This window comes from Denticeps clupeoides, chromosome 2 (genome assembly GCF_900700375.1).
Source record: "Denticeps clupeoides chromosome 2, fDenClu1.1, whole genome shotgun sequence".
Lineage (NCBI taxonomy): Eukaryota > Metazoa > Chordata > Actinopteri > Clupeiformes > Denticipitidae > Denticeps > Denticeps clupeoides.
In genome coordinates, this window is record NC_041708.1 from 36497514 (window position 1) to 36641106 (window position 143593).

At 43.5% G+C, this 143593-nt stretch overlaps 7 protein-coding genes and 1 long non-coding RNA gene across 19 annotated transcripts; 6 read left to right on the forward strand and 2 right to left on the reverse strand.

The window, feature by feature from the left end:
• Positions 1 to 780: 780 nt before the first annotated feature.
• On the reverse strand, positions 781 to 42906 carry LOC114766850 (DNA polymerase alpha catalytic subunit-like). 3 transcript variants are annotated; one of them, XM_028958140.1, is made up of 37 exons: positions 42763 to 42906; positions 42287 to 42411; positions 42080 to 42176; positions 41879 to 41959; positions 41491 to 41603; positions 41317 to 41379; positions 41128 to 41229; positions 40897 to 41035; positions 40642 to 40798; positions 40195 to 40370; positions 39862 to 39974; positions 39665 to 39778; positions 39504 to 39578; positions 39284 to 39422; positions 38955 to 39109; positions 38770 to 38854; positions 38621 to 38682; positions 38456 to 38545; positions 38246 to 38362; positions 37981 to 38156; positions 37541 to 37670; positions 37215 to 37334; positions 37033 to 37132; positions 36613 to 36737; positions 36171 to 36320; positions 35327 to 35449; positions 26118 to 26150; positions 25920 to 26012; positions 24989 to 25194; positions 24320 to 24452; positions 24091 to 24222; positions 23397 to 23571; positions 22578 to 22759; positions 16506 to 16637; positions 11110 to 11226; positions 6263 to 6359; positions 781 to 1475 (listed from the first exon to the last, which is right to left on the reverse strand). In XM_028958140.1, the coding sequence occupies exons 1-37, from the start codon at positions 42809 to 42811 to the stop codon at positions 1336 to 1338; spliced, it is 4416 nt and encodes a 1471-aa protein (XP_028813973.1). In that variant the 5' UTR covers positions 42812 to 42906; the 3' UTR covers positions 781 to 1335. The 3 variants fall into 3 exon arrangements, with proteins under 3 accessions (XP_028813973.1, XP_028813965.1, XP_028813956.1); XM_028958132.1 differs by having other exon boundaries at positions 41491 to 41606; XM_028958123.1 differs by having other exon boundaries at positions 41491 to 41621.
• A 1352-nt stretch (positions 42907 to 44258) lies between these two features.
• Positions 44259 to 50701, forward strand: LOC114766905 (choline-phosphate cytidylyltransferase B). 3 transcript variants are annotated; one of them, XM_028958285.1, is made up of 8 exons: positions 44259 to 44540; positions 46249 to 46348; positions 46526 to 46642; positions 46854 to 47005; positions 47088 to 47166; positions 48116 to 48258; positions 48646 to 48784; positions 49784 to 50701. In XM_028958285.1, the coding sequence occupies exons 1-8, from the start codon at positions 44502 to 44504 to the stop codon at positions 49981 to 49983; spliced, it is 969 nt and encodes a 322-aa protein (XP_028814118.1). In that variant the 5' UTR covers positions 44259 to 44501; the 3' UTR covers positions 49984 to 50701. The 3 variants fall into 3 exon arrangements, with proteins under 3 accessions (XP_028814118.1, XP_028814108.1, XP_028814099.1); XM_028958275.1 differs by having other exon boundaries at positions 44261 to 44540; positions 47088 to 47130; positions 48646 to 48834; XM_028958266.1 differs by having other exon boundaries at positions 44262 to 44540; positions 48646 to 48834.
• Positions 50702 to 52439: 1738 nt separating this feature from the next.
• On the reverse strand, positions 52440 to 59498 carry LOC114766897 (pyruvate dehydrogenase (acetyl-transferring) kinase isozyme 3, mitochondrial). The gene is made up of 11 exons (XM_028958254.1): positions 59183 to 59498; positions 57315 to 57456; positions 57173 to 57244; positions 56126 to 56310; positions 55945 to 56034; positions 55787 to 55864; positions 55505 to 55581; positions 55261 to 55362; positions 54750 to 54860; positions 54524 to 54637; positions 52440 to 53481 (listed from the first exon to the last, which is right to left on the reverse strand). The coding sequence occupies exons 1-11, from the start codon at positions 59283 to 59285 to the stop codon at positions 53338 to 53340; spliced, it is 1218 nt and encodes a 405-aa protein (XP_028814087.1). The 5' UTR covers positions 59286 to 59498; the 3' UTR covers positions 52440 to 53337.
• Positions 59499 to 66490: 6992 nt separating this feature from the next.
• LOC114774594 (zona pellucida sperm-binding protein 3-like) lies at positions 66491 to 67969 on the forward strand (the record flags this gene model as incomplete). The annotated part of the gene is made up of 7 exons (XM_028966392.1): positions 66491 to 66871; positions 66951 to 67075; positions 67158 to 67261; positions 67328 to 67505; positions 67580 to 67697; positions 67782 to 67867; positions 67942 to 67969. Coding segments are annotated over exons 1-7 (1020 nt in total), but the record flags the coding sequence as incomplete, so codon positions are not given.
• A 2478-nt stretch (positions 67970 to 70447) lies between these two features.
• LOC114774601 (ribonuclease inhibitor-like) lies at positions 70448 to 73048 on the forward strand (the record flags this gene model as incomplete). The annotated part of the gene is made up of 5 exons (XM_028966404.1): positions 70448 to 70577; positions 71347 to 71467; positions 71692 to 71865; positions 72464 to 72637; positions 72997 to 73048. Coding segments are annotated over exons 1-5 (651 nt in total), but the record flags the coding sequence as incomplete, so codon positions are not given.
• A 7706-nt stretch (positions 73049 to 80754) lies between these two features.
• Positions 80755 to 98773, forward strand: LOC114766862 (NACHT, LRR and PYD domains-containing protein 12-like). Of its 6 annotated transcripts, XM_028958165.1 has the most exons (14): positions 80760 to 80781; positions 80886 to 81014; positions 82416 to 82593; positions 87256 to 87335; positions 87684 to 89511; positions 89698 to 89871; positions 90481 to 90654; positions 91119 to 91292; positions 92883 to 93056; positions 93407 to 93580; positions 94724 to 94897; positions 95445 to 95618; positions 95954 to 96127; positions 97723 to 98773. In XM_028958165.1, the coding sequence occupies exons 2-14, from the start codon at positions 80990 to 80992 to the stop codon at positions 97757 to 97759; spliced, it is 3540 nt and encodes a 1179-aa protein (XP_028813998.1). In that variant the 5' UTR covers positions 80760 to 80781; positions 80886 to 80989; the 3' UTR covers positions 97760 to 98773. The 6 variants fall into 6 exon arrangements, 5 of the variants coding, with proteins under 5 accessions (XP_028813989.1, XP_028814012.1, XP_028814031.1 ...); XR_003742868.1 differs by having other exon boundaries at positions 80755 to 81014; positions 95954 to 97021; XM_028958156.1 differs by having other exon boundaries at positions 80755 to 81014.
• A 14141-nt stretch (positions 98774 to 112914) lies between these two features.
• On the forward strand, positions 112915 to 115029 carry LOC114774619 (zona pellucida sperm-binding protein 3-like). The gene is made up of 9 exons (XM_028966414.1): positions 112915 to 112977; positions 113302 to 113733; positions 113813 to 113937; positions 114020 to 114123; positions 114190 to 114367; positions 114444 to 114561; positions 114646 to 114731; positions 114806 to 114897; positions 114977 to 115029. The coding sequence occupies exons 1-9, from the start codon at positions 112915 to 112917 to the stop codon at positions 115027 to 115029; spliced, it is 1251 nt and encodes a 416-aa protein (XP_028822247.1).
• A 10527-nt stretch (positions 115030 to 125556) lies between these two features.
• On the forward strand, positions 125557 to 129029 carry LOC114766937 (uncharacterized). Of its 3 annotated transcripts, XR_003742875.1 has the most exons (6): positions 125612 to 125627; positions 125755 to 125880; positions 126048 to 126136; positions 127182 to 127240; positions 127888 to 127948; positions 128988 to 129029. It is a non-coding gene; the product is annotated as an uncharacterized LOC114766937 (long non-coding RNA). The 3 variants fall into 3 exon arrangements; XR_003742873.1 differs by lacking the exon at positions 125755 to 125880 and having other exon boundaries at positions 125557 to 125627; XR_003742874.1 differs by having other exon boundaries at positions 125600 to 125880.
• Positions 129030 to 143593: the final 14564 nt, after the last annotated feature.

Genomic DNA, 143593 nt, shown 5'->3' on the forward strand with positions numbered 1-143593 from the left:
AAAGGCGGCCAATAAAGCTTAGCATCACAAAACCGAGCCGCTCTTATTAGCTCGGCGCTAAGCGAATGCAAAGCCGCGCCGCCTTTGAGTGGCGCGGCGAGGGAACCGCTTCGGCCGGGCCGGGCCCGTGGAATGTTCCACGGTGGAAAGGCCCACGCCACGCAGACCTGTACATACACATCGAACACTATCGCTACGTCGTGATGTAAATGTATGTGTGGTTTTTTTTTTTTTTTAAGGGTCAAAAGGTCAGCGCCATTACTGAAGCTTATAGGGGCAGTTGAGATTATGGCGATGCAATTATGCAAAGATCTCGTTTTTTCTCATTAGTCATATAATAGCGGACAATCGAATTATACTCATATTTCAACGAATAATGAAACCAAAAAGGGAGAACAGGGAATTGACTTTATTTAAATCAGTAAGAAACAATCATTTTCATAATAAAATATTGCTTAAAGTTCCTACAAACGTATAAAAATTCAGCATACAACACGAAAAAAAAAACCAACCAACCAACCAAAAAAAAAAAAAGATTCAATCAACGGGAATAAAAACGGTTGTTCGTTGCAGAGCACTCAAATGCAGCGGCCTCGGTCCCCTCTGATGGCACTCAGCCTTACATCTTCCATTTAACAATCCTCCGACACCAGCAGGAACTGGGGGAACTGGAACAAGTGGAGTCACAATAGCCCGAAAATGCCAAAATCAGAAGCCCGGTTCTGTTTCACTGGCTAATTGCCGTGCAGCAAGAAGGTGGGGGCAGTAATAAAGAGAGAAGTCGTTTAGGAGCCGAGATCCCATCAAGCCGCCGCTGCCCCTTCCCGCCAATTTGACTGCTATTTAGCCCTGATTGTTACCCCTCAGATTCTTGCGGGGTGGGTTAAAGTGTGCACGTCTGAGGGGTGGCCAGCTGAGAGAGTCTTTAGCCCGTCATTATGGCCATTTCACCATGGAATCACAAATGATTAAAGAGACGGATGAGTGTACATGGATGTTCTAAGGAGAACGCGGCTCGGCCTGACTGACCTCAAATGCTGTCCATGCCATCGCGAGGCAGACTGGTGATTCACAGAATAGCCAAACGCTTAATTCACAAAGCCGTGTGTGAACATCACAGGACGCCATGGCTGATATGACAAGCCATGGTTATTTTCCAAAGGTCTGGCAAAAATTCCACACACACACATAAATGAAAAGACATTAATTGAACGTGACATGGGCAACATCAGGTAGAGGATTAGATGATGATGATGGAGTAAAGGGCACCAAACATGACACTTGGAAAATAAAATGGTAATTTCCACCGCGGTAAATAACACCTTAACCAGGGGTTCACTTAAGTGCTGCAAAAGCCTGGAAGAGTTTGGCGAGGTTGACCTCGGAGTAGCCGCTGGAGGACAAGGTGGAGTCCACCACCTCCTTCAGCTTCTTGTAGACCTGCTGCTCCGCATTCCAGCATCTTTTAACCTTGCCTGTGGACAGAAGAGAGGATTGGAGTAAAACAGTGTCACTGCTGTGCCCAAATTTGATTGTCCCCCGTATGAAAATAAACTCGTCGTGACACCAAGTCCTAACATCTGAGGCAGAATCTGCGAGAGCTGCAGGATGGCGGACAATAGAGCTGGGCGCGCAATACCGGGGCATGTCGAAATTGGCCTTTAGAGGCCATCACGAATCGAACTGGAGTGGAAAACTACACGAATCAATAGCGAAGCAGTGATCCTGTGAGCATGAAGACCATGGGACAGGACGGGGGTGGCGGCGGAGGCTGGGGGCAGGATGAGCCTCATCGTCGGGTGGCCACTGGGCCGGGCAATTGGGTCGATATCCTGGTCACTTATCTCCTCGGGTGGGCCTTCAATAGCAATGTGAGGCTGATGGAGGCGCCATCGGTGGGCTAACGGGAATCAGACATAAAATCTCCTTTTAACTCGAGGGTCGCCTGTACCCGGAGAGGAACTCTCTGAAAGTGAATCTCCCGCCAGAACGTGACCGGGGTCTTCATGCGAAAGGCGCCGAATTCGGCAAGTTCTACACGCTTCACTTTAATCCTTCAATATGAACAACGTCCCGACTTGTCCGGCCAAGAACCGGACCCGGCGGCCGCCGCTGAGTTCCGGAACGGCGCACGGGGGAAAGATATGAGGCCGGCAGCGCCGACCGCTACCCAACACGGGAGCGGCAGCCATTATCCTCGCACGCTTTACATCAGCGAGGAGCTGGAAAACGAGCGGAAAAACACAGAACACTGCCACACGAAATCGAGACAGAGAGAGAGAGAGAGAGAGAAAGGGGGGGAGCAGACTATTTACCTGAGGAACGAAAGAAGAGGGAGAAGAAAGAAGATGATGCATGATCAAGCGAAAGCAATCATGTCATCATTTTTGAAAGGTGGGAGAAAATAATCTTTTTTTTTTTTTTTTTTCTTTCCTCCCCTCTCCCGTTCTCTCTCTCTCTCCTCCTCCTCCTCCTCTTCTCCCCCCGTTCCTCAATCACTGTGTAGGGAATGGATAAAAGAGCAACTTAAAAGCCACGGAGGTTGTCAGAGACCTCGCTTTCCTTTTCGGCCCGGCAGGGGTCGTATTTAAAATAAATAGCATTCCTTAAAGGGAGAGAGTAGTGAGAGGAAAGAGACTTGAATAAGAGGAAGAAAGAGAGAGACAAAGCAATAGAAAGGTATGGGGAAAAAAAAAAAAAAAAAAAAAGAGAGAAAGAGAAAGAAATTGAGGTAAGAGAGAGGACAGGAGACGGCGGACGGGCTTAGCAAGTCTGAGGAGAGAGTGTATCAGCTTCCATGCGCTCTAACTAGGTGTAAATACAATAACAAGCATGTAATTAAGTGAGCATGATGAAGTTAATGGAGATCATACATTCCATTTGGGCGGCTTATGAATATTCCATTAGCCGTTATCAGGCAGCTGGAATAGCTGTTAATTTAATCATCACTCCGAGCAGAGAAAAGTTCTTTGTGCGAGTGTAATTGCACAGAATGAATAATTGATTTGACAATCGTACCCGCGGATTTTCACCAGCTCTAGGCTGGCGGGGCGCGGGCGGGGGGGAGCGGGGAGGGGGGGGTCGAGCGTATTCTGCCCTGAAGAGGTGGCAGAGGAGATAGCCCGCAAATTGAGCATTATCAGAAGACGGATAAAGGACCATTTTTATTTTATCAATGCGGCAAAATTATATTACGGCGTGAGCGTAATCACACTGCCCACACTTAAAGAGACAGGGAGCGAGTGCGGCACACGGAGGGGGGAGTGAGTGGAAGACTGAGGTGGATGACTTATTTAAAAAAATAAAAAATAAAAAAAAGGAAAGAAAAGAATGAATTGCTCTTCATGAAAGAACGAAATCAGAGTTCAACATTATTTGGAAGTAATTGATATGGGATATCTAATTTTTCAAAAGGGAGAGAAAATGTTTTATTATGGAAAGACTCCTGCCGGGTGTGAAATTGCCTCCACATTTAACTCAGTAGCTGCAATCAGGCAGAGGACTGTGGTCTACATGTAGATCAGATCCCACAGCCTGCATCTAATCTCACTTTACACACACACACACACACACACAAAGTGTGTTTCCCTCAGTCCAACATGGTCACATAAAAATAAATAAATCTGTTGCAGAGCCCACTGAGACAGATAAAGGTTATGAAGATGTATCAATAACAGCAATGGCCTCTATGCAGGGAGCCGTTGAAATGACTAGCAGGAGTGGGGACCAATGACAGCTCCATCTTTCCAGTGGCTTGTCAGAGTCACAAGTGGAGGTTTTGAGAATCAAATGTAACATAATGACCGGAACGGACCCCGAGAAGGTTCCAGTGTCTCGGCTCGTGGAAGGGGGGGGGGGGGTTCTTACCCGGTTCTTTCACCGAGGAGGGGACGGGAGGCGAGTTTGTACATTTTTCCACGAGCTTTTTGCTCTCGGATCAAATCGAGAGAGGAAAACACTACAAATGCACAAAAACGTTGGGAAGCAATTTCACCGCTCGTCTGAAAACGCAGAAGCAATTGCAGCGCCCCCATTCGGCAGAGCTGCAAGGAACTCGGAGCAGCAGCCCATTTGACCTTAAGCCCGCCGGTGGTCAAGCTGAGTAATTTTAAACGCCCGTCTGGCCTTAACTCCGGAGACTGACCACAAACGGTCATTGTGCGTTCGGAGCCCCCACCCCCCCCCACATCGACCCGGCCCGGCCGCGCCCCACCAAACAACACAGGTGCCGGAGGATCTCCCCCCTCACCTCTGGACCCCGCGTCCAGCTGCCCACTCTCGCTCCATCTCCCAGCCGCCGCGCGGCCGCAGTTCGTTATCTAAAGCGCCACAATAACAGCGGCGCTGGCAGAATAGGAGGAGAAGATTGGTTTTTCTATTGTGCCGCCGGCCTGGCATAATGCCCACTTTAAAGCAATTCCTCGCTCCTCAGAGGCAGACGGAAAATCTGCCAGATACGACACTAAACGTCCCACGCGGTGGGGAGGGGGGAGGCGAAATTTGGTGGAATTATTTGGATATATGTGTGTGTGTGTTTTTTTGTTTTTTTTTGCATGGGCCTGTTGTGTAAGTCTGACCGTACGGTCATTCGCTCCACAACGTATCCTCCTCTCTTCTGTGTCGTCCAACTTCTTCAAGACGGGCGGTGTCTCGCACGGGCGCGGCGAGGCTGGAGAGCGAATGCGGGCTCACGACAAAAGTGCCAGGATGTAGCTGCGGAGGGCATCGAATGAAAGGGCAGCCGCCAGAGTTGGGGCAGAAGCTCCCGGTGTATAAATGCTATAAAATAAACACCAAAGCCTCGGCGAAGACCAGGTAAGGACCGTCTAGGACATCTGGCCCCTGCAATTTCCCACCTGAACAGCCCAGAGTCCCGTGGTCTGTAATACACTAATGTGTGGTATTACGGCGATGACGCAAGGAGGGGGGGGGGGAAGACAATCTAAAGCCTATACTTTACAGCTCTGTTTACGACGCCTGTTGGGGGGGGAAGATGTCCGCTAATCCCCAATAACGCGCAACAGTTATCCCGGGCTGAGAGCAGGCGGGCTGCGTTTTATCTGCCTGCCACAATGGACGATGGCGCTTCCCAATCATGCGACGACCTCGGCCTTTCTGCGGCGAGGCCTTGCGGATGAAAAGGAGCGTGAAAGGTAAGATTGCTCTTGGACTACACACACCTAAACACAGACGAAATGCTGCAAACTTAAACAAGGTGTCATGGCCATCATTTTTATATAAATATATATCAAAAAGTAATTTACTTTTAAAAAAAGAAAGTGAGAGGGAGAAAAATGAAAAAATAAAAAAAAAATAAGAGACTCAAAATAGTCAGAAACGGCACACAAGATTGGCAGCAATTACGAGCAGAATCAACAAAAGAAAAAGTGAAGAAATAAAAAAAAATAAAATAAAATGCCAAAGTGAAGCCAAGTCTATAATCATGTTAGCCCCCAGTCCTCATTCACCCCCCCACCCTCAGCTTCCCCCATACCCTGAGTGGTCATCTATTGATTACACATTATATTTATCTACGCCTTTCACGCCGGCTCCTGCCCCTCATTGGTCCAGGCAGAAAACACAAATAAATATATAAGTCCGTTCTCCAAGAGGTCCTTTTTAATCAAGTGACATCAATCAAAGGGAACTGTGGATAAGACGCTTGCTGACTCCGCCGGCACTGAGCGTGCTCAGACTGGATCCCCTCTGCCGGGCCGGGGAAATATATGCTCCATGTCCCATTATTTATGAAGGGCTATCCTTTTGCCTTCTCGCCAATTACTCGCCCTATCATTTTGCAAAATCTAAAAACTGTTTTCAATCAACACAGCGAACGCTATTACTGAGTGCCTGCCGGCCACGAGGAGCCTCTTTCTCACTCCCGCTCTCTACCTCAAACTGATTGGTGCCGCTTTGCATTCTGCACCAGTCAGTGATTGAATCCGCCGCCTGAATAGGGTTGTCGACCTCGAGGAGCTGAACATCTTAACCCAACCTTCCCCCCCCCCCACACACACACGCACACCACACACACCGCACCACACACACACACACACAGAGGGTTGTGAAAGTGAATGCAGGCATTTGTTTTGTGTACAAGTATCTGAGCACACATGTTGGTTTTTACTTTTGTTGATGGGTATTCTGCAGGGGTGAACGCTGATGTCACAGTGGTCCGTATAAGTCTCCGTGTGTGTATGTGTGTGGGTATACACTCTTGTGTAGGCCTTGTCGAGAAAAAGAGACTAGCCAGTAGCCTTACCCTTCTCATCATGCTGCAGGACCTTGTTGACAGCATAGTCCCAGTCAAAGATGAATCTGTAGAAGCTCAGTTGGTTATAAAGCGCCTTTTCTGAATACTGTAGAGGGGAAAAGAAAGAGGGAAAAAAAGCTGATTACAATAATCACTGTACCACATTAAACCCAACAACAGGAACCCCCCCACACAACGAGGCACGTAGGACCGCAATCAATGCAACTCCTGTTTAGTCATGTTTAGCAATTGTGAAAGCCGGACATTTGGTATTGAACCAAGACGCAATGGTGGCCACCAAATAATATGGCTGGTTGGCCAAGAACTCAAGAATTTGGCCAATATTGACTTACTCCATTACAGTAATTATCCTCATTTTTCTGGCAGTTAAGCTTGAATGGGAGCTGCTATGGAAGGTTGTTTGATTCAAGCCTCCGGGGAACATTCATAATACAAAAGCATTAACATGACAATCACATTTAGTCATTCAGCACCCAGAGAGCCTCTAGCAAGGAGTATCTGTAATTACACGGACTATTTTCACGATTTTAACTTATTCATCAGGTTCTAGAAATTGAGTGTTTCTAAGTAGATCCTGGTTTGAAGAAAAAAAAAGTGAGGGGAAAAAAGGAGGTCATAATGATGCACTGTTTTCTGGCAAGTTCATCTCACCATTCATGCCAAAGTTCTGAGTATGTTTCTAAACAAACATCTTAACATTACATTAAAATCTCAGATTTAGACAATGAAGCAAACAGAGTTGCACAACAAATCTTGAAAGTGAAAGTGATTGTCATTGTGAACCATAACCCTGAGTGAGCAGTGACAGGCGCCCGGGGAGCAGTGTGTGGGGACGGTACCTTGGTCATTCTTTCGAATACCGATCCGCTTGCTTACCCTCTCTAGGCCACCACCAATTGAATTGATCCTGCACACCCCAAATCTGACACTACAATTTTTGTGCCAAAAGGCCTGGCGGCCCATACCCATTCCCTCACTCAGACGAGCGGAAGAAAAAAGGAATAATTAGCCACAGCCATGCCGCTGTTTATCTTGCGTGTTAGTCTTTTCACTCAGGAGAATGAGGGCCCGGAAAGTAATGAGATTGCCGGCGATTCAATCAAGAAAAGCTGGAGAATCACCTGCGTTAATTACAGACGTGGAGACGGGTAGCGTTTGTCGCACGTTCGACTCCATTGCCGGCTGAGCCAAAACACCGGCGGCGCCGGCAGACCGAAGTTTGCCGTCATGTGACCTGCAAAATCGACTCGTTGGCGGAGAGCAGCCCCTCTGGGTCCACCTCCCTCCCCACCCCAGCACGGCTAGAGCAGGAAACAATTTGTTTGGTTTGTAAAATTTTCTTGCTGTAATTACTGCTAGCCATGTGCCACCACCGCCGCCTGCCAGAGGAGCTCAGGTCGAGCGAGCGAGCGAGAGAGAGAGAGAGTGGGGGGGATCAGCGCTGAAATTACCTCCTTCATAATAGTTTGTTTTGATAAGGCATTGTGTGTGGAGCTGATGAACAACAGTCGCTGTCAATTTGATTAGCTATTATACTTTTATGTTAATTGCCGTTATTGGGTCGCAGTCTCCCTGTGTCACCATAGAAGCCAGGCAATGCTGGCGCTGAAAGGGGGAGGGAGGGAGCATTTAGGGAGGGGTCTCTTGTGCAGACAGGCTTTTAATTGCCCTACACAGCTTCCGATGAGCCAGGCAGCTGTTGACCCATAATGCACTAGCTGGTCAACAACCGTGCCTGTCGATTCAGCAATGCGCCCATAATGGAGTCGCAGTAACCATTGCCAACGCAAGGCCGAACTGGCATGCTGTGCGCGCACATAGATACAGAGACACACACATGCTAAACAAAATGGTGCAATCGTAAAACAGTACAATGAATTTGTGTATCTATATGCACGTGATGCATTGAAATAACAATAATTTACGTTGAGACAGATTTTGTTATTGTGAAAGTAATATGGTTATAGATAATTTTTTGGAGCTGTGACAGACCAGCTATCAGCCAGAACATTAAAACTACTGTGCATCCCCCCCAAAAAAACAGAGAAACCAGAAAACACCACGTACTGCAACAACTCGTAGGGTAAAAGTAAGCTGCAAGTAAACAGCGCAGATACACCTGGTCCTCCATATCTAACGGAAAACTGGATCCATCAGACCTCCCCATGGCCCAGCTCTGAGGCTCACGTTGGGGCTTTCGGCCAAGGAAAAGTCGCTTGGTGTCGTTATAAACGAATATTGCGTGCATATAGGCTTCAAGAAAGAACAGCGTCCGCGCAGAGGCGTTTTAGCCTAAATTCAGGTGACCGATAACTAGAGATGTCAACAGTGCGGGGCCTGCACCTACGCTGCGGCTTACACTGACAAGTGTCAAATGGGTGGGACCAAAACATCGGCAGGCGTTATTCAATTTAGGCTCGTCGCCCTTCTCCCCATTTAGCATTCTGCCCCCTCCCCTTCACTCGGCTCAGCGCTTTTGTTCCTGCACTGACACCATTTCAATTTTCACCACAAATCTGCAGCATTTTCGGCTTGAGTGACTAAGGAGCAAACCAGCTGTGAAATTGCCTCTCTCCCGAGAGCAGCCCCCCCGCCACCTCCACCCAAACCAGACCCCCACCCCGCCAAGTCACACCTCCCTACGATAAAAGCAGCCAGGGAGCAAACCTGTGGAACCTAAATTCAGGGAGTGGGAGACGGGAAGGAATGGCTGGGGGGGGGACAGACAGACAGAAACGATGGACACGCCGATAACCCACAATACACAAGCGTAACGCGGGTTCATATTCAACAAATCTCAGTCCATTAAGACGGCTGCGGGTGGATGAGAAACAAAAGTGAGAACTGAATAAAAGCGAAAGAATGGACTCGGTTCCCCGTGCAAGCACGGCTGAGCTTTTTAAGAACTTGTAGGAGTATTTTCCTTCGCCACCGTGGCACATTTTCCTCGCTCCATTCAAAGTGATCTCTGCAGCTGCAGCATAAAAAAAAAAAAAAAAAGAAACCAAAACAGTTTTGATGAGGCTTAACACAAAACGCTCCAATTTGAGTTAATTTTAATGGGCTGAGCTGAAAAAGGAAGGCGATCGGCATCACAAGGTTTCATAATGAGTCAATATATGTAAATCTTTACAAGGCAAACACAGTGGGAAACAAAGACATTTAACTGAAGCGCCCATGGATGTCTCCACTTTTTTGTGCGCATAATTTCTCCCCATTGAAAGGTATAATTGCCTGCTATTTGAAGATATTCATGCTCAATTTTTGAAATTAATTTCAATTGGGGGGAAATGTAGAAATGTCAGCTCCCGTGAAAGGGATTTGATTTCAATTATCCTTGCTCAAAGGACTGTGATTTCCAAATACACTTAAGCAAAATTATGACAAGAATTTTTGTTCCCAGAAATTCAGTGTTTAAAGAGCGATTAGGCGATAAATGGACTGGCTTTGAATTGGAGTGAATGCGCCGGTCTCCATCTGAAAGGCACTCAATTATCCCTGATTGCTCCCGTTATAATGTATCAAATAGAGATACCTGCTATTGCTGTAATTTGTGTGAAAATTAACATGCTGCAATTTCCACTAGAGGGAAAAAAGGAAGCCCTAATGGGCGCCTGAATGTACATCAATAAAACGGAGAGAGAGAGAGAGAGAGGAGAGAGAGAGAGAGAGAGGGTGGGGGGGGTGTGCGGGCGAAAAGGGAGAGCGAGCGAGCAGTGGAGAGAAAGGGAGGGAGGGGGGACACAGCGGTAGAAAAAGGAAGGAGGGAGTGAGCGAGAGAGAGAGCGGAGAGAAAAAAGCGAGAGAGTGTGGAAAAAAAAAAAAAAATTTAATTTACTGAAAATATTACAAATTGCACCTGTATATAACTCCTCCAAATTACTGGCCAATCAGTCTAGGGTGCCCATTATGCTTCCATTTAATCTGGATACAATGGTGGTCGATGTCTCTGTGTCCGTGGAGACGAGGAGCGAGTCTCATCGCTGTCAGCGCAGCGCTAAAGCCCGGAGCGACAGAGGGAAGGGGAGAGGGGTGAGGAAGTTAATGTTTTATTCAGCCGGCAGTTTAAACTGCCATCTCAACAGGCAGAGAGGGGGACGCCTAAGTGGCTATGGTGACAAGAGAAATTGTCCTTTTGGGTTTCAACCTGTCGCCACAGAGCCATACGCCGAAATAAGCAGCCACGTGTGTGTGTCTCTCTCTCTCTCTCTATATATATATATATATATATATATACGCACACGTGTGTGGGGGTGAAAAAACTGGACATTGACAACAACGTGGAGGACGGAGGAAAAACAAGAAGGGTTGAAGTTTTTTCTGTGGTCAACCACTGCATGCATACCAGGTTACTTATGTGGTGGGCATGTGCATGGGACTGGGCTACGGGCGGGAACGCCACGTCCCTGAATCCGGCGAAGCCTCCGCCACTCCCCCGGGCCAGAGAGCCGATCATCCCCTGCCTCGGTGCCAAGGCCATGCCCGCGTCGGAGCCCAGTGCTGACAGCAGATTAATCACAGCGCTCATTACTGCGCCGTTACAGCGGGAACATGGGCCGAGGCACACGGGCCAGGGCGCCTCGTACACTGACAACAACCAAGTCTGCTGAAACCGAGAAAGATGAGGGGAGGGAAGGATGAGGGCTGAGCTGCTGGAGAGGAAAGGGGCTTTAGGCCTTTGTCTGGCTCCACAGCGCCATCACCTGGACAAATGTGTCAGAACAGGCAGGAAGCAGAAGGAAGTTTCACTGCAGTTTCTTCTCAGTAAATATGCATTTAGTTTGAGCTACACAAGCTCAGACACACACACACACACACACACACACAGACTGTACCTCAGCCCTCAGTGTTGATTTGGAGCAGGCAGGGCAAATAGGGCCAGTTCTCGAGAACAGGATGGGCAGGCGACGGGTCCGATTCCCACAGGCCCGGTCCTCACAGAGCAACCAACCCTGAATGAAGAGGAAACGAGAGACAGAGGAAATGCATTTGTGATTATAAATGCAATTTTGCTTTAAATTAATTTAATTTGAGGGGGTGTCTATGCGTGTGTGTATTGGGTGGGGGCAATGGACCGGCACAGGTGCAACGCTACCCCCTCCGCCACAGCCTCCGTCATTAGAGACAGGCAACAGGCTCAGTGTGTAATACTCCGCTAATGACAGGGGTCTCCCCCAGCCCGCAGCCCCACATTAACCTCCACACCCACAGCACCTGCCCTGAAGCAGCCTCACCGCACACTGCACACCCCGAGCTAATCCGGCGACCGACAGCTTTAAACTAATCCAGCCCGACACAAAAGGGCAAGCGAGAGGAGGAACCGCACCGGACGCAGACCGCACCGGACATCAGCAGAGAGGGCGAGACCCCAGACTGACATGCAGTCCATTAAAACCAAAATCTGATCTGATGCCATCTGATGTATTAGCCTAGTGTGACTATAAAATATATTTTGTATGAGCATTGATAACAGAAAAAAAGGACAACATATTATAATTATGGCATTGTGACGATAATAAATCACTGTATATCATCACGGTGAAAGTCAGAAAAATATTAGACACACAGAAGGAAAAAAATGGAGATAAATACAAAGTGGAAAACGTCCCTTGGCAGCGCGGACGCTTTAATTTGTGCTCATTTCCTCTGCTCTGATTAACTGTAGTGGGGCCCTTTTGACACCTATCTGTGCTGTGTTCTGTTCATGTTAAGGCCGGGGCCGAACCCTTATCTACCTGTCGCCGCAGACAAACACGCGACGCGTCAACGCCATTGTTCAGATGCGGCGCTTTATCAAGATCAACAGCTAGTTTTAATTTCCCAATTAATTCCACCTCGTGGTTAGTGGCGCGTGTCTATGCGTGCGAATGCGGGTAGGGGTAAGGGGCGGGGTGATCTGTATTTGGGGAATTAGCAGCGAGTCCCAGGGCTGAGGGTGTGTGTGTGAGGGTGAGTGTGTGTGAGGGTGAGTAATTGAATCCTGACATATGTACCCTGTTTGATTTTCATTTCGTGTGTTATCACCGCGGCATGTTTGCCCCCCCCCCCCGGGTCCCTTTGTTGCAGTGTGAGACCCAAGACTAAACCAACAGCACCGTTCCCATGGGCCAGGAGAGGGGGGGAGAAACAAAACAAAAAAAAAAAAAAAAAAAAAAAAGAAGACCGTGGTTCTGTAGCACAACCAAACTTACATTAAAGTAAGAAAAGAAAAAAAAAAACGTCACCCACAAGACCCCTTCTGCGCCAATTCTGATGCCCAATGACCCACGGCATTGCACCCTCATAACAAGAGACACACATACACACACCTTACACTACACACCCCTCCTCACTACACATCAACGGGGACACGTCCTCCACCACAACAAGATACCAACACACACACACACACACACACACACACACACACACACAGAAAAAAAAAAAAAAAAAAAAAGAGCTGATTTAAGAGGGGGAGCCCTCCAGTGCCGACTGTGTTATTGAGGAGGAATAGAAAAAAGGGAGGCATATAGTGAAAGAGTATGGAGGGAGGGGAGAAAAAGGGGGGAAAAAAAAGAACATCTAATTGAAAGACTAAAAGCGCGCTTTGGGAGAGAGGGAGAGAGAGGCAGGATAAAGGCTCATAATTGCATAATTATACCAGTCGATACCTGACACAGGGAATACAGCCACTTCTGGAGACGTCAAATGAATTCCACATAATTTAACCAAACACTGGGCCATGACTGGGCCCGCGGTTCAGCACAAACCGGCGGAAAAAACAGCCCTCTACCCTCCTCTCTCAGTCTTATCAACCGTTGTCCTCCTCTCGCATCCTTCCTTCACCCCCCCCCCTTTCCCGTCACCACTCCCTTGTTTATTGCTCTATCATCAGCTAATCCTCGCTCTGTCATCCTTCCTCACCAAAAACCCGAGCCCAGGGAGCGGGCGGGTGTCAGCGGAGTCGGTAATAAGAAGCATCATTAACCTCGGGGGTAAACGTGGGATGTTGCGTTTTTGTTTTGGGTTCCCCCCCCAATTTATTGCCTGAACTGTCACAACGCAGGAACGCGGCAGACTACAATCCTCCCTCGAAACGCACATACACGCAACAGAATCTAACCGAACTGCCGTGCCGGTGCCCCCAATCCGGCGGCCTCTCAGGCGCCTCCAGAGGGTGCGGCAGCACCGATTACGGGCAGACCGGTGGAGAAAAAGCCCCCCCAGACAACAGCTTTTCACCAGCTTTGTACTTCAGTAATCAACAGATGTACTTACAGGCCCGAGCCCCGGCGCCAGGGAGCGGCTGAATGGGCAGAAATGCGTCCACTTTGTACATCTTCGGCTTAATCAAGCCTTTTCTATTCAGCAATTTGACCTTTTGTTCAAAACAGGATTATCCACCCCCCCCCCCCTTATTTATTTATTTCCAATCCCCCCCCCCAGCACACAGCCCCAGCCAGTTACCAAGGGCGACCCGCGAAACAAACATAATTGCAATAATTTGTTAAACGCCATGGCAACCCACATTAGAATGGTGTATATACGAGGGGGGGGGGGTTCCACTCCACGTTCTCATCTCGCTGGAAGACACCGGGAGTCGGCAACGGATGACAGGCCGGAGGAGAGGCAAGGGGAAAGCGAGCTATTTGCTTTTGTCTCAAAACAACTGTTTTATTGATAACAGCGGGGTGGGGGGGTGTCAGTGGTGTAAAACACGGACGTGGTCGTAACTCCCGTGATTAACGCCACTGTGCCGCTCGACGGGGAGAGAGAAAAGGAGAAAAAAAAAAAAACCTCGACAAACACGGCGAACTTCCAATCTGTAACCATGCACGCCTCTCCCTCATCACAAGCGCCCAACAAACGGCACTATTTGAGCTCCCCCTCAGCTGAAAGGAATCCTTAATTACACAATATTACCCCTCTTCATTGCTCCCAGAGTGGGAGGGGGCTGTGTCCACTGCCGCTCATTCTTAGCAGAATTTGCGTGGGGTGGGGTGTGTGTGATTGTGTGTGTGTGTGTGTGTGTGTGTGTGTGTGTGTGATTGTGTGTTAGCCTTCACAGCCAGCAGCTGTTTCACACATTGTGACAAAGGGGCCGAGGGGCGCAGGACCAGTGAAGGAGGTGGCTACATTCAGAGGGCTAATTGATTTCTGCACAGCACTGTGGGAGAGTTACCCACCTAACAGCCCCCCCCCCCCCCTCCACAGTCAAAACTGTCACTAAATAAATTACTTAGTCGCTTGTCAACGCATACCAGACCACTAGCAGGACCACTGGTGTTCTAAAACCGGGTTCTGTAATCTGTGTTCTCTCCTACCCTGACCATGCTGCTAAAAACACTCATGTTGGCTATACAAAAACATAAGAATATCTGCAGTAACCCCCCCCCCCAAAAAAACTGAATATGACAGTTATAATAAAACATAAGCATTTATGAGCTTAGCGAATCGAATTAATTATTTAAAAATAAATGGTATTGAAGCCCCCTGCATTCACCCAGGCCTGTCAACTTGCCAGAGCCCATATTACTGTGACATTAATGGTGACTGAAGGCAGGGGGGGGAATTAAAGTCATTTGTGGCACAGTTGGGGGGCAGTTCTTTAGCGGAATACTTAAGCAAAAGGGCAGCATTTGAAATTCAATAAAAAGGCACAATAAACAAACAAAATTGTAGGCAAGGACGAAAGGAAAATCCTCACACACTAAAATCCCGGCGCACACGCGGCACGGGCGACTTTCACTTTTCTCCTCCCTGTGCTCTGAAAGACGAGCACCTGAGAGGTTTTAATGTGATAAGCCAGTAAGTGTTAAGTTAAGCCACAGTGCGGATGACCAAATTAAAATCCCATAGCTAAATCATTCGCTGGGCAGCGTCCCACCTGCTGCTGCTATTTAAGTGTGCGGCAAGCCTTCCGGCAACAGCGTTCAAAAGATTCAGTAGACGACCAAAAGGGACGATGGCCTGAATTTCAGGTTCTCTACCTCTTGGGGCTGACCGATCCAAACATGGATTATTTGACAGATACTGCAAATGCGATTAAAGTTGCAATTGTTTGCAAAGTCTCTTCAGAATTCACTATATATATATATATATATATATATATATATATATATATATATATATATATATGTGTGTGTGTGTGTGTGTGTGTGTGTGTGTGTGTGTGTGTGTGTGTGTGTATTTAAAACTGTAGCATAACTGTACATGAACTGTGCTATACTGCGCTCCAAGTTGCACACCACAAGTTGGTAGCAAGTGTCCTTCATCGTGTTTAAGTTGCCATGGCTTTAACTTGGGACACATGTGATTGGTGAGCGTGATTGTCTATCACACAGGAACATCTCCCCTCACCCGCAGGTGGGGCACATGTGCGCCTGCAGCCCAATGGGCAGAGCGTGGCTGCATGTACGCGCCGTTTGGTGCTATTGCAAACATGACAAACCGCGCCCTCACAGCACCGCCGCTGCGGCTGCTTCTCTTCTGCCTTCACCCCCAACGCCCCAGGTGGGGGTCACTAACACTCCGGCCTCTCTCTCACTGACCGTCTCCAGCCAACTCAGCATGTCTGCGCAGGAGTCTTGCCGCAGCAAGCCTGACTTTAACCAATGAAGAAGAGTCCGGGGTCACATTGTGTTTAAATACAATAAGTTGCTAGACCATCTCCACATCAGCTTAAGATCACTAGCAGGAGGTTCAACAAACACCTCAACTGGAACACAAAAAAACTGTCTGAAAGTTGAGTCATGGCAACTGGACTTTCAAACTTTCAGAGGTTCTACCTTAAAGACAGAAAGTCCAGTTGCCTTGACTCAACTTTCAGACAAATTCACCTGGATGGCTGAGAATCTTGACAGAAATACATACAACATAGCTAGGATTTGGTAATCTTAAAAAAAATCTGATGATATAATAGTCAATCAATATATATCACAATATAAAGTCAATCACTGTTTCACTTTTACTGATGATGTGTTATGGCTAATTTTGGTTAAAATTATTATTGATCTGTGTCACTTTTATTTTGTGACAAAGCATGACAAATCTATAATTTAGGCAATATGAAAAATATGAGAAAATAAAAACTGTGCCATTCTGCAGCCACAAAAGACATGCAAAGACATGCAAAGACTCTCTCTTTCATATATGTGTGTGTGTGTGTGTGTGTGTGTGTGTGTGAGAACACAGAAAAGTGGCAATATGGGGCAAGATGCCAGGACTGACAGTGCGTGGAAGGGGTACTTACGCTGTAATATCTCCTGATGTGCCGCCGAATGTCCAGCCGAAGCTTGTTGCTAATCTGAATGGCGTGGTCGACAGGGCGCCCCTTGCAGGGGACATGACAGCATTGCATCAGACTCGGCTCCACCTTCGCACCCTGCCGCACACGAAAAAAAGCAAAGTTACAACACTCACCGACACAAAAGGAACAAAATTAATGCATTTATCATACTGAACACGGAGGACAAGTCAGGCTTTTAAGGGCTGTTAGAACCAACCTATTAGACCAAATAACACATGAACACTTTTTTTTGTACTTTTTGTGCTGGTTTTGTTGAACAAACTACATTGTAATGGTGCCCCCTGTAGCAGTCTCTTCTGGAACCCTCCAACCTTGCCAGTTTCCTGGTGTAAGAGCCCAAAGGGTGCCACTCCATTAACCTTTCAGACACGTCCGTAGGTGACAGGAGAAGAAAACCTTCCATGCTGGCTGGCTGATTTGCAGGTTTTTGGCCGTACACGCTGTGGGTGAAAAGCCTTAGGCAGCCTCTCTGAGAGCGAGGGGGCACCAGCGGTTGCAGAACAGTACAACAAAGTGGCCGATACCCCTGCACTCCTGGCACCATGTGAAAAATGTCCTGGAGCTGCCAAAACGCAGCCATTATGTTCAAATAAGACAAACTAGAGAGGGGAAAGGGTGTTAATGAACTGACATACCCAGTCGTGTGAACGCCTGGCAGAATTGTATCTGGAGTAAATGCCAGGCCCAATAAGGAAAATATTGGTTAGACTCTTTAACGCCTTGTATTAAAACATACTTATAATTATAACTAGTGCAAAGCAGCGTTAACACATTCAGTTAAGTGGCATGCACTCAAGTCACACTTGGACTAAAGGCGACATGGCGCTTCAAGACTGTTCATAGTAATGTCTTAATAGGCACTGCACAAAAATTGCCGATAAGCTGAATTGCTATAAACATTTATACTTTTTTGTGCAAAAACTCCAGCCACTCAGAGATTGTTGGTCACATGTAGTGAAATAGAGGGGGGAGGGTCCTCTACTCCTACTTTTTAGATTAACCAGAGTGTTTGCATTCCTGTTGTCCTCCCTTTGATAAGGAGTTTCTCTCCAACGCTGGACTGAGCACGTTCAAGGTTTCGCTTTAGGTCCTTAACATTTACCCACAAATGCGTATCTTCACTGAGAAACATGCTTATCGCCACACAAAGTAATCTATGTGCCTTCAAAGTCGGTGCGTTCTAATTAGTGAAATAAAAGGCAACAAACACAAATGCATGCAGGCGGCACTTCATTCTGTCAGAGAGGACTGTGAAAGGGAAGCTCTTTTGAAGTCTGAGAGGCTGTGACGACTCCAAATCTAAAGGAGGACAGGCCTTAGGGTAACCCAGTCATCTGGGTGGGGGAATGCATGTCAGGTTTTTATGAGTTCCTCCGAGACAAGAGAAAGCTGCACATGGAGCTCTTAATTAGAGAGTGATAATTTCTCTCCACCTCCTCTCGCCATCTCTCCAGGCTGACCTCGGCCTGCCGTGGGACTGATGTGCCGGGGGTGGGTGGGTGGGTATGTGGGTTGGAGATACAGGAATAAACGATATAATGGCATGCCAACCCAAACCAACTCCCTCTGTCTGCCCTCCTCACAGGTCTAAAAATAAAGAGGCTGAAGCCACGTCGTCACAATCAAGGCTGCCGACGCCAGGAACCACAACGTTGACGCTTGCACTACGGGAGTCATCTCTTTGGTCTGCATGTTTAGGCTATACTTTTTCTAATTTCTTTTAGTCTAACATCATAGAGTACTTTTGTACAGTTATTTTGTAATGTTCCGGCAAACTACACTTTTTTTTTTTTATAATGAAGAGTACGCAATATAAAAGACACTTGCCCTACCCCTATAGGTTTGAATCAAGCACTCACACGACAGAATGACAGAGAGCGTGCATTTGTGTGGATCACTTCATGTGTTTCCGATTCCACAGACAAATGGCATTCTGATTGGTTTGCTTCACAAAATAAGCCAATCAGATTTAAGTGTGGGAGGGCATTTATTTAACTCAAGGAGGTTATGATTACCTCAAAAACCGCTAAGTGTTATCAGTGGAGCATCATGAGCCTGAGAATTCATTTAACAATTTGAATTTGAGCAAGCTGAATAAAATTATTTCATTTTGTTGGTTATTGGCATTGTAAATTATATGCTAAAACTATATAGAGTAAAATTGTAGAAGCAAAATATTCAGAAACATTTTTTGTGTTTTTGTGTTCCAGTGTTTGGAATTCAAAGGCTGATTAAATTTCGTAATCTGATTGAAATTGGATACAGTTGGATGCTGATGATAAAGTTGGATTAATCAGTAATACTGGAATTGTTTATTTGTTTTCTTTTTACTATATTGTACCTTTGTAATTGTGATAGAGCAAGTGGAACACCACTTTTTTATTAAAGCAAAACAGGGTAACCTATGTTTGTGAAGTTGTACTTCATAGCACATTTTTTATTCATATTATGTTCATCATAAATGTTCAGAAAGGTTGATTAAAATCACAGAAAGGTTGATTAAATTGGCTTAGTTCTGGAGCCAATAAGCCACTTGGTTAAGCTTTGATCTAATGAAAAGTTTGAATAAAACCATTTTTGGTGAGGAATAACAGCAAATTGCTCATTTTTAAGAGGCCTTTCATATTGCATAACATACTATTGATGTAGTTGTTTTAAAACAGTATGATCTATCAAAGTAACAGAGTACTCGAATACAAAAATACTCGATAGTTGCAGCCCTACATCAATGTAGATGTAAATGAAGACCCAAAAAAAAAAAAAAAAAAAAAAAAAAAAAAAACTTACTGCTGGATCTGATAGATGTTTTGTTGTCTCTCTGTTTTGTATAGGGATACATAGCTGCAGACTGGCCTGTTTAACCACCAACAGCTCTAAAATGGATATGTAGAGCACATTGAAGGAGCAGTGGTTTGCCTAGCGGTTAAGGAAGCAGACCCGTAATCAGATGGTTGGCCGGTTCAAATCCCGATCCGCAAAGGTGCCACTGATGTGCCACTGAGCAAAGTACAGTCCCCACACACTGCTCCCCAGGTGCCTGTCACGGTTGCCCACTGCTCACCAAGGTGATTGGATAAAAGCAGAGGACACATTTCATTGTGTGCACAGTATGCTGTGCTGCAGGGTAACACAATGACAACCTCTTAACTTTCACTTGCATGTGAGCATTAGAAATGAACCCCTGGAAGGTGGCATTTTGGTCTGGTCGCTCATATTTTACATAATGTAAACCCGTACGGGAGCTTGTCCAGGATTTCTAGTCTTGTCTTGGATCCATGTGCGATTCTTTTCCATTTTTGAGAATGTTGCAAAGCCTTTTTGTGGGTAAGGCCCAAGAACCATTTGTGGCGTTTCCAGGCTCTGCGAGGAAAAGTTATAACTGCATACAGGAAGCTGTTTTGAAGAGTTATGAAGTTGTTCCTGAAGCGTAGAGATAATGGGTTAAGTCACTGGAAGAAGAGACAAGCAAACATATACTGAGGTATAAGTTTACACATATAATTGTTTTGGACAATTCAAAAACACTCCCAGAATGAATCGGTGTTTATTATAATGAGAATAGAGTATAAAACAGCAGCAGAGGCCACCATCATGGCTGATGAATTTGTGCAAGTGCATCGAAGTCAGGCTCAAGAACCACGTAGTGGGAGTTGTACGGGGACTTCTGGGGTTTCGCATTCAAACCCTCCCCCAAACCGGGATCGGGTGCGCAGGGGTAGGGGGTGTGTGAATGTTTGCCATTATTGTTTAGACCCGAGATGCTGGAAAAATAGTGTCCAGTCTTAAAAGCAAAGAGCAGTCATAGTTAACCTGGTTCTATTGCGTTAGTTATGCAAATGAGCAAACACCAAAGAAGGGAATATGTCTGATCCTTTGGGTGCTGGGTCTAAGTTGGATCTTTTGCAACCTCCAGAGAATTAATTGCCTTTTATTATTGACTGGTTTGTGTCTCTTGTAGGGAGGCAATGAGAATTTGCCTGTTAAGGTCCTCAGGGACACGGGTGCGTCTGAATCCTTTGTCTTGAAGTCTGATTCTTACTGTTCCTCTGCACCTGATGGTGTTGCAGTCTGACCTACTCCAAGGCGAGGCCTGATGCCAACATATCCGATGTGTATACTGCATGTGCCGTAAATGTGCAGGCGTGGTGGGGGACAGTACTCATGCCTTTAAACCTGTCAGTTTACCTTCTTTGCCTGTTTCTCTTTGTTTGGATGAAGTGATTGCAGCTCAAAAGGAGGATGATGGTTTAAAGAAGATGTTTGTTGGTGTTTTGTCCATGGGGGAAATGCATAGTGCGACCAGGGGGTATTTCATTCATGAGGGACTTTTCGACTGCAAATGGGTGTCACAGGACCATGGGGTCCTATTTACCAAATTGTAGTGCCAAAGAGATTTAGAGATGTGGTACTCAAAACGACAAATGGGGAGTTGGCAGGGCATTTAGGGGTTACGAAAAGATATACCAGGCTTTTGAAGTAATTCTACTGGCCTTGCATGAAGAAGGATGTGGGGTACTTCATAAAGACCTGTCAGACATGCCAACTTGCTGGTAAGCCTAAACAGGCCATCAAGCCTGCACCTCTAACCAAATATTATTATTAGGCCCCCTTTACACAGATTTCATAACTTCCACTGGACTGTATTCTTCTGGGCTTCAAATTGCCCAAGCCATATTTCAGCTCTTAATAAAGCACATTTTTTGTATCTCTCTTAGTAGCCTAGTGGGTAACACACTCGACTATGAAACAGAAGACCCGGGTTCGAATCCCGCTTACTACCATTGTCCCTGAGCAAGACACTTAACCCTAAATTGCTCAAGGGAGACTGTCCCTGTAACTACTGATTGTAAGTCGCTCTGGATAAGGGCGTCTGATAAATGCTGTAAATGTAAGATTGTTTTTACCTATTGGAAATAGGAAAATGGAAATAGCCATAAAAACAAAATACATATATAAAACACACACACACACACACACACACACACACACACACACACACAGAGAGAGAGAGTACAGTCATGGCCAAATATTTTGAGAATGTTTACTACTTCAGTGTTTTTAGATCTTTGTGTGAGTTGTTTGTGGTGTATTGAAGCATAGGATTAAAGTTCTCTATTGGATTAAGGTCCAGGGAGTTTCCTGGCCATGAACAAGAAATTTTAATGTTTTTTTTCCCCATTGTTCTTCACCAAACTGTTCTTGGATGGTTGGGAGAAGTTGCGGTTGGAGGATGTTTTGGTATCATTCTTTAGGCTGTGTTCTTAGGGAAAATTGGGAGTAAGTGCTTCTCATCCACTCCCTTGGATGAGAAGCAGCCCCACACATGAATGGTATGAGGATGCTTTACTGTTGGCACAAGACAGGACTGATGGTGGCACTCACCTTTTCTTCTCCGAACAATCATTTTACCAGATGCCCCAAACAATCGGAAAGGGGCTTCATCAGAGAAAATTTTTCCAAATATCAGAATGTTCTTGAAGTGGTTAGAAAATGGTCCTGGCGCTTGCTAGACTTTCTTGGGCACCCTGAAGCCTTCTTCACAACACTTGAAACAAGTTTTTTGTGCAATCTTAGTAGCAGCAATATCCTTGCCTGTGAAGCCCTTTTTATGCAACGCAGCAATGACTGCTCGTGTTTCCTTGCAGGTAACCATGGTTAACAGAGGAAGACCAAAGATTTCAAGCATCACCCTCCTTTTAAAGCATCCAGTCTGCTATTCTAACTCAATCAGCACAACAGAATGAAACAGGCTTGTGCTTGTCAACAGTCTCATTTGTGTTAACAAGGGTCCTTTTGTGACAGAGATGAAATGTAGTGGAAATGTTTTTTGGGGGATTAAGTTAATTTTCATAAAAGAGGGATTTTGCAATTAATCTGATCACTCTTCATAACATTCTGGAGTATATGCAAATTGCCATAATAAAAACAGAAGCAGCAAACATTGTCACTCTCAAAACGAAACACTCTTAAAACCATGGCCGTACATAGAACCATCCATGTTAATGTGATACTCACTGCTCCTTCAAAAACATTATCGTATATGTTGTCAGTGCTGCAGTCTGGGCAGGTGAAGGTGAACCTCTCGCAGTCACGGTAGCGTTCCTCATCTGTGAGCTGTGCTGGTGCCCCCAATAGGCCATCCCCTTCCTCCTCCCGGTGCTGCTGCTGCTGGGCCCGGAAATGACTGGGGTCCAGTCCTAAAACAGGCCAAGCAAAATAATCTACACACAAAATCTCAGGACAGAAGACTGGGTCACAGTGACTCAACATGGCTTACAGTCATTTGATTGGAGTTGTTAAGTCACAGTGAGCAGAACCGCACAAGACAAGACACACAGGTAATGTGCATGGTTCAACAAGACAGTTCCTCGGATATGATAGATATGTCTAAAAAGACACTTTGAAAGGATAGTAGTGATGACAAGTGAAAAAATTATTGTAAAAAGAAACAAATAAAACCACTATCATATTTTACCAGGCAGCTGAGATCATCAAATCATTAAGCAGCAGCAGCTGAATAAGCACTTAATCTTCCCAGGTGATAGCGAATACTATTAGAGCTCAGAAAACCCCCGACATCGCCCTGAGTAATTTGGCTAAGTGAATAAGTGAGTAAATAAAAGTGTTGACTGCAAGGCTACAGGGATTAACCACAGATTAATACACCCAACCGCTGCTGCCACCTACAGACATATATGTGCTATTTCTGCTTCCTGAGTCATGCAATTTTGCATTGCTGCACTCTATCTGGACCAGTCATTTCTTTTTAAAAAATCTAATAAATAAATTAATTTAATATAGAAATGGTCACATTGTTTAAATGTAGACACTCACCAAGCCAGGAAGCAATGAGTACGCCATCAATGCCATCAATTGGGTCACAGATCCTGGCCACCACAGGGTGCACCTGTTGGGAGAGGTAGTACTGCGTGTCCAAGCTGAGGCCCTCCTGCTTCTGCAGTTGCTCCATAGCGTAGGCCCGCTGACTCGCAGCCAGAGTAGAGCCATCCTGAGGAGAACAAGGGCAGGAAGAGGTAAAGTGAAGTGATTGTCATTGTGATACACTGCCACAAAAGGTGCCCGGGGAGCAGTGTCTGGGGATAGTAATTTGCACCACCACTGCCTACACAAATATTAGACATGGAGACTTTGAATAAGGTTATTACAACCTATCACATGGGAAAAATAACATCTGACCATAACATCCAATTATGAGACAATCAGCGAATCCCAAACCGCCAAGGTTCTACTGAGCAATATAGTGTCCCCGCAAACTGCTCCCCAGTGCCTTTTGTGGCTGCCCACATTACACTACGGTGATGGGTTAAATGCAGAGGACACATTTTGTTGTGTGCACCATGTGCTGTGCACCATAATGACAATCGCTTCACTTTTACATTCAAGATCTTCAAAAGACAACGGGTTTATTGTCTTAGAAGCCTACCTATTCACCTAGAAGCTTACATTCATTAACCTTAAACTAGCAGACCCTGAAACAATATCAGTATGGTCACTTTGAGAAATGCACCTGACAGATGACATAGGACACCGTGTCCCCAGCTTTGACTTTCTTCCCTCCCTGGGTGTTGATCCACAGTGCCACGTGGACATGAGGAAGACTCTTTTTATCAGGATAGTCCTGTGGGTCCTTGGTCAAAGACTGCAAATCACAAATATACACAAAAATAAATGAGACTCACAAATTAAACTGAACACACGTGCGTACCAACTTGTATGACACTGTAACCTGGCTTCACCTTGTGAATCTCAAACATGTTGAGTGGCACTGCGCCACTGGCCACTTTTTCGCCCACCTCAATCAGGTGCCTCTGGATATTCTCCACTATGGTGTCACGATTCTGGTCCGATAGAATCTGACCAATCACATAACTGTGAAAAAAATGATAATTATATGACTCAATCCTAAAGTCAAGTGGAAGGTCAAGTTAACGTTTATATATATTTATATGTTAACATATAAACAAATATAATATAAAAAAATAGCCTGGGAGCTAAACACATACATACACTTAAAATCAGCAGAAACAATATACTACTGTGTTGCAATTATTAAGAGCAATTACACTGTAGATATTGCATAACCCAGCACTTAAACCTGTCCCCAAGAACTTCAAACCCTGTGCAGATTTTCAAATTGACAAAATAATCCCTGGATTAGTGCATAAGTGATGGCAACAATCATTATATAAATATTCATATCATTAAACTTTATTATTTGATTTCCATAAGGTCTACTATTTGTCAAGTTAAATAACCAAATGTCCAGAATATTGTGATTTTCAAGTGATTTCCCGCACTGGTGGGAGTACTATTCAATGAAACCATTCCATGATAAAATTCCATGTTGATTATGAATGATACTGAACTGTCCTGAACCCCTTATGAGAATTAATCAGTCTACTGACTTGCCGCACTCCTTGGCGAGGTCACACCAGTCCCTGCGGACAATGTCCAGACCTTTGAGCTCCTGTTTGGTGGAGTAGCGGCCATCCCCTTGAGGTTCAACCATCAGAGCTGCATACTTCTTTTTTTTCAACAGTAGCAGAGACTTGAAGACCCCGTCAATGTCAATTTCCAGCAGTTTATACAGCTTATTCACCTCACTCTTAACCTAGACAGACAAGGCATATGTAGTCCTTTACGGTACAGATAGATGCAAGGACTGCAGGGTTATTTTGAAATAGTTCATGATGCTGGAAAATGAAAGCAACGGACACAGTACCACGTGACATGTTTAATAAACTGTTTAATATCTCTGGTATCTTCGGTATCAGCCTGGCATAATAATAAATATCAATCTAATTGTTTTTTTGCCACATCACCCAGTCCTACCAGTGATATTGCGCAAAATAAAAAAAATAAAAAAAAGAAAATGAAACGGACCAGAGCCTGATGTGTAAATTGCCATATATCCTAAGATTTGCCATTTGGACTCAGGTTGACCTGTTAGTTATATGACACATCCAACAAATGAGACTGATGTTGAGGAACCTAGTACAGGCCCAACTGAAGTGCCCAACAATACATGTGTGGCTAGTTGTACTGTGTGGAATATATGTGGGGTAGCCAGTAGTACGCGGCCTTCTGACAATGCTTCATTGCCACAGTGTAACAAATAATAACACTGAACATTACATTCACAGGACAAAAGGTGCAAACAGGTAGCACAGTAAGTGCAGTGCAGAGTGACATGCGGTGTCAACAGATAACTAGAGAATAAAAGTCAGACTGAATGGTATTGTGGTCTGAATGTAAGCATGCGACAGACGACAACCCAATTCAAACTGTAAAAAAATATATATATATTTTTTCTCTTGGTGCAATTATAAAAATGACCTTGTTTCCCAATTTGAAGACCTCATCCAGATTGGTGCTGTTGGTGTTGATCATGATCGAGTCTGTGTCGCCATAAATGACATCAAGGTTCATCTAGGACATCAGACCAGGAAGGAGTTCAGAGTTCAGTACACAAAAACAAAATGTATTAAAAAATTCCACACAACCTCTGGTCAAATGTAAGATGCAGTGACTCACTCTCTGCACCATGTCTTTTGTATGCATCAGGATCTAAAAGTAGGAGAGGAGAAAGAGAGAGAGAGAAACAAAAAACACTTTATATTTGGCGAAAAAACAGCAACAGCTTGTGTACAGTCTCAAAACACACGCAATTTCAAAAGCATTGTGCAAATCTCTGTAGGTACACACCTGCCAACCAGCAGAGGCAGCAGCAGCATATTCACACACACACACACACACACACACACACACACACACACACACACACACACACACACAGCTAAAAACATACAGACATGCTCACTTGCACGCAAGTACACATACACACACAAAGAATTTAATTAGCAAATCTATTCAGTAATTCAACACTTAGCAATGGGGGAATGAAAAAGCCTCAGTGATTTGCTTTTAAATGGAGGATAATTGGCTAAGAGGGCTATTAACTGCACTGAAATGGGGCTCCAAACCCACACACCAGCCGAGCCATAATAATGCCTAATGGCCTTAATCACGAGTGGCCTGGGTGATGGCCGAACGCAGCAGTGAGAAAAGGAGGGTGAGTGGGGGGAGAGAGAGAGAGAGAGAGAGAAACAGAGGGCTGTCCAGCTGCAGAGAGGAACCCACGTCAGCCACAGCTGCCAGATCGAGTCGGAGCGAGCGAGGGAGGGAGGGAGGGAGGAAGAGGGCGACGGGAAGCGTGTGAAGACAGATGGCGGTGGTTTCAGAGCAGTTTGAGGGGGTAAATGTTGACTCAGGGCGGTTACTGTTCTGCGAGTGCCAGGCCCGGCCCAGTGGGGGTGACCTCTGTGGCAGAGGGATCCGGACAGGTGTGGGAGGGAGGGGAGGGATAAGGACTCTAATCTGAGGCCTGGAAGAGACGTGGCCACGGTGGAGCCTGTCAACAGCAATAGAGCAAGACTGCGGGCAAACACACACACACAGGCCGGACCCCTGCACCCCTCAGGACAAGGACACAGCTATTTCCGAGACTGGGGGCTACACTCCTTGAAACTGGAGCAGGACTTAAGCATGCTTTATGAGGTGGCAAATTCCGGCGAGGGGGGAAACGCAGAGCCATGTTTGAGTAATTACAGAACAGCCCTTTGCATTAGTGAATACAGCCAAGGTCACCCAAAACACACAGAGCACACATCAGCACTGACAGATCTAATTACAGTAGAGCAGGCACAAGCTTAGTCAGTAGGTCTGGCCTCCGTACTTACATCAAAGCGTAACCAATATGCTACATAAAACTCTGACTGTAGTGATCCTTAAAGGCCATCTGACCAAAGGTGGAAGTGGAAAAATCCCCCCACTGTATCGACTGGGTCCTGTGCAACTGCTGCTGAGGTGCAGTTGTGTTGTATCGTGGAGTCGAAGCCATGCACCACATTGCATATGAAAGAGGACCAATTGTCAGACATTGTAAGGTTGCACGATGATACATATAAATAGTGAGCAAGCTTATAGAAGTGACAGTGGTGGCCTAGAGGTTAAGGAAGTGGCCCCGCAATCAGAAGGTCGCCGGTTCGAATCCCGAGCCGCCAAGGTGCCACTGAGGTTCCACCGAGCAAAGCACCGTCCCCACACACACCTGTCATGGCTGCCCACTGCACACTAAGGGTGATGGTTAAAAGCAGAGGACAGATTTCGTTGTGTCACCATGTGCTGTGCTGCAGTGTTTCACAATGACAATCACTTCACTTTAAATTGTGTAATTGTAATAGTTTTACAGAATGATGCACAAATAGGCAATCTGCTGTAAGTACAATGAGTTGACAAGTTGAATTGAAACTAGGGCTGGACGATAGTACCATCCAGATAATGATCACAAAATAGCTTTACATTGATTAAAAAAAATAGATATCGTCAATAGCACTCATTCTATCCACCTCTGATCACACAAGAAGCCAATAATCATGAAAACCAATCCAATCACTTATTTGGAAAAGTTACTGCTCACGTCACTTACGTTGACTGACAGAGCAATCTTCCTCAATTCAATTTACACAAATACAAAAAGCCATGTGCTAGCCAGTGGGAAAGAATGTGATTTTTCCTTTGCTTTGTATTTTTTATTAAAGAAAACATCTATGACATAATTAAAAAAAAAACAAAAAAAAAAACAATTGTGCCTTCTTGGCCAATAGATCTCATGGTTGTTCAAAAGTTGTATCCAAATTATACAATCCTCTCTTGACTAACAAGGCAGAGTCTTATATTATAAACTGTGGGAATCAACTCTTTCTAATGTCTGGAGTTTTGTTGGAAAATTGAATTTTTTTTTTCTTTTTAAAACACCATTGCCAGAGGCAAATTTTCATAGGATGTCGGAGGAATTGAAGTGAATGTGAACCATTACTGTTTATTGGTGCTCTTGATCCCAGTCTCGATGTCCTATACTTGGGGAATTTACCCAATGATGTAATTACTGTGCAGGACATGTTTAAAATAATTTAGACTGCAAGTAAAAAATGCTATAACTAGAAAGTGTCTCCGGCCCAGCCTCACAAGACTGTTCGAGTACCATTTATGAAATCTTCGTAATTGAGTGAATGAAATTACGTTTAAGATGGCAGAAAGCAAGCTTTTGTAAATTCTGGGAAAGGAGGATTATTTTTGACCCCAATTTATTTTAGACAGTGACACGTAATACGAATCGGAAATGTTTACACTTGATTAAGAACTATCTCCCTTAATTTTTGGTTATAAAAATATGAAATAGATTGTGATTGACGGTAAGACTTATAACAAGTGATGAATTATATGTTTTGCCTATTTGCGTAAAAGTGAATTTAGAAAAAAAAAAGAAAAGAAAAGAAAGAAGCGGCGGATGAATAGAAAAATTGCAGGGAAAGCCATCGGGTAGAGCCATTGGAGTTGCCGTGGCGATGGTAAGGAGAGTCGTCGCCGGCAGGGGAGTAAATTAGCGGGGCGACGCTTACACAAAGTCTGTCACGTTAGCGCTCGACCTTGAGCAGGTGCAAGCTCATTACCCAGACAGCCATAAAGTCGAGTCACTTAGCACCGCCACTGAACGGCAAATTAGGCAGATCACTTTGCCCCGGCGTTAACACGGCAAACAGCTCTGAGCCTCCAGAGAGGGAACGCGCCACCGGGGGTGGGAGGGACAGTCGGCGGGAAAGACCAGCGCCATGGTGACGAGTTCACTCGTGTGTGTATGGCTTTCTGCCGCTTGTGAGAGACGGGGCGAGGCCCGGTGGAGGACAAGTCGATCGAACCGGAGCTCAGGAATGCAGGAACTCGTCTTTAAAACGCATACCAAGCACACATATCGCGGTCTGTATAAACATCGAGCTACAGGGGGCTCTCGCACCCCTCACCAGCTGCACCGACCAGACAAAAACCCAATCACTTCTCCAGGCCGGCGTCCAATAACCCAACTGCCCATGCACCATGCTCACAACCACCTAAAATGGAGATGCGTCATACAAGACCTGTTCGACGAAAAGCCACGTACTGGCAAGTGAGAGGAAAAAGTGTCGAGTAATCGACTAATTTCCAAGACGCTGTGAACAGTGCCCAGCGCTGAACATTTCAAGACATGCTTCTAAATCTAATATAGGTAGGACATTTGGCAATGTCACCAATGTCACCAACTAAACTAAAAATAAACCAAAAAAATTTTTTTACATTGAATCATAATTCTGGGTCTACAAAACAGGAACATTCAAACATGGAGTCAGTAGATGGATTAGGGGCAACTTGATGTGTTTTATCATAAGCCATCTGTGTCCAAAAGCATTTGGAAATAAATGGATAAATACCCTCATTATAATCATCTTAAAATGTGCAATAGAGGCCGATGTCTCTGGAATCTAGCGTGTGTGTGTGTGTGTGTGTGCGACTGAGAGAGCACCCATATCCCACGTTAGGGAACAGTTTAGCTGACAGACGAAGTGTGTAATTAATAAGGCCAGTGAATTAGAGGCTGTGTAGAGCAAATCAGACTGGCGGGGTCAGGGAGGAACACTACTGCGCCACCCTACCCCACCCTCCCCACACAGGGACGGGGGCGCCAGCGCACAGCCCGAAATGACAGGGGTCAGGGGGAGCCTCGCATGGACCCTGCTATCAGAAGCGAAACAGGCGAGAAACACACACAGCCACCGCCAGGACACTCAGTGCACTAGACCGAATTTGTGAAGGGTGACTGCATCGTCCCACCATTAGCTACTGAGTGTGGGAGGCTTTCAGCGTGCACACACACACACACACACACACACACACACACACACACTCTCTTAAGACGAAGGAAGGATGAACCATTAGGCCCGGAGAATTGGCTCTGTCGGCCTCAACACCTCACCGAGTGAAGCTTTTTTATAAGGGGACGCATTAAATAAAAGCGGCAATAAACATCAGGACTTCGTGTGCCGCTCGGGACTTGCGTCACTCCCCAGCAACTGCTGCAGATATGCGCATGTGTAAACAGTAAGCAGATTGCTTTTATAGACATTATAGCTCCTCTTTAACCATAAGGAACTTAGATGCTGCAGCCTCATTCACTCATAATAACTGTCACAAGGGCCTTTATTAGAAATACCCTTTTCGTAATGCATTACGGGAGCATTTATAAGCCCAATACGTGACATAGCCACCCATAAACACGCAAACCACACACTCAAATGCCATCATTTCAAATGGACATGCTGGCCTGCATGCACTTATTTCCACATCCCATTTAAAAAGCACAGGGGGCTCTTGCTGGTCAAAGCACCACTTGTAGATGGGCGTCAGCTGCCCCCCCCCCCCCACCCTAAATATTGCCACGTCTTCAGCCCCCTCCCCCCCACCAAACCATGTGCTCCCACTGAGGGCATTCGAACGGTGCCCTCTAGTCCCCCCCCCCCAAGTCGCCGAGATCAGAGCAGGCATTTTAAGCCAGCAGCGGCACAGAAACCTTGTAAAAGAACGTATCTGGTGACAATTGTTTTGAAAAGCATCCTGCTGAAAGGCATTTTGTGGATGACAGTCCATGGCCTGAAATAACCAGAACTGCACAGCCTGTCAAGCGTGATCTATGGCCGATGCCAGCTCGTGTTCACTAACGCTCTGTATTCAACAACAGATTTGGACCCGCAGTGCAGAAAGTGTTATTTATTTCCCGTCGTGCGGATCTGAGCTGCCGGAGTCATCAGATGTTTTATTTTCACTCATTCCAGGCACTGGCTAGGGTGTATGACTAATAGAATATGAACATTATTTATCCCATCTTTAACTGCACCACACAAGCTACAACCTAAAAACACACACACGGTAAAAGCAGTACAGATTATGGGTGTTTTTCTGGGCATCGTTTGAAATCCTGGTATCTCAGAATTACTTCTTGATCGTCCAGACTGACTTGATGTGCCGGTAGCTCGCTATTGCCTCTGGAGGTATGCCGCATTGCTACAGCACGGATTAGGTACAAACCCCCCTGCTAGCTCTTTAGCATGCAAACTTGAGAAGATACTTGAAGTTTTAAAAACTCATAACCTGTCGGAAACCTTTTGATGTGACGACAGTATATAGAAAAAGGTAAATTATAATGGCGACATCACAAGGAAAGGGTGTTTCAGCGTTGGTCCACTACAGCCAGGCTGTGCCCATGCAGCAGATTCCTCAGTGGTGGGCTCATGGAGGCCTGAGCTCTTGAGGATCAAATATCCCCACAAATCCCACTCTGATTTAACACAACCGCCCAAAATCACTTGAGTGTCCACGCCGGCATCCAAAGCATGACACCAAATGAGACTCACTCTGCCGCCTCTGTATAAATACTCATCAAAAATAAACTGGGAGCATTGTTCTCCGTAAGCCCCCTGCTGATCTGTGTAAATATATTAGTTACATCCCATCAATGGCCTGGCATGCATGCATGCATGTATGTATACATACATGCAGCTTGCATCTCCAGTGAGTGTGTGTGTGTGTGTGCACGTGTGTGCAACATGAGCACCACATTGACAATATCGTACTAAAATAATCCGACCAGCAATAAACCTTAGCCAGTAAAGATTAAATTAGTGCTTTTCTCAAATATTGGGGGGCGCTGCCCAGGAGCAATGCCAGGGAGCGTGTGTAGCTCCTCCGAACAAGAGCATTCGTGTTATATGAAGTGCGGTGAATAAGCAGAGTTGGAGACGACTAACACAAGGACATCTGAGACCTGCGGAAAGCCATCCGTAGACAACATCTGCCAAGACATTCTCCTCTACAAAGAATATCCTGTCCGACGGATTCCCAACTGAGCAAATGTTATGAAGCACTCAAAACTATATGAGGAGAGATTTAAAAATGTACATTTAAGTGTCCGGCTAGGACCAGGAACGTCGAGAAGCAATGATGAAGGGTAATTGAGAAACTTCTGCCACTCCAGCAGGGCTAACACAAACACAAATCCAAAAATATTCCTCAGTCCCTGTGACTATTTGTTAAGTCCAGCAATATCAGGAGTAAATCCTGGAACCAAAGGCAGGTGGGCTGGGCGGCGGGTTACGACAGGCCTGATGAACTACCCCTCGGAAAGTAGGGGGCTGTCTTACATCTTATTCCAGGAAGGTTAAAAATGACCCCTGTGATTCCGACAACTGTGTACAATTTGAGCGCACTATGGATACACACCAATGCTTTACCAACATTACTATGATTGTCATGGAGGGAGATACTGCGTGATTTTTATATTTTGCCTTCCTAAACAAGGACCTTACTGATAATGGGTTTTGAATTAGCTCACCTTTAACACCAATAAAAAGGAGAAAAGGAGGAGTCAAAAGCTGGCGGCAGGGCAAGGTCAAAGGTCAGTCTCACTAGCGTTCCATGGCCATCAGCGGTACTGGCCAACAGAAGTCATAAACATGACTAGATTAACCCCCTCTCCACTAAGGGTGAGCTCTTCATACTGGCCTGCACACAAAAGGGCCCAAAAATAAAACGAGGGGACATCAATCAAGCCTGAACCCTCAGTATGTAATCCTAAACCCCTATTCCACTTAATACTTCACATGCCAGGCTAGCTAAGGGTTCGCACCAGAACAAATGTTTCATCGGAAAGGTCAAAGAGCAGCGGGTGGCTGTTTGCCTAGGCTAGTTAAAGGGCTAAAGCCAAGGGGCCGCGGTCGGCAGCCTTTGCTGTGGTGAGGGGGGGGGCTTCCCCTGGCTCCCTCAAAAGAAACAAACCAATAAACTCCAGATGGCAAAAAGCAGGAGCGCCAACCCCTGCAATCAGATACCGCCGAATACTTAATTCTATATTAAATATGCCCTACAGAAGCAGACCACGTAATTAAGTCTAAATTTGCTGAAGGGATTCTACGAGGATGTGGGGTCACATCACAAGTAGAGAGGTACACTTTGCTGAAGTGCCTGTTAACATTCAAGTATAAAAAAGTAGAATAAATAAAAAAAAAACTTTATTTAAATTTAAGTACATGGACGTTTTCACATAGCATTGATCTCTGATAGTTATAGTAATTTCTCAACAAAAAATGGTTCAGCTTGCTAAGATGAAAGAATGAAATAAAAGCTTAAGACTTGTTACCCTGATGAAATACTAGGGCAAAAGTATTAGAATGATTATTAAAATCCCACTGCTTTTATTAAAGCGTAATGTGTAGAAGGTCAATATTTCTTTTAACACTTCTGCCAAGAGTCTGGGGTTCTCTGCCTCTAAACCATGTTTAATGTGTGTACAGGTCTACAGGTGCGTAAAAAAAAATCTATATTGTACAACCATTTTCGTAAGTTCCTGTTACCGTCCCTCCCACTGAATTTACATCCTGGTGGCAGGTTAGCATTAAGATAACGCTGCTTCTCAGAAAGTGTTACATGGCTCTGCTAATAAAGCTGACCTGCTAAGCGCTCCCTGCTGACATGCCCAACCAGAAACAATGTGGGGACTAGCGGCCGGCCATCAATCATGGCCCTGCACCACCTGACGGAGGGTTACAGGGCAATAAAACCCGAGTGACACACTAACGGCGCCCACAATTGTCACTCTACCTGTCTGGCTTAAAGAATGCATGGACCAAGAAGAGAATGGCATTCTCGGTCAACCCTAAATCTAGCCCCTGAAACCTTGATGGCTTAAGTGTTGGCACAAGAAATGCCCCAGTCGTAGTCATGGCAGCCTCAGAATCAATGGAGATGCCAGGAAAGATCAGCTTTCCAGAAGCAATTAGGCTGCGCAATGGACAAGGGTGAATGAAACCTGAAGATCGGAGCAGCAAAAAAATTCAAATGAGGCTTCATCATCACCCTAGCAAACACGATATCCGCAAATGCAATCGACCTGTGGTATACACATAGCTGCCACTTATAAATAAAGACTAAATCAAAACAAACGGCAACGTTATACGTGATTAAAATTACGAAAGCGGCGCGGGCGAATACAGGCCAGTGAGGGCAGCGATTCATGCACACTGCCTGCCATCGCTGCAAGTCATGCACTTAGGCATGTTCGGTTCTTACATGCGCACATATAAACAAGAGTGGGAATAAGCGGAAATAAAGCTTAGCGTTCTTTGTGCATGATGTTGTGAGATGTGCCAGCAACACAAGCAAGACCCCAGGGACAAAGTCTTGCTCAAGCCCCTGCAGCAAGCAGCAAACTCAAATTCACATTCATTTCAACGCAAGGGTGTATCAGGGCTTTGATTGCCCACGTACGAGACTCATGCGGTAGAAATCGCTCTCACAGACACACACACACAGGGGAACTGTGACCTGCAGAAGGCGCACCGGGGAAATGTAAAGGGAGCGTAATTAATGGCTGCCTCCCAGCTGAATAATGCCATGCTCCACTGTGCTGTATTGTTGGAGTAGAAGAGAGGGTGATTAAATGAACACGAACGTGCGTCGGTTTATGTTACAGCAACCCCACCGACACTCAAAGCCTGGCCCCCGTTTAAGGCAAGAGCAGCAAGCCGGCAATCAAGTCAATGAGACATCATTTTGCAGAATAAAAGAACAAATGAACAGGTGAGCACAGAGCTGTTGGTTAACAATTGCCACACAAAAGGAGGGGAAAAATATCCCTATTCACTAAATGAAAAACGGCAGACTTTTAAGAGAGTTGCACCGGTCTTAGGGTGCCCTCTTCTGGCTAATAAGAAGGTTGTGGAAGTTGTGCAGGTGACATTTTCACGCAAGAACAGCCTCACTGTTGTTCTCCCACTGACAAGAGTGAGAAAGAAAGAAAGAAAAAAAAGTGTGTCACATACCTCCCGGCCTTGGTGGGTAACAAGGGCTGCCAGCGGCTTGGCATAGAATCGGCTGTAGGAAAAACCCAAGCATCCATACATGCTGTTAGCCGTGAGCTTCAGAGCCTTCTGTCTGATGTCATACTGCAGGAAAGACCAAATGAACAATAATAAGAGCATGCAAAAGGTAGATGCTGCAGCACTAACCATATACAATGTTATTATTATTGAAATAGGTTTACAAATGAAACCGATAAGGATCATCAGTCCAGCATATAATGCATCCGGAAAGCATTCACAGTGCACCACTTTTTCTGTGTGAAAAAGGGTTTGGCAAATTTTTTAAATAAAAACACTGACAAACGACAAATATTCACAGCCTTTCTCATGAAGCTCAAAATTGAGCCCAAGTGCACCCTGTTTACCCTGATCATCCTTGAGATGTTTCTGCAGCTTGATTGGACAAAACTACTAGGACTCTTCCTAGAGCTGGCCAGCCACCAAACAGGGGAGAAGGGCCTTAGGTCAGGAAGGCAACTAAGTACCCCATGGTCACTCTGTAAGAGCTTCAGAGGTCCTCTGTGGACAGAAGAGAACTTTCTAGAAGGAAAACCATCTCTGCATCAATTCATCAGGCCTGTATGGTAGACTGGCCCAGTGGAAGCCACTCCTTAGTAAAAAGCACATGGCTGGAGTTTGCCTGAAGGACTCTCTGTTCCAGGAACTGGGAGACTAGTCAGGATAAAGGAAAAGATGACTGCCGCAATGAACAGAGACATCCTGGATGAAAACCTGCTCCAGAGCACTCTTGAACTCAGACTGTGGTGACGGTTCATCTTTGAGCAAAGGTAGGACTTGCACTGACCTGGAGTAGCAAGTCGGGGTTGAGATCTGGCTGTTTCATCAGTTGCTTGACCTGACGTCGGCGTTCAACCAACTTTCGGATCTCTTTGGGCAGAACTCCCATGTCCAAGTCTGGATCTGGGAGCTGAGGAATCTCATCTGGACCATCGTCCTGGAATTAGAGTAACAATTAAAGCAAGCTTCATTCATAAAGTAAGTTTATTAACAGTATGGACACACACACACACACACACACACACATATATAAATCATACAATGTGATTTCCTAGATTTTTTTTTACATTCTGTGTCTGACTGTTCAAGTGTACCTATGATGAAAATTACAGACCTCATCTTTTGAAGTGGGACAACTTGCAACAACAAACACTGTGTTTTATTTAATCGAGCTGACTCAATCATCCTGTAGTCAGCTCAAATATATACATTTGCTCTGAAATCCACACCTCAGCTTTTTTGTGTGTGCCAGGGGACTCTCTCTGAACTGTGGTGAAGCAAATGTTGAACTCTTGAATGATGGATGGGTACAGGCTGTTGAAGTCCAGGAGCAGAATAAACTTATCATAGAAACCTGACGGTAAACAACACAAAACACAAGATAGTTAGAACAAACAATACACATACAGTAGAACATAGACTAAAACATGTACAAAAGAGCACAATGCACATACTTGTACATGCACGAAAAAACTAATTTCAATACTGACTTCTGTGTAAAATTCAGCTATAATTTATTTCAGTTTTATTGATTCTTAAGGCCACTTCCTCAATAATTCAATTTTATTATATAAAGAGCTTTATTATTTTATTTACTCACATTGCAGACACTGCAATGCGCGGATGTGGACTTGAGGAACGTCACTTACCCACTTTTGGATCCAACACCAGTCCTCCAGCATATGCAGCCTTTTTCCTCACCTTCTTAGACTTCCCTTTACCCATGTCTAAATCTTCATCGTCCTCAGCCTGCCATTACAGAAACAAACACAGAATCTGAATTAAAATATAAAACAAAAGGGGAAATCTCTGTCAGTAATCTTGACCATACCAAGTCCTGCTGAGTTTTCTTAAAAAACTTCTTGTCAGGAACAATGTAGTTCTTTTCATGGAAGGCATGGAGGAGAAGGTATTCGTTCCTCTCAGCACGCCCACCCATCAGAGTTCGAGACTGTTGGCAGAGCAAGAACGTGGAGCAATAACATTTAAGGCACACGTGTAAGATGGATAAAAAGTGTTACCATGGTAAAGATGTATGATAAAGCATATATGCGAACAAATAAAATCCCATTAAATTCCCTCTATATGAGATAGGCCTCATATAGAGGTTGTCAGCCAAACAATAATACTACCTAACAGAAGCATCTCTTTGCTCACCATGACATTGCCAGCAATGTTAGTGATCTGCAAGGCCAGGGGCAGAACGTTCAGCTCACACATGAGCTGCAGGATCAATCTTGCATCTGTCCATGTGAACTCCAGTAGGTAGAGCAGGTGAGGGGAGTCACTGAAACGAGAAGCATAACATAATTAGCCATTAACCAAGGGGGTAAATGGCAGAAGAAGCAGGGAAAGCCTGATGACACTAATCAGAGTGCAATCTGTAAGGGGCGGGCAATTTAATTTGCATGCAATATGACTATTTTCCCCGAAAAAGAGATCAGCTAGTGCAGATATACCATTTCATGGTCAAAACTATTTTTATACTGAAATGTTAATGTGGTTCTGAGGGGCTCTTAAATCCATTTCTTTTCTGTGTTTTGCCCAGCCCTAGTTTCAAAGCCTTTGAGGCTTAATGATATATTTTCCAGACTAACCAATACAAGTTCCTGATGTTCTCCTGAGGGATCACAGCACGCTCAGTCTTCAGAACCTGGGCCACCAGCTCAGAAAGATGGTAACTTTTACAGCGAATCAATTCTTTTGCTGAGATTTCCACATCACACACCAGCCGCCCACAGGTGGCGCTTTTTTCTGCAAAGCCACTGCGACCCTACAAGCATATACAAGGAAACATATGCAAACCAAGTCACAAGGTAAAACAAAGGCAGAATTCTATGTATTACAAAGACTTGGACTCACCCCCAATTTGGGCATGTTGGAACGCCGTAACCTTCCAATCTTGGACCAGTGAGGCACCTTACATACACTGATCCTCTGAAGCAGCACTTCCAAGTCAAATCCAAATATGTCATGGCCCTCAAAGACAGAAAAACAAGATACTGTTAATCAGGAAGATTAACTTGTCGTTTACAGCAATTTAGAGCACTAGAGTTTAATAACCATACTCACAACTAAAACATCAGGGTCAATTTTATGCATCTTGGCCAAGAAGAAGCCCAGCAAAGTCCGTTCTGTGGCTGCAACCTCCACCTTTACATTCTAAAACCAAAAGGAACTATGAGCAAGAAAACATTAATTGGGAGGTCACAACGTATCATTAGTTTTTTAACGTACCTTTTTCTTGAGGGCTTCTTGGAAGTCATATGGAAAGATGCAGTCATTGGGTTTGCTCACAACTGGGGAAAGAATATTATAACTTAATATGCAGTAAAATAAATAGCAGTCTCTTAGTGCAAATGACAATCAGGAAAAAAATCACTCACCACAGAAGTGGTTCTGGAATGGGGGTCGGGGTGGGGCCTTATCCAATGGAAATTTGTGATGAATGAGAGCAGCCAAGGACACAACCTAGGAGGGGTATGGTTAAGGAGATATTCCTATAACTACCATAATAACTATGTTAAGATATAATTTTTGGGGTTAGGGTTAGGTAAAGTGTTACAGTCACCTCATTGTGGTGTGTCTTTGGGTTCTGCACAGTCTTTAGACTAACTGACATGACCACCAGTGGGGGTGTGGGCAGGTCTTTGACCACAGTGATCAGGTCACTCTTCAGCACAGATGCCTCCACCTTACACCAACTTATGGGTTGACTGCTCAACTCTGCAAAAAATTTAGAAATGGGAGAATGTAGTGAAATTTAAAATGTTTTGAAATGAGAGCTTTGAAAAAAGATTTTGCACAAGGAACTCTCTGCACTTTTAAACAATAAAGCTAAACAATCTAAAGCTAAAATATAATTTAACTGTCATAGTATGTAAGTGTGTAAAGCCATACGTGGAGTCTTAATGTCAAGCCAACAGGGTCCACGGATCTTCCTGCTGAGGAGAAAGAGCTCAAGGCTGGACGTGTTTGTGCCAAAGACATGAGAAAATGTAGACCCTTTTAGGTCTGAGGGCAGCTGGGGCATCTCAGCCTGGGTGAAGTTGTTTTAATAAAATTTTAGTATGCAGTGCACAATGTATGAAACTACAGTATAAAAGTGCATCATACTTACAGAATACCGCACTTCAAGATACTCGCTCTGTGTGGGCACATCTGGAATCTCAAAGGCATAGTTCTTCTCTACTTTCTGACATAAGAATGGTCAGATTATAGTGCCATAAGAATAATTACTTTAAGATAAAGAGGTACATTGTTACAAAAACAAATCCAAACCTTGGATTTGAACTTCATAATCTTGAATTTCTCTGACAGGCTATTGAACTCCTCATAAACATCCATCATGCTTACAGGGGAGTCAGTCTGCTGGCCACTTGGCATGTTCATTTTCTATCGAAGAAAGAATTCTGTGTTGAGGTCTTCATTTGCTCAAATATGAATGAGCCATTACTGAAATTGGTCACACCACTCACATGCTCACGTGGAAGGATATATATTGTCCTTTCAATGTTCTTTACAGCCACACAGCAGCTGACGTGGGCTTTAGCCAACTCAATCCAGACCTTACCAAACAGGAACACCACACCTGCAGCAGATACAAAAGGCCACAGTACTATGGATCCTACTGGAACTATAGAGTGAGATATTTTAAGCATCGTATTGTACACCAGAGTGTTAGACAGAACAGAACATTTAATAAACATTAATATTACAAAATATTCAGACTTCATTTGTGGGTTATTTGCTCAATGATGTTTAATAAAGCAGATGTTCACTTTTCCAATGAGCAGAAGATGATGACTGACCTGGCTGACTGAACTGGTCCTCAAAAGCATCAAGCCAGTAGAAGCGGAACACCATTTCTCCATCAGGACCCTCCACCATGGGGAGACGACTGGAGTCCACCTGTACATCCACTGGAGCCTCATTCACCACATCTTCCTCCACACTCTGCCAGCAGGAACCTCCCATCAAACCAGATCTTAAAAATAAGTAGCCCACTCGTTTTAATGCAAAGTAACGGTCTCCTGCAAGGACCAGAGTAAGTCCAGTAATCTGAAGGCTGATCTATCTAAACGGTAATACAGCATCCTTAGAAAATTAACTGTAATCAAAATAGCAGGTCGGACCTTGAAATAAAGGCAAAGAACATAAAACCACGTAAAACCAAGAACAGAAGTCTATATGATAAAGAAGCCTAATCTGTCTTTTATTCTATAAACTTTCACAGCATTTCTCACTGAAAGACTCACATTAATGCTGCATCATGTTCAGGCTTAGGCTCCTCTTTGACTGTTGGTGTGGTCTCTGGGTCAGGCTCTACTTTAACAGCCACTTCCTCATTCTGCTCATCACCCACATCCATAGGCTCGTCAAAGTCCACCTCATCCAAGTGGAGCGTCTCTTCCTCTGAAAAACGGTTCCATTAACACACAGATGTATTTCTCAAAGGACAAGTTATGCAGGACTTACACAACCATTTCGCTAAGGTGTCCCGAGATCCATACCTTCCTCAGGTTCCTCCACTTTCACTTTCTTGACTGCAGGGATTGGTTTTGAGGACAAGGGTCGAGAAACAGCTCTAGCTGGAGGTTCTGCTGGTGATGGCCGGACAATAGCCTTTGACCCCAGAGCTGGAGAAGCATCCTACAGAACAAATTAGCATCCAGTCAATTAACATGAGGCGGTAACAGTCCCATGAGGCACACTGAACAACAGAGCTGAAACAGGGCAGAAACCTTTTGAGTTTGTGGTTTGACAGAAAATGGGTTCATCGTGGATCCCACAGATCTCTTCTTCTTCAATGTAACGATGGGTGGAGGTGTGAAAATAACAGGTTTCTGGAAGATTTAAGGGATGCATTTAAAGACTGTAGGACCACATTAATCTATATTACTGTAGAGCTGTGTTTTGTACCAAAAGCCTACCTCAGAGTGCAGATCTTGCAGAATGTCACCAAGCAGATCATCTTTAGAAAGATCTACATCTTTCTAAAATTCCAACAGGCAGAAATATAACATATTAAATGATTAATGTAAGCTTGTTTGATTCATGTAATGCTTTGAATTTTTATTTAAATAAAGGTCTTGTTTATAATTTACCTCTGCAGGTTTCTTCACATTACTGTTCATGAACAGACTCTTGATGCTATTGGGTTTGGACACAACCACTTTCTTAACATTCTTCTTGTCCTTGCCATCACCTCGTTTTCCACCTGCTTTCCACGCAGACACTATGTAAAAACTGCACTTTAAAGGATATTTTACATCTATGTAAACATCTACAGAAACTATGCGCAAACTCATTGTGCCACATAACAATGGAATGACAATGTTTATGATGCCAAGATGGTGCAGAACAAAAGCATTGTCTGTGGGTATTCCCACTAGTTATACAGTACTGTCACACTTACTTTAATTTATGCTATGAACCTATTATTGTGTTAGCCCTAACCTACCCACCTACCATGTTTTCCTATTAACTATTTACCTTTTGGACCTTTATCTGAAACGTCTTCTTCCAGATCTTCATCAAAGATCTCCCTCCCATCCTCCACGTAGCCTGTTCCATCTGGGCGGACAATAAAGGAAGTCAGGAATATTAAGTTAAATAAAGAATTAGCAGAAAGGTGAGAGCCCTGTACACGACAAGTAAGAATTATTAACAATTTAATGCTCTGTCTTTTTTTACCATCATCAATGATCCAGTCATCTTCCTGCCGGTCACGGACCATTTTAGAGTACTGCTCTTCATCCACCTCTTCATACACACTGGAAAATTCTTCCACCTGTCAACATGCAAACTTAGGATGCCACTTTGTCCACAAAGACGCAGAAAAATAAAACAGCAGGGATGTTTAAGATGAATACATGTGCAACAGCCCATGTAATCACTCGCCTCATATTTGAGTTTCTCGCCCTTTTTGGCTCTTTTAAGCTGCTCCAAAGCAGACTTGCGTCCAACCTTCTCCTTCTTCTCTCTTCTGGAGCGGGTGGCAGCAAGACCACAGGCATCCCCAACATCTGCATGAAGGCACGTGTGTTTACTTTCTTGACAGCTGAATGGCACATTTTGCTCAAACTGAAACGTCACGGACAAGGTGCTTCTACGGATGCAAGCATTACATTTACATTAAGTATTATATATGAATGCCTAATTCAAACGACTCACTGTGTTCTCACAGTATTATGATTAAGTGAAAACTATTGTATCGTTGAGATGTAGATTTCATTCACAAAACCATCCAGAAATCTCTATAAGCGGCTCTACAACTTTTTTTTGGATATTTTTGGTCCGGCGTTAGCACAGGAGGCTAACATCTCGACCCGAACCGGGCGACGCGCACCACGCACCGCGCTGGAACGGACACTCACCGCCGTCCGCGTTGTTCGCGTCCTTGTCGGAGTTAGACACCGGGGCCATCGCGTGTTCTGCAGCTAAAAACTATTTCACCACGTCCGGCTCAGTGCGGCTCGGGGGAAAACAACAGATTCCGCGCCAAAGCGCTTTCCCGGGGAAACTCATACGCCGGAAGTGACGCGTCGAAATGGCAACCAATCGAATCCGATATTTCAATGTACAGTCAGGTGGCGATGCAGCTCCTGGTAGCGGACACGGGTATGTACCGCTGACGCGGAGCCAATAGTGGCAAATGTACCTTTTTACGCAGTGAACTGTCCAAATAACATTGCAGAAAATAAAAGCAAGACAAAAACAGGGGAAACCACAACACGAATGTCCTGACAGGGCTCAAACTGAACTAAAAACCAAAGTAGAAACAAGTGTTTTTCAGATGACATTTACAAAACTGTTGAAATATCTGTGAGAATTTACCCTCTCCTTATGAAGGATTTGGCTATTTTCACGCTTTAAAACATTATTTCTGGGGTCCTTAAAGCAACTCATACATAACTTGATGTAATTAACCAAATTGAATAAAAAAATCAAATACACTAAGTAAAAAGATCAAGATGGACGGTTTTCTCTAAAATTCGAATCATGATGAACGTGGTTATTGCTACGTTGTTTGATATTACTACAACTTTTGTATGCCATGAACAAGTGTCCGTTTTGTGTAGAGTCTTTGTTCAGAAACAGATGGTGCCCTATTTACCATATCATAAGCATACTGTCTTTGCGAATCCTTGGATTCAGAACAATAGCCTGTCTACTTGGAGCGGGACCCAGTGGGACAGTCTGTACGGCACACACTCCCATCACACACTACACTCCCGTCAGCCGTGGCCAGCAGCTCACAGTAATCTGCCTCAGTAGATTTCAAAACAGGATAAAAAAGAAAAACTAATTGCTGGGTCACCTATGAGGGCGACGGACAAAATAAGAAGACCACATACGGTACATTTGTCATTTGATATGTTGTGATGTAGGTCTGATATGTGTGGTCCGTTGCTGCCTTTGACCAGATTTGAAGGGAAATGTGGCCTATTGGCTATTGTGTTAAGTTGCTTGTTGTAATGTTTGCCTGTGCTGCTGGGTAGAAATGTTTGGCAGAGTAATGCATTCTAATTACAATATACTGTACATATTAAATTCTTGTCCAACCGAATGCAAACTTTGTGCACGGAAACACAGCCGCGTATTTAAAAAATATTTAAGCGGATATTTAAATTATATTTAAGCGGATATCCCACAGAATTATCTCTTAACTTTGTGGGATATCAGGCCATAACGAAGATGTGCTAAGATGCTCAGGGATGTTTTCACCTCGGTGGCGCTACAGAGGGAGCAGCCAATCACCTCTTTGCATGTAAAGTAGATAGGCGGGCTCAAGGAGCTGATTGGCTCCCCGCTGGCCAACCACAGCCCGCGCCAGCGCTGTCGTCAGCATGGCGAACGGAGGGTGCGCGCAGTCCGCTCGGCTGCCGTCTCTCCGCAGACAGGACGGGGAGTATGGGCGCCGGGGAGGGGCGAGAAGGGGCGGCGGCGACGAGGACGTGAGGAGGACTGTGGGCGGGGGCACGGGCCGGGCTCAGCGGAGTGCGGGAGTTGACGGCCGCTCCTCAAAGCAGCCGGTGGGAGACGCGCCACCGCTACTGATGCTGAGTCACAGACAGGTGAACCAGTGGCCTTCTCCCATGAGCCTCCAGGAAAGATGGAGGAACTAGAACACACTTGTCCCCAGCCGCGAACGGTGAGGAACGCCCGGCTTTGTTGAGGGTTTCTCTGTGCGTGTGTGTGAATGAGAGGAGAAGACCTGGTGTTATGAAACGCGTTTGTCCTTCATCCTCTTATCCTGGAGTGATGCTGTGGTGGGAAGCAGGGGGTGGTGGAGGTGGAGCTGTGTGCACTTGCTGAAGGAGAAAGGAACCATCTCCTAAAACAAAGAAGCGTACTTGCTGGGATGAGGAAGGGGCAACGCCTGCACCAGTCAGCTCCCCTGGATCCTGTGCATGAGTTGTTGTGATGTGCTGAGAGGGCCGATGTCACTGCTGCTGGCTTGTTAATCCCCCTGTACGAGCCAGATGTCGTGCGCTTCAGTCTGCGTCCTCGGGGAGCGCACCCACCCCTAGGCTGGTCGTTTAACACGGCGCGTCCGTCTGCTCCTCCTCTTTACCCTGTGTTGAATTCTGGGAAAGGTCTTTAGCATCCTTTCTGTGTGCGGTAGCCCTGTTGCCATGGGAATGGGTTTTCATCCGTAGGCCTGTTTTAAATCCGTATTGCTACCATGGCGATCAGTCTTCAGAGAACAGCCGCTCTCCTTCTATCTTCTATACCAGATCTGACTTTGCCAGGAATATTACACAACGTGTGTGTGTGTGTGTGTCACAGTGGGGATTCATGCTGTTATAGAGGTCAAACGGGATTCTTACTGTGCATTTCCTATGTAGACAGATGGTCACCAATTTTAATGGCAATCAGGGCGAATTTTAAGCGAAACTGTATGTCCTGTTTGAAATGTACCATTAATCTACCTTTTGAAAGCAACAAAGGATGCGTGTTCTATTAGTCCCATGTTTTGCATGTATTTTAGCGACTTTGTGAGACAGGCGTGGCTTACTCAATTTCGGTGTGCCGTGAGAAGCCCCAATGCACTTTATGACCTTTCTAAAGACATATTGATATTCGCACAATGCTTTTCCAAAACATATTATAAGAACATTTCAAGATGTACATGCACAGTCAGACATGATGGATTGAACACCCGAAAGTGATTCTTTTGTTTTGTCATTGTCAAGCACAGCACATGGTGCATAGAACAAGATGTGTCCTCTGCATTTAAACCAGTTAATCCCACAGAAACAAATATGATCCAAGTCTATGTCTATGTTGCGTTTTGCCTGAAAGTGGCATTGATTTCTTGATCCCACCCGGTCTTTATTGACAGGTGACAATAAGTGCAATTTAGAAGCTGTCCATCAATTAAATCCATCGATTCTATGTTATCAAGTCCAAACATCATCTAAACTTGTAGCTTCTATACAGTCTTCATTTTAAGACAAATGTGAGGGTTCATGAGCACTATGACTTTACCCAATTAAAAATGAATTCTAGATCCTCTGTAAACACTATACATAATAAGGTATGGTAGATGCAAAAAATGCAAAAACAAAAGCTGTAACATTACCTTGACATTAATGGATTTATGAGATTAATGAGATGTGAGGAAACATCCCATAAATCAAATATTCCTGCTGGTTTATTTCTTCTGCTTTAATGAGTTTAATGTTTAGTTCACAGTAGCTCGCTTGGGTCACTGTTACATATTCAGTGTTTATGTCATGTTTGTCATACACGACCTTACAAACGTGAAGGACAATTTAATCAGCTTTTGACGCCGTGATTCATGCTTGGCACACTTCCCCTCAGAGTTTTCTTTATTTCTCCTCCTTTACACACAGACTCTGACCGAGCCAGCGATATTTATGCAGGATACGAGCTGCGACTGTCGGGCCCCTCATGAGAAACTGACCATCGAACAGGCTAAACATGGCACACCCGGTCAGTCAGATTTTCCATTTTCACTTCCACATTTTAGTAAAACAGTCAAAGAGCTACTCTTTATTTTCAAATTGCCATAAGCCTAGAGATAATGGACATTTATTGGAGTGAATCGGTGGGTTATCTTGAGACACTGTTATCTTGAGACAACTGAGGTTTTTTTTTTTGTTTCTGCAGTGGACAGGCCAGTGCGGGTGTATGCTGATGGGATCTTTGATCTTTTCCACTCGGGCCACGCCCGTGCATTGATGCAAGCCAAGAACCTCTTTCCCAACTCATACCTAATAGTTGGAGGTATGCATTCCTCATCACATTCATATATATATATTCAGGCAAATACAAACATACTGACATTAATTGTAATAAACGAATTAATTATTAATGTCACAAAGAATGTTTTTGACCTTTTCTATAAATGTACAGTCCCATTTGCTCATCTATTTGTTTGCAAAGGTTTTGAAACCCATTGTAATGGGTAAAGTATAGATTTCTTTGTGTGTTTCAGTGTGTAGCGATGAACTCACCCATAAATACAAGGGCTTCACAGTAATGACGGAGGATGAGCGGTACGAGGCACTGAGGCACTGTCGCTACGTGGACGAGGTGGTGCGAGATGCACCCTGGACTCTCACCGCAGAGTTTCTGGAGAAACACAAGGTCTGTCCAGCAGCTGGGAGGAGATCAGTGTCTCTCAGTTATAATTAATGTGTCTCATCGAGAAAATATGTCAACATTTCAGATCGACTTTGTGGCCCATGATGACATCCCATACTCCTCAGCAGGTACTGAAGACGTGTACAAGCACATTAAGGAGGCTGGTGAGAGGAAGTTCATTTACATAAGACCCCTTTGCCTTTCAGGGTCCCCCCACATTGCACTAATTTAAGAGATTCCAATATCTCCAAACATCCTAATGCTGGCACATGAAAGGAATAACTGGGATTATTCTAGCAAAGTCCAAAATACTGTCATTCCCCACATTGATAACCTCAGGCCTCAGGTCTTCTTGTGTCAAAGTTCCGCCTGCTGTGATATTTGCATCTTTACAGTTTGTTATTATTTAGCTTAGTATCATTGCTCTATGAGGTCTGTGCCAGCACATTATAATTTTCATTTAAAATAATATGCCATTTGAGTTTAGATACTGCACTAAAGTTACATTATTGCTATTGGGTGATGCACATAAAATGATTTTGTAGCAATAATGTACAGGCTGAAATTAAAGTAGATGCTTAAAAAGGAAGCATACAAAACTTTGAGCCATTAAAGTAATAACCATTAAACTAATAAAACATAGTAAGAAGATTACATACACTCCCTAATGCTAAGAAATATGTCAAACAAAACAACACACAAACCATAATTTGCATTCTAAAATGTCAGTTTGTTCTAGATTTAAACGTCATTATGAACACGTTTAAACTTTGGGCCACATGGGGCAGTGATGGCCTAGCGGGTAAGGAAGCAGACTTGTAAAGAGGACTGCTCCCCCAGTCGGCAAGTTTTTACATGGTTTTTAAATGCAGAGGACACATTTTGTTGTATGCACCATGTGCTGTACTTGCTGTGCTTCACAATGACAAAACAAAAGAATCACTTTCGGGTTTTCATTCTCCAAAACCCTTTCCAGTCATTGAGGTCAAATGTATTGTATTGAGAGATGCACAATGATGAGAGATGCACAATTGTTGTGTTTGCTGGGCCACTGTGTATCAAACTTTTGAATTCAGTTTTGTGTGTTCATGTAGAGCTTTGTGTGTCTTCCAGGCATGTTCGTTCCCACTCAGAGGACTGAGGGGATTTCTACCTCTGACCTCATCACCCGGATTGTTCGGGACTATGATGTCTACGCCCGACGCAACCTGCAGAGAGGTTATACGGCCAAAGAGCTCAATGTCAGCTATATCAATGTAAGTACAATCAAGTTCATTGATGTTGGCTCATCATTATAGATCTCAGATTATGAAGTTTCACTGGCAGCTGAGATTATGTACAGATAATGAAGGAATTAGCCCTCAATGAAGCTACATGTGTTTTATCAGATGCCCTCATCCAGGGTGATTTACAATCGGTCGTTATGGGGACAGTCTACCTAAAGCAAATGAGGGTCATGCTCTGGAATACAAGGCTATTACCACCGAAGTTTATGTTAATGTTTAGTTATTTTATTAGTTTCATAGAATAAAGGCTTTCAGTGATGCCTAGGATTAAAACAGCACTTCAGAAAGACAGAATATGATTAGTAAAAGCAATATAAACACCACAGTGACGTGATGTGAATCACAACATGTTGCCAGGAGAAGAAATACCGCCTGCAGAATCAGGTGGACCGGATGAAGGAGAAGGTTCGTACGGTGGAGGAGAAGTCCAAGCACTTTGTGTACAGGGTCGAGGAAAAGAGCGCGGACCTGATACAGAAGTGGGAAGAGAAATCCCGTGAGTTTATCGGGAACTTCTTGGAACTGTTTGGCCCAGATGGAACTTGGGTAAGCTCCCGTGGGTGAGGGGATTCTGTTCAGAGGGCCTTCTAGACAGCATCTGAGTCCTTTTTCTCCTCTAATCTGGGTGTAGATATGTTGCATGTAAATCCGCTCTTTAAAAGGCACGAGATTTGCAAAAACAGCAGATTACTGGCAAAGATACACAGAAACATGACTGTACAGTCACACACACACACACACACAAATAATACTAGTAAAGTACATTTATACAGGATTTGTAATTAAATAACAACTTTTTTGAAATTTTCACTAGAAATGGTTATATGTATAAAGAGCGCCTTGGCCATTCTGCTTTTTCCGTTCAGAGAGCGGCAGCCGAGACGGTTGGATCTGGAATTTTTTCCTCATGTCATCATAAGGGGAAAGGTTACCTCCCCTTTCCTCATGCTTTTTACCGGCAGGAGAATTTCCGACCCCTCCCCTAAAAAAGTAACTCCACAGACCTTCATGGCTTCCAGACATTTGAAGCGTTGCAGTTGCTCTGTGATTTGATGAGCACAGATGAATTTTTCCAACATGCCTTCAAACAGGAAGTGTTGATGATGTAATTTCCGCAAATGCCTGCTCACTTCTATAAGCCGCTCTCCTCCTCATCCCGCTTGTTCTTAATAATTTCACTTGTTGTGTGTTTGAGTGCAGTATTGATATTGGGGCAATAATGTAATAGGCCTTGGGTACTGGTTGTAATTCTGGATAAAATGGTGGTACTCAGACAGCCTCATAATTTCAGAGGTGGTACTCATTGTGTACAGGTTGAGAACCACTGCATTAAAGTGTTATTTTTTCAAGGTCGTTTGGACCCTGCTAAGATGTATGCACATAAAACAGATGCACACACACAAATATTCAGTATTTGCTTTGGATGTTTTATTGTAAAGTAAAGGCCTTACATGTCATCCTTCGTTTCTTTTTTTTTTTTTTGTTCTTTTCGCAGAAGCAAATGTTCCAAGAGCGCAGTGGGCGTATGATCCAGGCATTTTCTCCCCGCAGCTCCCCGAGCAGCAGCCCCACACGGGAGGTCTCTCCATCCCGGTCACCCTCTCCACCCTCCCGCTGGGCCAGCGCCCGAAACTCACCCCCCTCCTCGCCCAAAGGTGCCTCTGCCTCCATCAGCAGCATGAGCGAGGGAGATGAGGATGAGAAGTAAGAGCTGGACCATTACTCACAAACGCACAGCCCCAACAACCTGCCTCCTTCAACTCACGCACACCCACACAGACACCGGCAGCGACGTCTGGATGCTACGCTGGAGCCTAAATGATAGAAAATACCATCAAGGGACTGTAGACCGTAGATAAATATATATATATATATATATACTTATGCAAGAATGATCTTGGCAAAAGAATAGGAGGGGCTGAAGAAGCAGTACTATCCTGGAAGCCATTACAGCTCCTCCAGCCTACTGTGCTCAGGTCTGAAACGATGAGAACTGCCCATGTAACATAAACCCTTCCCTTTTCTCTTTTACAGACAGCCTGTTTGGTCTTTATTTGCATACTTTAGCAACCATATATGATGTGTCTGTATGTCCAACTTTCAACCAGAGCTTTCAACCGGGCCAGTTTAAGAAGGTAATGTGGTAGATGTAAGCGTAGAACCACTGGGGACCTATTTAGTGTCTAAGTTACATTACAACACAACAGATTCCTTGACATATAAGAGAAGTAGTAGTAGTGACAATCGACCGAGTGTTCCACAGTAGATTGGGCTACTGCAGCGAGGCAGCAGAGTGAAGCTAGACTAAGGTTAAATAGACTGAAATGTCTTGTGTTTTTGGTATTATACGCATAATTATTTTCAAGTAAACTTCTGGTGCATCCATTGGCGTTGATTAAAACATGTCCAATCAGCAGCTTTTTGAATGAGTTCTGTGACCTGCGCAGCGGGGTTCACGTTCAGGGTCGAGGCTTCGTGACGGGGCGGGGGGGGGCTTTCAGACTCCAGAAACAGAGTGAGACCTGTCCTACCGGGTGGTGTTCTAATTCTTCTTCTGGCCTCTGCTGACGTCCGTCGGGTGTTGGGGAGCGTGTCTGCCCCCTGCTGGCGGGGTGGCGCAATGCGCGCCGTGATTCGTATGTAATATATTCATATTAAACTAAATAGAAAAAAAATAGAAAAGAACATGATTTCTTTTAGAAAGAAATCATGTTTTAGACCATGTGTTCAAAATGCTGCTGTACATTCAATCAAACTAATCGAAGGCATGATTGGGGAGCAAACAATTACATAAAACACAGCTGAAAAGCACTTATTTATTGCTCATTTCTACATTCCTTATTGTAGTTCCTCCCATACGGTCCAAAGGCATACAGGTCAGGTGACCTGTTGACCCTGCTGTGTTTGTGTGTGTGTGTGTTCACACTGCAATGGACTGGTGCCCTGTCCACGAGCTGCTTTCGCCTTGGGCCCAAAGTTTGCCGGATACACTCTAGCTCTCCCACACTACTGACCTGGATAAGCGAGATTAGAAATGGATCATTCATTATGACAGACACACAGTTCTGCTCAGAAAATCTTTATTATAGAGCTGTTTTCCACAGGCTGCTACAACAGACAGTGATCAATGCAATGGACCTGTGTACAATATTTTGGACTTCTAATTGTTTTCAGAGACCCCAACACGGCACACGTAACTAGGCTATCGCCGTGCCGCTGCTGCAGCTACAGGGTTCTGTAGGAGTGTGTGTTTATACTGAGGAAAATAAGAAAGAATGTGGGTTCATGCCCAGCAGTCCTCAGGCTTCTCAACAGTAACACCACAGGTACTGGTACCACGAATGCGTGCCCTTCCAACATAACAGTGGTTGCAACGTTTCCCATGACCCTCTAAACTCAGCAAAGTGCTTGACCATCTCTAAACATCTTTCATTATCAGAGATGAAGGTGAAATACCTCTTTTTTACAACAATAATTATACGGCATACTATAATATTCTATATTATTTCAAAAAGAGACTCTATGGCATAGCCTTGTGACTCCAGACGACAGAATTGGGTCCCCTCCGTAAAGACCTGGAGTGCTGGAATGATGTCTTTAAGTGTAACTAATTTTTCTTGCCTGGACAAGTATTTACTGGTCCAAAGTAAAGGAAACTGGCTATGATATGCTGCTTATCAAATAAAAGAAAAGAAGAACATTTCACAAACATATTACAAACTGGTTAAATTTCCAACGCATTCCTATCGAACAGAATCAGAAAACAGAGTATGCGTTAAAGAGCAGGATCTGTCGGAATGACAATGGACACCATGTAATGACCTTATCTGAAAAGGATAGTATTCAAATGAACCTTAAATGCAATTAATAAAAACACAGCAAACTAAAAGTCCCTACAGCTAATTATGAACATAACATTTTCAAACTGCGAGCGATCAGGAAATGGTGTCTGTGAAGAGCACAACTGGTCTGAATACTACAGGCACACTGCGTAGTGCCACAACATGTTCACTGTAAACACGCTTTTGTTTTGTTTCGGGTTTTTTTTGGTTCACAAATAAAATATTTTCAAGTGGAATGTATCATGCAAACTGCATGGTGTCTCGAACATTTACTCCAAGATGATTTATTAAACCTCTGCTGGAATGTTGAAACACCAATGCCGGTGGGAATGAGACTAATGACATGGAAGGCCTTTCTGTGGGTCCCTTTGTTTCAGCATCAGTGCATCGATGCTGCTGATGGCCACACACTGCATCTCTATCAGCCTGCTTTCCTGCTCTCTCGTTTAACATGGTCTCTGCTTCTCGAGTGCAATATGACCTTCTAAACAAGCTCAGGATTTACATAATTAACGACTTAAGATTTAAAACCTTAAAATAAATAAGCATTGCCCAAAACTTTATAAAGTTTATAAGCAAAACAAAACTTTGAATTTAAAAATTGACCACTGGCCACAATAATGCTTGTTGCCCTCATGTGAAACGTTAACCTACTTTCTCAAAGGGGAGTCGAACAGACGCCTATTATGTGGCACTGTTGAGTGCGAACCAGGCCCTCTCCAAGCCCCCTGGCACAGTGTCTATCTACGCACTTGCCTGGTGCTACCACTAGGGGGCACAATGTGCTGCGCTGGACAAGGTTTTTGAGCGTAGACAGAAAATGTCATAGTCTTGGGGGAACTGGTATAATGGTCCCTACCAGTTCGTTTTACCACATCCAGGGAAGCATATTAAGTAGTTTTGTAGGCCCAACAGCCTTTAAAATAACTATAGTGATCGAGTGGTGATCAGTGAACTGGTTGTAGTTTTTCCCCAACTGGCTTTTGGTTATTTTGTGTATCAGTTTCTTTGTAACCGTAAACGGCCCTTGCCTACAAACTGCAATACGAAGTGGTCAAAGGAGAAGGGTACCACCTAGGATCTAGTTTCAAAAAGGCAAAGTAAGTGCATTATCGGGTGCTCCAACCACAGAGACACCCGGGGTTGAGGGAATGCTACAGTAGGGACAGGCGCATTCAGAGTGCGCATCAGGCAAACGTGGGTAAAATTATCTTTTGGCCTTGAACTTGGAGGCATCTCGTGGTTCTCTGCTGGGGTTGCTCCAGTCATCCGCCTCGGGGCCAGTCTGGTAATGGCGCCAGGCCGACTTATTGAAGACTGGTAGTCGCTCAAATGATTCGCTGGACAGAGCCTAGGGAAGAGAAACAATTTTTAAAAATCTGAAAGGTCTCTGACTGATGCAAAATTTGTAAATCACTGACTAAAACATTTGGAACGTCATGTGCTAGGAAAACAAACTCTAAACCAATACGAACAGTTACTGTCCTGATTTGTCCCCCAGTAAACAATGTCCTAAATTGTATTCATTAATGTAAGGTATCGTATCTTAAAGTATATACAGTGTTCATTTATGATGGTATGTTTAAAATGTCTGTTACTGTGAATTGTTCAATTGAGCAGAAGATGAACTGATCACCAAAACTTTTCAGGTCTTGGAGGACGTTCACCCCTCACAAAAGGCTTCTAATTCTACCAGACTATCTTGCATGCACTGATCATTTATGCGGAGTTATTTCAGAACTCAGTGTGGCCACCTCTACTGTTAACTACCATTTCTTGGCTCAGTTTTGAAATCTGGATCAATTGGTCTTTCCTAACCAATGAAAGTGGTAGTTTTATGTCATTTTGATACACAGCAAGCAGAGGGCAGCCACGGGGAGCAGTGTGTGTGGATTGGTACCATGCTCAAGGGGTCCTTAGTCCATAAGCCATATAAGGGTATATAATCCTGACAATGTATTGGGTTGCCCAAAGCTTTATTTTTTCCCTCTACAAATCAACAGAAATAGTTCATCAAAAGGTATCTGTACTTAACTAAAGTATTTCCCTTTGGAGAGACTTTTTACTTTAACTCCGCTACATTTCTTACTTTTTAATGAAGTACATTATGCGAAATCTTGTCGTTCCTTTTTTACTTATGACAAGAGTTGGGAAAGCAAATGTTTCTTAACTTATAACCCCGAGCGGTTGAATAACACGTCTTTTTTTTTGTTTTTGTTTTTTTTACACATAATCCGCACAGCTCTGTCCAGAACCTGTCTGACATTTTTGTTCGCTAAATGTTGATGGGAACTAAACGTTTTAAATGAAACCATTTTTTTTCCCCTAGTAATGGCAAATTTTTAACATGCCTGTGTGCGTGGAACTCCTCACATGTTCAATGCAGCATTTACCTTTAGATAAATAACAGCATCTGTCCCCACCCCCTCCATGGAGTAGAGTTTCAGGTCCCCTTGAAAGTAGCGAGCATAGAGTCTAGATATGGGCAGGCCATAACCAAACCCTGCCTAGAGGGGAAACGGAGAAGGGAAGTCACACAGCGGTGCCTGTCGCAGGGCAGAGTCATCAGTTTTCATGAGAACCTGATTACATAAGACTCTTTTAGTAGCTGGTTGTTACCAGTGGGACTGCGCGGGACGGCTCCAGGCTGGGGGTGGGTGCGGTCGAATACATGTAGTTAAAGAGTCTGTCGATCTTTCTCAGAGGCACCCCTCCACCTCGGTCACTGATCTGTGGTGGCACAGGGAGGAAGCTCGTGGGTGAAAGGTCAGGCAGTTTAGATTCTGAAAGCAGTGCTACGCTGGGATTGTTCTAATTGTTCAAGTGTTGCAATGTTTTGTAGTGATTTTGCACATTTTGCTAAACAATGAATAATAGCTGTGAACAGTCCTCAGAGGATCAGTACCACAGACAGCTCCTATTTAAGAGTATATAATTACATTTAATTAAAGCAGCAGGTGGGTGTGTGTTTCAGGATGTGTTTTTTTTTTTTTTTTTAACAACAGTTTAGTCTTAATCGATATCTGGTTTTGCAGATATGCAAAAACATTAGTTAACACAAAATTAATTTAATGAAATTGTGGAATTGAGGTAACTACATAAATGACAGATATATTGAGAACTGGCTGACCTTTATGGACAGATCCTCCTTCCCCAAGGTGACCTTAGCCTTCACGGGAGGAAGCCCCTCCTCCCTGCCTTCGTGATGCTCCACTGTTGCACGCATTGAGTTCTACAATCACGAAAACAGACTTGGAATGGCTGCATGAATTTGGCACCATGATCACATGGCAGCATTTCTTTAAGGGCTTTTGTTGCAGCGTCTGTATCAGGTGCTTGTTACTGTGATAGCGTCGCACTGCTGAGACACCCACCTTAAACAGTTCAAACAGCATGTGGAAGAGGTGTGAGGGCACGTACACGGCATGAATGGGCTTTTCTGGGGCCTTAGCTGCAAGAGAAAGCAGAGCCCATGCTGAGCCAAAAAAAAAAAAAAAAAACTCCGCTTTGCAATTACTTTACAGCAGAAAGACGGCTTTACCCAAACCACAAATTAAACACAACACGGTCCTGTTGAGCTGCGGAGCTCAAATTTCCAAACCATTTCCATGTGTGCGTGTTGCACGACTGCAGCAAGAACAAACAACAGCACTTACCATGGAATTCTTCTATTTTGAGCTCAGGGGCAGCTAAGTAGTACTGGTGACATAGCATCTTAGCATTTTCATAAGCATCTGAAAAGCAAGATTAAAACACAGCCATGACCTTTCACGCTCCACTGACTACAATACCATAGATTTGGAAAAGTTCCTACCTCTTACTACGTCAGCCACACTGCATGTAGGGTCAATACTTCCAATGTGTTTGGGATGGGCTGGGTTTGTGTCGTTGCCAAAAAGGAGAGCTGTGGAACGTATAATTTCAGTGTGTTTTAGTGGCAAACAAACGGTAGCGCACCGAGAACATACAGTTTGCAGTTACTTCCCATAACCTACTGTGCTGATTGATGAGCATGCGGAAGGAAATGCGGTTGGTGTAGAAGCGGTCCAGGAAATACTGAATGTTGCTGCTTACAAAGGGGTCAAAACCAAATTTCTCCTTGTATTCAATCACACCCTGGGCCATGGTTGGAACCACATCGTTATGTCTGTTCCTAATTTCAATTAGGACCTCCAAGAAGCTGTGAAGACAGACAAGGCCGTAAGGAACATAAAACATCTTTTGAAAAGTGAAAGCTACCTAAAGATTCTTACAATTGTTAAATGTATCTCAGTTTTAAATGAGTACAAAACCCACAGAATTGAGAAGGTGTTTAAGGACAGTGACAGTGCAGTGACTGATTTAGATACATAATGAAGCCTAGTGACTGAAACCTACAATCATGACGATCATCAACATGGGCACAGTATCCAATGGTTAAGCAACAAAAACATTTACTTTTTTACATTTACAGCATTTATCAGACGCCCTTATCCATAGCGACTTACAATCAGTAGTTACAGGGACAGTCCCCCCCGGAGCAACTTAGGGTTAAGTGTCTCGCTCAGGGACACAATGGTAGCAAGTGGGATTTGAACCTGGGTCTCCTGTGTTACCCCTAGGCTACTTCCACCCTGTCAAAAATGTCATACATTTATGACATTTAGTGTTTCCCAACTTATTACAGCACATTCAAACGCATTTAAACATGTTTTTTATGTGAAGGGTGAGTGAAGTGAGAAGTGAAAGAAGTTGTGGTCACTGTGGTCCTCTTTAGGTAACTCATCGCCCATTGTGAGTAGTAGGCAGCCATTAGTGGGGCACAGGGAGCCGTGTGTGGGGAAGATACTTCAGGGTAACTTAAGCAAGGACAGTTGGTGGATTAGAACTGGTGACCTTCCAGGTTCCTGAGTCAGCCACTACCCCTACATGAGTCAGCATTTCTTGCTACTCAGTAAGTGAGGGTCACTGTCTCCTTACGTCACCAAGTATGTAAGTAACACCCAATAATGTTGGCCAGGCTTACAGCTGAATTAGTTTTGTTCTAAAAGGAGGGAACTTACTCTTCCAAGGCCTGTGCATCCTCTGAGTTACGGTTCTCATACTCCAGAAGTTCCAGGAAACTCTGCATGTACCTGCAGAAGGTCACAGCACACGGTCACATCAGGGTTCACGGACACGCTACTCACAGCAGGCACTACTAACCATTTCTGTACAAGCTTGACGGAGGGCTGGTTCAGCAGTTTGTCAGGCAGCAGGTTGACCTCTCTCATTGTATTCGCCAGACGGACCGGCAACTCCTTCCGCAGGAACATGTAGGACGTTTTCTCACAGGCATTATCTCTCCCTGTGGTTCACAGAAAGTGGATTGAAGTTACTTGATTAGGAAAGTAGTCCTGTCCTCTTTGCAGAAAAGCAACCCCAAAGCATAATGTTTTCTTGGTTTTCTTGGGATGCAACTCTTCTTCCGAGTCCAAGCATTCTTCTGAGTCCAAACATCAAAGTCTCATCTGATCACATGGTCTTCTACCAATCCTCCTCTGGATCCTCCAGATGGTCTCTGGGAAACTTTAGACAGGTGTGGACATGTGCTGGCCTCAGACAGCTCTCTGGTCTTGGCCATGGAGAAGCTGACTGCTTGAAGGTGTGAACAGGTGTCTTTTATACAGATAATGAGTTCAAACCGGTGCCATTAATACAGGTAACGAGTGAAGGAGAGAAGAGCTTCTTAAAGAAGAAGAAACAGGTCTGTGAGGGCCAGAATTCTTGCTTGTTTGTAGGTGCTAAATACCAGTCACATATTTTCAATGGGAAATAGTGGGTGACTATGTAAAAACCTAGCAGAAAATGTGATAAAGAGATTTGCAGACTAACATGCTGCCAGCAATACCTACCGGCACCATTCTATCCATAAAACTGAACATGATTCTTACGGGGAAGTGACAACGCACACTTTTATCTACAGTGCCAATTAAGTGTTATTGGTCTTGTACTGGGACATGAGTGCAGTTTGAAATGGTGAGTTTAGCAGTAAGTGGGAAAACTGGTTGACCGTGTCACTCAATGTTTGAGAAAATTCTCCCAGAATCATTTAACGTACATGGAATTTCTTAATTTTTAAAAAATAAATACATATAAAAATAAAATGGAAGTATTCAGGGCTAGGGTTAGTGTACACTGTAAATCCCATTAATCCACCATATCTAAACAACAAGATAAATTTCTCACCATGATTTGAAACAAGTCCTCAACTTATTACAGATTGATTGTGCATACAGGGAATAAGCAATCAAACAGGAAATTCTTAATCAGCAGAAATGTAATGTGCTGATTTGACACGGACAGGGGAAAAAAACAGGAAATAGTTCCCAGTTATCTAGTAGGTCTTTATCAGACTGAATGTGTTTGCTCAGCCAGCGAACTGGCGCAACTCACGAGTCATTGTGAGGTTAACCGAGCATGCCGCGCAAACAATTACACAAAACTAGCGGGAAATCATTTTTTTCCCCAATGACTGGATATCATAACAGACGGCTCAGTCATAGATCAAAGTACTGACCACAAACGTGTCTGCTTCCAAGACACAACTACATTTGTCTATTGATCCTGTTTCCAGTCACCAAGAAGGGGATCTTGGGTACAAGAGGTGCCAAAGATAATTCCGACATTGCTTCTGATGGAGGCAACCAGGTCCCATACAACCGATCCCAAAGCAATCTACCTTATTTCCATCTTAAAAAGTGAACCCTGCTAATAAACACATAACCCAGACTGCTGACTCTCACAGAAGGAACCGTTCACAAGTGCATTTCAGGAGTAAATATGTAGAATAGCACAAATTCTGACATTTATTTTGCCTCTCTCTCTCTCTCTCTCTCTCTCTCTATATATATATATATATATATATCAGCTGATAAACCAGTCTCCAGGTTCACAACAATGCGAGCTGCTGAGGTGTGACATCTGTCACCTTTGTCCCGTTTTAAGGCTGGCAAAAGGGAAGCCCACCCGAGACCAGCAGCACCTTTAATAATCGTGATCGCCTCACAAGTTCAGGCCAAATTCGAACTCACCGAACTCCAGAAACTGCTTGATGGAGAGCGGAGAAGGAGAGAAGCGGGAATAATACTCGATCTTTGGCGACGTGTTCTTTAAGAGAAACGCATACAGCCTCATCGTCAACGCAGAAACGATTGCGTCCGATCAGGAGGAGCCACCTGCGCGTCAGCGAGCGTTTAAGAAACTGGTTGCATCAGGTAGACATCGTGTTCCTTTCCCCACGTCGATGCCCCGTGTCCGGCACAATAAACTGCAGAAACGTGGGAGAGAAGGAAAAAAAAAAACCCTATTTACTGTCATAACATCTCCCGTGCTGCATCGCTGCACGTACACAAGGGCCCGCATGACAGCGCATGACAGCCCGGTCACGTGACAAAAAAACACGAACGCGATTGGCTTACGTCGGCGCGCGGCGCCACGCTGTCATTGGTCCGCTCAGCAGTTTTTTGATGTGACCAACCAATGACGTTACGGCGAACTTGACGTTTACGTGGTACGTCCCTAAGGCGCGAAACTCAGGTGGGGGGCCGGAAGTGTAGCAGCGAGGATGCGCCGTCTGGTAAATGGCCATGTCTTGCGTGGCTTTTGGATGCTCCAATCGGTCTAACCGAGTAGTCTAATATGGACTCCATTGGGACTTTTTTTTTTTAGGCTACCCTAGTGTTTTGGGTGACTTTGGGTCAGTCGACTGGGCTCCGACGGTCAAATACTGAGCGCAAATCAGAGTCATCTCTTCAACAGGAGCAGAGGATCAATCTCACGGAAGGCCAACAAAGACAGTGGGAATTTTGGGGACGGAATATTTTAGAACTCCAATAGACAGCTGAGACCCCGGGTCTGAGCCCAAATCTGATAGTTGGCAGGTCACAATCGGAGGGCATCATTGGAAATGGTACTTTAAATGGTCAAGGTAAATTATTGTACTAAGTTGTTTAATTAGCATTAATATTAAAATAACACAAATGCAATTGTCAGAAAATACACGAAAAAGTATAGGTAGCACAAAAATAAGACATCCTAGATCTGTATGAAATTTTCTTATTAATTTTAATAAATTAAAATTATCAACCTATTTAGGTCTGCATTTGGAGTCGGATGGTCTCCTGAGGGAACTCCCTCCCAGATCTGGATATCCACCAACTCCTGGACAATCTGTGGTGCAACATGGTGTTGGTGGATGGAGCGAGACATGATGTCCCAGATGTGCTCACTTGGGTTCAGGTCTGGGGATCGGGCGGGCCAGTCCATAGCATCAAGGCCTTCGTCTTGCAGGAACTGCTGACCCCTTCCAGCCACATGAGGTCTAGCATTATCTTGCATTAGGAGGAACCCAGGTCCAACCGCACCAGCATTCGGTCTCACAAGGGATCTGATGATTTCACCTTGGTACCTACTGGCAGTCAGGCTACCTCAGGCTACCTCTGGTGAGCACATGGAGGGCTGTGCAGCCCCCCCAAAAAAAAAAAATGCCACCTCACACTATTACTGACCCCCACTGGCAATGTTGTTGCCTGAACGTTCTCAACATCAGCCAGAAAGCAACTGAGAAGCGGTCTGTGGTCACCACCTGCAGGACCGCGCCTTTATTGGGGACATATTGCTAATTGACTGTCATTTCCACACGTTGTCTATTTCATTTGCACAGCATCATGTGAAACTGATTGTTATTAGGGCTGGGGGAAAAATGATTTCATCGATTTATCGATTTTGTAGTTTAAAACGATTTTTATTGTGGTTTTTTGCCACAATAGTTTTTTCGGACTTTCCCGCATTTAGTCCTTGTTGGTTACCTTTGCGCGATATGAGCCAGCCTCCGCCCCGCGTAACACAGTCAAAACAACATTGCAGCGTGTAGCAGAGAACTAGTTCCAAAGAAAGGCACAGGTAATTCCGTCATAATTCCAAACCATTCTGGAATTGGTTTGGTTTTGATGCAGCAGACGAAGCCTTGCTGCAAAATATGTTTCAAGGCTGTTGCTGCTGGAAGCAGCAGTACAACAAATCTTTTCCAGCAGCTGAGGAATAAACATCCAGAATGGGAGAAGTGCAGCCGGCTCCGTAGCGAAAAACGGCTCCTCTAGCACACCTGCTAAAAAGCAAACTACACTTCCTGACAGCTTTACAAACTGTGTGCCTTATGATAAGGACGGAGCACGATGGATCACGTTTTATATCGCCACAGACATGCTGCCAATTTATTCTGTCGAAAAGCGAGGCTTTAATCGCATGCTGAAAGTATTAGATGCGAGGTACATTGTCCCCAGTCGCAAGTATTTCGCCGATGCAGCGCTGCGTCACATGTACAATACAACTCAGGAAAAGATCCGCAGTGAGCTGGAGGAGATGCAGTTTTACTCAGCCACAAAGCACGTGTTTTGTAGTTACAGATAAAAGTTTACATCTGTTCATTCTTTGAGCAGGCTATATGTGTGCCACAGGCATGTTTAATTTTTTATATTCACACTATACTGAGAAGAGTTTTTTTTTTTTATTGTAATGTTATATGTTACAAAATTTGTAATTATCTGATTTATTGAACAGAAGCTGTGCACTTTTGCTTAAACCTGGGTTAAAGCTTGAAATTGTTGAATGACAGAGCCTCATTTACTTTTTGTTTTGGGATTCTACGCATTTTACACTCTTGAGGACAATCATAGCAATAAAGTTGCACTTTTGACACTATATCTGATGTCTGCAGCCATTTTTTAAGTGCATTGGGGGAAAAAAAAATCTAAAATCAAATCGAAACTCGAATTTTTCTTTAAAAATCGAAGATTTTTTTTTAGGCAAAATCGCCCAGCCCTATTTGTTATTCAGTGTTGCTTCCTAAGTGGACAGTTTTATTTCACAGAAGTGTGATTGACTTGGAGTTATATTGTGCTGTTTAAGTTAAAAGACTTTATTGTCATTGCACAATCATACTTAGTACAACAAAACTGCGGTGCCTTCCCGAGACAGCGGTTGTTGTAGACGTCCTTTTGGGAAGGAAGCGAGTGACCAATGATTTTACCTGTAGTGTTGATGACCTTCTGACCTATCTTCTTGCCTGCCATCGTGCAGCTTGAGTACCACACAGAGATGCAATATGTCAGCAGACTTCAAATGGAGCAGCGGTAGAAGATGGTCAGCAGCTCCTCCCTCAGGTTACCTCTCCTGAGGATCCTCAGAAAATTGGGTCGCTGTTGGGCCTTCTTTACCACCGCTGAGGTGTTGGAGCTCCATTTCAGATCTGCTTCCATATGCACACCCAGGAACTTAAAACTGGTCACCTTCTCCACACCCTCCCCGCTGATGTAGATGGGTTGCAGGTCAGCATTTTTCTTCCTGAAGTTGAGGATGAGTTCCTTGGTTTTTGAGTTGTTTTCCACACACTGTCTCTGGACCTCCTCCCTGTACACTGTCTCACCACCACAGTCATCTGCGAACTTGAAGATAGTGATATTTTTGTGGGTGCTGACACAGTTGTACAGTATGCACCCCTGTGGAGATCCTGTGTTAATGCTGAGGACTGTGGAAAGCTGGGATCCCACTCTGACTCTGAAGAAAAATCTCTAATCCAGCAGCAGATGGGGAGGAGAAGGACAATGTCCAGTAACTAAAGTCAACTAAAGTAGCTATCGGCAAAGAGCAACCTAGCATAGCGCCCCCGCTGGTCCAGGTGGGAGATGGTAGTGTGGAGCGCTATGATGGTTCCATCTTCAGTCCATCTGTTAGCTCTGTATGCAGCCTGGTGGGGGTCAAGTGTGGACGAGAGGTAGGATGTGATGTGTGATGTAGTTTTTTGAGAAGCGTATTTTAATCCGCTTCACAACTATATTCTGTACATGAACTCTCTGTGAACTTGACCACCAGCATTTAAATTTGGTTTCTTGTACCAAATGTGATTAAATTCCCTCAAGCTGATATAGTATGCTGATAACCTGAAAACATGATGTGTACATGAGAAATGATGAAATAAAATGAGATGTATCTGCAGATGCTCCGTTTCTGAGTACAGATCCCTCTTGGTGTCAGGTGAGAAAAGAATATGTGCAGCAAAACTACAAATACAAAAGTCCCACATACACCAATGGTTTAAGATCCACTTCACACACCATTAAAACCACCCATAGGTGGCGCTATAATTCGCCTACTTACATTATGGCTCATATCTTGAGAACCGTATGGTGTAAAACAAGAATGATTTCCTTTGATCCATTGAAGGAGTCTGAATCAAAAGCATTACTTGCCTCAAAATCCTGTCCTGAAAACATTACAATTTAAAAAAGAAGTGAAGTAAAATAAAAAGTCCAAATCTGAGTCTCACTAAACATCTCCAGACCATGCAAACAAAACATTGTTGTATGAACTTCTGTTTCAAAGTTGCGTGCCAATCAAAGTGCAGTTGCCAGTACAATAACTATAGATTGTGTCGTTCTTTTCTTATTTTTTAAGTGACTTTGCTGCTCTTCCCACCCGGTTTTCTCTACTCTATTCTAATATGATAAATGTTGGTGACTTCAATATTCATATGGACGTCAATAACCATCTTTCCAGAGATTTCTCATCTTATCTAGAATGGACACCGACTGGATCGTCTGTTCAAGAAAACAAAAAAAAGTACAATAATCATATTTTATTTTATAAGGACTGCATTGTCTCAGCTAAATCTGCAGACTACATTGTTTTAATTAGTTCTAGTGAAGGTAAGTCTCATTTTCTGTTTAGCAAAACTAAAGTCTCCTGATTCATTCCCCTCTTATATATATTCTGATAAATTTAGCAAATCTTTCATGTCTTATTTCACTCCCAAAATTTCTGTAGCTGCTGGGTGGACAGCAGTGAAGCGATTGTCATTGTGAAACACAGAACACGGTGACACGGTGAAATGTGTCCTCTGTATTTAACCATCATCCTTAGTGAGCAGTGGACACCATGACAGGCGCCCAGGGAGCAGTGTGTGGGGACAGGACCTTGATCAGTGGCACCTTGGCGATTCAGGATTCGAACCTACAACATTCTGATTACGATTCCTTACCCACCAGGCCACCGCTGCCCCGTACTGTGACCCCGCTGCTCCGCCCTGTGACGGCCCGCTCATACTGCCGTGCGGGTGCCAGAAGGCGCACTCACAGACATCGCAGCAGCTGGTGTTCATGGCGGGTTGAAAGTCACCGGAAGGCTGATGGTGTTTTAGCAGGCGTGTAAAATGCGCCGTCAATTTATTTAAGTCACTTCAAATTTAACACACTTCCTCAAACTGGCTTACTCGCCTCAACACAAGATGTAATTGGTGTGAAATGATGTTTTATTGTTCATTTTTTCATCTTTCTGTAAGATGACCTTAAATAAAATGACCGTTTTTGTAAAGTCACAATAGTTCTACAACACCGCCACTACAATACAGTGTTTCCCATGCACGACAATACTGCTGTCACCTTCGCACCATTTTAATCAGTAACGGGCAGCTTGACGTGTGAGTAAAGATGAGTGATGTGGTGTGATGTGATTGTAATGAAAGATTCAGTGGCTCGCAGTCCTATTGCATGCAAGTACCACTCATTCTAAAGTGAATTGTCTTTTGACTCATGTCCATGTGTCCTGTGTGTACAGTAACAACGAAGACGGCTTCGCGGCAGCGGACTGATACAGAAAACGTACGGAAACAAGAACATCTTCACACTTCAAGCAGCAAACAGACAGCAATGTCTTCAGCCTCTGTTCAAGATCAGTTATGACCTTTTCTCTCGTTTTTTGTACTAAATTAAAAGTTGTTTGTAAGTTGTCTTTGCATTTTAACACACTGAACTAGTGCACACCAAAAGTGTGAAAAAAGATAAAAAATAAGATATTAAAGTGCCCAGTCAGTTATCTAAGGCTGGTGTGGTGCTTGTAGAGGACTGAGCTGAAATGTAAATATATATGAAAAATAAAGTCCATTTACACACAGACACTCGTCATCATCAGTGAACACTGTGCAAATTAAAGAAGAAAAATGTTGTAAATAAAAAATGTTGTAAATGAACTCAAATATTATTTGCATGTGACCACTGTACCCCCATACTCAGTACCTGACAGTGAAGTTATTCTCATTGTGATACACTGCAGCACAGCACACAGTACACATATACACAACGTGTCCTTGACAGGTCACGGTGAAACCGCACCTGATTCCACTCAAGAACTGGGTGGTAACGGGTTGAGTGGTGGAACCAGCTGTGCTAAATGAGGATAAACCCAAAAACGTGCAGGATCATTTTACTCCAGGACCGGTTTTGTAGACCCCAATCTAGTCTTTGTACAACTGGTACTAGTTATCTAATGAGTGCCAGACTTGGCAGGTCTAGAAGGTCATTAATGTTAATTATGTTTCCTATAAAAGTGGAAGCCATACATGGTGGTGACTGTAATGTGGCATCATGGGTTGGTGGTCAGTGGCAGTGTTGCTGTGGGGAGGTGTTGTAGGGGTTTGTATGGGGGCAGTTCTGCTGGATGTTAAAGGTGTACCAGGTCCTGCTCCAGCTTCTGGTCAACCTCTTCCAAGACCTGCAATGAATCCACCTCTGGTTCATGCCAGTCCTCCCTTTGTCCCTGCGATGCCAGCCAGTCCCCCGTTTGTCCCCGGCGTGTTGCCACCTCCTCAGGTGCCTGCCCGTCCCCCGTTTGTCCCCGGCGTGTTGCCACCTCCTCAGGTGCCTGCCCGTCCCCCGTTTGTCCCCGGCGTGTTGCCACCTCCTCAGGTGCCTGCCCGTCCCCCGTTTGTCCCCGGCGTGTTGCCACCACCTCAGGTGCCTGCCCGTCCTCCGTTTGTCCCCGGCGTGTTGCCACCACCTCAGGTGCCTGCCCGTCCTCCGTTTGTCCCCGGCGTGTTGCCACCACCTCAGGTGCCTGCCCGTCCTCCGTTTGTCCCCGGCGTGTTGCCACCACCTCAGGTGCCTGCCCGTCCTCCGTTTGTCCCCGGCGTGTTGCCACCACCTCAGGTGCCTGCCCGTCCTCCGTTTGTCCCCGGCGTGTTGCCACCACCTCAGGTGCCTGCCCGTCCTCCGTTTGTCCCCGGCGTGTTGCCACCACCTCAGGTGCCTGCCCGTCCCCCGTTTGTCCCCGGCGTGTTGCCACCACCTCAGGTGCCTGCCCGTCCCCCGTTTGTCCCCGGCGTGTTGCCACCACCTCAGGTGCCTGCCCGTCCCCCGTTTGTCCCCGTGCAGCCTCAGGCTCCTGCCAGTCCCCCCTTTGTGCCCGGGTTTGTGCCACCACCGCCGCCTCAGGTGCCTGCCCGTCCCCCATTTGTCCCCGGCGTGCTGCCACCGCCTCAGTCTCCTGCCCATCCCCCGTTGGTTCCCGGGATGCCTCAGGTTCCTGCACATCCCCCATTTGCTCCTTCGCCTCAGGGAACAGGGGGGCAGCTTCAAGATCCTGGAAGTGTCCAGCAGCAGCTGCTTGGCCCAGTAAAGGAGCTGACCTGGAAGTTTCCTCAGATGCCAGTAGAGCCCACGTCCCCTCCAGTGCAGTTCCAGCTGAGGGAGCCGGTATCAGTCAGCAGTGTGGCAGCTACCTGTGACGAGAATATGGTGCACGTGCAGGTTAAGAAGGACCTGTTTGGTTCTGGAGAGCTCATCCAGGCATCAGACATCTCACTAGGAGGCTGTGGGGTGACTGGAGAAGATTCTGTGGCTCAGCTGCTGTATTTTCAGTCCTATTTGCAGGCCTGTGGCAGCCAAGTAGTGGTGAGTTCTGGTTCCTCTTCGGTCAGGAATCTGTAGGACTTTCTCCAGTAACTCTGGCTTTTTCCCCCTTCAAACACAGATGACCAACGATTCCCTGGTTTATTCTTTTTCTCTGACCTACATCCCAAGAGCCATTTCTGATGCTTCTGCTCCAATAGTCAGAACCAGTGGTGCTGTAATTGGGATTGAATGCCACTATTTGAGGTGAGCTCTATCTGATCTGCTCTCCCATGTCTCTCTGTATTTAGATGCTTTTTGATATCGGTTTCTTCTTGCACGTGACCAGGCTTCACAATGTGAGTAGCAATGCCCTGCAGCCTGCCTGGATCCCATATGCTGCTACTAAAACTGCAGAGGAGCTGCTGGTCTTCTCTCTCAAGCTCATGACTGGTAGGTACAGTTGTGGTCCACTGTTCCACTGTGTTTGCTGTTCCTAACATTTGCGTTTCTCTTCAGATGATTGGAAGTTTGAGAGGCCTTCCAACGTCTATTACATGGGAGATCTGATCCATTTTGAGGCTTCTGTCAAGCAGTACAACCATGTCCCCCTCCGGGTGTTTGTTGATACCTGTGTGGTCACCGCTGTCCCTGATGCAGCTGCTGCTCCCAGTTATCTCTTCATTCAGAACCATGGGTGAGGAGCAGCTTCATTTCTTTATGACTTTGTTTACGATGTTCTGTAGTCTCATTTTGCTCTTTTTCTTATAGGTGTCTGGTTTATTCCAAGCTCACTGGCTCATCTTCTCGCTTCCTGCCCCGTACACAGGATTTCAAGCTCCAGTTCCAGCTGGAGGCTTTCAGGTTTCAGCAGGGGGACACTGGCTCTGTACGTGTCTCAAGCTAGCCCTTCGCTCTCATGGTTCCACCACCTTGGTATGGTGGCTGACCGTCCGTATCTCTCTTGTTCCAGCTGTTCATCACTTGCTTGCTGAAGGCAACAGCGGCTGCTTCCCCGACTGATGCTGAGCACAAGGCCTGTTCTTTTGTAGGACACAAGTAGGTCTGGACTAGACGCTGCATTACAAACATCCACATGTACTTTTTATTCAGGCCCTGATCTTTCTATGAAGGTGGGCTGGTGCAGGTGGAGAGGACCAACTGTGTAGCTGCTGTGATGGTTCTTGTGGGTCCAGGAAGGCAAGAGATCTGACCTCTGTCTCAGGTATATGGACATGGCGTCCATTTTTGTCTTTCTGTTTGTGCTGATTATACATTTTAATCCTGTTCCTCTTCCTTGCTTTCAGATTCTGGATGGGAGAAAGAAATATCTTTGGGACCGTTGTTCATCAGAGGTTGACCAGCCTGTCCCCCTTTATGATCGTTCTCTTTTAATAGCCAAATAAATGGACTGTCGTGTATCAAGTAGTCTCGTCTCTCCTTTTCAAGCATGCACCATTTACAACTACAGGTCCTCTTTCCTAAATACACTTCAGATGGGGGTCTGAGGAACCAGACATCTGGAACAGTTTATTCTAATACATGTTTGAAGATGGTGTTCTGTGTCATGAAGTGGTAATTTTTAGTTAATTGGTCTTAGGTCCCCTCCACACAAGCAGTTTTTGGTTCCTAAATCTGTCCACAGGAGTTATCTGAACTGTGATCCACATGGAGATTCAGAACTGTCTCTTATGCTCTTAACCCCCTCCACACCATACGCTTCCTAGATCCTAGTCTGAAGAGCAGCTTGTTGGGGATTCCGCACTCAGCTCCCATCCATCCTCTTGCAGAACCTCTGCTCCCTTCCAAACAAAGTGGACGAGCTGCTGCTACTTACCTGGACCAACAAGAACTTTACACGTTCTACTGACTGTGCAGCCACTACTAACTCCACCACCATCATTACGTTTGCTGACGACACTGTCGTGGTGGGCCTGATCTCTGACAATGACGAGTCAGCCTACCTGGAGGAGGTTGGAAATCTGGAGAATTGGTGCCAGAGGAACAAGACAAAAGAGTTGATAGTGGACTTTAGTACCAAGCAGGAGAGGAACTACCAGACCCCTGTCATCAACAGGAGCCCAGTGGAGAGAGCGGACAGCTTCAGATACCTCTGTGTTCACATCATGGAGGACTTGTCATGGTCCTGTCACATCAACACCTTGGTGAAAAAGGCCCCTCAGATGCTTGAGAGACTCAATCCCCCCAGAATCCTTGCACATTTTTAATCTTGCACAATTTTGAAAAGATATTTTTTCTTTTCACTTTATACTTTGACTTCACTCATTTGCACACCTTCACCCTACCTGTTACACGTATTTTATGATTTATATTAAAGACATAAAAATGTAATATTTGGTTATGTTTGCAATATTTGTATATTGGTTCATTGTATACTTGCAATATTTGCAATAATGTGGTCTGTAGCAGTCGCTAAAGCATTTCAATGCATATCATACTGTGTATGACTATGTATGTGACAAATAAAATTTGAATTTAGTGCGAGTGTAGTTTAAGTTTATTTCAAATGAAAAAAAAAAACCTACATGCAGACTACAACGTTAAATTATGCTATATTTTGAAGAATCGCTTTTCTGTCAATTTGTTAGTGGCTCGGAGGTAAATACATGTCTGACCAATCAAAACAATAAATATCACTTATCAATTTTGGATTATGGCTCTTTAATTCTGTATTCCACCTTGGTCCTGTTGACATTCATTTATTTGTTAAAAGGAGCGTACCCCTCCCAAGATGGCGGCTCTGTTGACGTATTCGAACGGACATCTAGTTTTTATATGTAGGGTTTTTCCAGAGAGCAGCCACTCACAACATGGCGGCGACGTCACCTGCTTATCGTGAGGAGTCTATTTAGGTCCATGGTCTGCAGAACAAAATTGGCTGCTTAGGGTAAGATTATGATTTATTAAAAGTGGACTGACTACAAATCTGTCAAAAATGGAGACAGCATCAGCCTCGTAATAGGCTATTTTATTAAAAAAAAAACATTGGCGCTTCTGCTATTGACCCAAAATAAATACAAACTTAAATATAAATGTAGTAATTAATGTAATTCTGGTCATAATATTTAGAAAGAGGAATTCTGCCGTTTCGTTTGTGTAATAAAATGTCCAGGTTTACCTGTAACAGGTAAATCACTTCCTGCTCCTCAAAACCCAAACAGAGGCGCCATGTTGGTGAAGACGCGGGTTTTAAAGTAAAAATCAGTCCGGAGCCAAACCCAGCAGCGGTGAGTAATTTCTGGAGATGAAACTTTATGACTTATGAGTTATGGGGGTTCGGGACTTTAGTGATGAAGTGAAAGTGAATGCTGTCTGTAGATCTCAGTGGTTCCACGGTAAATAATCTTAGAAAATGTTCGATAAATGGAAAGGGCGGGATAAAGAAAGTTCTTTTTAAGTGTATTTTTTGTTTGTTGTGCAGCATTATTAGGATAATTGTTTTTAATAACCCATATAATAATGATGATGGGTTATTTGGTTATAATAGTAACCAAATAACCCATAACCCCCCCCCCCAGTCTCTGTGGGGACGGTGAGGAGGGGGACACTGGTCCCCATCAGACACACAGACCAGAGTCTCCAGTGTACAGCTGTATGTCTATGAAGAGTGACCGATCCATGGAATTTCCTTCAGACTTCAGTGGAGATTCAACCCCCTGTGATCAGAGGACTGGAACACACACAGCTCCATCAGGACACCAGAACCTGATAACCAACGACACGACCATCAACAGGAGCAGAGACACAAGTACGACTTTTATTACTTTTCACCTGAATATGTTGACTGGTGCTGCTGTAATTCCAGTTATAACATGTGTCCAGTAATCAATGTGATGTGAAGCCAGTCCATCATATATTTCCTTGGAACATGGAACTAATTAAAGTCTGTTGACTGTTTAGATGAATCACAGCCACCAATATACATACAGGTGAACATCTGGCTTAAAACATAGAATCACTACACAGCAGATGGTGCTGGTCTCATAGTAAAAAGCACAAGACTTACAACAGTGAAGAAGTAAAAGATTAATCATAATTTAAATAAAACTTCAAAAGCAGCAAAACCCCCAAAAATCTTATTTTCTTGATTCTTCTGACTGTGGGTGTTGTTCTTCATTACCAGATCCTGATGTTGTCCTACAGAGAGTCCTGGAGACTCATAAGTCCAGTATGAAGAGGTTGTTCTGAAACTGGCTAAACTGGCCTTCAACCAGCTGGAGAAGGGAAACCTCTTGTTTTATGAAGAAGACCTGAGAGAGTGTGGAATAGATGTCACTGCTGCCTCAGTCTACTCTGGGATGTGCACTGAGATCTTTAAGGAAGAATCTGTGTTTCAGCAGAAGAAGATCTACTGCTTTGTGCATCTGACCATCCAGGAGTTTCTTGCTGCTTTCTGGGTGTTTTACTGCTATGTGAAGAAGAACATGGAGGAACTGGAGACTTTTCTTACAAGACAGAAGAAAGTCTCACTGGATGATCTTCTCAAAGCTGCTGTTGATAAATCCCTACAGAGTGAGAACGGACATCTGGATCTTTTCCTCCGTTTCCTTCTGGGAATTTCACTGGAGTCCAACCAGGAACTTCTACAAGGTCTCCTGCCCCAAACAGAGAGCAGCTCAGGGAGTCTCCAGAGAACAAGTCAGTACATCAAAGAGAAACTAATAAATACGAACAAACCACTCAAAATGGTCTTGACAAATTTATCAGGAAAAAAGAACATCTCCACTGAAAGAGGCATGAATCTTCTGCTCTGCCTGCTTGAGATGAAAGACTCCTCACTGCATGAGGAGATTGATGTGTTGGTGGAATCAAGTAAAAATCTCTCACCTGCTCACTGATTGACATCTTCTCTGTCTTTACAGGCTGGGTGGCTGTAACCTCACTGCTTCGTCCTGTAAGACTGTAGCAGCAGCTCTCCAGTCACCAGACTCACATCTGACTGATCTGGACCTGAGTTACAACAAGATCCTGGATTCAGGAGTGGAACACATCTGTGTAGGACTGGAGTCTTCATGCTGTAAACTGGAGACTCTCAGGTTGGTACAAGACTAACATGAACTTTCTTCAAATCATAGATAAAGAATGCAAGAGTTTATTGTTTACTTGTAAATTACAATAAATAAAAAATATAGATTTGTATTTGTAGATCTATTTTTCTTGTTTCTTTGGAATGTTGGATTTCTCCTCTTTTATAAACTGATCCAAGTCCCAGATTATAGAGATCATACTTAGAAACCATGGATAATTCTATTAAACAGGACCTAGATACATGTCTTCAGGACTTTATCTCTTGTAGGTTACATGGTTGCAGTTCTCTCTCCCGACAGCTGCTGTAATTTGTTCTAAATTCAGCTGTTAGAATCCTAACAAACACCAAGAGGAGAGAGAACATGAGTCCAGATCTTCTCACATCACTGCACTGGTTCCCTGCCACTTACAGAACTTTTACTAACTTTTACTTTTACTAATTCACTAAGGTCTGGTTGATCAGTTGGGGCCATGAGTCAAATAGTAAAACAAAGTTTGTAGTAGAATCTGCTTCTACAGATTTATGATCTATGTACATTACTTTTGTTTTTTATGATATGGGCATACAGGTTTAACTCAGATTTTTTGTTATCATGTTTCTCCCAGGCTGTGTAACTGTTCCCTTTCAGCTATGAGCTGTTCAGCTCTGTCCTCAGCTCTCAGATCAAACTCCTCACGTCTGAGAATCCTGGACCTGAGTTTCAATAATTTGCAGGATTCAGGAGTGGAACTTCTCTCTACAGCACTGGAGGATCCACACTGTAAACTGGAGACTCTACAGTGAGTGTTGATATCAGGACTGAATATTAATTTTTCATGGAAATAATTTTGGAATAAAATACATTTCAGCATCAAGCGTTTTATTTTGATCAGTTTTATACAAGACATGGTTTCATTTTTAGAAAGTGGTGAAAAGTTAATGTTATTTATTCATCATGAAACACTTTTTAATATCCAGGAGAAAAACATCTTCAAAATCATTATGAGTCAAAACATCAAATCATCTGAGTAAACTATTAAAGTGGAATAAATGATTAAAATATAAAATTCATGATTAATTATCATTTATTATTTATCTACAGGTAAATAAAGAGTAATAATGACTGTAATGATCTGATGTATCATCATGTTTCTTCCAGGCTCTATGACTGTTCCCTCTCAGCTGGTTGCTGTTCAGCTCTGTCCTCAGCTCTCAGATCAAACTCCTCACGTCTGAGACTCCTGGACCTGAGTAGCAATAATCTGCAGGATTCAGGAGTGAAACTTCTCTCTACAGCACTGGAGGATCCACACTGTAACCTGGAGGATCTACTGTGAGTGTTGATATCAGGACTGAATGACTCTAATTGGTCTTTCTCTCTCTCTCTCTCTCTCTCTCTCTCTCTCTTTCTCTCTCTCTGTGAAATGTGAATATAATTTACAGGTGACAAGGTCCTTGTATTTTATTGTAATTCGCAATGGGCCTCGTTCATCGATACGAACATATATGTGGTGTACGTCAAGTACGACAAGTTTTAACCATAACAACCCATAAGAACAATCTCCTGAAATCCTGGCTGCTCAACATCATTTACAAGTAATGATGCTGTAATTTATTCAGTCACAGCTTGATTGACAGGAAGTGTGGATGCGATCTTAGAGCAGCCATGGACTTCTGTGTATCGTACACTCACGTAGAAATGTGATAAATCACCAAATGGGCGTAGAAATGATGGTACGCATGTTTGACAAATGAGGCCCAGTATGTCAGGGACAGGAGAATCTTCAGAATGCATCTCGTATACAGTATATTGTATCAAGTCATGTGATCAGGCTGGTTTGAGAGCCTGGATCCTGGATTGAGTCTGTAGTGCAGTTGAAACTGGACCTTTATTATTCTTCAGAACATTTAGATTTTTGTGTGTGTTTCCTCTGCAGAACATATAAAGGTGACTTGGTCAAAATGAAGAAATAGAAGCAGCGGCTGAAAGTTGTGGGTCTGAAGAATTGTGGGTAGGAGAAGAGAGGGAGATGGACGCAGATATACCATGCGCTCACCAACAACAGACCAGAGCCATGTCCAGATTCAAAAACCTTAATGCCGTCCAAGTCTGTTTTCCACGAACTCCGGTCTGTTTCCACGTGTGTCTCGTGCGGGAGCAGAGGTGACGATTGGCTGGAACATCAATAAACAGGACTGCAGAGATCGTCTAAGTGAACACGACTGCGATTCATCATTCGTCACCCCTTGACCTCACACACACCAGAGCCAGAAACCCCTCAACACCGAGAGGAGTTACGCCCAGTTACACTGACAAGATGGACGGAGGTGAGGAAGTGAAGACCGCCTGGCCAGACACACCCAGAAAGAGAACAGAAGTGGGATCATCTCGTCAGCATCTGTCCTGCCGAAACATCTTCGAGCTTCATACGGACAGCGGGCTCTTCCTGATGGAACACAGCAGTGAGATGAAAGGAGGTTGGAGGAGTTGATCAACATCTGCTGGATTTTTTTACTCTTTACTTTCTTAAATGCTTTTTGCATCCATGATGAACAAAACTGTAAAAAGTGGGATCCTCCTTCTGCTCTACTCTTACTCGAAACATCATACCTGTTTTTTTCCCATGAATCATTATATCTATTATTTAACTTAAATATGCAAAGCGGGTCAAGAAAACAGTACCTGTTCATTTATAAAGGCTTTATAAAGTGTACATTTCTACATTATATTTATTTAACTATATGTGCAGTCTGTTCTATAATAATACAATTTCTGACCCACAGCTATACACCAACCAGACTTAAAGGAATTTAATAAAAAGTTTGATATGTATTTTTTGTGAACTGTGTTACGTCCTTTGGGCCATAGTCGGTTTGGGGGGTTCTCTGTGTGCGTTTTTTTGTGTAAATTGTATATTCTATCGTTTTATGGTGTGTTGTTGGTATGTACAACACTCTAAAAGCATGATATTTCACTTCGGCCTGGTACGTGTGTATTCCCGCCTCACATGTCCTTCTCCTATGTTGTCACATTTCCCAACCCCTAGACGGGGACGTGACAACTGTGAGGTTTCATTTCACTGACTGTTACGTCCTGGTTTAGGTCAGGAATGTAAACCATCAGAAAGATAGAGGGAAACGGCACAAACGTTTTAACCTTGTCTTTTAATAAATCGAAAGAAGTACAACTCAAGCCTAGACACAAGACAACAAAGCAGTCAGGCCATGACTGCTGTGAACAGGGCATCTGTCTGGTGTATTTCCCCCTCCCTCCATCTCAGCAGATCCATGGCATCTTTAACAGTGTGTGGGTTCAGCGGGAGCACCTGGGGGTCGGAGCTGGGACCGTGACAAAAAGAAGAAATAGAATGTATTTATTGTCCGTCGGTCACCGAGGGAGAACAGGGGAGTCAGAAAAACTGGAACACAAGATGCATACACAGTACCACACCCCAGAAATCGTGTTGGTGGGTGACTCTGTAGAGTTCTGGATCAACCACATTTGATACCAGTTCACCTGAGGAGGGCGGAAAAAAATGGTTGGCGACGTACCACGTCACACAGATCCTCCTTCTCCAGTACTCTGGAGAGGGAGAGCGTGTCGTGGGGGGCTGAGCTGGCGCAGCGGACGTGACACTTTCTTATATTTTATTGTGTAATTTTCAGTTTAAGAGCAATAAACATATATTTGTATTTTCATTCCAATATTTAAATAAGAATGCATAAATAGCTATATTAATTAGTGTGAATAAATAGGAGAAAAACACTCTTGGTAATATTGGTTGACTGAAAATCATTCCTTATTCTCCATCTCCATTTGTGGAAAGGAAAACCAAACCAACCAGATTTCAGTGGTTTCAAAGCTTTGAAACCCGAGTTATCCCGCCTGGAAATGTCCATAAACCTATATGCATATGAGCATAGTCTTCCAGTTGATTTCTACAGAGAAGTATGTTTTGGGCCAGACAGGTAACACTTGTTATTATTTCTACACGTCCTGTTTTACCTAAAAGTGGTCCATGGCTTTGAAATCTTAGTTTTCCTGGTAAGAAATTGACATTATTCATAATCCAACGCAGATTTAATTTGTGGTGAAAGGGTGTTATACCAGACGGGTAACTCTTTATACTGATTCTACACTGAAAAAAATAACATGTAAAATTTACTTAATAAAATCCTAGTAACAATTTGCACTAACAATGTTCAAGTAAAATTTACTGCTATAATTTTAAATAAAACGCACTTACCAAAATCAAGTAAAATCGAAGCATTACTATGACTTAAAATGTGTTAAAATATTAAGTAAATATTACTTAATTCTATTTAATGTATAAACTATATTTATTCAAAGCATTTAGATAAAGTCTATATATTTTTTTTTAAATATAAACCCACAGCTGTCCTTAAAATAGTAAATTTTATTTACTGTTATAAGGTAAGTTTTATTCAATATTTCAATAAATTTATTAAATATATTTAATTAAATATTTCTAAATATATTAATTTTGTCTGCATTTAAATAAGCCCACACACAACATAGACAATTAATTTTGTTCCAACATTAAACAATGACTCAGTCACACAAATGTACGGTTTTTAAAGTTACATTAAGCAAAACCTCAGTTTTTTGCATGACAAGTGTTTTCCTAGGAATGGGAGTCCTGAAAACAACTAAATTTCTCAAGATCGGAAAGTGTTTTAACCCCAAGAGGAATACAAAAACATGGGATGAGTTTTAAACAATCATGGATGTAATGCATGGATATAAGATTTTTTACCATTTCAATAAAAGTATCAATCCTCTCGAATAGTGCAGTTTCAACATTCAACACAGCACTCTGGACTTGTGCATTACAACATTAAATGCATAAAATATAAAACAATGCATAAAATGCATAAAAACATTTTTAGAAACAGTTAAAGATGTGCTTTTACAAATTCAGTTAAACTTAAAATAGTCTAAAACAAAGCAATTATCTAAACAAGTGATCAGAAAAACATTTTGTCTGTCCAAATGGTCCAATTCAACCTGGAAGATTTAAAAGTTAGTTGGGGAGTATACTGGCATCCAAAAATGTGCAGTACTTGCAATGGCAAAAGCTTTTAAGAAAGCAACTTCGACTTTAAAGCTTGTACTTTTGGAGACAGCTTAATTCCATCCAATTCTAGAAAAAGTTTCTGAAACACCTCGAAAGTGTAACGCAATGCTCTGGGGTATGCGAGGTTGAGGGCATAAATGAGTCCCATAAGCAGTGCACAAGCTTTAGCAGCATTGTGGCATCCCGGCAAGATCTCCTTTCCTTCAAGAATAATGGATACGTCCACTGGATCCTTTCCATCAGCTCCATGGACAACCAGAATCTTGAGGGTGTGTAGCGTTGTGTCACTGTGGTTGTCCTCCTGCACAATTTAGACAAAATAAATGACTTGGATTTAACTGAAAAATGTAAACTGAAGTAATACAGTATAGATTACGCTTAACTGAGTCAAGCCTATTTTACAGCGAGCCAGGTTTTGTTAAACATTAGTTGAACATGACATAAGCCAAATAATGTTACCCTTAGCCATAAATATACTACTTGACTGTGGTACATTGAGGCCAGTTGGAGCTAAACTCTGCATGACAGTGGCCCTCCAGAACAGAATTTGGACACCCCTGCTTTAAGGTTAACCTTTACATCAGGGGTGGGGAACCCTGGTCCTGGAGGGTCAGTGTCCTGCAGAGGTTAGCCCAAACCAGCTCCAACAAACATGCTTTGAATTTTCTAGTAGACTTTGATTACCTGGATCAGGTGTATTTGATTATGGTTGGATTTTAACCTCAGCGGGACACAGACCCTCCAGGAGCATAGGTTCCCCACCCCTGGTGTATGTTATGGTAATACAATTTTAACATTTTAACATGACATTGAACTATAAACACTTTACCTGGCAATCTTCAAACAGTTCCTCTTCCTTCTCGCCAAGGTACAGTATGAGGCTCCGGATAACAGCTTCACGCCTCATCTCAATGTTTTGGTTCTGTAAACATTATTATTTTCAATACATAACCAATATCCATAGAAAACAAACTACCAAGAAATAATATGATGGCATATGAGCAGTGATTTGAGTGAAGACCACAAGAGAAAAGTATGGAAAGATGGAGTCTGTCTGGTGGTTGCTTTTGTAGCGTGTTAAGCTGTTTGTTACCATTCTTTGCTGATTAAACTGCTAAATATATTTACACTACACTATATTACACAGTATGTAGCAATTAGTGTCTGGGTATTCAGATCACTAGGTTTAAATCTAGGACTTTAGTTTTCAAACAGATAGAAGTAACATTTATGCTGCAATAATTTAACAGACTGTAATGGAAACCACAAAATGAAATATCCCATGTACTTTGTTACATCTAAAGGTGATTGGTGCCAACATTTATAGTTGCCTTTAACTGTTTTGGTTTCTTATCTTTAGGTTTACCCCAAGGTTTCTGATCAAGTCTGGATAAGACCCAACAATTGACCTCTACAATAACAGTCCTTATTTGTGCTGTGTAAAGTACTATATAAATAAAAGTGATTAAAACTGACTATTGAGTGAGGATTGATACTGCATGTGCATATGTGTGTAGTGTGTGAGAGACAGACCACATTCCTGAAAAAGTGAACAAGCTAAATTTAACAAACACACCTGACTCAGTATGTCCATGTACGGCCTCAACTTGGTGCCCACGACACCTCCCTTGAGCTTCATTAGGGTAATCATTTTTGGTGTGTAGGTGTCAAGCCTGTTCATGAAGCTCTGTTCCAGCGAAATTGTAGTTAATCTCCTAAATTCTTCTTTTATATGAAATGACAAGAGATCAATGTTTAAATAATACTTTTAAATTATTGTTTCTGGCCAGACAAGAGGGCTTAATAAAGGGAATACATTCACATACCTCAGCTTCACAAAATAAGGCTGGCCATCTCTCCTTGAAGTCTTCAGCAGCTGGACTACCACTGACAACCTCAAGCCTTCGATAGGAGAATGTTTTTGCCATTTTTTCTTTTATCATTTTATGGTTGTTCTTTTTTTTCATATATTTTCTGTAATGTTTTGAAAGTCGTGGTAAGCGTAAGATGATCGCACTTTGGTCTGAATCAGATGGTGAGCTTGTAACATTTTATCATTTTATCAATGCGTCACTTTAAATCACGCGAGAACTGTCTCTCTGCTTATTGGTCAGACGTGTCTGCCGCGGGAACAACAAAAGTAAATACAGGAAGTAGATCCTGTGTCGTTGACTGCTGTATATTTCTGTGACTGAGGAGAAAATTACATGACGAATATTAAAGCGGGTCCGTCATCCTCCCAGTGATTGTTTATCACGTTAAATCACTTGTACATTCATCCGACCAGACGTGTGTGACACACTGCACCTTCTCGACGAATCATGTTTTACGTGTTCTAACGAAATAAATTAAAGTCTACAAATGATTTAATGCCGTCAGATAATGAGATTCATAGCGTTTGGTCCTGTTTTGGTTCGGTACGCGTTCTCACCAGGCGGACCGCACCAGAGTTCGGCATTTGATACGCAGTCAAGTGAACCGAGATCACCTCTTTCTGGAGGTCTCGGTCCACTTGATTTAGTGCGTACCCGAGTGCGATTGGTGATTTCACACCAACGAACCGAACTAAGGGCTTTTGGTCCGAATGGGTGAAAGCGCCCTTAAACAAATTCACTAGCACAAATTTCTTTGGTTTTAAACTGACTTCTGTATGAGGGTGCTTCATAGACTGCAGTGGAAAACGCAGGCCTAGGTTAATGTAACCTAGAGGTAACATTACTACAGTTATACAACAAAAGTCAATCGAACTTTTAAAATAGTCATGGACCGATGCATTGTCATAAATAACAAAAAAAGGGCAATAACTTACCTTACACACTAACTTTGCATCCACGTGTGACAATCCCAACCGTCTATGTCTATTCAAAAAACGCGGGCATGTGATTTAGCCAGGCGAAATCGCGGATTTTCTTCTTTCCGGTTAGTCACGCGGAGGTGAAGGTGCTAAGATTTTAGATTAAAATTACTCAGTATTTTTAGCTTTATGTGCAATGACTTTAAAACAGTTAAATCATATGAGAAAATATATAATACAATTTACTATTCCCAGTCAGTTCATTTTATACATGAATTATTGTGTATTGCTTTAAAATTTTACTTAGAAATTTTAATTTGCAATGAATTGTAATATTGCAATGTAAAAATTATGACAGTAAATCAAGTATATTTTACTATACCTCAAAATTAGTTTTTTCAGTGTACATGTACTATTTTATCTAATCAAGTGAGATTTCAGTAGCCCAAAGCACATAAACCTTAGAATTCCTGTGGAGCAGTGGTGACCTAGCAGGTAAGGAAGCAGAACTGTAAATTGGAAGGTTGTCGGTTTGAATCCCGATCCCCACACACTGCTCCCCGGGTGCCTGTCATGGCTCCCTACTGCTCACCAAAGCTGATGGTTAAAAACAGAGGACACATTTCTCTGTTTCACCAATGTGCTGAGCAGCAGTGTTTCCCAATGACAATCACTTCACTTTCCTGCCAAGATTTTACCATTTATTACAAACTGGTGTGTATATGAGAAAAGTTCCCAGGTGAATTCTACAGTGAAGAATAGTTTGGGCCAGACAGTTAATGCTTGATGCTATTTCTACACGTCCTGTTTTACCCTAAACAAGTGAGATTCCAGTGGCCCCAGTTTACCTGGTAAGAAATGACCATTCATCATAATCTAATGCGCAGTTCCCTATTAAAATGTTCAGTGAATACGGTGTAGGGCCAGACAAGTGACACTATTTATAATAGCTCAGCATTTAAAAGGTTTTTTATTTCATATAAGAATAATTTCCTGCAGTTTCCCCTACAGGAGTAGAGGTGGTACTGCAGCCTGCTGAGCGCCATTGAAGGTGAAACGGACGGTTCTACTAAGAAGTTTCAGCGTCCTGCGCTATTTTATAGTTAAATAACGCTGGATTTCTCCTTTGTTCATTTGTTTAAATAAAATCTCCAGGTTTACCTGTAACAGGTAAGCGATTTCCTTCTTTACCTGCTCCTCAAAAGCGAAAGTTTCTCCATGACGCAGTTTCTGAAGTAAAAGCCAGTCCGGATTTTACGATGGACGAACTGAACCCCAGCAGCGGTGAGTAACTTCATGTTCGGGGACCAGACGTCTTCGTTTCTTCTACCTGAGACCTGGAAATTGCGTCCGGCCGGGTTTTTAATAATTATTCGGCTTTTTAAGTTGCTTAAACATTCGTTACGTCATGGGAATTCTCGAGCTGGTCGAAGTATCACTGGCAAAAATTAACTGGTAATTAAAATAATGATAGTTATGAGTGATTTTTTTAATAACTCATTCATCTTGCAGTCTATATGCTGTAGCTACGGGCTCCGCGGTGTGGAGAGTAAAGACGCTTGACACAGTAGCTTGCAGAAGACTTTATTTGCTAGTACCAATCAGGTACCAGCAGAGCAACAGGAGAGGCATTCACCCTAGATCATTATACGCCGCCATGCCTGCTCCAGTCACTCCCCACTACCAGGCAACTGCCCACTATGGGCAGTGGTGGCCTAGTGGTTAAGGAAGCGGCCCCGTAATCAGAAGGTTGCTGTACCACTGAGCAAAGCACCGTCCCCACACACTGCTCCCCGGGCGCCTGTCATGGCTGCCCACTGCTCACTCAGGGTGATGGGTTAAATGCAGAGGACAAATTTCACTGTGTGCACTGTGTGCTGCTGTGTATGACGTGTGACAATCACTTCACTTTCACTAAATCCCCCAATACTCACCCCCAATACAACTTTTACTTCACTCACCCCAGAGGTGGCCCTTATGCTAATCAGGCCAGCCCTATTGGCTGCCAATGCTACAATACTGTAGTGAACGGGTTGGCGTGATGGGGAGAGAAGAGACGTTGACTCAGTGGAGTAGCTCAGAGGTGCCTTTTATTAGCCAGCACCTTTTGAACAGGTACCAGCACAAGAGGTGAACAGCCGGGCAACAGGAGTGGCATCAAACCGAGATCATAAATCCATGTGCCCTCTGTATTTAACGCTTGTACGTGTCCTCTGTAACGCATCACGCTTGGTGAGCTGTGGGCAGCCATGACAGGCGCCCGGGGAGCAGTGTGTGGGGACAGTTGTGTCGGGATTCGAACCAGCAACCTTCAGATTATGGGTACTCGCTAGGCCACAGCTGCCCCATTATTTGCCCATTTGCCCCCTCTTATTTGCTCCTTTTTCTGTTTAATGGAAAAATAAAAGCAGGTTTACAGACAAACCATTTGTATATATTTATGTATGTTTGTGTATATTGCAAACAACTGTCTACATACACACAAACATAAATCAGTGTTACAATATATATCATTCCAGTACTTGTACCACTATACCAGGACCATTACACCTGAACCAGATGACACAATATACCAGTATAAAAAGTATAAAAACTTGTTACAGTTTCCCTAAAACTGTCCTGAAGAATGAACAGTCTCTCTCTCTCTACCTCTCTCTCTCTCTTTCTTATTTTCTCTCTCGACAGGTTTAGGGGACTCTGTGTCTAAAATGAGTCTCTGTGGGAACGGTGAGGAGGGGGTCACTGGTCCCCATCAAACACACAGACCAGAGTCTCCAGTGTCCAGCTGTGTGTCTATGAAGAGTGACCGGTCCATGGGTTTTCCTCCTAACTTCAGTGGAGATTCACCTCCCAGTGATCAGAGGTGAGGAACAGATTGTGGAGTTTGGTGAATTGAATGACAGGGTTCCTACGGTCATTAAAAACCTGGAAAAGTCATGGAATTTAAAAAGTAGATTTTCCAGGTCTTGAAAAGTTTTGGAATACAGAAAAACATACAAAATTCTGAAAAAGTCATTGAAATCTGATCGACACATGAATGAATATTGAAGTATATATTTCCCGTAAGACTGTGCGAGAAACGTTTAAAACTAGCGCAGGTCTATAGTAACTATAGTCACGTTGTACTGTGTGCAAAGTTTTTATATTCCAGCACGCCCACAGCTGCATATCTCCCTTTAAAAATCATGTAAATTAAATCTGAGATCTTTGTTCGAAACTAATGGGGCCCATTTTACTCGATCTCGGGCAGTCAGGTAATGCGTTTTGAGTAACGATGCTAAAGTGAGATGGAGGCTATGTAGCTTCAGGAAATTGCGTTTTGGTTGCACCGCGAAAGCAAAGCCTGAGATTTTCAGGATTTCTTTCCCTCCTGTCTTGCCAAACATCACACAAAGCAGATCTATACCGTAAACCTTACAAAAGCAGGGCCAAGTGTCTTTCTCCATTGACATTTGACCTGAAGAATACAATTCTGGACATGTAGTAAAAGATAATAAAGAATAGGTCTTTAGTTCTGTTAAAAGCACTCCTCTGAAAATTTAATAATACTGAATACTGAAATTTTGTAGTATGTATGTAGTTGTGGATATTACATTCATTTAATTAAATGAAGTTTAAAACATCTTTCCTGTAACATCAACCGAATCCAGTTTAAAAAAAAAAAAAAATTTCTGCTTCTCACAATTATATCATGGAAAATATATTCTGCAGGAATACGTACACATTTAATAAAATATTTCACACAAGTTCATGCATCTTGCTTTGCCTCCATAATTAATTATTTTAGTTATACTGTCACCTTCCTCCTAGACCAGGAGTCGGCAATCCGCGGCAATCTGTATGCAGCTTTTTCATCCTGACGCGGCTCCCTGTGACTTTGTAAAATAAATAATAATTTACGTATATTATATTTTTAGTCATTGTTTTTTTATTATAGTTAGAAATGTGAAGGTTATTCAGATCTTATAACATGAAAATGCGATGTGTTTAATTTTTTGTCACACAAAATATGCTGTACACAAATGCTGTATACATGTATGCCCGCCACCCTGCCTGACCACCACACCACAGCTTTTAATCAGCTTGTTCAGTTAGAGTAGCATTTAGTGATGTCTCTTGGGGTGAGTAAACAGTTGTTTGCAGTATTTTGTGTTTAGCATTATTTTAGCATAATTAGCATAATCAACAAAGAAAATTAAATAAACAAGAATTTATGTCCAATTTTTATTAAACAGGAACAAGCGCTATAATGTGATTTAAGAACAGTGTTGTCTGCTTCCTGTATTTACCTTAGTTGATCCCGCAGTGATATATCTGGCCAGTCAGCAGATAGAAAGTTCTTGGGTGATTCAAAGCGATTCATTTTGTCTCGCTCTGATTTTTCCCGTGTGAAAGGAAACTGAACCAAGATGGAAATTATATTATGTTCAAAATTAACCAACTGATTCGGACCAAAGCAAATGTCCTAACATATGAAAGCGCCCAGAGACACAAAAACACAACCAGCCACACCAATCCCCAGGGGCACTGGGACGTAGACACTACACACAATATCTCAGTCAAATAAGTAATTAAGGTGGAGATGTACCGGGAGTGTATTTCTCTACATTTACATTTACAGCATTTATCAGACGCCCTTATCCAGAGCGACTTACAATCAGTATTTACAGGGACAGTCTCCCTGGAGTGTCTTGCTCAGGGACACAATGGTAGTAAGTGGGATTTGAACCCGGGTCTTCTGGTTCACAGGCGAGTGTCTTACCCACTAGACTACTACCACCTCTAAATGTTTGCTTTGTGTCTTTTATTTTCTTATTTTCTAAATACTTTTATTTTGGTTACCTGTATTCTGGTCAGGGTGAGAGGGAATAGTGACAATCTGGGTATTTAATTAATTGTGGAATATCTAAGTGTGGTAGTGTTTTGTAAAAAAAACTGTATGGTGCCCTTGGGTTAGTGGGTTAGGGACCCGATTCCTTTCTCTTTAACACATGGCGTGGGCTATAAGATTGATAGGCGCAGGAGGGAGATGTGATGTTGTGACGCGATATGTCATCTAGTGTCATCTAGTCATTTGCTGTTTGAGGAGCAAAATAAAAATACAACAACAACAACAACAACATTTATTTCTTATATAGCCCAAAATCACATACAGTATGTCTCAATGGGCTTTGACAGGCCCTACAGTTGACACCCCCCACACTTGACCCTTCTGCACACAAGGAAAAACTCCACACAAAAAAAACTCTAGGAGAGAGAAAAAAAGAAAGGAAGAAACGTTGGGAAGGAGTGATACAGAGAGGGACCCCCTTCCAGGGTAGAGTGAGCCTGCAAATGGTGTCAGTGCAGGGTTGGATATGATATAATGATAAGTCCTACGGTTGTAGGGTTGGAGAAGTCCAGGATGTAGTCAGTGTCATGGTCTAGATTACGTGTCCATAATGATGTTACTGGTCCATTTGAAGATCCCTGAAGCTGTAGTTGTAACGGTGGTGGTGGCTGTGGTGACCCTCTGGTTTGTTTCATGTTTTGTCCAAGCAGTTGTCAGGAACCAGGATTTATTTGCTGGTCTGATCACTGGGGTCTGCCAGTAGTCTGGGTGCTTGATTCCGTGTCTCGCAGAAAAACAAACAGAAGCAGCGGCAGACAGTTGCACTGTACGACCGATACTGAAATATGTGGTTATAGTGGTATATTGGTGCTACAGTGGCCCGGTACCCTAACTAGGACAGCCTAACTAGGGTGAATTTAACTTTGTCTGTGTCTAACAGGGGGACTCTGTGATAAACTGGACTTTATAATTGACACTGCGTCAAAATCAAGTGAAATGAGGGTCTAGGACTTTAGCAAAAAGCCAGAGAAAACAGATAGGTTTTGAGATTGTGTCTGAATCCCGAACACTGACAGGCAAGCTGTTCCACAACTGCGGAGCTCTATAGGAGAAAAACACAACACAGAAGAAGAACCGCTACACAACATAACAAATGTGAAAATTCTGCTGTAACATAAATGTAATAGAGATATGTTCTGAACATATGAGGTAGTTTGTTTTTGTCAGTTCAGAGTGGAAAGTCCCTGAGTGTTCAGGTGTCTGATGGTCTGTGGAATGAAGCTGTTGCAGAGTCTGGCAGTGAGGGCCTGAATGCTTCCGTACGTTTTTCCAGATGGTAAGAGGGTGAGATGTGCATATGAGGGGTGTGTAGAGTCCTTCACAATGGCGGTTGCTTCCCTGATGCAGCGTGTGTTGTAAATGTGGATTGTGGATGGAAGAGAGACTCCGATGATCTTCTCAGCTGTCCTTACTATCTGCTGTACGGTCTCATGGTCCAATATGATGCAGTTCCCAAACCAGACATTTACATTTGCAGCATTTATCAGACGCCCTTATCCAGAGTGACTTACAATCAGAAGTTACAGGGACAGTCACCCTGGAGAAATTTAGGGTTATGTGTCTTGCTCTGGGACACAATGGTAGTAAGTGGGATTTGAACCTGGGTCTTCTGGTTCATAGGTGAGTGTCTAACCCACTAGGCCACTACCACCCATCAGACAGTTGTAAGCTGGTCAGAAAACTCTCAATAGTCCCTCTATAGAAGGTGATGAGGATTGGTGATGGAGATGTGCTTTCCTCAGTCTCCGCAGGAAGTAGAGTCTGCTGGGCTTTCTTGGCAGTTGACCTGGTGTTGAGAGTCCAGGAGATGTTCTCCTCTAGACCAAGGGTTGTGTTCTTGATGATCTCCATAAAAATTAAATCAATGTTCAGTGGAGATTGGTCTATCCATTCTTTTCTGAAGTCAACAATAATCTCTTTAAGTTTTGTCCACAGATTGTTGACCTTACACCAGTCCGTCAGTCATTGTGCCTCCTCTCTGTATGCTGACTCAACATTCTTGCTTATGAGACCCACCACGGTTGTGTCATCGACATGATTTTGGAGCTGTGCATTAGGAACTCTTTATTCCTCAGAGGCCAAGACTGCAAGGCCAACATTGTACAATTAAATGAACTTAAACACAAAATGGCTCCTACAAACAATATCTACAAATTAGACTAAGTAGTATTGTGTAGTAATAATGTCAGAGAACAAGTGTTGCTCTGGTGCTGCAGTTCAGCTGGATATGAGGGTAGGAAACGTTTTTCTGTCTTGTCGGCTGGTTCTGGTCTAATCACTAGTCTGCCAGAGGGAAGGAGTTTAAGAAGATGGTTTTTACTGTTCTAGAGGTCTGAAATTAATTTCCTGCCCATTTCTTCTCCGGTCATCTCCAGAGTCTGGATTATTCTTACTTCACCAGAACACCATTCACTCAACCTCCTACCAATATGCATCAATATTATCATTCAAATCAGCCTTTACACACTAGATTTCTTCACACAATAACTACTTGTAATTTGCTATTTATTTTGGTAAATAATTTGACATTTAAAAATTGCTGTATGATAATTTACATATAAAGACGAGTCAATAGTGTCAATCTGAGGTGTTGAGGGTTCTCACTGTCCTTCTGTGTGTCTGCATTGTGTGGAGGACTGGAACACACACAGCTCCATCAGGACACCAGAACCTGATAACCAACGACCCGACCATCAACAGGAGCAGAGACACAAGTACGACTTTTATTACTTTTCACCTGAATATGTCGACTGGTGCTGCTGTAATTCCAGTTATAACACGTGTCCAGTAATCAATGTGGTGTGAAGCCAGTCCATCATTTATTTCCTTGGAACTTGGAACAAATTACAGTCTGGTGATTGTTTAGATGAATTTTAAACACCAATTGTCATTTTTAGGCTATTAGTAACAAAAAAGGCAATAAAACACAATATGAAACTGTAAAACCTTCAACAAAAGGACCAATCACAGCCACCAATATACATATAGGTGAACATCTGGCTTAAAACCCAGAATTTTCTTGATTCTTCTAACTGTCTGTGGATGTTGTTCTTCATTACCAGATCCTGATGTTGTCCTACAGAGAGTCCTGGAGACTCATAAATCCAGTATGAAGAGGAAGGTGGAGCACATATGTGAAGACATCATAAATCCGGAGAACCAGACCCTCCTGAAGAGCATCTACACAGAGCTCTACATCACAGAGGGAGAGAGTGAAGGGGTGAATAAAGAACATGAGGTTCAGCAGATAGAAGCAGCACACAGGAGAAGAAGACAAGACATGCCCATCAACTGTAATGACATCTTTAAAGCCTCACCTGGACAAGAGAAGCACATCAGAACTGTGATGACCAAGGGTGTTGCTGGAATAGGAAAAACTGTGTCTGTGCACAAGTTCATCCTGGACTGGGCAGAAGGAGCAGCAAACCAAGACGTAGATTTCATCTTCCTGCTTCCTTTCAGGGGAATGAATTTGGTTAAAGATGAAGGGTACAGTCTTCATCAGCTTCTGCTGGACTTCCACCCTGAGCTTAAGGAGCTGGAGGACACACAGAAATATGAGGGCTGTAAGATGATCTTCATCTTTGATGGTCTGGATGAAAGCAGAATTCAGCTGAATTTTCACATTCAGAAACAGAAGCTGTGTGACGTCACACAGACATCATCAGTGGGCGTGGTCATAACAAACCTCATTCAAGGGAACCTCCTCCCCTCGGCTCTCATATGGATTACATCACGACCAGCAGCAGCCAATCAGATTCCTGCTCAACACATCAGCCAGGTAACAGAAGTGAGAGGCTTCAATGACCCTCAGAAGGAGGAGTTCTTCAGGAAGAGGATCAGAGATGAGACCCAAGCCAACAAAATCATCTCCCACATGAAGACATCAAGGAGCCTCTATGTCATGTGTCACATCCCCATCTTCTGCTGGATCTTAGCCACTGTTCTTCAGGAAGTGCTGGTCCAGGACGACAGTAAAGAAATCCCCAGAACTCTGACTGAGATGTTCACCCATTTCCTGATCATCCAGACCAACATGAAGAACCAGAAGTACGATGAGAGGAGTGAGATGGACAGACAGAAGCTCCTGCAGTCAAATAAAGAGGTTGTTCTGAAACTGGCTAAACTGGCCTTCAACCAGCTGGAGAAGGGAAACCTCTTGTTTTATGAAGAAGACCTGAGAGAGTGTGGAATAGACATCACTGTTGCCTCAGTCTACTCTGGGATGTGCACTGAGATCTTTAAGGAGGAATCTGTGTTTCAGCAGAAGAAGATCTACTGCTTTGTGCATCTGACCATCCAGGAGTTTCTTGCTGCTTTCTGGGTGTTTTACTGCTATCTGAGCAACGACATGGAGAAACTGGAGACTTTTCTTACAAGACAGAAGAAAGTCTCACTGGATGATCTGCTGAAAGCTGCTGTTGATAAATCCCTACAGAGTGAGAACGGACATCTGGATCTTTTCCTCCGTTTTCTTCTGGGAATTTCACTGGAGTCCAACCAGGAAATTCTACAAGGTCTCCTGCCCCAAACAGAGAGCAGCTCAGAGAGTCTCCAGAGAACAAGTCAGTACATCAAGAAGAAAATGAACAATCAGAACACACGCAAAATTGTCTTGACTAAGTTGTTTGGAAAAAAGTACATCTCCACTGAAAGAGCCATGAATCTTCTGCTCTGCCTGCTTGAGATGAAAGACTCTTCACTGCATGAGGAGATTGATGTGTTGGTGAAATCAGGTGAAAATCTCTCACCTGCTCACTGCTCAGTACTGGCCTACATGATCCTGGTATCAGAGGATGTTCTGGATGAGTTCGACCTGAAGAACTACAAGACAGATGATGGTGGCCGTGAGAGACTGATGATCTCAGTGAGGAACTGCAGAAAGGCTCGGTGAGTTCCTGACTGAGGATCTTTCAGTCTTACAGTTTATATTATAAATTTGCTGTTTATGCTGAACACAGCCCCACTGCATACAGCGTCCAGTAAGGACCAACAGTCACTACAGATGAAATGATCAATCAAATATCATGTAACACACAGCTGTAAATATGATGGACATCTTCTCTGTCTTTACAGGCTGGGTGGATGTAACCTCACTGCTTCGTCCTGTAAGACTGTAGCAGCAGCTCTCCAGTCACCAGACTCACATCTGACTGATCTGGACCTGAGTAACAACAAGATCCTGGATTCAGGAGTGGAACACATCTGTGTAGGACTGGAGTCTTCATGCTGTAAACTGGAGACTCTCAGGTTGGTACAAGACTAACATGAACTTTGTTCGAATAATAGATTAAGAGTGTAAAGGGTCAAACCAAAAGTCAGATCATCTGAAGTATTTTTTATTGTTTACTCATAAATTTTTTACTTGTAAAAATGAATATTTGTATCTGTACATGTATTTTTCTTGTTTCTCTAGAATGTTGGATTTCTCCTTTTTTATAAACTGATCCAAGTCCCAGATTATAGAGATCATACTTAGAAACCAGGGATAATTCTAGGACCTAGATACATGTCTTCATGACTTTATCTCTTGTAGGTTAGACTGTTTCAGTTCTCTCTCCAGACAGCTGCTGTAACTTGTTCTAAATTCAGATGTTAGAATCCTAACAAACACCAATAGGAGAGAGAACATGAGTCCAGATCTTCTCACATCCCTGCACAATGCTGAATGGTTTAGATATGAAAAATATTTTTAAAACGTGTGAGGAACACAAGCCTGGTAGGTCTGGTAGATCAGTTGGGACAATGGGTCAAATAGTAAAACAATGTTTTTAGTAGACTCTGCTTCTACAGATTTGTGCAGATATGTGCATACAAGTTTAATTCATAGACTTGTATGTATCATCATGTTTATTCCAGGCTATGTGACTGTTCCCTCTCAGCTGTGAGCGGTTCAGCTCTGTCCTCAGCTCTCAGATCAAACTCCTCACGTCTGAGACACCTGGACCTGAGTAACAATAATCTGCAGGATTCAGGAATGAAACTTCTCTCTACAGCACTGGAGGATCCACACTGTAAACTGGAGACTCTACGGTGAGTGTTGTATTTATTATATTTTATGTCATGACTCTGGTGGTTTTCATTTAATTTTCATTCATTTTCATCTTTAAAACATTTTTAATAGTAAATTATACATTACTTTTTGCATCTGAAAAATGATAAAATCAAGTCGGAACCTCAGTTGATGCACAGACTTATAATATATGTGTTACTTATAATACCAGGGCGCCATCAAAAATGTATCATGTCTGTCTAGGAGGTTCTGAGTAGACAGAAAAGCTCTGGAGCTCATCAGTGTTGAGGACCATCAAGGGCAGGGTGTTTACCTGAGTGTAGAGACAGAAAGGCAGAAGAAAGGTTAAAGTAAGACAAACAATTAAATAATAAGATAGTCATAATAGTCACTTCTGTTGCAGCTTCTGAAGAGCAGTTTGTATCTTCTGATGTTTTTTAATCTGCTGTCTTCATATTCTGATGTTTCATCATGTTTCTTCCAGGCTGTGGCACTGTTCCCTCTCAGCTGGTTGCTGTTCAGCTCTGTCCTCAGCTCTCCGATCAAACTCGTCAGGTCTGAGACTCCTGGACCTGAGTATCAATAATCTGCAGGATTCAGGATTGGAACTTCTGTCTACAGCACTGGAGGATCCACACTGTAAACTGGAGACACTACGGTGAGACGTACAATCAGTAATAACAGGGACAGGTCAGAATCAGAATCAGAAAAACTTTATTTTATCTGGAGGAAATTAGTCCAGTTTTTTGGAGAGTTACTGTGTGCGTGTCACTTTAAAGTGGAAAGTCCCTGAGTGTTCAGGTGTCTGGTCTGTGGGTCTGTGGGATGAAGCTGTTGGACAGTCTGGCAGTGAGGGTCCGAATGCTTTCTTACCTTTTTTTCTGATAGTAGGAGGGTGAAGAGTGCATGTGAGGGTGGTGTAGAGTCCTTCACAAGGCTGCTGGCTTTCCTGATGCAGCGTCTTGCTCAGGGACACAGTGGTAGTAAGTGGGGTTTGAACCTGTGACAGTTTTGTGGTCTTCTGGTTTATATGTGAGTGTGTTACCCACTAGGCTACTTACACCCTCTGTTTCATCCCGGACCCTCCGGTGACCACTTACTGCACCCCCGGTTGGTGCCTTCTGGTGACGTGCAGCCCCTGCCGCTGCATGTCCCCCTGATGCTTCCTGCGTTGCTCCCTGCCCCGCGCAGGAAGGCGGTCCCTGCGGCAACGGTTTACTGCACCCCTGGATGGTGCCTTCTGGGCACATGCAGCCCCTCTCGCTGCATGACCATGCTGACAGTGTGACCAGCTTCCCACCCTGCACCGCGCAGGGAGGGTGTCCCGGACCATCTGGCGACCGTTTACTGCACCCCTGGGTGGTGCCTTCTGGGCACATGCAACCCCTGTCGCTGCATGTCCATGCTGACAGTGTGACCAGCTACCCTCCCTGCACCACGCAGGGAGGTGGTCTCGTACTCTCCGGCGACCGTTTACTGCACCTCAGGGTGGTGCCTTCTGGCCACATGTAGGCCCTCTTGCTGAACGTCCCTTCTGCCAGTGTGGGGGCCTTTCCAGACTATCCGCTCAGGTCCTTCTGCATCCGTTGGGACAAGCAGGTCCTCTACCTGACTGTCCCAGCTGGATCCTCTTGCCTCCCAGTGGGCTTTGTGGTGCTACGCCCCCTGGAGGCAGACCCAGGCCCATACCTGGCCCGCCCTGCTTACTGGCTACCAGAGAACCCAGCACTGTCCCCACGCACCCTCCCCTCAGGAGGAGCCCCCAAGCCGTACCACACCCCATCAAAAAAAAACTTTGGGGGAGCACTCCCCCTGGCTGGACAAAGGGGTATTTCTGGGCTCGCCCACCTTGCCCTGGACTGGCGCAGTCGGGTCAGGAATTTCCTCCCTGGGGTGCATCTCAACTGCACCCAATCATGACAATAATACAGGATTTGGAAAAAGACACATTGCTGACTAATGACAATAGTCATGACACCACAGAACCACTCTGATATTAATCACTGTAACATAAATAAGAATTACTCTAATTACAAATAAACAGTTATGAAAAGTGATTGAAAGTTAGAAGTTAATGTTCTTAATTCATCATGAAACACTTATTAATATACAGGAGAAAAAAAACTTCCAAATATCAGTATAAGCATAAATGATTAAAAGTAAATCTAAATATAAAATTGTATGAGTTTATCTACAGGTAAATACATTAGAACAGTAATAATCTGAAGTATCATCATATTTCTTCCAGGCTGTATGACTGTTCCCTCTCAGCTGGTTGCTGTTCAGCTCTGTCCTCAACTCTCAGATCAAACTCCTCACGTCTGAGACTCCTGGAACTGAGTTACAATAATCTGCAGGATTCAGGAGTGGAACTTCTCTCTACAGCACTGGAGGATCCACACTGTAAACTGGAGAATTTACAGTGAGTGTTGATATCAGGACTGAATATACATTTTCATGGAAATACTTTTGGAAAAAAAAAATACATTTCAGCAGCAGAGTTTTATTTTGATCAGTTTTATACAAGACATGGTTTCAGAAGAAAGGTTAATGTTCTTCATTCATCATGAAACACTTTTTAATATCCAGGAGGAAAACACCTTCAACATCATTCTGAGTAAAAACATTAAAACATCTGAGTAAATTGTTAAAGTGGAATAAATGATTAAAACTAAATATAAAATTGATGATAAAATTGTATGAGTTTATCTACAGGTAAATAAAGAGTAAAAACGACTGTAATAATCTGATGTATCATCATGTTTCTCCCAGGCTGCGGCGCTGTTCCCTCTCAGCTGTGAGCTGTTCAGCTCTGTCCTCAGCTCTCAGATCAAACTCCTCACGTCTGAGGCTCCTGGACCTTAGGAACAATAATCTGCAGGATTCAGGAGTGGAACTTCTCTCTACAGCACTGGAGGATCCACACTGTAAACTGGAGACTCTACGGTGAGACGTACAATCATTGGTTACAGGGAGAGTTCAGAATCAGAAAAGGTTTGTTTTTCTGGAGGATATTGTTTCAGTTTTTTGGAGAGTTACATTTACATTTACAGCATTTATCAGACGCCCTTATCCAGAGCGACTTACAATCAGTAGTTACAGGGACAGTCTCCCTGGAGCAACTTAGGGTTAAGTGTCTTGCTCAGGGACACAATGGTAGTAAGTGGGATTTGAACCCGGGTCTTCTGGTTCATAGGCGAGTGTGTTACCCACCAGGCTACTACCAGCCATGAGAGTTAGTGTGTCACTTTAAAGTAGAAAGTCCCTGAGTGTTCAGCTGTCTGATGGTCTGTGGGATGAAGCTGTTGGACAGTCTGGCAGTGAGGGTCCGAAAGCTTCCTGACCTTTTTTCTGATAGTAGGAGGGTGAAGAGTGCATGTGAGGGGTGTGTAGAGTCCTTCACAGGCTGCTGGCTTTCCTGATGCAGCGTCTTGCACAGGGACACAGTGGTATTAAGTGGGGTTTGAACCTGTGACAGTTTTGTGGTCTTCTGATTTATACAGTACAGGCCAAAAGTTTGGACACACCTTCTCATTCAATGCGTTTTCTTTATTTTCATGACCATTTACATTAATAGATTGTCACTGAGGGCATCAAAACTATGAATGAACACATGTGGAGTTATGTACTTAACAAAAAGTGGAGACTGTGGCCTCCACAGTCACCGGACAAATCCAGATGGTTTGGGGTGAGCTGGACCGCAGAGTGAAGGCAAAGGGGCCAACAAGTGCTAAACACCTCTGGGAACTCCTTCAAGACTGTTGGAAAACCATTTCAGGTGACGACCTCTTGAAGCTCATCGAGAGAATGCCAAGAGTGTGCAAAACAGTAATCAGAGCAAAGAAAGTAGAATATAAAACATGTTTTCAGTTATTTCACCTTTTTTTTGTTAAGTACATAACTCCACATGTGTTCATTCATAGTTTTGATGCCTTCAGTTAGAATCTACCAACGTAAATAGTCATGAAAATACAGAAAAAAATTATTAAAACTAAATAAAAAATTCTTGATAAAGTGTGTGTTTATCTACAGGTAAATAAAGATGTATAATGACTGTAATAATCTGATGTATCATCATGTTTCTTCCAGGCTGCGGTGCTGTAAACTCTCAGCTGGTTGCTGTTCAGCTCTGTCCTCAGTTCTCAGATCAAACTCCTCACGTCTGAGACTCCTGGACCTGAGTAACAATAATCTGCAGGATTCAGGAGTGGAACTTCTCTCTACAGCACTGGAGGATCCACACTGTAAACTGGAGAATCTACTGTGAGTGTTGATATCAGGACTGGATATTAATTTGTCATGGAAATAATTATGGAGAAAAATACATTTCAGCAGCAGAGTTTTATTTTGATCAGTTTTATATAAAACATGGTTTCATTTTTAGAAAGTGGTGAAAAGTAAATGTTCTTCATTCATCATGAAACACTTTAGTATCCAGGAGAAAAACACCTTCAACATCCAAAAACATCAAAACATCTGAGTAAATTACTAAAATGGAATACAACATTAAAACTAAATATAAAATTCATGATAAAGGGTGTGTGTTTATCTACAGGTAAGTAAAGAGTGATAATGTGTCTTATAGCCGGTCGGGGATGCAACATTTTATGTGGACCAGGCAACGTAAATATAGAGTTGTTTTCAGTTCTGCCAATCGGCACACGCCTGCGGGTTAGTTTGTGTTTTTTCCCCTTTTCAGCCCTCGTACCGTTTTATTTGTATTTAATAAACCATTCCGCTTCCTTCCCCCGTCAGCTCGCGGAAGTGACCTAATGACTAATAATCTGATGGATCATTATGTTTCCTCCAGACTGCAGTGCTGTAAACTCTCAGCTGGTTGCTGTTCAGCTCTGTCCTCAGCTCTCAGATCAAACTCCTCATGTCTGAGACTCCTGGACCTGAGTATCAATAATCTGCAGGATTCAGGAGTGGAACTTCTCTCTACAGCACTGGAGGATCCACACTGTAAACTGGAGACTCTACAGTGAGTGTTGATATCAGGACTGAATATTAATTTGTCTTGGAATTAGTTTTGGAGAAAAATACATTTCAGCAGCAGAGTTTTATTTTGATCAGTTTTATACAAGACATGGTTTCAGAAGAAAGGTTAATGTTCTTCATTCATCATGAAACACTTTTTAATATCCAGGAGAAAAACACCTTCAACATCATTCTGAGTAAAAACATCAAAACATCTGACTAAATTATTAAAGTGGAATAAATAATTAAAACTAAATATAAAATTCAGGATAAAGTGTGTTTTATTATCTACAGGTAAATAAAGAGTAATAATCTGATGTATCATCATGTTTCTTCCAGGCTGCGGCGCTGTTTCCTCTCAGCTGGTTGCTGTTCAGCTCTGTCCTCAGCTCTCAGATCAAACACCTCACGTCTGAGACTCCTGGACCTGAGTTTCAATAATCTGCAGGATTCAGGAGTGAAACTTCTCTCTACAGCACTGGAGGATCCACACTGTAAACTGGAGAATTTACTGTGAGTGTTGATATCAGGACTGAATGACTTTAATCAGTGAATATAATTTACATGTTACAAGGTCAGTGTAGTTTATTTGTAATTCACAATGGGCCTCGTTTATCAATCCAAACGTATATTTGGTGTAAAAATCACGGTACGACAAGTTTTACGTGTGATTCTTGATCCATTCGTACTCACACGTCAGTCTTGATAAATTATAAATCCGGTGGATGAAACACCCTGAAATCAGCGTCATTTACATGGCCGCACCCGAAAGCTTGGCGACATGAAGGTAACAGAAGGTGGCAAAAAGGCTCTGAAGTGGAACTCGACGTCATTACAACTGAGGTAGAGACGACTTTTTATACTATTTCTGCTGCACTGAACGAACAAAAAGAACGAAGATGCTAATTTACTCAGACGGAGAGGAATAGAATGGTAATGTACACAGCTGGCCAGACAAATGTAAACTTGATCAACATTAATTTTAATAAACCAGCGTCAAGCAGCAGTGGCGATCTGGGACGGCGACCACGACCGTGGATCCTGACTGAACACATCCTGCAGAGACAATCGGAGACGTCTGATTTATTAGTAGAGATGATGAAACATTAAAAGACAGAAGTGAAAATGTGAAAAACTATAAAGAAGAATAAAGTGTCTACAAACCTTCTGTCTTATTTTAACAGCACACATGCCAAGGATAAGTAGTTAGAAGTCACATTTTAGAAGATGTTGAATGATGTCCTGTCTTCTTCTCGGCATCAGCCCATCATACTGCGGAGCATCAGATGGAACCCACTCGTCCGGCGCTATATTGTCCAGAAGCGCACAGACAAGATGCCGTCTGGCTTTTTCTGACATGTAGAAGTTCCTCCAGTTGGTCTGACGTGGCACTCCAGCATGTCGACTGTACGTGATGTTGTATCTCCTCTCCCGTCTGGTGTCAGATCTGCCGGGGCTGAATATGATGACTGCCATTGCTCTTAAGTCACTCTCTTTCATCGTTTAACCTACAATGATGCATCAATTAAACAAGGATTTAATTTATCCTGGATTTCTGCACACAATAGGGGCAGTGGTGGCTTAGCGGTTAAGGAAGCGGCCCCGTAATCAGAAGGTTGCTGGTTCGAATCCCGATCTGCCAAGGTACCACTGAGGTGCCACCGAGCAAAGCACCGTCCCCACACACTGCTCCCCGGGCGCCTGTCATGGCTGCCCACTGCTCACTCAGGGTGATGGGTTAAATGCAGAGGACAAATTTCACCGTGTGCTGTGTTGCTGTGTATCACGTGTGACAATCAATTCACTTCAATTACACACAAGGCACTTGTGAGTGAAACATAATGACATAAAATATGTAAAAAAATAATGGTTGCCATGGGCATATCTGTAATAACGTAACTAAATATGCGAACTATAATCTCACAATTAGAAAAGTCGATTAAAAAAAGCTCATTAATCATATAAAACCCATAAGAACCATCACCTGAAATCCTGGCTGCTGAACATCATTTCAGTATGTCAGGGACAGGAGAGTCTGTAGTGCAGTTGAAACTGGACCTTTATTATTCTTCAGAACATTTCGATTTTTGTGTGTGTTTCCTCTGCAGAACTTATAAAGGTGACTTGGTCAAAATGAAGAAATAGAAGCAGCGGCTGAAAGTTGTGGGTCTGAAGAATTGTGGGTAGGAGAAGAGAGGGAGATGGACGCAGATATACCATGTGCTCACCAACAACAGACCAGAGCCATGTCCAGATTCAAAAACCTTAACGCCGCCCAAGTCTGTTTTCCACGTACTCCGGACAGCGTGAGATGTCTGTTTCCATGTGTGTCTTCTCGCGCGGGACCAGAGGTGACGATTGGCTGGAACATCAATAAACAGGACTGCAGAGATCGTCCCAGTGAACACGACTGTGCTTCATCATTTGTCGCCCTTTGACCTCACGCTGCTGTACAAGATTGAAGGTTTATTGTCAGTACAACAGTATACACAGAACACCGTGTATTGAAATGCTGTTTCACACAGACCCCCATAGTGCAATCATAAAAGAAAGAAAATTATATATATTGTATAATGTATATACACACTAAACTAAACTATACTAACTAAGACTAGAACTGACCTACTGTACAGATCTCTAGAAGAGAAAAGTAAAACTTTTCTGTACGATGAACAGGACAAACAGGACAACATCATGTAGGACGCTTGTAAGTGGACATGTTGGGTATTTCAAACAGGACACATAAGACAAGACAAACGTGCAAAATGTGCAGAAATGTGCAAAAAGAGAACAACAGTGCAGTAATTAAATGTGTGTGGGGTTAAACACATTTACAAACTTAACAGCAAAAACGAACTTAAACCGTTTACTAAAATACCATGTGACTCAGAAGTTCACCTTTTTGAACATGGATTATGAAGAATTGTACTGTCTGTACTGTGTTTTTAATTCTAGTCACTTGTCACTTTTCTTAAATCTTTGTGGACTTCTTAACGAATGTCCTTGTCCAGGCGACTGTACAATGACAATAAAAGGTGTTGACTGTTGAAGGTGAGAAGGTGTGCCAGCAGCAGGGGACGTCGTGCAGGATGCTGGGTTGGTTGTGACGTTGTGGTGACAGAAAGGCAGAATGAGAAGACACATTACAGTTTTCTTATAGATGACATAAAGCCGTTTTGGAGTATATCAGTAATATATTTCATGCTTTAATTTATCAATGTTTAATTAAAACATCTAATTTTATTTAGCACAAAACAGCAACATTCATGTTACCTGCATGCACTTGTGTCACAACAGAAACAGAGGGGAGAAGTTCAACAAAATGGTATTAATAATAATAAAAGGACAAAGCAACACAGAGAAGTAAGCTTGGGACAGGGGGAGTGGAGACGGGGACACTTCACACACTTCCACCTGAAATACAAGCACAAGAACGACAGCTGGAATACATGCACTAGATTCTGAGCCAAAGCGAGTACAAGACGAGACACGAAAGCTAAACCGAGGAGCGCAGCACACTCCTCACTCAGTTCAACTCCAGAACCCGGAACACTGATGCAGGAAATGTCTTCTAGTGCGGGGAATTACAGGGGCGTGGCTGCACTCGGTGGTCCGGGAACTCTGGTCTGGTGTTTGAGCTCCTCGGGGGACAAAATCTAGAGTAAAGGGGAGAAGCAGACAGAAACACATCAAAGAAAAAGTCCTTTCACTGCCCTTTCACGCACATGTGTCTGCTGAACTACATTTAATTTTAGAGGACTAAAGCTATTTTAGCCATTAATGAATGAACTGAGTTATTAATGTGTTGTGACGACTCCTGCTTAAAAAGCAGCGAAACCAGCAACTTGTCACTTGCTCAGAAAAGACTCCCAACATTCCGGGTCTGTACTTTGTGGATGGGGAACTTGGAAACAGGGAGCGGGAAAGGTGGTTACACCTCGAAATTTAGAAGTCAAAACGCCTCTCTGTCTCGGCATGAAATTGGTACGTTTTTTTTACAAGGTTGGTTGGATGGATTTGCTTTTCCACGCGACTAGTGTTGTACCAAAATTTCAGTATTCCGTACCAATACCAGTGAAAATCCACGGTTCTCTGAACCAATTTCGGTACCAAAGCAAAACACAAAAACATGAATTGAACAACAAGATATTTTTATTAATAACAAACAATAATTAAACAAACATGAGTGAATAACAGACTCTTTTTATTTATAAACTTTAACATTTATATAAACTAAACAAAATATGCCATGACTGGACAATAAAACAAAACCAAAGCATTTTAAACATTTGAGTACCATACCATATAAATTTATAAAGCACTTTAACAAAGTGCTGTACATTAAAATAAAAAAATAACTCAATAAATTACAAGCATTGAAAAGAACATGTTTAAAAAAAATGGAAACAATTTCACTTACTCTGTGCTTAAACTTTCACCCAAAACTTCACTTGCCTGCAGTGTTTTTGGAGATTTTTTTTACTTTTCTAACATAGTTCTTGACAAATCTATAAAAGATGCCTCGGTGTCCAGTTAACGTTTCCAAATAAGTAGGAAAATATGCAAATATGTTTTTATATGTAATAATTAGTGGTGGGCCGTTATTGGTGTTAACGTGCTGCGTTAATGTGAGACTCTTATCGGGCGATTAAAAAAAATATTGTTAATCTATTCACAAAGTTGGGTTGGGAGCTGGGTCTATACTACGCAAGCTATGATGACTTTCATCTTGATATTTTTGCGCGGATGTATACCTAGCCGAATTGCACTGTAGGGGGCGAGAACGAGTCTTCGAACTGTGAAATTACCACATCAAACGTGACGTGGTAACATGGATGCAGCTATGAAGCCGCCGGGTTTGCTTCAGGGAAAATTTATTTTTAAGAAGCTTCCCAATGGAAACCTTGACAAGACTAAGGTTGTTTGCACCAAAAGCAGAATTAGTTTACTGTAGGAGTTCTTCCAGTCTCAAGTATCACCTAAACGCAAAGCATCCGTAAGCTAATGTGGAGGAGGCCGGGCCAAGTACTGATGTAGTGCAGGGGAAGAGTCATCGTCAAACTACTATGTTTGAGTGCAACCGAGGCAAGCCCGTCAAAAGAGAAAGCCGCAAAAGACGAGAAGATGGTAGAGGCGAGGTGTGTAGCACTGACTGACTATAAACAATGATAACTACCTCGGCGTTACTGTACACCTCATCGATGCCAGCTGGGAACTTCACTCCTTCACTTTAGGTAGGCTACGTTATGTAATTTTAAATGATATAATATTAATTTAATTACTTAGCCTATTAATTACCACAACACCACGAATTACCAGCACATTATGTTTGCTTCTTGATGATTGCTAGTTGTTTACTACGGCAGAATTCAAATGAGCCATTTTAATCTAGATTAATCTAGATTCATTCCAAGATTACAGCGAGATTAATCTAGATTAAAAAATTCATCTATGACCACCATAATGTAAAGACCAACAAAGTAAAATTTACATTATATTAATGTTACCCGCTCTTATTTTGATAACCCCTTTGTGAGTGGAAGTACGGTAATAGAACTGATCTTGACGTAAGACAGAAGGCGCGAAGTAAAGCAGGAAAAGCTCAGTGGCAACGCAGAGAAAAGGACAACCGAAAGAGTTAAAAGCAACAAATCTAGCATCAGTTGATAAGGGAACAAGGTTTGTAACTATGACTAAGTATATTTGAGCAACTTGTAATGTTTGTGAGAAAATACTTATTTAGTTATGCTAAGGGATTAACGTAAGGTGCTATGCATCTCTTCTTTCGAATTCCATGCAGTCTCCGTTTCTTCTCCTGTGAACATCATTCTCATAGTCTTATATCGCCCTCCAGGGCCACTTGGGCCCTTTATAGATGAATTGGACACTCTCCTCAGCACTTTCTCTTTAGAAACCCCCCTAACTCTCCTTGGTGACTTCAACTTTCCATCAGCCCAGCTCCAATCATCCTGCCTTCTTCCCTTCTCCACTCTTTTTCCTTGACCAACAGCAACATCTCTCCACACAAAGGAGGGAATGTCTTGGACATGGTCTTCAGTCGTCCTTCTCCAACTTCTGACCTTTCTTCCACTCCCCTTCACATCTCTGACCACCACTTCCTGACCTTTACACTCACTGTACCTACAGGATCCACAACTGTCCCCCATCCATCCTTCATTAGACACAACCTTCACACTGTCTCACCTTCATCTGTATCTTCCTGCATTCTTTCACATCTCCCAACCTCTGACTCATTCTTCTCCTTACCACTAGAGATAGCCACTAACTCTCTCCTCACCTCACTTTCCCTTTCCATTGATCAACTCTGTCCTCTATCAACTAAACCCAAAAGGACTTCTCCCCCTGCGCCCTGGCTCTCCGATACATTGCGTAGCAATCGAAGAGTTCTTTGAGCAGCGGAGAGAAAATACAAGAAATCTCAACTTGACTCAGACCTACTGTATTACCAGAATCTTCTGCGCAAATTTTCCACTAACCTCACTGCTGCTAAAACTGCTTTCTACAAAGCAAAACTAGAAGCCTCTGCCCACAACCATCAAAAACACCACAACATCTTCTTATCCCTACTCAACCCTCTGACTCCCCCTGCCCCAACTTCCTTAACAGCTGATGATTTTGCCAACTTCTTCACAGGGAAGATTGAAAAAATCTGTGAGACATTCTCCACCACTAATCCTACTCTTCCTTCTGAAAATTCGACAACTACTCTAAATCAATTTTCTAAGATCACATCTGATGAAATAATTCAGATTATATCCACAGGCAACCCAACCTTCTGTCCACTAGATCCAATACCTTCTGCAATGTTTCAAACTATCTCCCCTGACCTCATCCCTTTCATTTCTTATATCATAAACAGCTCAATCTCATCTGGCCACGTACCACCCGCCTTTAAAACAGCCAGGGTTCTTCCAATCCTAAAGAAACCCACTGCTGATCCTACAGACATTAACAATTACAGACCAGTTTCCCTCCTCTCATTTCTATCCAAAATCCTTGAGCGCTGTGTCTACAACCAGCTGTCACTCCATCTATCACAGAACAACCTCCTGGATCCTAACCAGTCTGGCTTCAGAACAGCTCATTCCACCGAGACTGCCCTTTTGGCTGTTACCGAGCAGCTACATGCAGCCAGATTGACAAAACTGTCATCAGTTCTTATTCTCCTCGACCTATCTGCTACATTTGACACTGTTAACCACAAGAGACCCTCTTGTCAATCCTGAAGAGGCTTGGAATTCGGGGCTCAGCATGGCAGTGGTTTGCTTCCTACCTTGATGAGCGATCTTACCAAGTGACTTGGAAAGGATCCACCTCTACCTCACGTAGACTCTCCACTGGTGTCCCTCAAGGCTCGGTGCTAGGTCCTCTCCTTTTCTCCCTCTACACAAGATCACTTGGTGAGGTCATTTCCTCACATGGATTATCCTACCACTGCTATGCTGATGACACACAACTCCTCTTCTCCTTTCCTCCCTCTGATCTACATGCTGCTTCCAAAATCTCTGCATGTCTAACCGACATCTCGTCTTGGATGGCAGCCCATCACCTCCAACTCAATCCCACCAAAACTGAACTAATATTCATTCCATCAGATTCTTCACCACATCAGGATCTTGCTATTTACCTAGACAACTCGCCGCTCTCTCCTTCTGCAACAGCCCGCAACCTTGGCGTAACAATAGACAACCAACTCTCCTTCCCAACTCACATCAGCAATCTTTCCCGCTCATGTAGATTCCTTCTCTACAATATCAGACGAATCTGCCCTTATCTGTCAACCCAGGCCACCCAACTACTGGTTCAGTCCTTAGTAATCTCAAGACTGGACTACTGCAACTCCCTTCTAGCTGGTCTACCACTATGTACCATCCGACCTCTACAACTCATACAAAATGCAGCAGCACGACTAATCTTCAACCTTCCCAAATTCTCCCACACCGCCCCTCTGCTACGTTCCCTCCACTGGCTCCCAGTAGCTGCATGCATCAGGTTCAAAATACTGATGCTGGCCTACAAAGCCAAACATGGAGTAGCACCATCCTACCTCACAGCCCTTACTACACCTCGCACTGCACCTCGTTTACTCCGAGCCTCCAGTACTGCTCGCCTGGTCCCTCCATCTCTGAAGGTAAAAGGAAAACATTCATCTAGACTCTTCTCCGTCTTGGCCCCTCGGTGGTGGAATGAACTTCCCCTCGAAGTCAGAACAGCTCAGTCACTGAGCACCTTCAAACGACAGCTCAAGACCTTCATCTTTAAAGAATATTTAGATTAAATTGTAATTTTCTTGTTGTCAAACTTGTGTACAGAATCTACAACAGAGTGAATTAAATAGATGTATTCATAGTTGGGGTCCTAGTGAACCGGAATTGATCTCTTCATCGATGGTAACTTAAGCACGTTGTAAGTCGCTCTGGATAAGGGCGTCTGCCAAATGCCGTAAATGTAAATGTAAATGACGAGGGATGTGATGGTAATTTTTGGTATCTGCTCTTGCTTAGCTCTGACACGGACGGCTTCAATAAATCATCATTTGACCATCAGTTCTGGCCTTCTCAATATTGACTGAATGCTACAGTAAGAGCTTGACCGCCGCCTCCTGCTGCACTACGTGGTTTAAGGTAATACCCGCGACGTCTCTCAGAAGAGAAAACGGATCGAAAGGGGCTCAAAATGGAAGCCGTACAGGCTGCATCACTAAGTCAAACGGTCACAAATGAACAAACTGCAAGTTCACAACAAGACATTAAAGATCCAATTACATTCAAAGAACAAATGTTAAGTGAGCTTCAAGATAAAGCTCAAAGCATGTCTGACTTACCAAGACGAAAGAGTTAAAGTACAAACTGAAAAGATGATAACATACCGAAAGGAAGAATTAAGCAAAAAAGAAAGGAGACTAACAACTCTTTATGAACAATGGAAAATGCAAGTACGAGAAACAAGAGAAAAGCTAAAGACAGATATCACAGACAAAGAGATGTCAGAACTTGCAGACATAATAGAACAAAGGAGAGACAATATATTGATGTTCTATTCAGAAATAAGAAACCAAACTGCACCACCATCTGACATAAGGAGAAAGATTGATGCATGTGAAGCAGTAACTCATGAAGTTGTAAGAATAATTCTGGAGAGAATAAGTGGTGTTGATGGAGATTTTGATGCAGAGCGTGAAAGAACTTGTTTACGTGGATTTTTGCAGCATGACTACGCCTTGTCCATATTAGCGGTTTCACGATTAACCGCAATTTAAAACGGCACGGTTAATTAATCGTAAAGGCTCCTCAACACAGTGTTTCTGTTGGCGCTCTTAAAAATGTAGATTATGACAATGCTATCAACAGCTTGGTGGCACTCGCCCGGAACAAAAACGTTTTACCACCAGGGGTGCACTTGTGCTAGAAACACAGACAGTACAATCAGCGCATAATGGCTCACTGACGATGGATCACCCACATGCAAAACGTGCCACAAGAAAGTTTCGGCAAAAGGAGGTAATACCTCGAACATGACTCCTGCGGGATCATCATCCAGCTTTATACGCCCAAGTAAAGGTAATATAAAATAACTGATTTAAACTGTTAGTAGCAAGTTATTTAATGAGTTGGAGGGAATTAAATGTAAATGTGTCACATTTCACTAGGGGCGGGGTAAAAAAATCTATTCTTGGATGCATCTTAACACGGGAATGCGCCCGGACATTCAGCAGCAGGAGGAGGAAGGCAGAGAAGTGTAGCACAAGGCTTTGGACACGCGGTCGAGTGTACACACACACACACACACACACACATCTAGGAACTTCACTGTAACTCACAAATCCACACACTCGCCCGGGCTAGGCTAAGCGGCTAACAGGCTTGCGCTGTAAACAAACTAGTGCAGATTACGGGGGCGTGCAGTCTAACCACTAACGCACAACAGCAACCGCAAACACAGGCTGAGACTCATGCTTTGCATCCACCGTCTCCGTTACTTGCGGAGCCTGTGTGTGCGTGTGTGAGAGAGACAAAATCCAAAGTTCGATTTCCATTCAGATGTTTTATTTCCCGACTTTCGCTTATAATCACACTGAAGAAAATTGGATGACAGACCATTTTTTCGTTTCCCCTTTTTGCATTTTCTAATTTAAGACGAAAATCCATTGGCCGTCACGTACACGGACCGAGCTGGTGTTCCTGTTCATGTAGTATGGAAGGTAGCAGTTAGATTGTTAAAGTCTGATGTTAGCATTATTAATTATAAAGAAGCTATTACGGTGCAGCATTGTTAAGGTGTGTGCAAGTACACGTGTTTTGAAAAGGGTATAATTTATTAGTTTACTACACCCGTTTGTTTAATGCGCTAGGCTTAATGCATTTGCGTGAGAGATGTTCAGTTTCTGAGACCTTTTATTGAGACCTCAAACAAACAAATCACAGTAAACAGGCTAAAAGGTTATATATTTAAAAAAAATTAAATTAACTTAAGTCAGTAGTGTATTGGTAACTAATTGAAATGTTTGTTGTTAACCTTCAGATTAAGACTGGTGGGGCTGCTGCTGTTCAACAGCCTACTGTGGCAGAATCCTTTGCAAAGTGTGTGACCTATGCTCCCTAGGTCAAAGCAAGCAGAGGATTTGAATAAAGCTGTGGTCTATTTCATTGCCAAAGACATGATGCCGTTTCAGATTGTGGAAAAACCTGGATTTCTCCATTTGATGAAAAAGGCAGTGCCACAGTACAAAGTTCCAACAAGGAACTACTTCTCCACAACAAAACTACCAGCCATGTACCAGGAGGTACGAGCTGGTGTAGAAGAACAGCTGGCGGAGGGTGAGTGGTTTGGTGCAACCACAGACCTGTGGACCAGCACTGGTGGTGGAGGAGAACCATTTATGCACTTTACAGTCTAATACATCTCTGCTGATTGGAAGCTTAAGTCTCACTGCCTTGATACTATTTATTTTCCAGAAGACCACACAGCAGAGCATATCACAGAAATGATGGAGAACATGCTCATAGACTGGAAGATAAAGAAAGAGACTCTGTCTGGAATTACAACAGACAATGCCAGCAATATGAGGAAAGCCTTTGAATCATTTCCCTGTGTTTGGTTTTCTTGTTTTGGTCATAATTTAAATTTGGTCCTTAAGATGCCAAGGGTGGAATCCGCTATCAGAGCATGCAGGCATTTGGTGCAACGGAAATGTGAGCTTCAAAAGAAGCAGGCACAATTGAACATCCCTCTGCATTCACTTATACATGATGTGGTTACCAGGTGGGGATCCACATTTGAGATGATTTCCAGGTTCTTAGAGCAGCAGCAGGCCATCTGTGGGGTGCTAGCAGAAGACAGAAGCACCTGGCATTTTATGCCTAAAGACAATGAAATCACTGTCCTGGAGGAAGTAAGCCAGCTCCTATGCCCACTCCATGATTTCATCGATGTCCTAGCCTCAGAGAAACAAGTTACACTTTCCTCTGTGAAGCCAGTCTTAGAGCACAGAAACAATGAGATACTTCAAGAAAAAGGGGAAGATAGCACTCTCACTAAACAAATGAAACATGTTATGAAACAAGACATAATGCAGCTGAGATACACAGAGGAAATGAAAAATGTGCTGAATATATGCAGTTTTGTGGATCCTAGGTTCAGAGAAAACTTTGTTGAGAATCTGGATGAAACAGTCAAGTCATGCACTGATGAAGCAATGGCACATGCATCACATTTAGAATCAGAACAGCCTCCAGCAGCAACCACAGAGAGCACCTCCTCCAACACAAACACCACCACCAAAAGGAAAGAGAAGAGCCTGTCTGGGCTGTTACAGCAAATCACAGCAAAGAAGAACATGTCAAAAGCATCAGGAAGTGCAGTCACAGTGCCATCAATCCAAGAAAGAATTGACTCTGAGGTGAAACTGTACTTGTCCCTCCCTACAGTCAGTGCTGATAGTGACCCACTGGCTTGGTGGAAAGCACATGTGGAAGAAATTCCAATGCTTTTAAAAGTTTGCATCCCTGCAACAAGCGTGCCATCAGAAAGAGTGTTCAGCTCAAGTGGCCATATCCTGTCTCCTGAGTTCAAGACTGAGCACTGAGAATATGCTCACGTTTTTGCACTTTAATACAAACTGATAGAACTGAAGCAAGCACTCCAGACAAAAGAGCACTCCAATCCTGTAGCCTTTGAATGTCTTTTTTTTTAAAGACAGCAGTATATAAAAGGTAAAAACCTCTAAATAATGTGATTGTCTACATTGTGAAATAAGTGAAACCGTGATTATTTCCCAGATGATAATCGTGCCATCAAAATCTATAATCGTGACATCCCTAGTCCATATATGGCTCGACCGCGGCATCAAACCACAGCCAACGATCCTCAGCTTCACAGCTGCCGAAGCAGCAGCGGAACTAGCAGCAAAAGAGGCAGAATATGAGGTTGTACTAGAGGAACAAAGAGAAAGGACAAAGGCTATAGAGGAGGAACAAATGGCAGCGCAAAATTCAGAGCTGGAACGCTTAAGAGCGCAGAAGGAAGTAAAAGCAGCTCGAGCCAGGTTGGAAGCATATGATAGAAGCTTGAGCAAGGCATAAACACAGACGGAAACGGGACATTTGAAAATGCCATTGCCATTTAGAGAAAAGCCACAAATGCCAGATAACAGACAACTTGCTGAAAACAGACTAAACCAGCTCAAACACAAACTCATGAAAGACGAAAAATACATGGAGGATTACAGGAAATACATGAATGACATAATTGAAAGAGGTGATGCAGAAGAGACTGATGATATCGGACTCCCTGGCAAGACATGGTACATACCACACCATGGCATCTATCATCCAAAGAAACCTGACAGGTTATGTGTGGTCTTCGACTGTTCCGCCAAACACAAAGGTACCTGTCTTAATGAACATTTACTGATTGGCCCCGACATGATCAACAGTCTTATGGGTGTTCTTGTGCGCTTCAGACAGCACCAAATAGCGCTGATGTGTGACATCGAGAAAATGTTCCACCAGTTTCAGGTCAAAGAAAGCGATCGCAATTACTTGCGCTTCTTATGGTGGAAAGATGGTGACATAAACAGCCAACTGCAAGCTTACAGAATGACAGTTCATCTCTTTGGCGCTGTTTCGTCACCTGGTTGTGCGAACTATGGACTGAAACATTTAGCCAAAGAGAACAGCCTTGCATATCCTGCAGGCTCACGGTTCATAACAAGAGACTTCTACGTCACCAGCGCAGAGACAGTCAAGGATGCTATACAACTGGCAAAAGAAGCACGTGAATTGTGCGCAAAGGGTGGCTTAAGGTTACACAAGTTTGTGTCCAACAACATCAATGTTCTGAATAGTATTCCGACCTCAGAGCATGCCACAGATACAAAAACAAAGGACTTGACATTTAATGAAGCACAGACTGAAAGAGCACTTGGCATTTACTGGAACATGGAGGAAGATTGCTTCACGTTCAACATCACACTAAAAGACCAACCACCAACCCGGCGTGGCATCCTATCCACAGTTGCAGCAATATATGACCCCCTTGGATTCATAGCTCCTTACGTGCTCAATGGCAAAGGAATCCTCCAAGAAATGTGCCGCCAAGGAACGAATTGGGATGACCCGATACCAGAGCATCTCAGGCCACGGTGGGAGCGCTGGAAGGGAGATCTTCACAATTTGAGAAAATTACAAATAAGCAGATGTTATGTTCCTGCACATTTTGGAGATGTGGTGAAAAGAGAATTACATCACTTTTCTGACACAAGCACCACAGGATATGGACAATGTTCTTATCTCAGACTCTTAAACAAAAACAAGGAAGTTCATTGTGCCTTCATTATGGGCAAAGCACATGTCTCACCCACGAAAATCACCACAATCCCAAGGCTGGAACTTACCGCAGCCACAGTGTCAGTCACCGTGAGCAACATGCTGAGAGAGGAACTACTTTATGACAATGTCGAAGAGTTCTTTTGGACTGACTCTAAAGTCACTCTAGGATACCTAAATAATGAGGCAAGGCATTTTCACACATTTGTCACGAATAGAGTGCAGAAAATCCGCAACGATACCACACCACAACAATGGTTTCATGTGCCTACTGCCGAAAACCCAGCAGACATGGCTTCCAGGGGCATGTCAGTAAACGAACTACTCTCATCCAATTGGCTTACTGGCCCTAAATTCCTATGGGAAAGAGAAATACAACACCCACCAAAGGAAAATATTGAACTCCTAGTAGGAGACCCAGAAGTGAAAAAGGTGCAGACACTAAGTACACAAACTGCTGAACATGCAAGCCTTAGTGACCGCCTCAGAAAGTTCTCATCCTGGTCCCGCGCAGTCAGTGCAGTAGCACGTCTCAGACGATACCTGCTTAAAGACAAATCAAACACGATCACCACTGTGACAGAAAGACAAAATGCAGAAACTGTCATTATCAAGGACTTACAAAGACAAGCATATTCACGTGCAGTCCATGTTGAAATGTTAGAGGATCTGTCAACAGACACTTTTATAAATGGACTCAGATGTTTCATTGCCATAAGAGGCTCAGTCAGACAAATAAAATGTGATCAAGGCACCAACTTCATAGGTGCCAAAAATGAGCTGAACACAGCACAAAGTGGAATGGACGCTGACAGACTGACAACCTTCCTTGCAGAAAAACAATGTGAATTCATCCTAAACACACCTCATGCTAGTCACGCAGGTGGAGTGTGGGAACGACAAATACGAACTGTAAGAAATGTTCTTAATGCAACATTGGCTCTCACACCCGGTCGGCTCACTGATTCTTCTATGAAGCAGCTGCAATAGTAAACAGCCGCCCCCTAACAACAGACAATCTCAATGATCCACAAAGTTTGGAGCCACTTACTCCAAACCACCTTGTCACAATGAAAACCTCAACGGCTCCGCCTCCCCCCGGACAGTTCGTTAAAGCGGACTTGTATGCACGCAAACGATGGCGTCAAATACAGTACTTACTCCAGTTCTGGAGCAGATGGAGACAGGAGTACCTTCAAAACATTATGACCAGACAAAAATGGAACACACCTAAAAGGAACATGCAAATAGGTGACATAGTAATGGACAAAGATGACATGCGACCTCGATCCCAATGGAAGCTTGGCCGAATCTTGGACACTGTAGAAGATACAGATGGACTTGTCAGAAAGGTCAAAATAGCCTTTGCTGACAGAAATCTTACCAAAGGAGGTCAGCGTGTGAATAAAATGTCAGTGGTAGAACGTCCAGTTCATAAGTTAGTTCTGCTGCTGGAAGATTCCTGATGATTGAGTGTATGGACATTTCTCAAGTTACAGTGTTAAGATGTTTACTATGTTATTGTTTTTTTTTTTTTTTTATAAATTATTTGTGTTTCATATGTTCAACAGAAAATAATTTGATGGGAGTGTAAAGACCAAAAAACGTAAGATTTACATTAATGTAATGTTACCCGCTTATTTTGATAACCCCTTTGTGAGCGGACAGAAGGGGCGAAGTAAAGCAGGAAAGGCTCAGTGGGAACGCAGAGAAAAGGTTAAAAGCAACCGAAAAAGTTAAAAGCAACAAATCTAGCATCAGTTGATGACGGAACAAGGTTTGTAACTATGACTAAAGTATATTTGAGCAACTTGTAATGTTTGTGAGAAAAGACGTGATTTGTTATGCTAAGGGAAAGAAATATACTAACGTAAGGTGCTGTGCATGATGATCGTAATTATTGGTATCTGCTCTTGCTTAGTTCTCATGTTGGTTGATGACACGGACGGCTTCAATAAATCATCATTTGACCATCAGTTCTGGTCTTCTCAATATTGACTGACTGCTACATATATATTCTGATAAATTTAGCAAATCTTTCATGTCTGTGAGAAGGTGCACTCACAGACATCACAGCAGCTGGTGTTCACGGCGGGTTGGAAGTCACCGGAAGGCTGATGGTATTTTAGCAGGTCACTTCAAATTTAACACACTTCCTCAAACTGGCTTACTCGCCTCAACACAAGATGTAATTGGTGTGAAATGATGTTTTATTGTTCATTTTTTCATCTTTCTGTAAGATGACCTTAAATAAAATGTCCATTTTTGTAAAGTCACAATAGTTCTACAACACCGCCACTACAATACAGTGTTTCCCATGCACGACAATACTGCTGTCACCTTCGCACCATTTTAATCAATAACAGGCAGCTTGACGTGTGAGTAAAGATGAGTGATGTGGTGTGATGTGATTGTAATGAAAGATTCAGTGGCTCGCAGTCCTATTGCATGCAAGTACCACTCGTTCTAAAGTGAATTGTCTTTTGACTCATGTCCATGTGTCCTGTGTGTATAGTAACAACGAAGACGGCTTCGCGGCAACGGACTGATACAGAAAACGTACGGAAACAAGAACATCTTCACACTTCAAGCAGCAAACAGACAGCAATGTCTTCAGCCTCTGTTCCAGATCAGTTATGACCTTTTCTCTCGTTTTTTGTACTAAATTAAAAGTTGTTTGTAAGTTGTCTTTGCATTTTAACACACTGAACTAGTGCACACCAAAAGTGTGAAAAAAGATAAAAAATAAGATATTAAAGTGCCCAGTCAGTTATCTAAGGCTGGTGTGGTGCTTGTAGAGGACTGAGCTGAAATGTAAATATATATGAAAAATAAAGTCCATTTACGCACAGACACTCGTCATCATCAGTGAACACTGTGCAAATTAAAGAAAATAAAATGTTGTAAATAAAAAATGTTGTAAATGAACTCAAATATTATTTGCATGTGACCACTGTACCCCCATACTCAGTACCTGACAGTGAAGTTATTCTCATTGTGATACACTGCAGCACAGCACACAGTACACATATACACAACGTGTCCTTGACAGGTCACGGTGAAACCGCACCTGATTCCACTCAAGAACTGGGTGGTAACGGGTTGAGTGGTGGAACCAGCTGTGCTAAATGAGGATAAACCCAAAAACGTGCAGGATCATTTTACTCCAGGACCGGATTTGTAGACCCCAATCTAGTCTTGTACAACTGGTACTAGTTATCTAATGAGTGCCAGACTTGGCAGGTCTAGAAGGTCATTAATGTTAATTATGTGTCCTATAAAAGTGGAAGCCATACATGGTGGTGACTGTAATGTGGCATCATGGGTTGGTGGTCAGTGGCAGTGTTGCTGTGGGGAGGTGTTGTAGGGGTTTGTATGGGTGCAGTTCTGCTGGATGTTAAAGGTGTATCAGGACCTGCTCCAGCTTCTAGGCAACCTCTTCCAAGACCTGCAATGAATCCACCTCAGGTGCCTGCCCGTCCCCCGTTTGTCCCCAGCGTGCTGCCGCCACCTCAGGTGCCTGCCCGTCCCCCGTTTGTCCCTGGGTTTGTGCCGCCTCAGGCTCCTGCCAGTCCCCCCTTTGTGCCCGTGCTGCCTCAGGCTCCTGCCAGTCCCCCCTTTGTCCCCGGGTTTGTGCCGCCGCCTCAGGTGCCTGCCCGTCCCCCGTTTGTCCCCGGCGTGCTGCCGCCGCCTCAGGTGCCTGGCCGTCCCCCGTTTGTCCCCGGCGTGCTGCCGCCGCCTCAGGTGCCTGGCCGTCCCCCGTTTGTCCCCGGCGTGCTGCCGCCGCCTCAGGTGCCTGGCCGTCCCCCGTTTGTCCCCGGCGTGCTGCCGCCGCCTCAGTTGCCTGGCCGTCCCCCGTTTGTCCCCGGCGTGCTGCCGCCGCCTCAGTTGCCTGGCCGTCCCCCGTTTGTCCCCGGCGTGCTGCCACCGCCTCAGGGATCAGGCGGGCAGCTTCAAGATCCTGGAAGTGTCCAGCAGCAGCTGCTTGGCCCAGTAAAGGAGCTGACCTGGAAGTTTCCTCAGATGCCAGTAGAGCCCACGTCCCCCCCAGTGCAGTTCCAGCTGAGGGAGCCGGTATCAGTCAGCAGTGTGGCAGCTACCTGTGACGAGAATATGGTGCACGTGCAGGTTAAGAAGGACCTGTTTGGTTCTGGAGAGCTCATCCAGGCATCAGACATCTCACTAGGAGGCTGTGGGGTGACTGGAGAAGATTCTGTGGCTCAGCTGCTGTATTTTCAGTCCTATTTGCAGGCCTGTGGCAGCCAAGTAGTGGTGAGTTCTGGTTCCTCTTTGGTCAGGAATCTGTTGGACTTTCTCCAGTAACTCTGGCTTTTTCCCCCTTCAAACACAGATGACCAACGATTCCCTGGTTTATTCCTTTTCTCTGACCTACATCCCAAGAGCCATTTCTGACACTTCTGCTCCAATAGTCAGAACCAGTGGTGCTGTAATTGGGATTGAATGCCACTATTTGAGGTGAGCTCTAGCTGATCTGCTCTCCCATGTCTCTCTGTATTTAGATGCTTTTTGATATCGGTTTCTTCTTGCATGTGACCAGGCTTCACAATGTGAGCAGCAATGCCCTGCAGCCTTCCTGGGTCCCATATGCTGCTACTAAAACTGCAGAGGAGCTGCTGGTCTTCTCTCTCAAGCTCATGACTGGTAGGTACAGTTGTGGTCCACTGTTCCACTGTGTTGGCTGTTCCTAACATTTGCTTTTGTCTTCAGATGATTGGAAGTTTGAGAGGCCTTCCAACATCTATTACATGGGAGATCTGATCCATTTTGAGGCTTCTGTCAAGCAGTACAACCATGTCCCCCTCCGGGTGTTTGTTGATACCTGTGTGGTCACCGCTGTCCCTGATGCAGCTGCTGCTCCCAGTTATCTCTTCATTCAGAACCATGGGTGAGGAGCAGCTTCATTTCTTTATGGCTTTGTTTACGATGTGCTGTAGTCTCATTTTGCTCTCCTTTTATTATAGGTGTCTGGTTGATTCCAAGCTCACTGGCTCATCTTCTCGCTTCCTGCCCCGTACACAGGATTTCAAGCTCCAGTTCCAGCTGGAGGCTTTCAGGTTTCAGCAGGGGGACACTGGCTCTGTACGTGTCTCAAGCTGGCCCTACACGCTCATGGTTCCACCACCTTGGCGTAGTGGCTGACCGTCCGTATCTCTCTTGTTCCAGCTGTTCATCACTTGCTTGCTGAAGGCAACAGCGGCTGCTTCCCCGACTGATGCTGAGCACAAGGCCTGTTCTTTTGTAGGACAGAAGTAGGTCTGGACTAGACGCTGCATTACAAACATCCACATGTACTTTTTATTCAGGCCCTGATCTTTCTATGAAGGTGGGCTGGTGCAGGTGGAGAGGACCAACTGTGTAGCTGCTGTGATGGTTCTTGTGGGTCCAGGAAGGCAAGAGATCTGACCTCTGTCTCAGGTATATGGACATGGCGTCCATTTTTGTCTTTCTGTTTGTGCTGATCCATTTTAATTCTGTTCCTCTTCCTTGCTTTCAGATTCTGGATGGGAGAAAGAAATCTCTTTGGGACCGTTGTTCATCAGAGGTTGACCAGCCTGTCTCTTTATGATCGTTCTCTTTTAATAGCCAAATAAATGCTGAAATGGACTGTCGTGTATCAAGTAGTCCCGTCTCTCCTTTTCAAGCATGCACCATTTACAACTACAGGTCCTCTTTACTAAATACACTTCAGATGGGGGAACCAGACATCTGGAACAGTTTATTCTAATACATGTTTGGTGTTCTGCATCGTGAAGTGGTAATTATTAGTTTTTAATTGGTCTTCGGTCTCCTCCCAAGCAGTTTTTGGTTCCTATATCTGTCCACAGGAGTTATCTGAACTGTGATCCACATGGAGATATACAACTGTCTCTTATGCTCTTAACCCCCTCCACACCACACGCTGTAATTCTGGTGTCAAGTTCTCTCCTTGTTTCACATCTAGTTCTGTTAAATATTTCTCCTGTATTGTCATTAGAAATGTTTTAATGAGATTCTGCATCTGAACCATGAACATTTATCCCCGTCGTTGTAGGTATGAAGTGTTTGAGGTTCTAGGTCAGGTTGGCTGAATGTCAGCATTTTCACTAAAATCCAATTTGCTGTAAACGTGGAACTCTGGACCCGTTTTAGAAACTAACTTCTCTGGGTCTCTGTTTCTGTGTGGGGACAAGGCCACATTTAATAGAAATTTTAAATACAAATATTTGTGTAGACGGGTATTTCTGACGGCCGTACTCATTTTAATCTAGTTAAGTTTCAGTCGACAAAGTCTGAACGTTTTAGTCAGGATCATCTGACTGTTTTTGCCAATGAAAATGGTCTTTTAGTCTCATAGACTCAAGAATACTTTCCATCTTTTCCTGAGGCTGCATATCTGCTTGTGTTATTCAACACATTCTGTTTTGTGCTCCACTTTTTAAAGAAAGTGTCTTTTTGTCTCAACCATCTGTTAACCCACCACCAGAAATGTATGACCCATCATAATTCTGACATCGAAATAATGCACGAACGAGACCTGGAGAAGTGACGTCATCTGTTCGACCGTGAGTGAGACACAGGAAACAGAAAAACTACTGAGATAAATAACTCAATTAAACAAGAGGAAATAACGTCTCGTTTACATCTAGTCTTGTTTTTATTCATCAGACAATATTACATGAAATATTTTGTTATAAATGGCAGCCTTCTGCTTTCTCTCATACTTTCTTTGTTTTTGTTTCTTTTCTGCGTCTTTGGTCACTCGGACGCACAACTTTTTCCAGCCATGAACTGCTTGTCATCATTCAGTCGTATAAAAAAACTTTCTACCCATTTCTCATAATCCTGGAAACTTTTATGGAGATCCTAGTCTGAAGAGCAGCTTGTCGGGGATTCCGCACTGCGCTCCGGTCCATCCTCTTGCCGAACCTCTGCTCCCTTCCAAATAAAGTGGACGAGCTGCTGCTTCTTACCTGGACCAACAAGAACTTTACACGTTCTACTGACTGTGCAGCCACTACTAACTCCACCATCATCATTACGTTTGCTGACGACACTGTCGTGGTGGGCCTGATCTCTGACAATGACGAGTCAGCCTACCTGGAGGAGGTTGGAAATCAGGAGAATTGGTGCCAGAGGAACAAGACAAAAGAGTTGATAGTGGACTTTAGTACCAAGCAGGAGATTTGTTGATTTAACTTTATTAGAATAGTAGTGTGAACTTTTTGGTCGATGCAGTGGTTAAACTAAACAAATTTAGTACATAGTACTTAAGAGTGTTGAGTGTGTTGTACTGAAGGCACGTTCACACTGTGTGATTATTATGTACATATGGGATATTTTCCAGCTTATGTTTTAAAATGTACATTTATTTCAGCTAAGTCTTCTTTATGCTTTTTGTGTGCATGTGTGTGCACATGGTAAAAGGAGTAGAGACAAATATTTATGTTCCTTTTACCGTATTTAATTATTTATGTATTCATTTGTTCATAGGTTCTGGATCTTTTCCACATTTGCGCAATAAAATAACTGGGAAAGCAGTAAGATTTAAGCTTATTGCCAAGACAGTCAGCTGCTGCTGCTGCTTCTCAGTCGAACATATTTGTATTTACTGGCCTATGGTTAAATATCAGGATAGCGCGAAACAACTCTTCTAATTTCTTAAACGTACTTTCGTCTCGCGCATGCGCAATACGACGGAACACAGGTGTCTGGAGAGGACGCTGACGAAGAAGAACTTGAACAGGCTGGACAGTAGAGCTGTCATACTCGGATCCTTTTTAGGATTCGGCTCCCTCTGAGTCACTCACTGAACTGATCCGGGTGCGTGAGTCACTTGAGTCACTTGAGTCAGTATTGGCGCTAACCCGCTCTCTGAGCGGTTCAGACTCGGTTACATGAGTCCGGCTGTAGAGGAAGTTAACCGCCAGGAGCGCTAACCTACGGTGGCCCTGAAGTGCAAACCACACAAACAAATTGAGAATCACTGTGCAAACAGACAGACAGACAGACAGACAGAGTCGGATCAGCCTCGGTGAGCAGTGGGCGGCCATGACAGGCGGCACCTCGGCGGTTCAACTTCATTAAAACCAACATATCTTAATCAAATTAATTTCAAAGTTTACATAATATTATTCCAGCCACATTCCTGGTAAGTAGGCCGGAGAAGTCGGGAGTAATGGGGCTTCGGAGGGACTTATTGATGTTTCTTGTCTTTAATAACTGCATGATATAAACACATTTAACCAATAGATGTGTTTCCTTTAGTACATTTCAAGTTTTGATCAGATTGTGATTCTGGCCGGCCACACCCACCCTGCAGTGATCTCGGCCATGGCCGGGTGCTTGTTGGTGAACCACACCCTGAAATTGTGGGTGTTCCTCCAGGCCGAGACGAACGGGGCTCCGTATTCCAGCAGCAGCTTCTCGTTATCTGCACACAGTAACAGCTGTTAGCGGACAGCGGACGGGTTCCGACCCTGCTGCAGTGTAGAGGACAGCAGCCAGAGGACGTAGAGGAGGAACTGGGCCCGGATCCACTCGTCTTATCCCGTCCCGTCCCGTCCCGTCCAGGAAGACGTTGTCATGGTTGTCCGTCAGGTGCTTGACGAGGTTGTCCGCGAATCGCAGGTCTGCCGTGGTCAGACTCAGCAGCCGCCGCAGCTCAGGGTCGTCAATGTGTATCCGCGCCTCCTCAACCTGACCACCTCACACAGGGGTCAGAGGTCATAGGTCAGTCACAGGCCAAAAAAACAAACAAAAAAAAAAAAACAGACATCTAACAAATATCATTATCTTCATTTATGTAGACCTGATTGGTATAATGAATTATAATGGATTTTACATTTATACTATTCATCGTATCTGTACCCTGCCTGAAACATAAAATAATAATTAAAATAATAACTATAATAATGATAACTATAACAATAATAACGCTGGTCTACCACTATGTACCATCCGACCTCTTCAACTCATACAAAATGCAGCAGCACGACTGATCTTCAACCTTCCCAAGTTCTCCACACCGCCCCTCTGCTACGTTCCCTCCACTGGCTCCCAGTAGCTGCACGCATCAGGTTCAAAATACTGATGCTGGCCTACAAAGCCAAACATGGAGCAGCACCATCCTACCTCACAGCCCTTATTACACCTCGCACTGCACCTCGTATACTCCGAGCCTCCAGTACTGCTCGCCTGGTCCCTCCATCTCTGAAGGTAAAAGGAAAACATTCATCTAGACTCTTCTCCGTCTTGGCCCCTTGGTGGTGGAATGAACTTCCCCTCGAGGTCAGAACAGCTCAGTCACTGAGCACCTTCAAACGACAGCTCAAGACCTTCCTCTTTAAAGAATATTTAGATTAAATTGTAATTTTCTTGTTGTCGAACTTTGTGTACAGAATCTACAACAGAGTGAATTAAATAGATGTATTCATAGTTGGGGTCCTAGTGAACCGGAATTGATCTCTTCATCGATGGTAACTTAAGAACGTTGTAAGTCGCTCTGGATAAGGGCGTCTGCCAAATGCCATAAATGTAAATGTAAATGTAAACTATCATCGTTCTGAATTCGCGTTTTCTGGACAGGTTTAACCTCGAGGTGTCCGTCGTGCGGCTCTCCGCGGGGGACATTTTCTCTCCTCGTCTCGCCGCAGAGCAGTTCGAGTTTAGTTCCCGCGCCGTGGACACCGTTCAGGTCAGGAAATAAAAGTAGAATAAAAACTGGGCAGGACTGCGAACTTCATGAGCCTGAACGAACGTAACGTGTCATTTAAAAAAAAAACAACAAGTCTTTCGACCTTCTAAAGTTCACGTCTGGCTTTAAACTGGACCTGGGACCCCTGAAGGAGCCGCTCGGGGTTATTCGAGTTCTGGAGTGGGGAAGTCTCGACAAACAGCCCGTTTTGTGACCTGAAACCTGATTGGACGATCCGCGTCGGGCGCCGTTGGTCGGAACGGAATTATCGACGGTACCGGGTCGGGAGGACACGGGGACGCGGCGAGTCGGTGTGGGGCGGCGTCCTCGGTAATCCCCGCGGGCAGAGTCGAGTCGTGTCCAGGTGTCATTCTTACACTCCCGTGTGTGGAAACGAGTGGCAGCTGGTGCCATATAAATACCCGTCTCGCTGTTAAGAGACGTAAGGCTCCAACGTAACGTAACGTACAGTAACGAACTCGAGGTGCGTACAGTAACGACCCGCGACCGAACCACCCGGACCCACAGGGCTCCGTGGAGATGGTGAATCACTCCAGTGATTAGTACTGTGTAGGGTGGTAGTTGCCCACGAACCAGGCTCAAACCCCACTCACCACAACCTCTGGATAAGGGCGCATGGTAAACATAGGATTCTGCCTTGACATGACTGCAGTGACAGGATGGCCTCACTGTGACCCACCTCCTCCGTGTACTGGCACGCCTCATAATCAGAAAGTTGCTGGTTCGAATCCGCCAAGGTGCCACTGAGCAGATCACCGTCCCCACCCAGAGCCTGGGGGCTTGATGACATCATCAAGACAACTGTGTATCTTATGCCTGACCCTGTTGATGCAAAAGCGGAACATAAACTTGGAAAATCAATTCAGTTGACTTCCTTTATTGCAGCTTATTGGTCTTCCTATCGCACCTGCACATGACGCAAATTACGTCACACTCCATCAAGGACGTAACAAATGTGGTGTGACTCCCAACTCCCGAAATGTCTCAGCCAGGCACCAGCGAGCAGTGTGGTGTCCAGGAAGAAAACATCTCCTTCCGAATGCACTGCAAGCTATGTAGTGATGTAGCGATGTTTGCTGTGCCTGGGTACATGTAGACATGACATGGTTTGCTTGCTAGCAGTAGACTATGATTAACGTTGAAATTATTATCCAAATGTTATCTGAGCTTATATTATTTTTCCTTTTTTTCTCCACATTTTTTTCTTGACAAATTTTACAGTTGTTTGTGTGATTATATATATGCTAATTCTGCAAAGCTGTAGTCAAAAATGTTGATTTAAACACGTTCTAAGGCTGCTGGGCAACATAACTGCATAGACGAGTAAAACTGCCCCCTAATTTGTAGTTGGACCTTCATTCTTAAACTTCAAACATGACATTTAATACAACACAAGTCCTAGATAGTATGTGAAGAAACACCCCACTCGTCTACAGAGGTGCACACACTTTACTTCAGCAGCCCTCAAAAGGAAGTCATCCACTGAATGTTCATTAACCCACCCATCAAACAAGCCAAGCTGTGGGAGTCTCCAAGGTTGTCCCAGGCAAGTGTGGACACAGCAGTCCTCAAATTAATTGTCCAAGGCTTGCACCCACCAAACATTGTTCAGCAACAGGGCTTCATTGATCTTCAACCAAATACTGATGTCATGACACATAATACTGTTGTGAAAAAAGTGACAAAGGCCTCTGTAGAAATGAGAATAAAAGTGAAAGCTGTCGTTAGTGAGACTGAGTTCATAGCAACTAAAGAACATAGGTTCTTTAATATATTTGCATTGTACTAAAATGGACATGTGTGACTAAAACAGGTTTTACATTTTAATAAAACATTGTAGTCATGATATAACCCTTCAAAAAATTGGGAGATTGGTTAGTGCATTATAGTGCAATTTTGTCCTTATTGGCATTTTCCCCATTACATTACTTTTACTTTTATACTTAATTAAAAATCTTTAATTAAAACTTCTACTTTTGCTAAAGTCTGATGAAACCTTACTATCTATACTTCTACTTCATTAATGATTGTGAATACTTTTGACACCTCTGAGAAATTGTTAAAAGTGAAATAAATGTTTAAAACGGTGTGTTTATCTACAGGTAAATAAAGAGTAATAATGACTGCAATAATCTGATGTATCATCATGTTTCTCCCAGGCTGTGGTACTGTTCCCTCTCAGCTGTGAGCTGTTCAGCTCTGTTCTCAGCTCTCACATGTCTGCTGCCCTCTGGTGGATAATTAATGTTACTGCTACATTACTGTTATCTGCTGCCCTCTGGTGGATTATTAATGTTACTGCTACATTAGTGTTATCTGCTGCCCTCTAGTGGATAATTAATGTTACTGCTACATTAAATGTTGCAGTAAAAGAAAGTGAAGTGAAAGAAAGTGAAGTTTTTTTTTTTTCAATTAACCTTTTATTTAGTATTACAAATTACAAGACACATTTCCTATATTAAGGAATGTCTTCAGAACATTGTAAACTGAGCACAAATAGTACAAAATATTACAACCTATATCACCACAACAAGAACTAAAAATTAAATAAATAAAAATAATAAACAAAAAACAAAATATCATTACAGGGATAAATGTCATACATTTGCAATGCCATCTCGACCCCCCGGGAACCTACGCCAGGATCCTGTTTGTGGACTTCAGCTCGGCGTTCAACACCATTGTGCCTGAACTCCTCACCTCCAAACTCTCCCAGCTCAGCATTTCACCTGGTACCAGTGGATCACCAGCTTCCTGACAGACAGGAAGCAGCAAGTGAGGCTGGGGGAGATCATTTCTGGTACACGGTCCCTCAGTACTGGTGCCCCTCAAGGATGTGTCCACTGCCCACTACTCTTCTCCCTGTACACCAACGACTGCACCTCCAGGAACTCAACGGTAAAACTCCTGAAGTTTGCAGACGACACCACTGTCATTGGGCTCATCCAGGATGGTGATGAATCTGCATACCAACAGGAAGTTGAGCTGCTGGTACTCTGGTGCAGTCAGCACAACCTGGAGCTGAACACGCTCAAGACTGTGGAGATGAGAGTGGACAGTGGACATCCCTCAACATTGCTCCCCCTCACCATTGTGGAGACCTTCAAGTTCCTGGGCACCACCATTTCCCAGGACCTGAAGTGGGAGACCAACATCTCCTCCATCCTCAAAAAGACCCAGCAGAGGATGTACTTCCTGAGGCAACTGGGGAAGTACAGTCTTCCACAAGAGCTGCTGATCCAGTTCTACACTGCGGTCATTGAGTCTGTCCTGTGCTCCTCCATCACCGCCTGGTATGGAGCAGCCACTAAACAGGACAGGATCAGACTGCAGCGGACTGTACGGTCAGCAGAAAGGATCACCGGTGCCCCCCTGCCCTCCATTCAGGACCTGTACCTCTCCAGATCCAGAAAAAGGGCAGGGAAAAATCATCTCAGATCCCTCACATCCTGGACACAGACTTTTTGACCTGCTGGCCTCTGGCAGATGTTACAGAAGCTGCAGATCAGGACCAGCCGACACACAAACAGCTTCTTCCCCCTCGCCATCTCCCTCCTAAACAGATGATACAGGAGATTTACAGTATCTCCTCCATCATTGCACATCGCACTTTATGTTCACTTGTATATAAGATTTTTTTTTTTTTTTTTTTTGCTTATTTATTTAATAAAAAGTAGATATAGTTATTTATAAATCACAAACAAATCCACAACTTGTACAATAACACCACACCCTTGCACATTGCTGTTGTTGTTGTTGTACATTGTACTTGAGAGACACCATCTACCGGAATCAAATTCCTTGTATGTGCTTGCACTTACTTGGCCAATAAATACGATTCTGATTCTGATTCTGACATAATTTTAAAATGGATTTCTTTAGCTTTCCGTGGTATTGGAAAATAGAGGTATTTAGTTCAAATTTTCTTTAAAGAGATAACATCATAATCTTTAAACAAATGTTTTCTTCTTAAGGTGATTGGAAACAATATTGAAGTTAGATAGTTTCTTATTAATTTGTTATTACATTTTCTGTCTATAAATTCACATCCATTTATAGTCATAGATGGTTCTTTTGGAATAATTACGGAATATGTTATCATGCCTTTAATTAATAAAGTCACAGTAGAAGGAATTGCCTTTAATACCCTGTTAAATTTAGTTATTGTACATGTTAACGTGTATTTTCCTATAAAGTCTTCATATGATAAGAAACTACCATCAGCTTCCATAAGATGTAAGATGGACCAAATACCTTTTTCAAACCAATCTTTGTAAAAGAATGACTTGCGTTTTATCAAGATGTATCTGTTGTTCCAACTCGGAGTTGAATGTGGTGAAAAGTTGTGTTTGAAAATGAGTTTCCAATATTGCAATACTTGTTTATGAAAGTCTGATAGTTTTACTGGTATTTCCGTCACTTCAGTCACTGAGGGACATCTGTGCTTAAACAGTTACCAGCTGATTTCTGGTGGATTATTAATGTTACTGCTACATTAGTGTTGTCTACATTAGTGTTGTCTAACAATAACACACGCACATGCATACACACTGCACAAAATTAAATATAAATAAATAAAATAAATTTATTTTATAATTCTTAATAATTCCCTAGCATTTTCTTTTTCTGACAAGTCAGACCTTATCAGGGATCTTATTTTTTTAACTCAAAATATATAGACACCGAATGAGAATTGCTGGTGTCTTCCTCTTGTGAGTCTCTTTGGATAAAAGAGTCTGCTCAGCAAAGTTAAGTAAAGTAAAGTCTGCTGCCCTCTGGTGGATCATTAATGTTACTGCTACATTAGTGTTTTCTGCTGCAAGTACGACTTTTATTACTTTTCACCTGAATATGTCGACTGGTGCTGCTGTAATTCCAGTTATAACACGTGAGACTTCATGAAACAAAAAATGAAGCCCGTCCATCATTTATTACCTGGAAACACATGGGCCTGTCAAAGTAATGGAAAACAGTTCAAACAATTAAACAAAATTTTTTTTCATGGAACATATACAAATCCAAAACAACAACAACAATAATAATGTATTATTATTGTTATTATTATTATTATTAATGTTCTTTGCACAGTATACTGGCAAAACAAGAAAAAAATCCTGTAGTTAAGTAAAGGACCAGTGAAAGACACTAATAATCATACAAGTGTAGTAATTCGATTATTCAAGTCTGTGGATGTTGATCTTCATTACCAGAACCTGATGTTGTCCTACAGAGAGTCCTGGAGACCCAGGAGTCGGAGGACTGGTACAAGTCCAAGGTGACCAGAGCTTCTATGTTGGAAGAGGGCGTCTCAGCTGTGAAGATACTTCTGGTACATTGGCCCATATTTTGGTACTTTAACACAGAGACGTGTTACCAGCAGATCAGGGTGGGTTAGTAGCTCAGACATGTAGCTGTGATGAGGCCATAAGATTCATGAAGTTCTGAAAAACTGATGTCCATCACCACTGTTACCGTGTCACAAACTTATCAGGGTAAAACATGACAGTAAGTGGAGAAGAAGAAGTAAAAAGCCTGTGGTGTTGTGTGTTCACACCCAGAACAATAAAACTTTATGAAACTCCTTCTTCTGCTCTGACATGGTTATTGTGTGTGTGGATGTATAATTTGTAAAAAAAACACCATTAAAATGTAAAGATGACCTAAAAAGCCACAAATAAGTGTAGAACCTTGGCTTTGGAGGGACGGGTGGTGACAGTGTCTGCACCCGAACTCCTTCCTCATCCATCCGCTACTTACACCCAAGTGTTAAGTGTCTTGGCCCCAGAGCAGCTTTCCGGTGCAAGAAATATGAAACTAGTGGAGTAATAATTTCTACACGTTGCCTTTGACCCCAAATACGGAGTTAAATGGAAGCTGGTGGCTGCTTTTCTCTCCTGTCCTCCCGGTTCTGGGCCGGTGACGTAGTGCTGGGTGGAGCCCTGTACTCACCGCTGGATGAATTAACATGAATTAAACATGAATTAAACCACTACCCACGCCTCATCCTGACATGTTACTGCTGAAAACACCCCTTTCACAGACACGCCCAAACTGCTGGATTCTGAACTGGCCACGACCTTTCCTGGGTCCCGTGACCTTTTCTGTCCATCAGTGGCACAAACAGAGCAAAATTCAGAGACGACGTCAACTGTAACGCTAACACGAAATATAAAAATGTTTCTACATTCTACTTCTACGTTACCACCATGATAAATCTTCTATTTCATTATGTGTAATATGAAAGTGTTATAATGCTTCATTGTCTAGCGTGTGGTGACGCCTCCATATTTTATTTTGTAATTATGACAATTATGACAATGATTTTTGTTACTTAAGAACTAAAATGAAGATTAAATCTGAGCAGGCGGGGGAACAGCAGTATCACTTCCTGTTCCAGTTCCGAAGACGAAAGTGAAAGTGTTTTCAGTCCAGCGAGAAACGAGTTTAAAAGGTAAGGTTTGATGCTTCTGGGCTGCGGAACGTGTCCGGCGTCTCTGGATTCAGTAGAAGTGCGCTTCTCTGGAGGTTTTTAGCCAGTACGGAATGTTCGAAATGATTACGCGGCTTTGCATTTTCAGCAGGACTTAAGCTTAGGACCTACAGAAGATGGAATATGTGTTTGTAGCAGCTTCACCACCATCATGAACATCCTGCGTCTTCTCAAATATATATATTTGTTACAACGTAACTTAAACACAAAGCTGGTGAGAAAAATCATGTACTGAGTAGGAGCTATTTATCTTCTTGTATTATACATATTATAAATATACATATTTACATATATCTGTGACCACAGTGAACAGGTTTATTTGATTGTTTGATCTGGAAAATGTAAAGCCATTCTTCAAACAACACTCATTTTCTCACATAGACTTAAGTCTCCAGCGTCCAGCTGTGTGTCTATGAAGAGTGACATGTCCATGGACCGTGGAGTGGAGAAAGCGCCCCCTCTGGTTCAAAGTAAGAAACATCAATGTTTTAAAACTATTATTAGCCTGGTGTATCAATAACGTTGAATCCAACCATCTGGTCATTTAGAATTGTCAACACTCATGTCAGCTGATCTACTTGCAGTGATTATACGTTATTACTATTAATTATGTCTGTCAATCTGTCTGTCAATTGCACATTCCATGGGATTTATATTCTAGAAATGTAAATTCTATGTAGACTGAAGGCTTCAGTATATGAGGGGCCGTTTAGGAAATATTTCAGACTTTTGTTACACAAACACATGTGAAACACATATGAAACTGACAAGCATGCATTTATACTTCTGAAAACTCGCACACACACATATGAAACACTCACACAGATACAGGTGAAAAACACGCACACACACATATGAAATGCTCACACAGATACATGTTAAAACCACACACACACATATATGAAATGCTCACACAGATACATGTGAAAGCCACACACACACACATATGTGTGTGTGTCCAAACCGTGCTTTCACCTGTATCTGTGTGAGTGTTTCATATGTGTGTGTGCGAGTTTTCAGTAGTATAAATGCATGCTTGTTAGTTTCATATGTGAATGTGTGAGTGTTTCACATGTGTTTGTGTAACAAAAGTGTGAAATATTTCCTAAACGGCCCCTCAAATCAGTATCCAGCTGTGAGTCTGTGAAGAGTAACTAGTTCATGAACAAGCATCATAAATCCAGTGGAGATTAAGCCTCATCTCAAGCGTATTTCAAAACAGTCAGCAACGTAGCAACATAATTATATTTATATATATGTATAAAGTTTAAATTGTACATACATGCTATTCACTCAATCTCCCCCACACACACACACACACACCATTCACTCACACCCACAGACAATTTAGAGTCACCAGACTGGAAAACTCTGTTGCTTTTTCATGCATTGTGTAATTTCTAAGATGTTATATTGATTATTAAGGAAATGTAAAGTAAATAGTTTCCAGATCATTTCAGTGTGGTGCTTAAAGAACATGATCTGTCCTCTCTGTTCATCACTGTGTCTCTGCAGGCAGTGGAGAACTCTGCCTTTTTCAGACTTCCAGACATTTCCTGGAACCACCAGATCAAGTAAGACATTCAGCTGAATTAAGACATCAGAACAGACTCTGACTTTCTGTTGGGTCACAGTAAAGTAATAAAATACAGAAACATTCAGAAGCTGCCATGTGTCTCTGAGAGAAGATAAAACTCCAAATAATGAATAATGGCTATCTCTGGTTCTTTTATTTATTTTTTTAGAGTCACCAGACTGGAAAACTCTGTTGCTTTTTCATGCATTGTGTAATTTCTATGATGTTATATTGATTATTAAGGAAATGTAAATGTGTCGATCAAAGGTTCTACAAAACTTTATTGAGACGTTAAGATCTTGCGCACATTTACTGACAGCCCAGCAGTAACATAACATATCTTAGCTTACCTGGGGTAGCAGAAAAGAGCAGAGCAGGCTGGACCTTGTCAGGATTGACTGCAGCTGGGATCATCACCTGTACCCAATCCTGACAGCGCATAAAAGCCAGAGATTTCCGCCCCTTCGGAAGCTCCGGCATTTTTCGTGGACTTGGTGCACAAACTTGAGTTTCTGTTCTATGTTTTGAGTTCGCCACACACCTGCGGGCTCGTTTTTGTTGTTCCCCTTTATTTCCATTTTCGGCCACTGTGCCATTGTTTATTTGTATTTATTTATTGTTTATTAATTAAAAAATCCTTCCCAGCATGTCCTGCTTCTGCACTTCCCTCCCCCGTCAGCACGTTGGCGTAACTGGAGAATCTACTGTGAGTGTTGATATCAGGACTGAATAATAATATTTGATGGCAATACAGTACAGGCCTAACATTTGGACACACCTTCTCATGCAGTGTTTTCTTTACCATCATGACCATTTACGTTGGTAGATTCTCACTGAAGGCTTCAAAACTTTGAATGTGGAGTTATGTACTTAACAAAAAAAGGTGAAATAAGTGAAAACTTGTTTTATATTCTAGTTTCTTTGCTCTGATTACTGCTTTGTACACTCTTGGCATTCTCTCGATGAGCTTAAAGAGGTCGTCACCTGAAATGCTTCTCCAACAGTCTTGAAGGAGTTCCCAGAGGTGTTTAGCACTTGTTGGTCCAACTCACCCCAAACCATCTGGATTGGGTTCAGGTCCGGTGACTGTGGAGGCCAGGTCTCCACTTTTTGTTGAGTACATGTGTTCATTTATAGTTTTGATGCCTTCAGTGAGAATCTACCAACGTAAATGGTCATGAAAATAAAGAAAACACGTTGAATGAGAAGGTGTGTCCAAACGTTTGGCCTGTACTGTATATTTGAAGAAAAACTGCATATTTGGTGACTATATCAAATTAAACCAAAAGCAGTTAGAGGTCGAAGTCGAGTTTCACTTATTTGTCCGATGCGTGTATAAAAACACAATTCAGTGTCGATCCAAAGTTCTACAAAACTTAATTCTGATGCTAAGACGTTATCATCCGTACATTTACTGACAGCCCAGCAGTAGAATTAAACAGCTTATATAAGGTAACATGCAAGAGGTGGTGAGCAGTCTGTAAAGAATACAGCAAACCATGTTACAAATCAACAATTTTACAAAAATTAACAAATATAATATCAAAATGTACTAATACAATATCTTTAAAGATTCATATCACCTATAACATCCTACTAACAACATAAAGCACCTAAAATGTTAAAGTTAAATAAATGATTAAAACTAAATATAACAATCATGATAAAGGGTGTGTGTTTATCTACAGGTAAATAAAGAGTAATAATGACTATAATAATCTGATGGAACATCATGTTTCTCCCAGACTGTATGGCTGTTCCCTCTCAGCTGTGAGCTGTTCAGCTCTGTCTTCAGCTCTCAGATCAAACTCCTCACGTCTGAGACTCCTGGACCTGAGTATCAATAATCTGCAGGATTCAGGAGTGGCACTTCTCTCTACAGCACTGGAGGATCCACACTGTAAACTGGAGACTCTACAGTGAGTGTTGATATCAGGACTGAATATTAGTAAGCGGTGTTTGTGTGTGTGTGTGTTTTTGTGTGTTACATGAATTTCCTGCACTTATCATGTGCTGCTGCTGCCAGATTTGATAAGATTGTCTGGTTTCTTTCCTCAGAAGGACCATTAAGATGAATGGAGGATTTTCCCGATGAACATCTGCTGACGTCTACTGAACCTGGACTGTGGGATTGTAAGATTGTAGATTCCAGGTCCATGACTGCCTGAAGTGCAGAGAGAGGAGAGTCTTGTTGGGGGTGGATGACCACTGGATTCCAGTATTAGGAGTTCTCTTTGGACCATTCAGGAACATCAAAGGATAATCTGATAGCTCTGTGGCTACTTTTTTGGAGTCAAATGTCCAGTATGAAGGAGGTTGCCCCCCTGTTATGATGTTTGCATGTCCCCCATATGAGAGGACACCTGGATAAGCAGATGGGTGGCAGCTTAATCTGTTCCATTTATGTAATAAATCACATAGCACCTTATTAGCTGTGGTGGTGATAGGCCACGTTCCAGGAGCTCTAACAGCTTTTCGTCCATCAGATCTTTCTGACAAGACAGGTCTTTCTGATACAGCGTATGGTGTAAATGTCCTTGATCTTCCGTACCGTCTTCACCACTCTCTGCTGGGCCTCATTGTCTCATGCAGTGCAGCCGCCGTACCAGGATGTGATGTTCCCCGTTAAGGTGGATTCCACAGCTCACCTGTAGAAGCTTGTGGGGACTGAGCTTCTGTACAACACTTGTTCTTGTTATGCTGATTAACAGCAGTTGTCGCGTTGGGCGGGACATGGCGATGAAGGAGGACTCATACGCACGATTTCACACGACAGGGGTTTAATACAAACTGCACAAGACAAGGGAACATCAACACGCAATGACCTGGCGGCGATGGTAGTAAGTGGGATTCGAACCCGGGTCTTCTGGTTCATAGGCGAGTGTGTTACCCACTAGGCTACTACCACCCCATTTCACCGTGTTGTGCTATACTGTAGTGTTTCACAATCACTTCACTTTCTGTCCTTCTTTTTTCTAAAACTAAATCAATGAACATGCCTGGAAGGGTTCTAACATTAAAACCACCGCTTAAAATAAAGCTCTCCAATGGAACAACTATTAAGTGTTACTGCGATGTTTTGCGATGTTCTGTTCTGTCCTGCTCTTATCTAACTTTTTGTTCAGTTCTGCTTTTGTCACTTACAAGTGTTGTTTTGCGATGTTCTGTTCTGTCCTGCTCTTATCTAACTTTTTGTTCAGTTCTGCTTTTGTCACTTACATAAGACACTCTCCCAACTCTGCCTGGCGATGTAGGATTTCAACATATTAGTGTGACATGACCACGTAAGGTCCCACGAATTTCACCTGCAAAGCAGATCCCACTAAAGGCAAAAGTACTAACACTTTGTAACATACTTTGAAAGACCGGTGCACAGATTTACAGTCAAAGCAAACCAAAGCAAACATTAATTTTTATCTGAGCAGATGACAACGTCTTCTGAGCAAGAGCACAAACATTGTGCAGGCGCTCACGAAAAGAACTTACACAGTCCAGAACATTGGATGGAGAAGCAGAGTTCTCCCGCAACAACTTTAATGGACCACAAACTGTATGAACAAAGATGAGTCCAGCAGGGCTGAAGCGTAGCGATTCCTGAGGTGTTTCACGCACAGCAAATATAAGGAGTGGAAGTCACTCGTTCCACTCACAAGACGCCGTCGTCGTCTTCCTCCACTTATCTGGGTCCGGGAATCCCAGACAGCCCTCTCCCCAGCCACCCTATCATCCTCAAGGTAATGAAGCTTGTGAGCGGTTTAATCAGACCCTCCTGAGGCCATTGAATACTTTGGAGGGCCAGACACTTTGGGCCGATCAATTGCTTTACCTGTTGCAAGCCTATAATAATACCCCACATAGTTCAACAGGCCTCACACCTTTTTACGTTCTGTATGGGAGATACGCTGGACTACCAGTTGATATGGCCTTAGGCATCTCTTTACCACAGACACAGGCCTCTTTTTACTCCTGGAGCGCCCCCCCCCATTGGGTGCCCCTGAGTGCTTGCACCATTCTCTGACCTCAAGCATGGCCAAAGGTGCCATGATAGGATTCCCAGATTCCCCGTATTTTTGTGACTGGCACCACTGGTGCCAATGTCTGTCCAGTCACAGGGCCTTGACTCTCCCGTACCAAGATCCCATCAAACAATTTCAGCTGTTCCCATTCTCTAAGTAGCTTCCGGCCCACTGCTGAAAGGGACTGTGTACTCTGCGGTGAACGTACCGTGGCTTTAGTTTTCCGCTGGCGCACCACACTTAGATCAGGGTGAGACCTCTGAAGGGTCATCCAATCCACCGGAGGATGTTCCCGTACTATAGGCAGTGAAGTCCTGCTGTTCCTCCAGTCTATGCTTCAAATCCTTAAGCTCCTTGTGCCACCGAGTATTTTCTTCCTCATGGCACCTATTGGCTTCTTTCTCTTGGTTTTGGGTATTTGCCTGTCTTTCTTTTTGGAGCCATTCTGTCATCAAATGTTCTACCTTTAATTGGTCCTTAAGATTGTGATTGATCTTTTCTAGTTTGTCCAATATGAATTCATTCTCCACCAGTTTTTCTTTATACTGCTCATTAAGGTCTGTTAGACTAGCAGTACGGGCCTGCTCTTCCTCCAGTCTATGCCTACAATCCTCAAGCTCAGTATGTAGCAGAGTAATATCTTGTTGGCGTGCCTGCTGTTCCTCCAGTCTAAAATCCCTTAAGTCCTCATGCTCTTTGTGCAGCAGAGTAATTCTTTTTTTGAGGCACGTTTTGGCTTCCAGCTCTCCCTCCATCATTTGGGTATTTGCCTGTCTTTCATTTTGAAGCTCATGTTCAAGCGCTTCTCTTAGCTGTTGCTCTTCCTTTAATTGGTCCTTAAGATTGTGATTGAGCTTTTCTAGTTTGGCCAATGTGAGTTCATGGTCCACCAGTTTTTTTTGATACTGCTCATCAAGGCCCTTTTTAATACGAACAGTATAGTCCTGCTGTTCCTCCAGTCTATGCCTACAATCCTCAAGCTCAGTTTGCAGCCGAGTAATTTCTTCCTCAAGGCACCTATTGGCTTCTTTCTCTTGCTTTTGGGTATTTACCTGTCTTTCATTTTGGAGCTCATATTCAATGTTTTTTCTTATCTGTTTTTCTTCCTTTAATTGGTCCTTAAGATTGTGATTGAGCTTTTCTAGTTTGGCCAATGTGAGTTCATGGTCCACCAGTTTTTTTTGATACTGCTCATCAAGGCCCTTTTTAAAACGAGCAGTATATTCCTGCTGTTCCTCCAGTCTATGCCTAGAATCCTCAAGCGTCTTGTGCAGCCGAGTAATTTCTTCCTCAAGGCACCTATTGGCTTCTTTCTCTTGCTTTTGGGCATTTGCCTGTCTTTCATTTTGGAGCTCATGTTCAATCTTTTTTCTTATCTGTAGTTCTTCCTTTAATTGGTCCTTAAGATTGTGATTGAGCTTTTCTAGTTTGGCCATTTTTTTTTGATACTGCTCATTAAGGCCTGTAAGACTAGCAGCATAGTCCTGCTGTTCCTCCAGTCTATGCCTACAATTCTCAAGCTTCTTGTGCAGCAGAGTAATTTCTTCCTCAAGGCACCTATTGGCTTCTTTCTCTTGGTTTTGGGTATTTGCCTGTCTTTCATTTTGGAGCTCATGTTCAATCTTTTTTCTTATCTGTAGTTCTTCCTTTAATTGGTCCTTAAGATTGTGATTGAGCTTTTCTAGTTTGGCCAATTTTTTTTGATACTGCTCATTAAGGCCTGTAAGACTAGCAGCATAGTCCTGCTGTTCCTCCAGTCTATGCCTACAATTCTCAAGCTTCTTGTGCAGCAGAGTAATATCTTGTTGTCTTTTGGCTTCTTGCTCTCGCATTTTGGTATTTGCCTGTCTTTCATTTTGGAGCTCATGTTCAAGCCATTCTCTTTGCTGTTGCTCTTTCTTTAATTGGTCTGTAAGATCGACCTGAACTTCCAGTCTAAAATCCTTAAGCTCCCTGTGCAGCAGAGTATTTTCCTCTTGGAGGCATCTTTTGCCTTCCAGCTCTCTGCGGAGCTCTTCACTTTTAGGAATCTCATTTTTTTCTGTGGCTTTTTGGGTGCGCAATATTTTTTAAACTTTGGCTGCAAATTTCATCAACTTTGTGAGCTTGGGCTGTCGTTTGTCTTTCAGTACAGCTTTGTTTTTTTGTCTCTTTGTCTCATTAATTTCTGTAATTAACGTACTGCTATTGGTTTTGATCATATTGAATAATCTCCATCCATCAAAGTTTTTGTGTTCTTAAATATGCAACATTGTTAAAGAAGTACTATTGAGAACATTCCTTCTCCATTCATTGGCCAAAATTAGTCTCAATACTTCTTCAGCATTCCAACAACTTTTTTATGAAGAAGAAAAAAAAAAGTACTAAGATTAGAACCACCGCTTACAATAAAGCCATCCAAAGGAAGCATCTTCCAAATGCTTTAAATAACTATTATTTGTTACTGGAATACAACACCCTCAGTGTAGCCATTGTCATTTGCACTGCACATTGTTGTGTCTTGTTGAGTTGTTTCTGTTTGCACGTCTCTTCTGTTTTGTGATGTTCTGCTTTGACCTGCCCATTAGCAGTTACATATGCAGTAGCATTATTTTGAGTAATAAACTGATGATTGACAAATTTGGTGAGCAAGTAGTTAACTCTGCTGAATTACTTATTAATTACACTGGGTTTTTCTATGAATGATTCAGCTGTCTTTTTGTAAGTAAATTCTCGAAAGGTTGTGTGTCACTCAAGTTTTTCTGCAACCCACAAATCTCTCTGTTTTCAGAATGAGTCTTATTCAGGTAAGCATAATAGATCTTTTTGTCAGCTGTTTCTGTGGTCTATTGAAGTATAATTACTAGCATTTTACATTTGCAGCATTTATCAGACGCCCTTTTCCAGAGCGACTTACAATCAGTAGTTACAGTTCCCCCCTGGAGACACTCAGGGTTAAGTGTCTTACTCAGAGACACAATGGTAGTAAGTGGGATTTGAACCTGGGTCTTCTGGTTCATAGGCGAGTGTGTTACCCACTAGGCTACTACTACCCCATTTTATAAGTTTCAAAGGCTTTGTAAAAAGGAGAAAAACTTTCTCTACATAAAGCACTGTATTAAAAGCACTCCAAGCTGATGTTACCTGGCAGAAAGAGGCATGGCACAATAGTGGTTAAAAGGATGAACAGCTTCTAATTTATTATCACCAGTAGATTACTATTGCAGTTACATGTAAATATTGTATGTAGAAAGGTACCAAAGTTAAAGAAAAACCCAAAATAAAGGAGAAAAAGATAGATAAAGCGAGAGAAAAAGCCTTGGACCAAGCTTCAGAGAGATCACCTGATCCAGGATTACAAAACGTACAGAGAAAAGGCTCAGAATCTGATGGGAAGATTACATTTACATTTACATTTACAGCATTTATCAGACGCCCTTATCCAGAGCGACTTACAATCAGTAGTTACAGGGACAGTCTCCCTGGAGCAACTCAGGGTTAAGTGTCTTGCTCAGGGACACAATGGTAGTAAGTGGGATTCGAACCCGGGTCTTCTGGTTCATAGGCGAGTGTGTTACCCACTAGGCTACTACCACCCTGATCCCTCAGTTCCCGATGAAAAGGAAATTGGAAGTGCCCAGGGTCCACAAGAGAAAATTCTTTGATACATTTGACTCCCAGGAAGTTGCCACAGACCAATCAGAATCTGTTGTTTCTGCCCTGTCACGCCCTTGGTGTCTTGTGTCTGGGACCGACAAAGACAAAGCGGGGGATCCCAGACAAATGGCTGGCATTTACACCTCTTGCTCTGGGGAAGGCCATGTAACAAAGATATAGAGAACAGAGTCGATTAACCTCTACGTAAGACAAAGCTGCAGAACGTCATGGACCTATGATTTCCCATCTTACAGCTTTTATTGACAATTACACCCAGTTTATGCAAAGAGTCAATATGTGCACATTGGTCTTTTTTTCAGGACCACTGCAGGGAGTCACGTGGGATCGCCGAACAAGATGGTCTCACACTAGAGGTCGTCCAGAAGCCTCATCATTTATTTTTCATTCATTCGTTAATTTTTCAGCTTTCTTCTTCCCAAAAACTACGTAATAATATGCTGTGATATTTCAGTTTCCGATTTTGAGAACATATTGCTCCCATGTCTTCGTCTTCATCCTCAAAATATTTTAAGACCACACGCTCAAGGCCGCCATGGACTAGTCCAGAACAACGTGAACAGAAGATACGTCTGGAAAATCTATTCGCGGAAGTTTGTAAAATGAGTCGCCATGGACGTTTCAACGATTAAAGAAACTGCAGCTGAACTGAAAAACTCAGCTAACTGAGGCGGAAAGCAGGATATCTGATGTGGACAACTCCAACCCCACAGCGAGTGGTAAACAACAGCGAACAACAAGGTATGGAGGTCTTGTGGCAACGTGTGTAACATCTGGAAAATACAAGCCGCCGCCATAACATGAGACTGCTTGGTCTGAAAGAGGGCAGAGAAGGGAATGACGTCAGGGCGTGCATTGCTAAAATATTATCAGAGGGCCTGGGAATGGATATCGGCAGTGAGTTCGAAATTGAAAGGGCCTGGATTTTGCCTGCAGGATGAGCGACCCAGGAGATTAATAATGATTCCTGCGTACCACTGCAAAAGAAAAGTCCTGAGAGCTGCGAGGGAGAACGGGGGAGCTGTGTGGAGTGGATGTAACCTTTCCCTATTCCCGGACTTGTCTAAAGAACTAGCTGAGAAGAAAATCATTCGCAACTGCCAAGCAACTACTTCTTGGCGGCTACTGTGCGAGATTCACGCTCGCATTCCCAGCTACACTATCGTTCACCTGAAATGGGCGGAGCAAAAGGTTTCAAGACGCGGCAGACGCAGTGAAGTTAATCAAGCAAGAAATGACGGAGACGGACAGCACCGCAGGAGGCGATTCAGACGGGGAGCGAGGGGATGATGACGTTGAATAAACGAAAGCAGAATGTGAGAGATGTATGCAGGTAATGGACACTGCGTCAGTAGGACATTTCACAGGCCGAAAAACACCTTATTTTATTTTTCTTATTTATTTATTTATTGATATATTTATTTATTTTATTGCTTTGTTTTTGTAGTTTTTTGTTTTTCTTTTGCAAATTCTGAACGACTTTAAGGTAAACAAGCCTCCAATTATGAGAAGGCATTTTATTCATATATTTTGTGTTAACTTTTTTTTTCCCGTTATAAAGGGGCTGTTCTTGTTGACCAGTTTGATCAGTTTTGTTAACTCAAAAATGAAAAAGGAAAAGGAAAAAGGTGCTTTAAACACAGGCAGGCTGACATAGCAATTTGTCATGATCCGGACCGGCAGGGGTGACTCTGGATCCGGAGTCCGGACCGGAGTTTCATGTTCGTCTTGTGCAATGTTCCATGATCGTGTTCACCTGGTGTATATTTATATAATTGTATAAAACTATCCTGTTCGTGTCTGTTCGTCGTCGGGTCATTGTGCGTGTTAATGTTCCCCTGTCTCGTGTGTCGTCTGTATTAAACCCCTGTCGCGTGAAATTGTGCGAATGCGTCCTTCTTCATGCCATGTCCAGCCCACCCTTGACACAATTATTCAAGAAACACACTTAAAGGATGCCGAGGCACAAAAATTCAAAAGAGACTGAGTAGGGAAAGTCTTTCATAGCTCCTTCTCCAGTAAGAAGAACTGAGTTCTAGTTTTGGTAGATAAAAAAACTGAAGTTGTCAGTGATAAAGGAAAACAAAGATGCAAATGGTAGAATTATCTGTCTTGAAACTACTGTAAATGGTATGGCTCTGACATTTTGTAATATTTACGCCCCCAACAAAAAGGATCCTACCTTTTTCCACAAGGTTAATAGTTCTGGCCGGAGATTTTAACCAGGTACTAGATGGCATACTTGATAAAAGTAGACACACTGAAGGTCGGGTGATAGTTACACCCAAGGATAGGTCCGCCATTAATATGTTTATGAAAGAATGGTTTGATCGACATATGACGACGGGTCAACCCACAGAAAAGAGAATATACTTTTTAACAAATAGACTTAGTTTTGATTTCTCAAAATCTGCTTAATGCAGTTGTGGATAGCAGTATAAATTCAATGGACTTGTCAGACCATGCACCGGTCGAAATCTGTGTACATATAGACTCAGACAGATCTAGGAGAGGAAGATGGGGAATGAATGCTTCTCTATTAAAAGACAAAATATTTAAAAATGATCTGGCACAGGATCTATCATCATTCTTTGAGATTAATCTGGGAGTAGTCTGGGTGGCATCAAAGGAATATATTAGGGGCAAAATGATTGCACATTCTTCGAAAAGGAAAAACGAACAAGCCCATGTTATTAAAAAATTGGAAGCAGAATTTAACTAAATGGAAATAAATGGAGCTGGAGAAAACATTATTCTGATGATATATTCAATCATATTTGCAAATGTACATTTAAAATACATGAAATATTTAATAAGAAAGCTGAATATGCTCTGTTTAGACTTAAAAAGACATTTTATGAGTTGGTAAATGGTAGACTCTTGGCCAGGCAGGTAAAAGAACAAAGTTCTGCTCATTTAATTCCTGCAATAAGAACAGGAAGCTTATTGGAAACATCCTGCATTTTTATGAGAATTTGTACAGATCAATGGGTGTACCAAATAAATCTTTAATACAGAAGTTCTTTATGAATATAACTCTTCCAACTCTATGACCTGAACAGATAGCAATTCTTGATAGGCCAGTGTCTCAAGAAGAGGTGAGAAAGGCCATACAATCTCTGAAAACAGGAAAATCACCTGGACTGGATGGTTTCCAAGATGAATATTATAAAGATTACATAGACATAATTATTCAAATTTTAACCAATGTATATAAAGAGGCTTTTCAGTCTGGTGCAATGCCACTGGTGCAATGCACTTTTTTCATTGATACCTAATAAAGGCAGGGACCTCACAGATACCGCTAATTACAGACCAATTAGTTTAATTCATGTAGATAGCAAGATACTGGCCAAAGTGTTATCCCTTGATAGACTTGAAACTGTAATCAGAAGGTTGTCGGTTTGAATCCCGAGGTGCCACTTACTTACCGATGTGTGTTTTTTACATGGCTGCATCTTGAGAATTGCTGAACCCAGAGCTTTGAACAGCTGGGTCTGTAGGCATCTATGTTTATGATTGAAAGACTCTTAGCATAAAAACTATTGCAGGGATGTGAAGCTCTATGTCTACATTGCTTCGGAAAATGTTATTTAAAGAGAAAAGACACTTTTTCACCAACAACAGTAAGTACTTTTAATGTTTAATTCCTAAAATTCAACACAAATAAATGTAAATGGCTGTTAGATACATAGAATGCACATCTAAATTTTCTCTGTACTTTGATCATTGGAGCACTTTGAAGAAGGATGCTGTATTAACAATCCAGCGTGATTTATGTAGCCATGGAAAAAATGACGATTAATGATCCGGGGGGGTTTGTGAGGGAAAATGTATTGTCTGACCTTTAGTCATGGAACAGTTCAAAGACAGCTGTATCTTACTTTTGACCTTGTTGACGTACGAAGCTGGACATAAGCTGATAAACGAAAGTTGATCGCTCTGACATCTGGTGGTGTTTCTGCACTCCGTCTACTCTTATCCTGCCTGTAACTATTGTTCCCGTAGACCCAGTGTGTCTCTTAATAAATTATGAATAAGGCAATATTATTAAACCAAGTATTATATCCTCATCAGTAGAGACCAACAAAGATCTGGTCTAACTGGAACACATTTAGATTTAATGGAGCCTTTTTATATTAAATTTTTCTTTAGATTTAGTATAATATCAACACTGACTATTAACAAATTAATCCTGCATCTGTCTGTCTCCTCTGCAGAACCAATAAAGATGACTTGGTCAAAATAAAGAACCATCAATAAGTATGGTGGTAGGTACAGATGTTGAAATAATGGGGGGGCTCATTAACATATATGTCCTACAGTAACATGTGTCTAGATAGATACATGTGTAATATGTGTTTACATTGTGATTTTATTTTTATATATCTTTATTTACTTAATCCTGTTGCAGAATTTTCATACTTGTGGGTCCAGGAAAGCAAGAGATCTGACCTCTGTCTCAGGTATGTGGACATGGCGTCCATTTTTAGGCCTTTAGCTGTTTGTGCTGATTATACATTTTAATCCTGTTCCTCTTCCTTGCTTTCAGATTCTGGATGGGAGAAAGAAATGTCTTTGGGACCGTTGTCCATCAGAGGTTGACCAGCCTGTGTCTCTTTATGATCGTTCTCTTTTAATAGCAAAATAAATGCTGAAATGGACTGAAATGGACTGCATGCACTATTTACAACTACAGGTCCTCTTTACTAAATACACAGATGGGGGTCTGAGGAACCAGACATCTGTTACTGTTTATTCTAATACTTGTTTGGAGATGGTGTTCTGCTTCATGAAGTGGTCATTTTTTGTGTCCCCTCCACACAAGCACTGTTTATTGCTATATCTACCATGTCAAAAGTACAAGTTCTACTGAAAAGTCTGGCCATCAACCTGACCTTACATAAAAACTATTCAGTACATTCAGAAGGGTGGACAAATCAGGAGGAAAGATAGAGGGGGGGGAAGTATAGGAGGAGTAAAAAAAAAACAACCCCCAGACTGAGTACGTTGAGGGAAAAAAAACACCTCAGCAACATGAGCACATAGACTCTACTCAACATAAAAAGTACGTAATTCGCAACAGGGGAGGGAAACAGGACGGGGGATGTACGGGGGATCACCCTTGATGAGGCGCCCGGGGAGCAGTGTGTAGGGACGGTGCTTTGCTCAGTGGCACCTCAGTGGCACATTGGCGCTTCAGGGATTCGAACCGGCAACCTTCTGATTGCGGGTCCATTTCTGAAGGTTCCACGAATCCACAAACAAGGTGACGAACATATTTTGTCAAAGACTTTTTTGACCAAGTCGACATTATACTTCATGACCAGACTCCAGGCAAAACATGGATGACTGCGTCAAGAACAACATCCCTGAAGAAAACAAGCAAGCGTGAGAGGAACCACGACTCTTCAGGTCAGCACCGGATCACCCGTAGTCAGGCCTCAGTCAGTCTTAAATACACCCAGGAATTGTCGTGGTAGAACATTATTTGGAGTCTCATGATGTCACATGGCTTCAGGTGAGATGTCCCATCCACATCCAAGTGGTGTGTAGAGAATTAATAAGTGAAGGCTGTACATGTAGGACAATATGAATTATTGCAGTGTTGTATATAACACTTGTCATTTTTGGCACACAAGGATAAACTCCACCAAAAAGTTCTGGAGAAAAAAAAACTTGAGAGACCTCGGGAAAGAGTGGGTCCGAGACGGACCTCATTCCAGGATAGCGTGAGGGTGCATTCGGTGTCAGAGCAGGGTTGGCATTAATTTGGTCAAGACAGCAGTGCAATAGGTAGAAAGATAACGTTGGTATTAAAATAGTAAAAAATTGTGCATTAGGAAAAGGATCTGTTCATGTTTAAGGTAACTGCATGATGCAGAGTAGGACAGACAGTCCAAATATGGTCCACAGTGTACATGGTCCATTCTGACGAACCTGGTCCAGCTGAAGATCCCTCTAGAAAACAGTTATGGTGTTGGTGGCTGTGGTGGCCCTCTGGTACATTTCATGCTGGTACGTCTCGGCAGCAGCTGATTGTCAAGAACCAGGATCTAGAGTTGCTCTGAGAAATAAACTCACCTGGATGGAACTGAGTGGTTATGGTAGATGCCTGGGTACATCTCAAGAGCAACAAGGACCCCAATGGTCTATCTAAGACAGTCTAGGTGAGATGATTGGTCATAGTGTATGTGGGTTTAACTGATATTGAATGGTTGGTGAAAAAAACATTTTATTTACCTCTATCTTTTGGAGGAATTACCTGTATAATAATAAGACTGGTGAAAACCAGAATTCTGTCAGGAGAGAGAAGTGGGATTGGAACAAAAATGAATTTGAGCTGGAACTACATATTGTTAGAAAGTAGAAAGTTAAGTGATTGGGTATATTATTATGTTGGTTATATTATTATTAATCGAATGATCACACAAACAAAGTGAGCTCCTTCTTTATCAGAGAGTCTCCTGCACAATTCTCTCTTTCTCTGCTCAGCCCTTCTGCTCAGCTTCTTTTATTTGAGTACATGTTGCACAATACAGCCTCTCAGTCCATACCATAAACAGTGTTATATTATAGTCAGATAACATTACAAGCACCAGATAGTGTGGCATGCAGCAGTTCCTCCTCAACAGACTGCAACACCTTTGAAGTTTCTGGATTCTCTCAATAACAGGAACTGCCCTGTCCTCCAATATCCTGGGATGAAGAAGTGAACCTGCTGCAGTAGAAAAGTTAGAAAAGTTCAAAGCAAACACTAAGCACATTATTTGATTAAAACAATTAACACAGATAGTCACTGCTTGGTGTCACGACTACGGACTTACGAGGGAAGGAAGCGCAGAGGTTTGACATACTGGGAAGGGGTTTTTATTAACAAACAAAGAAATACAAATAAACAATGGCGCGGTGGCCGAAAACGATTTAACTTAAATACAGATAAACTAAAACTAACCCGTAGGCGTGTGGCGATTGCCAGAACTCAAATTACAAACAGGGTTACCAACTGAAGTTCACGAAAATGCCAGCGACCCCGAACGGGCGGAAACTTCCGGCATTTATGGGGCGTCAGGATTGAGTTCCGGTGTGGAGCCCAGCTGCAGGCAATCCTGACAGAGCCCCCCCTCCAAGGGCTACGTCCTCGGAGCCCCAACAGTACCATCAGTGGAGGCGGCGGGGCGGACGGCGGCAACCACAGGGCTCCTGCCCTGCTGTATCCTCCCCTTGGAGGACCCGGTCCCTCGGGCTGGCTCCCCGGCGTGGTCAGGCGTGGCGGCCCCGGTCCCTCGGGCTGGCTCCCCGGCGTGGTCAGGCGTGGCGGCCCCGGTCCCTCGGGCTGGCTCCCCGGCGTGGTCAGGCGTGGCGGCCCCGGTCCCTCGGGCTGGCTCCCCGGCGTGGTCAGGCGTGGCGGCCCCGGTCCCTCGGGCTGGCTCCCCGGCGTGGTCAGGCGTGGCGGCCCCGGACCCTCGGGCTGGCTCCCCGGCGTGGTCCCGCTTGGCGGCCCCGGACCCTCGGGCTGGCTCCCCGGCGTGGTCCCGCTTGGCGGCCCCGGACCCTCGGCCTGGCTCCCCGGCGTGGTCCCGCTTGGCGGCCCCGGACCCTCGGCCTGGCTCCCCGGCGTGGTCCCGCTTGGCGGCCCCGGACCCTCGGCCTGGCTCCCCGGCGTGGTCCCGCTTGGCGGCCCCGGACCCTCGGCCTGGCTCCCCGGCGTGGTCCCGCATGGCGGCCCCGGACCCTCGGCCTGGCTCCCCGGCGTGGTCCCGCTTGGCGGCCCCGGACTCCCGTACCTGCACACAATAATCAGGGCCGATCCATCTGGGTACGTGTGGGCCCTGTCTCCACATGTCCCCTCTGACACGTCTTGTGTCACCCCCTGCACCGCGCAGGGAGATTGTCCCAGAGCCTCCGGCGACTGTTCCAGGCACCCCAGGCTGGTGCCTTCTGGGACTATGCAGCCCCTCTCGCTGCCCGGCCCTGGTGCCAAGGGGGGGGCATTGCCAGACCATCCGGCTAGCCCCTTCTGCGTCCGTTGGGACAAGCAGGCCCTCTTCCTGCCTGTCCCAGCTGGGTCCTCATGCCTACCCGGGGGCTCTATGGCGCTCCACCCCTCTGGAGGCAGACGCAGGCCCATGCCTGGCCCGCCCTCCTCACTGGCTACCGGAGGACCCAGCTCCATCGCTTCCCCACCTACCCTCCCCTCAGGAGGAGTCCCCAACCCGAACTGCACCCCCCCAAAAAATTCTTTGGGGGAGCACCCCCCCCGGCTGGACTTAGGGGTACCTTGGGGCTTGTCCACCTCACCTTGGACCAGCACATTCGGGTCAGGAACCTCCTCCCTGGGGTTCGGCTCCGCGGCTGGGTCGCCATCTGGTGGACACAAAGAGGGGAAGTGGGGGCGACATACGGACACATATGCCACGCACACACACACAGACAGAGACAGACAGAAGAGAGGGTCGTCTAGTTCCCTCTCTGAGCACTCCGGGACCTCCTCAGGGGGCACAGCCAGGATCTCGGGAGGCGCGACCTTCTCGCCACCCGCCAGTGCTTGGTCTTCTTGCCCCGGATCCTGACTGGTACTGGATGTGGTGGAGGGGCAGAGTTCGATCCCTGGCTCAGGCTCTGGCCGATCAAACTCCGCCCTCAGTCTCTGCTGGAAGTCCCGAAAACTGCTGTCTGTC

Bases quoted from the DNA above. Each gene is read 5' to 3' on its own strand.
- LOC114766897 (XM_028958254.1), bottom strand. From the start codon at position 59,285: ATGAGGCTGTATGCGTTTCTCTTAAAGAACACGTCGCCAAAGATCGAG. The intron at 55,582-55,786 runs GTAAGTGCTGTT...TTTCTCTTGCAG, and splicing joins CAAAATAGAAGAATTCCATG to CTAAGGCCCCAGAAAAGCCC. The intron at 54,861-55,260 runs GTCAGCCAGTTC...GTGCCACCACAG, and splicing joins AGGAGGATCTGTCCATAAAG to ATCAGTGACCGAGGTGGAGG.
- LOC114766862 (XM_028958156.1), top strand. From the start codon at position 80,990: ATGGACGAACTGAACCCCAGCAGCG. The intron at 89,872-90,480 runs GTTGGTACAAGA...TGTTTATTCCAG, and splicing joins TGTAAACTGGAGACTCTCAG to GCTATGTGACTGTTCCCTCT. The intron at 93,057-93,406 runs GTGAGTGTTGAT...TGTTTCTCCCAG, and splicing joins TGTAAACTGGAGAATTTACA to GCTGCGGCGCTGTTCCCTCT.
- LOC114766850 (XM_028958123.1), bottom strand. From the start codon at position 42,811: ATGGCCCCGGTGTCTAACTCCGACAAGGACGCGAACAACGCGGACGGC. The intron at 42,412-42,762 runs GTGAGTGTCCGT...GCCTTCATGCAG, and splicing joins CGCGAACAACGCGGACGGCG to ATGTTGGGGATGCCTGTGGT. The intron at 24,223-24,319 runs GTGAAGCCAGGT...TGTGATTTGCAG, and splicing joins ACATGTTTGAGATTCACAAG to TCTTTGACCAAGGACCCACA.
- LOC114766905 (XM_028958266.1), top strand. From the start codon at position 44,502: ATGGAGGAACTAGAACACACTTGTCCCCAGCCGCGAACG. The intron at 44,541-46,248 runs GTGAGGAACGCC...CTTTACACACAG, and splicing joins CTTGTCCCCAGCCGCGAACG to ACTCTGACCGAGCCAGCGAT. The intron at 46,643-46,853 runs GTATGCATTCCT...TGTGTGTTTCAG, and splicing joins CTCATACCTAATAGTTGGAG to TGTGTAGCGATGAACTCACC.
- LOC114774619 (XM_028966414.1), top strand. From the start codon at position 112,915: ATGAATCCACCTCAGGTGCCTGCCCGTCCCCCGTTTGTCCCCAGCGTG. The intron at 114,368-114,443 runs GTGAGGAGCAGC...CTTTTATTATAG, and splicing joins CTCTTCATTCAGAACCATGG to GTGTCTGGTTGATTCCAAGC. The intron at 114,562-114,645 runs GTACGTGTCTCA...CTCTTGTTCCAG, and splicing joins AGCAGGGGGACACTGGCTCT to CTGTTCATCACTTGCTTGCT.